The following is a 144,179-nucleotide window of genomic DNA, read 5'->3' as shown; positions in this document are numbered from 1 at the left end:
AAAATATAAATCCCAGTTTATATATGTGATTTTAACAAAGAATGAAGATGATAGTTTAATAAATGGAGAAAATTATTGACTGTTGAATAAATGATGCTGGTATCTATCTGGAAGAAACTGAATTTATACCCTTATCTTAAAATGAGGATATAAAAATAAAGTTGGTTAAAACCTAAATGTAAAAAAAAAAGAAATTTTCATAAGAAATCTTAGAACGCTACTTGTACTATTAGAAAAAGAGAAAAGTTATTAACTAAAACTAAAAGCTCAGAAGTTTTAAATCACAAATAAATACATTTAAGTATACACATACATTTTAATAAAATAGATGGTAATTGATATCACAAGTTCAATTAAAATGATATGGCAATGTCTATTAAAATACAAAAAGTATTCAGCAATTCCATTTCTAATAATCTGTTTCACAGAAAGTATAGCACATAAGTATATGGATATTTATTACAGTATTATTTATGTTGGCCCCAAATACTCAAAACGCAGTTAATACCTATTAATAAGTAAATGGTTGGATGCATTTTACTATATTCATATTTAGAAATATCAGAAAGTCTTTAAGAAGAATTAATTAGAGCATATTAGGTGATTTAAAGGGATCCTCATGTTGTATATATGAGTAGGAAGACCAGGACACTAAACGTGTATAATTTGATATTGTTTGTATAAAAGCAAAAGCAAAATGTATATATTTATTTGCACACAAGCATATATCATATATCATGTAGTATATAGTTACATGAATATACAGGAAACTATGGAAAACATTGCTTTGGTAATATGAGATACGTGGGTGCTTAATAATTTATTAGAGAAAGAAGCATTGAAAAAAATAAGCAAAAGGGAAATGGGAAGGAAAATAGCTTGTAAAAATACAGCTCTGTATGATATAATAACATTCATGCTTTTCTGTTTACATATACATTCCACAATATATAAATTATATATTTGGAACATAATTGGAACATATATATGTCACACATACGATTATATATGTGGAATATATATGAATATGTTAGTATATAGGAGGATATGTGTGTAGTGTGTGTGCACATATATATCATCTATATATATATATTTCTTCATATATATATATATATATAAAGGGAGAGAGAGAGAGAATTTTCATAAAATTAAATGCACTCGGGAGAGTATAAGGTGATACCAAACTTGAGAGGCCTTCTACCCATGATATATGTCTGCCATATTTATCAACATTCAACCTTTAAAATGCACAGTCCAGTTCTAGAAATGTACCCCTTGGGAATTCTTGCTAACACTCTTTTAAGTAATTCTTGTAAACACTTTATATACATAAATATATAAAATAATGAAATAAAATAATAAAATTAAAGTAATTAAAAATAGAAATGTATGGCAGCATTGTAATAGCAAAAAAACAAAAAGCACAAGCAAAAGAAAAATATAATAAAGTGAAGGTAAGTAGGTTAAGACTCTGTGCTTCCACTGCAGGGGGCATGGGTTTGATCCCTGGTGGGGGAACTAAGATCACCCACACTGTGTGGTGTGGCCAAAACCAAAACAAAACAAAAAACAAAATGAGGGTAAGTATATAAAAATAATTTCAAAGTATATTTAAAAAATACATTTGAGCAATTGGAAAGAATATAGCCATTAAAATGTATTACTTATAAAAATTAAATGAAAATATAAAAAAGAGATTAGACAAATAAGAAATAAACCAACAAGAGTTGTATTATTACATTAACTACAGAAGGATGAGGTAAAATTTAAGCAGTTAATAATAAAAATAGAAGTATTTTTAAAAACCCAATTTGTATGTATTTTGAGAAGAAAACAATATTCAACTGTGAAGTTTAGGTAAATAGGCATTATCCCTGTTACTGAGTCTTTCTCACAATGCTGGTAACTATCTGATTCCTTGAAAACCGAACTGCACAGTATTTTCTGTTCTTCACTGCTGTTTTATATTCGTGTGTGTATGTATGTGATGGAAAACCTTTGGTTGGAAAACAAGTCCTATTTAGCAATGCCACTTATTTTTTGAGCATAAAATACAAATGTACATGTTCAATAAGAAATAAATTTTCTTATAAATGAAGTTATTTCTTAACATTGTTGTAAAACACTTTCCCAGAAATGTGTCAATTATTTTATCTACTAAAGCTGAACAGCTTCAACTTAATGGTAGAATAAACACCTCAAATACCTGCAGCTGTTCAGGGGGTTCTAAGACACAATCTGGGAGAACAATCATGTTTGTTCAAGACATGCCTTTTTTCAATTTGTTGACTCCACCTTCAAAAATTTCAAGATTCCTCTTATATGAACATGATTTTTTTTTTTTTTTTTTTTTTTGCGGTACGCGGGCCTCTCACTGTTGTGTCCTCTCCCCGTTGCGGAGCACAGGCTCCGGACGCGCAGGCTCAGCAGCCATGGCTCACGGGCCCAGCAGCTCCGCGGCATGTGGGATCTTCCCGGACAGGGGCACAAACCCGTGTCCCCTGCATGAGCAGGCGGACTCTCAACCACTGCACCAAATTGTTCTTCATCATTTTTAACAATTTTCAATACTTTAGTTATGTATAAATCAAATGTTATACTGCTTTTAATTAGGTTTTTTTAAAAAACTTCTGAATAAAAGAAAGAATTGTAAAATATTACAATCATTAGCAAAATGTTTTTGAACTTTAATTGCCAGCTTCATCTGGACTCTGACTTCATTTTCCTTGCATTCAATTACTCAAATACCCCAGATTATCAAATTTGTGATGAAATGCAATTTCTCCTAGAAGGCTGTCCTGATAAGTTGCACTGAACTTTTATCTCCTTTGTCTTCCTACAATATTATGGCTACTAAATAACTAAGAACTTACCATTATCATATAAATACTATCTTGAACTTAGGGTTTACATTTTGGGGGTGTGCGTTTTTAGAGACCAAAGTCACTGTTTGAAAATTGTGTATTTCAGCTCCCTAACAGAATTTTGGGCATTACCTTTACAAATACTTATTTAATGAGTATGTGATTAAAAATCAAAAGGTTAGAATTATATTTAATAGGAAAATACTAGATGAATCCTTAACTGAATTCAGAAATTAAATAAAGAGGCACACTTTCTGCTATGGACTGAATTGTGTCTTCCTAAAATTCATATACTAAAGTCTTAACCTCCAATGTGAGGATAGTTGGAGATAAGGCCTTCAGGAGTTAATTAGATTTAGATGAGATTATGAAGGTGGGGCCTTCATGATGGGATACATGCCACAAATTTTACTCAGCATTGTCTTAAATCACACTAAGCTAGTATGGTAAAGCTAGTCCCTAAATAAACAGCATAAATAGATTAATTTATTCCATATTGGTATAGTTATTTAGAATATGGAATTGTCCATGTTTACCAGACAATAAACTATGAAGTGACAATTACATCAATTGAATGATCATATCTGAATAAAAATATAAATACATTACATATCTATATGTCACTTCCTATATACCAACCAAAATATCCTGGACCAAATAATTATTAAAATTAAAACTTTAAAAGAGCTAGAAAAAAAAGTAAATTGTTTTAAGAATATTGTGGTTGAAAGTCTTTTTAAGCATGACATAACATCCAGCAGTCATATAGGAAAAGGTTATTGCTTGACAACATAAAAATTATAACAAATAAGATGAGAAAAAGTACTAGATTTGAAGCAACTCTGACTGACCACCAGAATACTGTCTAAATTATGGTACATATTGATACACATTGCTGAATTAATATTCTTTCATGAGAAAGATTCTTATTAATCAATAATACAAAGGTGTACAACTTTATAGAAAAATAGTCAAAGGACATCACAGGAAAGCAACAGAAATATCCACCAAGTACATAAACAAATCAACCTTTCCCCTAATTACAGAAATGCATATTTGATGATCAATAATATACATAATTTTCTGTGTTAGAATAGAAAATATTTTTAAAACTGATATTATTCAGTGTTGCTGAGGATGTGGAGAATAAGGTATTCTAACACCATGGATATACATTTGGGAAAAAGTTTGGAAACCAGTTTTTCAACACGTTTCAAAATGTAAAATATATATTCTTTAATGACATGGCAAAATCACTTCTATTAATTTATCCTAGTGATATATTAGCACATCTAAGCAAAACATATGATTAATAATGTTCATAGTATCATTAGTTTATAGCCAAAAATTTGAATAGAATGTAAGTATCTACCAATGAGAGAATTTAAAATATAATTATAGTATGTCCACATGTAATGAAGAAGTTGATGTATTGATTTTTTTAAAGATAACATCGAATGAAAAAGCAAAATGGCAAACTTTTTTCTTTTTCTCTTTTTCAATAGCATAGAGATTCTGGAAGATGCATAAGAATCACTGGGGAAAAAATGTATATCCTTTTTGTATGGTTGCAACATTTGCTGTGCCAAGTAATATTTTAAAAGAAAAAAATAAAATCAATAAAACCAAAAGTTGGTACTTTCAAAAGATCAACAAGATTGACAGCTCATTACCTAGATTAATAAACAAATAAAAACGGATTCAAGTTATTAAAAACAAGAATGAAAAAGAGACATTACTACCTGGCTTAGAGAAATAAAAATGATTGTAAAGGAACACTATGAACAACTATATGCCAACAAATTAGATAACATTGATGAAATGGACAAAGCTCAGAAAGATACAAATTACAGAACTGACTCAAGAATAAACAGAAAACCTATTAAAAATAAAGAGACTGAATTAGTATTTAAAAAGCAATAAACAACAACAAAAAAAAACCCTAAGGGAATCTTAGGCCAAGATGTCTTCACTGGTGATTTCTACTAAACATTTAAAGAATTAACATCTATACTTCATAAAGCCTCCCAAAAGTAGAAGAGGAGGAACATGTCCAAAGTCATTCTATGAAGGCCAGTATTAATCTCATACCAAAACCAGACAAAGACATCAAGAGCAAAGAAAGTTATAGCCCAATATCTCCTATGAATTATAGACACAAAATCCTCAGCAAAATACTAGCAAACTGAATTAAACAAAATACAAAAACAATTATACTAAATGAAATTTATCCCAAGAATGTAACTTTTTACATGGGCTGAAAATTACCACTTTTCAAAAGGACTAAGAGAAGACAAATCTCACCATTTAGAACAAGTTGGGTCTATGTCTGACATTGCAAGAGAGAATTGGTCTTTACAAAATGCAACAGAATATGTGCAGTTTCAAGTAGCTGTCACCAAAACATCTTTCTTAACCCATTAGAAGAATGAAAAACAGCTTCAGGAATCTGAAAAAAACGTTTTGGATAAGTTTTTTTTAGCATTAAAGAAGCCTAAAAGTGCTTTTAAAAGAAACTAAAGAATGGAAAGGGAAGTAAGTAAACTTATACAGGAAAAAAAATATTAGAAAGCTCTAAAGAAAGTTTTATGAAGCCTCTGGGTAGACATTTGTAGAAGATTAGGCTGCACTTGTTGGAGAAATATTAATAGATGCTGGGATCTTGGGTTTGGGTGTAACAAAATGTATCAGTAAATGGAGACCATTTAGGAGATGAATAAATGTATTGAAGAAATTGATAGAGTTGAGTTAAATATTTACGTGAAAACTCTTGAGGAAGAAAAAAACAAATGCACACTAAAATAACTGAAGAAGATGAAATAATAGATGCACTTAAAGGTTGTTTGACAAGTCACCAAGCTGAGAAAGCTTCAATCTAGTTGGGCGAGGGAAACCCAAAAACCCCACACACGTGAGAGAAGGAGAAGCAACAGCTCTGGTAGAAACTTCAAGTCCTTCCTAAGATAAATCAAGAAAAATAAATGAAATTTTTGCCAAACATCCAACTTAGAGAGAATTTATTCTGCAGTGAGAGAGGAAAATCTTTCCAAAGCACATGACACAATCAACCATTCAGGTGAAGAGCTGATCTTCTATAAAATACAACCAAAAATTCTCTTAGAAATACTAAAAAAAATTATTTGAGTTTTTCATAGTAAAACAGTGTGGCATATTTGTTATTGCTACTTAACAATATCATTTATTGATCCAGAAACAACAACTTGTTTCTCACCTCTAAAATAAATTTGAATTTTTTGTATCCAGCTTGATTGCTGTAGTTGTGATTACACAATTGCCAAAATGGAAGCTCAACAGAATTGTAGTTCTTAGTGTAGTGTTTATAAATATTGTTTATTTAAAACTGAATTTCATGGGTAAATTGCCCACTTTTCCTCTATTTGTAGAAAATGTAAGGATAATAATTTTGTCATTGCTATTTAACAATGTCCCATAACAACAACTGTGATGAGAGTTTTACATTAGTAGTCTCACAATTGGAGACATTTAAAACTCAAATTTTACTTCTGGTAACAAATTTACTCTAGTTTTAAGTATGTTAACTTAAATAAATTGTAGGTTAAACAAAGATAATGTATCGACAAATGAATATGCCAAACTAGGTTACTAAAGAGTGGTTCAAAATAAATATGCTGGTTGACTAAATAAATATTCAAGCTAATCTAGATAGCTAGCTATAATTCTCATAGGGACATAATGTGTACTACTTGTAAACAAATTTCTACATCTTAGTCTCTGATAATCGTTGGAAAGAAAAAACAAGTTAATATATGGAAAAACATTAATTTCTGGTTAATAAATGTCAAATGCTATTACAATAGGATAAACTTTCTTAAAGGAGCTTAAGTTTTTCTTTCTTGAGAAGTAGGTCTTCTATATGAGAAAAGAAAAAATGCTGAGGAGTGTTTATATAAAGAACTCTAGCCACAATAAAACCATTTCTTCTTTTCAAACTCTTGAACTAGTGCCCCAGTGGAACCTGGAAGACAGATTTCTATGGTGTTCTGGTTTTAGAGAAAGCTAATAGTAGAATATTTTGAAGTAATATTAGGGAGACAATAAAAAGAAATAGTTTATCCATACACGGCATGTGGGGATAAGAGCAATTAAATAGGAGATTCAAACAGAGAATACACCATTTCCCTTCTATACTAAAGTTGCAATATGCTGATGTAGCTAGCTTCTTAAATAGGTAGCACAAAGACCATTTCCACACTAGATCACTGTTACGTATTCAAATATGCACTGGACATAAGAGTGAAATAATGCCATACTTTCTGTGAAATCAGGTAATGTTTGAAACAGCAACCCACTGTTCAGCAGACTGAGCCCAGAAAGCAAGTCTGAAATGCTTTCTTTCCCTTCATTTGTTTTGTGCCTCACTTCTTATAGAAATCAGAGAGGGGGAAGAATTCTGATTCAATTTACTTAATGGATGAAGAAACAGGATATTATACATGAAAAGATATATTTAAGGTTTCGTAGCTAGAAACTGGTAACAAAAGAAGTGAAATCCAAGTTACCTCACAGCTTGTTCTTTGGTACATTAATGCTGCCCACACAACATCCATAGTCTATGCTTCCTCAACAAATTAGATACTCAATAAACATTATTACTGATTTCATCAAGCCAAAGGCCAAACTCTTCATGAAAATAAAAGATAAAAGCATTTTGAAGAAAGGGAAAATAAAGTTATAATATCAAGAAGTAAATAAGATAATTGCTAACATTGGAAAACTTTATGACTAATTCCATGTCCTCATACAAGATAAAGGTACAATAATTATACCTCATTTACAAAGTACAAGATGACCTAGCACTTAAGAACGTGAATAAAAATACTTTCCAACTTTTCTTTAAAACCATCTAATATGGTCAGACACAGAGAATTAATGGATTGGCATTTCTTTAAGTAAATAAAATGCTGAGAATTCAGAGTACTTATAAACACAATCTTTCTGTGTATGAAACAACCTAAAATTTGTACACATTTCAGGCTTTATGGTAATGAATACAATTACACTAATTTTTTTTAAAAACTAGCATTGCTAAGATAGGTTCTATAAAAATACATTTAAGAACTGAAAAACATATGAAGACACTTTTGTTATTCTATAAGAGTTTTTGTTATTTTATGTTCCTCTATTTGCTATTAGTTCCTGACAATACCAATGTCAATAAGAAAATAATTATTGTAGACAGAAAACATCAAAATGTATTTTAAATACATTTCTGTACTTTGTATTTTGTTTACAAAGAGCTACAAACCCACTGTAGAAAAATTAACAATATAAAAATACTATAGAAAAGGCAAATTTTTTTCTAATTATCTCATCAAGTGAAATAATTATCATCAAACATTGGACAACTGTTTCCGTAACATTCTTCTTGTGTTTATACAAATAGGAATACATATGTACGTACATACTTGAATGCATTTAATTTAATAATGCTAAATTAATAATAATAAAGTATTTTGATGGATATTATCAAATTGCTCTGTGAAAAGATAGTATATTTCAACAAGTAGTTTCATCAGCTTGCCAATTCAATAGTCAAGAAAAAGCCCTCTATGTCATTTTAATGCATTTATCAGTAAGGTGAATGTTATATCTCACATTTTCTTGTCCTTATTTGGGGAGAAAAGAGGGCCAAAACACTTGAGTTTAATGTATTTAACATTTTTAAGTCAAAGTTTAGGAAAAGCCAAACATGTTTCTATCCCCTAGTTATAAATTAATTCTTGTCCATTACTTTTCCCTCACATTTTATTATTCTGTTGATAACAAGTTGTATTGATCTAATTTTTAAGCCATTAATTATTGGCTGTTTTTAAGAGTTGAGGCTCTAGAGCATAGGTCCCTTTGGTGTTACTCTGATTTTACCAGTTACTGGTACATTCGTTTTACAGTTTAAACAATTCGCCTCACTTTTCTATGACAGATTTCTCATTTTGTAAATCAGGCTGTTAATAATTACAACCTCCTAGCTTTGGTGCTATGATTATATAACACAAGTAAAGCATCTAGCAATATGCTTAAACATAATAGGGTTTAACAAAATGTAGTTCAAGCATTAAATATAATAATATATTGATACAATGATAATGGTAATATAGAATATCTAGTTGTGTTCATACTACCTACGTGATTTCTGTTCTTTATTTCTAATAAGACACCCTAACATGAATAGTTCCAAAGAAACAGCTAAAGGAAGGGTTTGAGTTCTACATTCACCTTCCTTAACACTCCTGATTTTATATCTAACCACATTATATGGGTATGGTTTTGACATCAAAGGTGGGCCACAAATCAAATTTGAGAAAATATTTTCTTGAGCTTAAACTTTATAGTTCTCTCATTTAGCTGAGTAATCATGGTGATCTGGGTTAAATCCAAGCTTGTCAATTTGCTAGCTATGTGAGGTTACTAACTAAACTTCAATTTCTTCATCTGAAAAAATAGAGATTAAATTGTATAAGACAAAACAAAAATTAATTTGGAAATGATGTCAACAGCACAGCAGCAAAAGCCATCACTTATTTTTGTCCCTCCCTTCAATAACAAAAATGAGGTATCCATCCATGAACAGAAGTGCCTTTGTGGAAGTTGTGGGATCCAGCACCATATTCCAAGGGACCAATTAGAAGTCACCCACCTGTGCATTGGGTAATAAGCAGACAGACTTCAGTACTAGTTGTAGAAACTACAGGAGACTATGAACCACCTCTAGCTCCTCTTGGCTGCGGTATGGGAGTGCCTGCAAAACACTAACTTGGGGAATCACCTAAGAACAAGAGAGCCTTTGTGAAAGTTCAGGTTTCCACTAGAGAAAAAAAGCATTCCACTGGAGTAAAAAAGGTTTGAATGCATTGGAGTGGGTAAGAGGAACAACTTGACTTTGCCAGCATCATACCACCCCTGAGATGGCACAGCCCATGGCTTCTCCTGCAGGGGAAAGAGAAAGCCAGTGAGTGAACATCTGGCTTCCCCAACTGTGTGGGATGCTGCTGAAGAGACTCCTTTCCTTGTCACAGCATTCAGAACCTTGTTGTGAGGGCTCCATAACTGAGGGGAGGGAGCACATCAGGAGAGGAGTATATGCCCACAGAGTGCCATATGCCGAACAACACCTCCCTTTACTCTGCGGCTGGCTTCCTGTGAGCACTCCCTAAGGCAGGGGCCAGAGCTCTGGTAGACAGGGAGCAAGCACAGAAGACATGCCAGCCAGGGTCCGTTGGCAAGGGGGAAACCGCAAACTTGAGCTGTAGTGCCACCTTCAGGAAAACAAAAGAGAGGCCACCAGCCAGCCTGGGGTGTTGTAGATTCTAGAGAAGACATATAAGCTTAAGAATTCTGCCACAAAAGGGAACAAGAGTCATGGAGCAGGTATATCCTTATAAGGTCTGAGAAAGCCTCACAATGTACAGCAGGAAAGAACAGAGCTGGAAGCATCAATCTTCCTGCTTTCAAACTATACTACAAAGCTATAGTAATCAAAGCAGTGTGGTACTGGCATAAAAATAGACACAAAGACCAATGAAACAGAATTGAGAACCCAGAAATAAACCACTGCATATACAGTCAACTAATATTTGACAAGGGAGCCAAGGATACTCAATATGGAAAGGATAGTCTCTTAAATAAATGTTGGGAAAACTGGATAACCATGTGCAAAAAAGTGAATTGGACTCCTATCTTACATCACTAACAAAAAATGAGCTGAAATAGATTAAAGACTTAAATATAAGACCTGAAACTGTAAAATCCTAGAAGAAAACAGGGAAAAACTCCTTGACATTGGTCTTGGCAATTTTTTTTTTTTTTGGTGATACCAAAAGCACAAACAAAAAAGGCAAAAATAAACAAGAGGCGCTACATCGAACTATAAACTTTCTGCACAGCAAAAGAAACAATCAACAAAATGAAAAGGAAATCTATAGAATGGGAGACAATATTTGCAAATATTGCCTCTGATAAAGCGTTGTCAAAAATCCAGACACAGCAAAACTAAAACCACTAAATCAATAAATAGCATTTAGTAAGAGTTTGTGCATGTAAGAACAGTTTGCAAACTGGGAGTTTCCAAATTCAAAGACTGATATGAAGCTCAAGGGTATGAACTTACAGGATGGCTTATGAAGTGAAAACAAGGAAGTTCTTAAACTTTACAATGATTAGTTATTACAGTGGGAATTTCCAGACAGCAGGGCATTGGCTAAAAGTGTTTATCTCATACCATTTTAGAAAGATGACTTAAGTTTTATTTTTTCGTTTGTTTGTTTTTTTATGATTGTCAGAGGCATTTACAAGAAATAACCCAAGTTTTGCTTATGTTCATAAAATATGCTAGATTTAGTTTTGCTTACATGGCTTAAATGGTGTTGTCTGCTCAGGGAATTCTCAAGTCCAGTCTCCATTTTGTATTTAATTTTAATGGGTTAATATCCAAAGTATATTTTTAAAAACTCATATAAAATAACAACAACAAACAAAACAAAAAACAAGCACTCTGATTAAAAATAGGTAGAAGTAAATAGACATTGTTAGACATTTTTCCAAAAAAGACATACAAACTGCCAGTAGATACATAAAAGGATGTTTAACTGATCATCAAGGAAATGTAAAGCAAAACTTCAATGAGATATCACCTCACACCTGTTAGAATGGCTATCTTCAAAAAATCACTAGATAACAAGTGTTGGCAAAGATGTGGAGCAAAGGGAACCCTTGTGCACTGTTGGTGGGAATGTAAGTTCGTGCAGCCACTATGGAAAACAGTACGGAGGATTCTCAAAAAGTTAAAAGGAGAACTACCATATGATCCAGTAATCCCACTTCTGGGTATGTATCCAAAGGAATTGAAATCAGTATCTCAGAGCGATATCTGCACTCTATGTTTACTGCATTATTCACAATAGCCCAGATGTGGAAAGAGCCTAAGAGTCCATCAACTGATAAATGGATAAAGAAGTTGTGGTCTATATATACAATGGGAGATTTTACAGCCAGGAGAAAGAACAAAATTCTTCCATTTGCAACAACACAGATGGTCCTGAGGACATTACACTAAATAAAATAAGTCAGACAGAGAAAGCAAATACTGTATGACATGACTTGTATGTGGAATTGAAAAAAGCTGAACTCGTAGAAACAGAGAGTAGAATAGTGGGTAACAGAGTCGGGGGGTGGGGAAAATGGAGAGATCTTGGTCAAAGAGCACAAACTTCCAGTGAGAAAATGAATAAGTTTTGGAGATACAATGCACAGCATTGTGACTACAGATAACAATTCTGTATTATATACTTAAAAGTTGCTAATAGAATACATATTAAATGTTCTCATCATGAAAAAAGAAATGGTCATTATGTTATGTAACAGAGTTGCTAACTAACACTAAGGTGGTAATCATATTGCAATAATTAAGTGTATCAAACCAACACGATGCACACATTAAAGTTACACAATGTTCTATGTCAATTATATCTCAATAAATTGGGGGGTAATAATTTAAAAATCAATTTCAGTTTTTAAGGATAGTATTTAATGATACTATCATTTGATGATAGTATTAAAATGTGGTAGTTATTTTCTCTGCTTTTAAAATTAGACTCAGTTCACAATACAAAAATAGCATTTAACCACTTATAAAGTGAACATTTTGTAACTTTTAAGATGTTTTGTCTAAATATACTGCCTATAACTTATCCCAGGGAAACATTTAAGTATCTATAGGAAAAATATACAAATGAAGGCAAAATGTCATATTTTTCTTAAGCCTTTTAATAACTTGAGAAGGATCATAAACATATTATTTCTTTCCTTCTCTCTTATGCTGGCATTTGAAAACCTGTATTCATTCAAAATTTTATTAACTCATTCTGCTGAAAAAGAACCATAATTGCCTTGTTATTGGCAGAAGAAAAAACAGAGTCTATTTCAATGTTCAATTAGGATTACATACAGAGATGCAATTTTATCAGTGTTGACATTTGCACAAGTTCTGCATATTTAAAAAGTGATCATACTCTGCTGAAATGAGTACTGCTCCTGTAGACACAATATATTTTAATTATCACATTAATATTGACATATCATCATCCCAGGTCAAGATAAAACAGTAAAATAGCCATTTAAATTAAATTACTCACAGTATTGATTTTATTGCTATTTCTACAGATATGAGAGGATGCTTTAGTTTTAGGTCCATATTTGACAGGACACTTTAGTTCTATCTGATTTAAAGAGTCTGAGGGTGCTCTGTGTGGGTGTTTAAAGTCTAAAAATATTTAAAAATTGAATTTCTTCCTGAATTTCATCAACCTGATTTTTTAAACCAGAAAAGAATGTTCCCAAAATAAGTTTCTAAAATCTCTTTTGCTTTCTTTTCCCACTGACTTCTCTGCTCATTCTGACTTACAAAAACATGTTATATATATTGTATCCACTTAGAAGTGAATATATAAATGGATAAGAACTTCATAATTTTTTTTCATTTGACTTTTGTTTAAAAAAATTATCTACTACCAGAGATGGCTGATGCTGTATATAACCTTAAATATTTCAGAAATTTTTAAAGGTCACTTATTAAAGGAGTCTAAACATGCCAACTTAAAATACATATCATAATTCCTTATAAGTTATTTTAAAATTAAAAATAATTATTCAGAACTCATCTCCTGACCAACCAGCTATGAATCAAACTAAGAATTCAAGTTTAAACAAAATAGGATTTGTTCCCTTGAGAAGCACTATTTTTCATACTCTCTTCTTGGCAGCGTTAAATTATTATAAGAACTTTTGGATTTAGTAGAGTTTTATTGTCTTACTGTCCATGAAATCTCTCTTGAAAACATTAATAACTATTTTTATAACTAAAAATATAATTTTCTTATTTTTTATTAATTGTACTGACGTTAAGGTTTGGGAAATGTCAAGAAAAAAAAACAAAATAAAACTTGTTCCTAGCCTTAAAATTATAATCTATTTAGAGACATAGTTACATATACATTTAATTATGAAAAAAGCTAATGTAAATTAATATTTATTTTAGAGAAATTTTTTGTCTCACTCTTTCTCAGTTTCATAGGTATATTGAAAAGTCTTCAAAGATTAAGGAAAAGTGAGAGGCGACATGTGGTATTTCAATTGCCAAAAAAATAATTTTGATTCTAACTAATATCAGTCAATGTAGAAGTAAAATTATGTAATATCAAAGTGAATGCCAACTCTATTAAGGGCATGTTTATTTCTTTTTAGGAGGACTTCTTGTTTGGTTTTGGTTTAGTTTTTAAGTACAAATTCAGTGTAAATAGTCTTCTCAGATTCTAGTTTGGACATCTGTGCATAAAAAAGAGATCTCTCGCTTCTTTCAACCTAGAATGGACTATCCTCAGAGTAGTTTCTATGAGGTACGGGAATTCCATGTAATTGGAAGCAGGACAAGCTGAAAGGGTACAGAACTTATACATTTCCAATTCAAGTTTTTACTGAGATGATCTGAAATCACAATATGTTTCCTAGGCACCCAGTACTGACCAGATGCAAAATGGTGGCAGCCAAGTCAAAATTGGCTATGGCTATGATCCCAGGAGGAGGAAGGAGAGAATAAGAGGACCGAACGCTAGGGAACCAGACATCTATGTAATAATCTTGTCATTAATTCAGGAAAGTGTCAATCTTTTCAAGTCTGGAGCTCAGGGAAAGTTAAGTTAAATGGATTTTCCAAATATGTATAATAAGGCAGTTAAGCTGTGATTAGTTTTCTGAGGTTTACCTTCCAGGAAAGGGCCAGTAGATACTAGTTACTACTCATTTTTCTACTCTGTCTGTGAAGACAATCCAAAATCGTATAAAAGTTTCATAAGAAATTTATTAGGAAATTAGAGGGCTATGTCCCTCTTCTCATGTGGCCCTACATTGATTCACTGGTTCGTTCATTTCTAACAGTTACTACTTTGAAAAATCTAAGACAATATTTTTGCTTTTATAGAGTTTCTATTTTTGTAGGGGGTAACAAACAGACAAGATAATTTCATATGGGAGCAAATGCCATGGAAAGAATAAAGCAAGGATTTTTTTTTTTTTTTTTTTTTTTTTTTTTAGGGATTTGACGGTGGAAAGAATGCCTTCTGCCCGTGCAGTGAAGTGTGCAGTAAAAATTGGCAGAGCAAGTGCAAATTTTTGATTATACTTTATAAAAATACATGACTCCCAGAAAAGTATCTCTAAGATTCAGCATTTTTTAATAGTGGTACTTACATGTATTTTAATGACCTGTTAAAGTAATAAATGCATGCTTTTTATGGCTTTAATTATACAGTAACTTTTCTAATGTTATAAAATCTGAATAGCTGGTGGGTAGAAATTCTCAAAATACCATGATGGTCTTCAGACAATACACAAAATGGCAATTAATGAGTTCTGTGCGAAATGCATTGTGTGATTACTTGGTTGCTTGAGGCAACTTGACATGGAAATGAAATTATTGACTGAACTGAGCTTTAATACTGGCCTTGACCCCAGCTAGATGAAGGTGAAGTAACTACTCTGGACCTTAAGTTAATTATCTATAAAAAGAGGATTGCATAAGAGGGAACCCTCACTACTTGATCTTGCATTAGAAGCTGCTTAAATGGGAAAAGAAGAGATACAGTGGTACTTTCCAGCTTCTGTTCAGGGTGAGGATGCAAAGGAGTATCAGAGTGTGATGTAATAGGAATACTGGCATTTCCCAATCTTTCACCCTAATTTGCTGATAAGACTATGGAAATAAAGAGTAGTCTCATTCAGGAAGAGCCTGAGGATTTCTAAGCAATAGAGCCACTAATGTGCTTCCCAGTGCCACATATTCTAAAATTTTATTCCATTCTATTTATAGACTTTACTTAAAAGTCTTCTCTGGTTTTAGGGAAAAGAAGATTAATTAGCAATTATTTTCTGAGCTGATTCTTAAGTCCTGCTTAATTTTGGTTTAAGTATCTTTACAATCCAATATCTATCTAAATATTATAGCATACAATTGAAATCTTACAGATAATATTGTCGAGCCAGTAAAAACATGCATGACTCTGTAGGAATGTGGTTTTACAGAATGGCTTCTTTCATGCATTGCTTAATGTAAACAAAGAGTGACTGGGAAGACATGGTTGGTCTGCTCAGACATGAATAAACTTTGTGCTACAAAGAAGGTAGGATGCATGGGGACTGATGTAGGTCACCACATTCAACTCTTTCATTGTCCCTTCTCTTACTCATCTTATTTTTAATGCATCTTTATGAATTCCCTATCTTCCAAGTACAGAATTTCTTTTCTCTTCATTTCCCTTGATATCTAAAGAAATATCTTACTGCTAATAATTTTGATTCTTATCATTTTTGTTACTTAATTAAAACCCACTTGTACGTATTACAAACGTAGAATTGTGTAGTTTTATGTCTTAGAAACTGTTCTTTTAAGTTTAACATATGTATGATATCATTAAAACATATCAAGGCATTAATTAAATAGTATGTTTCATAAAACATGGCTTATATAATATGTTATATGAAATTATAGTTTTAAATGCACAAGGTACTTATATACCAGATATTGATTTTCTCTTCACTTTTAATAAGTGATACTCAGCTGGAGTTATTTGATGCACATATCAGAATGTCCTGGGTAAGAGGTACTGTAATTTGAATATTAAATATACAGTTTACAATTTCATTTTCTGATTAAGGCTTAGATATCCTACTTGATGTTTTTTGAAATTTCAAATTAAATGAGGTCACAAAATGGCAAGATTTATCAAAAATAAGCAGGTATTAAAATGATTATAACAAGACTAATTGATCACTCATTTTTTTATATGTCATAATGAACGATTCCAGCTTAATGATATTGGTCCATGATCTGCAACTGAGAAATCATTATTATTTTTTCCTTACTGCCCTAAAATTCAAAACCTTTACAATTCTTAAGAGAAGCCCTATTCCTCACCTAGGTCTAGGAAGATTGTTTTCCACAGGACCACTTTGTATCCTAGATTTTAGTAAAACCAGTAAGCTAAGGCAGATGCTGGAAGGAAGTGAGGCTATTGCAGCCACAACTTCTGCAACATCAAGAATTCATTCAAGACACAGCACTCCAATGCATGAGCATACCCCTACTCAAAATATACACTATGTCACCCAGAAAAGCAACACATTTCCTAATCTTGAGTAGTTATAATTTTCTTATACAGATGATACCACATTTACAAAGACATATTTGAAGATTATTTAATGTAATAGATATTCCAGATAAGGTTTTTCAGAAATAGAGTCAGAAACAAGAGTTTCGACTGGTTTGTGATGATTCCTGTTTTGTTTTTTAAACCCTAAATAGACCTCAACTTAAGCAAAACAAATAATTCTACTTTTCAGTGTAACAAAAATTGTAGGAAGACTATTTTAGTGCCCCTCAAATAACTATTTTCCTTTCGAAACATAAACATGTATTTTAAAATAAAGCTAACTGTAATTGTCAGGATTCACAATGGGGTATCTATTGCATGCCTGTTTTGTACTCAGTTGCATTTAAGTACATTATATAACATAGTAACGATTATACTAAATTCAGTGAACACTTTCCCAAGGCACTTTTTGCATTATATGTTTACACTATTTCTCTTTCTATTAGAGTTGCAACCACAACTAGCATTCAGCAATAACTAGTCTGCCTCTTAAGGAAACTGGGACCTCTCAATTATTTTTACATCTTAAAAGCCAGAAATTGCCTCTTTTCTTAGAAGCGAATTTTATTTTGCAGTGTATAAACTGTGTAGAAGCTATTTTTACTTCCTGCTTTAGATTTGATAAATGGCTGTCATTTTCTCGAATTATTTTGAACTTGCAGTCACAAAACTCCCTAATTAGCAACCTGCCTAAGTAGAGTACATGATAAGGCAGAAAAAGCAGCCGTCTCTAGATGAGAAATTTGCTCCAGTTAGCTGCTTGCTGCTCAGCTGACTGAAAGTTTAGAATGGAAAAAGTTGCTTTATTGATGACAATAGGTTTGGACAGTGACTTTTGAAATCAATGAAACCTACCCTTTACCTGGGGTGGGGGATTTAGATCCAACATGGATTCCTCCCTAGCTCCTCCTTTACACTCACGGAAAAAATTACTCTCAGCTCTTTAATTTTAGTGATAAGCGTAATAAAAATCAGAGTAATCTTGAGTTGAGTTGAGAGGTGGCTGAGTTGAGAGGTGTATTTTCATCTTGATCATATCTTGCAACAATGGGATCATACATATTTTCTACCTCTGCTTCTTATAATTAAAGAGTCTTTCAGGCCATGATCAGGGAGATTTCTGGCTTTTTGCAAACATATAATCAAAGAAAGAAAAACACTCTCTTGAACTGGACAATAACAGAAAATATCCCCCTGGGCAAAAAGATATAAGAGGATACATGGAAATATACAGGTAAATGGCAACTATACCAGAGAAGTGTTTCATATTTGTGGCTTATATGTGAACATACATTTCCAGATAATTAAGTATAGAAATAATAAATGACTCCAATTAATTATGAAGGGAAATTATAAGTTTATCTTTAACTGATCTTTAAATACTTGGCAAACTTCCCCTAAATAAGAATCAAAAAATAATCAGTCAGGGGTGGCTTAGTCATATTGTCTAAATGCAAAACACTGAAATACACAAAAAAATGAGAAAAAAAATCAATTCAAAATGTTTTATGGAAGAAAGATGGTTAGAATATGAAGACCCAAAAAAGTCCCTATCTTCCTACCTCCACGCTCTCCCTCTTCTCTTTCTATCTCAAATCACAAACTCAGACTTCCTGTTTTTCTTTCTTTTTATAACCGAAAAAGGAGGATAAGCTATTATCTGTCAGGTGTCCATTATGTTTTGGATGGGCACTTGTCACCTTATTGCATTCTCAAAACAAACTTGCAAGGTATTAATTCTAACAAGCAATTGTAAACATACCATAGCAAACACTTTACAAGCATTATCTAATGGAATCTGCACAAAGATACTTATGAAAAATAAACATTAGCATCTCCATTTTGCATTTTTGATATTGATTATAGATTACAGATTAAGTATGTTTCCCAAGGACATCCAACTAAAAGCATCTGTTACAAAACCCACTGATCATTCTGCAATCTACATACTGATTCGATAAAGGAATTTGTGTTTTTAAGACTACTTTTCATTTTATATTGTCTTCGCTTTAGGTTTCAAACTCAGAGAACTAACCAGCATATTTAACAAGATACAGATGATACATACTCCCAAATGTTGCCAATTTGACATGGTTTGGCAGAAATCAGTGTTATAAAATCAAGGAAAATAGAGGAGGCTTACTATTGGGAAGACAGGCAATCATGTCCACAAGTTACAGAGACAACCATTTTCACATGCGTGAACTGGAAAGCATACTCCATTCAGTTTCGGTCAGAGGAAAGAGCTCCAAATTGACTCAAAGTCTCTTCTAACCCTATAATTATACAAATAAGATTTATTTATTCAAGAAGTCCCTTATTATGTTGTGCATCTCATAAGTAATTAAACAAAGCTAGTGCATCCATAAATTGGGCCCTGGAAATCTCTGTAGATTTGAAATTTAGACATATCAGATAAGGAATTCCACATCAATTGCATAGTCTCTGTCTCAAATTCATTACCATTTTATTCCCTATGTATTAATTCATCTGATTACAAACATATACCCAATTACTGAATAGTGACCTTTGCTTTATTTTTAGTTTTTGTTTTCTCTCTAGTAACTTGTACTCATGTTTACCTTAATGCCTAGTATATTAATTTGCTAGGGCAACCATAACAAGATACCATGAACTGGGTAGCTTAAGCAACAAAAATTTATTTCCTCACAGTTTTGGAGGCTAGAATTCCAATATCAAGGTGTCAGCAGGGTTGGTTTCTTCTATGGGTCTCTCTCGTTGGCTTGTAGACAGCTATCTTCTCCCTGTGCCTTCATATGCTCTTCCTTTCTTTCTGTGTCTTAATCTCCTCTTACTATAAGGACACCAGTCATATTGGATTAGACCTCATCCATATCACCTGATTTTACCTTAATTAGCTCTGTAAGACCCTATCTCCAAATATAGACACATTCTGAGGTACCAGGGGTTAAGAAATTCAACATGAGAATTTGGGGAGGAAAACAATTCAGCCCATAACACCTAACATATTTATTTATTTTCTTACTGGTGCTGAAGAATATTTTACATCAAATTTCAAATGGCACTCCGTAACAAAGCTATCTACATTGCTTTCCTCAGTGTACTGACAGAGCACATAGAGTTTCTGTTAAGGTTCTAAATGAAATTAGAGAGGTAATGTAATTTGCACCATGCTCCTTGAAATACTTGGTTCTAGTATAGAAGGGTCAGATGTACTGTTTTCTTATTTACAAACATGCATTTTATCTGTAAAACTTAACGCGATTAATTGTAGAGAAGAGATAAGGTTTCTTAGTGTTTTTTGGAATAAAATTTTATTTTAAAAATTACTCCGATAAGTCCTTGTAATTTTAAGCACTAAGAGAAAAGTTATCATAAATAGGAGTTTACATGAGCAGGAATGTTTTCTAATGCAGGTGCTAAAACAGGACCCTTAAATAAGTTTGTGAAGTGGAAATATGCATTTAGTAATGTCTGAGTTGTGAAGAAAACACAACCCTGAGTGCAGAATGGGTAATTATATTCGTAAGCAGCCTCCAGGACAGGCAAGCACCAATTTTCATGTGCAATCATCTATCCGAATGTGCAATACTTAATCATGTGTAAGTGTTTGGTAGGGGCAATTTCTGTTCTTTCTCACTCATGTTACTATAGCTCTCTGTCTAATCCATAGGAAATATTATACATTTTCTGTCAGTCTTCCGTATAACTAAAGGGGAAAATAGCAACAGCAAAGTTAAAGCAGCAAATGAACAAAGGAACTACAGCTAATAGTAGAGATTCTACCTAAGAAAAATTTGCTAATGCATCCTTTTGAATAGTCCTTACTCACTAGGGGAAGTTTAGTTTCAGTCAACAGATGTGAACATAAAAAATTACTTTTGGGGATGAAGGGCACTTCAGCGGAGACTGTGAACAGCACCAAGCTGAATTATCAAGATGCACATCTGGACCATTGTAGTTAATAACAGGTTGCTTCTTTAATGTGATTCTGTGGGGTGGCAGCATCTCCAGGGAGGAGGGTAGAAATGAAGACACTGAAGTGACCTTTGAGTTCTGTCCTGTATATCTGTGTCTTAATATAATTTTTATATTAAAAATGTTTTTATAAATGACTTATCTAATAACAAACACAAATAATGAAAGCAATGTTACTAGCTATACACCGTGTTGCTATGGGTATTGGGGTCAATATATGTTAAAATGCAAAGCAGAGTACTTGGCACCCAAGAGACAAATAGTTGCTAAAATTACTACTACTGGCTGCTATTTCCAATTTTATGTGATAATTCCTTTATTGCAATTAAAGTTCAATGAATAAGTTATAGCCTATTATTTTTTTAAATGTGTGCTGACTTGTGTAAACGAGGCAAACTGAACGTATGAATTTATCTCTGTCCTGTCAAAATCACATTAAATATCAGAGAATAAACTCACAAGGTCAAGGGCTATCTTTATAATCTTTACCACCGTTTTTATTAAATGTTAGGAGGAAGTGGTGATCAATGCCAGTGTCTGGTCTCTAATGTTTAACCAGAAATACAGAAGGATTTAAGGTGATTTTCAAAGGTACATCAAACCCCACCAACTAGCATATATTAAAGGTAGAGAAAGGAAAAGGGAAACATAAATATACATACCATGATCTTCTAAACATTTGCCTTGTGACTACAAATTTAGCAATAAATTTTCCAAGGGCCAAAGTGTAAAAATTTTCCAAGGGCCAAAGTGTAAAATGACCAAAAAGTTGGTCATTCAGGAAATATACAAAGCCTAACAAGATAAAGGCTAATTGTCAAGGAGAAATATAAATATTATTGATACCTATTCTCCCATGAAAGCTCATGAAGAAGTTATTAAATAGCATAAATAAATAATATCCTGAAAAGTACCCTTAAAATAAATGTTAATTCATTTCACAGAAAGAAATTTCAATGTAGAACTTGAGGTATCTTAGAGTTCAATAGAAATAGTTCTGCAGATGGTAGTAGGATATGATCTTTTTTTTTTGTTTTTTGTGGCACGTGGGCCTCTCACTGTTGTGGCCTCTCCCGTTGCAGAGCACAGGCTCCGGATGCGCAGGCTCAGTGGCCATGGCTCATGGGCCCAGCCGCTCCACGGCATGTGGGATCTTCCCGGACCTGGGCACGAACCCGTGTCCCCTGCATGGGCAGGCGGACTCTCAACCACTGTGCCACCAGGGAAGCCCAGGATATGATCTTTTAAAGCCAAAGCCAAAGTGGCTTTAAAATGTTATAAAACTTGTCTTTTGAGCAATTTTCCTAGGTTTCAGTTCTTTTAATTCACAGGTAACTTCTCATACATTTTCCCCACAACACAAGACCATATCAGGTATCTTAATCCACAGCAACTTTCAGATTCAGTGTGACATATTCCTGGAGCTAACCATCTTCCCACAAACCCCTGAGATCCTGTTGTTGTGTCTGGATTACTAGACCAGGGTCCATCTTCTCATAGCAGCCCTTGGTGACTTCTTGGCAATGGACCTCAATCAGAACTTTTCTAATCAACCTGAGGATTTCTTATTATAGTGAACCACCAAAGGGAAGGTACCAGGGTTTTAACTATTTACTCTCTTGGAATTCGTCACCGTATGCAAATTTATTCATTTTCTTCCTAATGACCAGACCTATATGACTAGGAATTTGGGTAGAAGCATTCTTTGTCAAGAGTGAATCCTCAAAAAATTTTTTGAATTGGTATAATTTCCCCAATAGCCAGAGTATCTGGCAGTCATGAGTCTTGTTTTGGCCTGGAAATTTGCTCTCTTTACCTTAAAGGAGCTTCTAAGCCTTTACTCTCCAGTGGGGAAGACCCTTTCCTGGAAGTATAAAATTGAGACATTCTACATCCACAAACACGCCACAGGGACTTCAGCGGGTAAATAAATAAATAATATCACAGACACACCAGTTTAAGTGGAAAGAAAATCCTGTTGCCCTCAAAATATTCTTCATTCATCTGTGAGTAGACATCTAAACAATAGTGAGTCTTTCCAGAAATATATCACTACATAATTGTATTTCATCTCGATATCTCGTTTCCAGTCAAATTTTCTAATGTCTAATGCAAGAACTTCATATTACATTTTAAGGTTTATTTTTATGTATTTTATGTTTTTGTGGCTATCACTAGTATAATTTTTATTACATTTTGTTTGTTATTTAATAAAATAATATTATTCTCTTTTTTTCTACAAAGAGATATTTATTTACCTTTTCTGAATTTTCTCTTTTCTTCTGAAAATTTCAGTTATTTTTCTTACATAGTCAGGGCACATGATCATATAATCACAGTCATTTATTTCTAGATATTTACTGCTCAAGAAGCCATCTGTAGGTGAAAGTTTTCTATAACCATAAACAAATGAATAACCAGAAATGCATTTTACTTAGAAGTGGATCTTTCAAAATTAGAAGGCCCAACAGACAGCTGATAGGGAGGTTAAGAATATATTCCCACATGTTTCTTGGCTTTAGATCCTAGATATTATGACGAGTTTGTCTTCTTATCACTTATGTTTCTACATCTAAGAGTTACTGTCATAACATATTATTTGAAGTTAGTCCTTTAAATACAAGGATGAGTCATAGTGTGATTTCAAAAAAAAAGTCTTTGGGAAGCTTGGAAACATTTTCAGGACTCAGAGAAACCAGCATTTATAATATGCTCTTGAGCTACTCCTTCCAAAGTATAATAATGATATTTTATCTTCTATTTCAGCAGCCTCCAATCTTGTAACATTTGTAAACACTTTATATGAGATTTTAAAGGTAGTAAACCTATCACACAAAACCATTTTGATTTCTCTTTTATACACTGTTAAATTACATGTGACGGTTTCTTTCCTGATGCCCTTAATGCAATACATAATAAATAGCTGAAAAACCACCGCATACTAAATGACAAACGTAAAGCTATTTATTTTCTAAAGTGGTTTCTCTTTATAAGTTATGCTTCTATTAAAATTCATAATGTGACTACAGTAGTCCACCCTTCTCTGAGGGGGATACTTTCCAAGACGCCCAGTGGATGCCTGAAACCATGGATAGTACAAAACCCTATATATACTGTTTTTTCCTATATATACATACCTCTGATAAAGTTTAATTTATAAATTAGGCACAGTGAGAGATTAACAACAATAATCATAAAATAGAACAGTTATAATAATATATTATAATAAAAGTTACGTGAGTGTGGTGTCTCCCTCTCTCTCTCTCTGGCCTTCTCTCTCAATGTATCTTGTACAAATATCCTGCCTTTTCTATCTTAAGTACTTATGCACTGTAGCCGTAACTTTTGCAGTTTGAAAGTTAAGACCGCAAAACTAGCACACATTTCTTTTTCCTTCCTCATAATTTCACGGATAGAAGATTTGTTCTTACCGTAGATTTTAGCAACTGCAGCATAAGGTTTTTGTTCCTTTCCTTGTTAAGTCACGAACTTACACCTTCTCACTTAAAGGAAGCACTCAACGGCCTCTTTTGAATATATCTGAATTGCCAGCATCTCTACCCGTGTGCTTTGGGCCTTTATGAAGTAGTTACTCGAACACATGCACAGCGTTACCGCGAATCTCAGGACCCAGACAACCCCTAATGACTAAACAGAAGGCCGGAAGTGCCGGACGAAAGGACGGTTCACTTCCGTAGCGGGACGGAGTCCTGCGAGACTCCGCGAGATTTCCTCACGCCGCTCAGAGCTGGTGCAGTTTAAAACGTATGAACTGCTTATTTCTGGAGTTTTCCGTTTAATATTTGCAGACCACGGTTGACCGCAGGTAACTGAAACCAAGGGTTGGGTAAACTACGGATAAGAGGGAACTACTGTATGATCCTTTCCCTATATTTTTTTATTTCCCCTGCCTTACCTCAGGTTTAATTATAGTACATTCGAACAACGCGTTGGTGTCTGCAGTGTATTATGCCTCCTCTAACTTCAGAGCCCTCTCATTGCTATGCTTAATTTGAATCTCTTTTGTGTCTTTAGAAAACCATCTGTCACTAAATTATAGTTTGGTGGCCCTAGCTGACTCATGAAACTAGGAGTTACATGCAAAAAAAAAAAAAAGTGGTTTATTAGAAACTGTAGTTAGTTAACAAGGATTTAAAAAGGAAACGAAGATTTTTTGGCTTCCCTGGTGGCACAGTAGTTGGGAGTCCGCCTGCCGATGCAGGGGACACGGGTTCTGCCCTGGTCCGGGAAGATCCCACATGCCGCGGAGCGGCTGGGCCCGTGAGCCATGGCCGCTGAGCCGGCGCGCCCCGAGCCTGTGCTCCGCAACGGGAGAGGCCACAGCAGTGAGAGACCTGCGTACCGCAAAAAAAAAAAAAAAAAAAAAAAAAAAAAAAGCTGAAAGTAAGTATTCCTTAAAAATAACTAATGGAAGAGTTTTACTCTTCCATTAGGACAAATTTTTGCCCTTGGTGAATAAGAAATTGCTGTGATGACGTTTACTATTTTATTTACTCATTAAAGAGGGACGTTTGAGGAATAGTTAAAATGCTCTTTAAGAGTCTAATGATTTAATACTTTCCTCCACGTTTAGCTGAATTTCTATGCACACTTTATCCTAGATAAACAATTATGCATGTATAAATATATGTTAGGCTCTGAACCTCAATTTAAATTTGTGTCTACCTAGAATCTGTCAAAAATAGGAAAATACTTTTTCCACATTTGTAGCTATTGGATGTAAAATATTTACTAGTGTAAAAGTTTATTCAGGATACTCAATTTCAAATAAATCTTCCTGCTCAGGAGTAAGACTCAGAATTCTCACCAGCAAGCAGTGATTGCATGGTATCAGAATTCCTTGACAAGATGACAAGCAGGGTCCAGATCCCTTTACAAGAACCCAGATCCTTTCTAAGCAGCAGCCATTATAGGAGGTGAGTTCAGTGAAGTTTTAGCCGTGATGGGTGGGGAAGAATTAAGCGTATGATTATGTGGTGTACTGGAACAGATACGGGGCTAAGAGTCTGAAATCCTGAGTTCTGGGCCCACTTCTGTCACTAGCTATGAATCTTAAGTCAAAATGTAACCGACATCTCTCTTTCTCTTTTAACATGTAAAATGAGAATATAATTTTTAAAAAATTAAAATATTTTGTAAACTGTAATGTACTATATAAATGTAAGGCATCATAAATAATTACAGACTCTCTTAACCTGGGCCAGTAATTGTGAACTAGGGTCAGAATTCAAAGCCAGTATAATGATCTGGTTTAACAGCTTGCTCCATCTATGCGATCTAGACTCTCACATAATTTTTGAATGGCTATTTTACCTCATAACCAATTCCCTTATAACTGAAGTATCATTGGATTGATTTTGCTCCATTTTATCATTTTGTATCTAGTTCACTGAGGAGCCAAGCTTCCCACTCCTTCTTCTCATTATTATTATTTGTATCATCATTATTATGATTTTAATTATTTATACATGTGTAGTATTTTGTGCAAGATAGAATTGGTTTGTATTACTGTGGTTGTCTTTTTCTTTCCTTACTTTTTTTAATCTTCATTGAAGACTACAGACCTTTTAGCCCGTTTGTCATATATTATAGAGGTGACAGTTTCACACTGAAGGCCATACTGTTGCCCTGGCCTTTGATCTAACGATGTAAGTTGCATACAGTTGTGAAACTCTTAGTGACAGTCACAGTGAAAAGGAAAAATGCAGAATGAGGTGTGAATGGAGAAATCAGAGAGTAGTGGCATCTTCTGATGCAGAAAAAATAGCGAAACCTTGAGGAAAATATGGAGGCGATCTGTGGCTGGGACACCAAATGATAATGTTTGCTATTGATTACCTTTTTGCCTCTGTGACATCTGCTAATAGCATTAGTTTGATCATCTTGTATCTATAAATTCACTATTATCTAATCAGTTACAGGTTTTGAAAACTAAATGCTTCAGGTTTAAGTAGAGATCTGACTGATTCATCTCACCTTTCATTTCACCAAAATACCAATTCTTCACTGAAAAGAAAGCTGCAGTATGTACAAATTTGATTAACAGTCAGATAAAGGGGTTCTAACCACTAGGGAAAAAAGTAACAGTGGTAAAAGAGTTGTTTAAATTTATAAGGAGTGTTATAACTTGGATTAACTTAATTGCTTGTAACACATAATTTAGTAGAAGTACTTTGAAAGAAGTATTATTTTAAGAAATGACCTCAAAAATGAATTTAAAATGCTTGAAATGACTTCTGGTTCCCGATCTTGCATATAAAAAGCTTGGAAGTTGCCACTCTGTCTGTGCTAACAACAAGTAAAAAAGCTGAACAGACTGAAAAATCAACAACTTTTACTTGGATACATAAGAGGGGAGGACACAGGTGAAACTCCTGGCCCTAAGATTGGAAAGACAAGCAGGCAAATGCAGGGAGTCCTGGCTTACCAGAGCAGAGCTTCAGAACTGAATCCCCTATGGGAACAAGTGTGGGGCTAGGAAAATCTAACTGTAATTGACTAATTGCTGGAGGCTTAGTGCTAACACTCTGAGTGTTAAAAGCTCCAGGGGGATGCAATCATTAGGAGATCCTTACAATATTGTGAGATTTACCTCTAGGAGCTGAACCAGATTCTCACAGTAAATATCCAAGAAAAATCCCTTCCTGCTTCTCTCAGGAAGAAGAGGGAAAATTAATTTCCGAAATACCTCAGAGCGCTCTGTTCTTCTTAACAAGGCGGGATAATAATAACAATCACTAACATTTATCATTGTTTATTACATGCCAGGCACTGCTAAGTGCTTTTCATGCATTATATTATTTTAGAGATGAGAAAGATGAGGCTTGAAAAAGGAGTTTGAACATGTCAATGAAATTGAAAAAAGAAAATTAATACAGAAAATCAATGAAACCAAAGCCTCATTCTTTGAAAAGATCAGTGAAATTGATAAGCCTCTAGCTAACCTAAGAAAAAAAGGGAAAGAACACAAATTAATAATATCAGAAATAAAAGTAGGGACATTATTATAGCTCTATGGAAATTAAACGGATAAATAAAGGGATGCTGTAACAAACTCTATGCCCACAAATTTGAATAACCTAGGTGAAATGGCCCGATTTCTTGAAATACACAAACTACCAAAACTCACATAGGGAGAAGTAGAAAGTCTGAATAAGCCTATATCTATTAAAGAAATTGAATAAATAAATAATAACCTTCCAAACAGAAAGCACCAAGCCCAGGTGGGTTCACTGACATATTCTACCAAATATTTAGGAAATAAATAATACCAATTCTCTACAATATTTTTTAGAGGATAGAAACAAAGGAAATACTTCGTGACTCATCTGTGAGGCTAGCGTTACACTAACACAAAATCAGACAACAACCTTGCAAGAAAAGAAAACTATAGATCAGTATCTCATAAACATAGCTGCAGACTCCAGAGATGCTGTGTCAATACCTGTTACGGATTTTAGAAAGCTGTGTTTTATATAGATATCTCAGATGATTATGTATCAAATACCTCTATAATATTCTTAGAAACACCAATTTCTTAGACAAATTTATCTAGAGCCATTAAATTCTAAGCTGAATTGGTAGATATTAGTCTTATGGATTATAACTTATTACTGGGGATCACCCAGAAAGTCCACAAAGGGACTTAGAGAATTCGTAGCAATGCCATTTAGCAACAGGTCCTCATAAACTGAGATACTGATAAATACTATTGAATTTAACCAAGGTTGTGTCCTTTTCATGACTGCACTGAGAGAAATTGAAGAATCCTGACTAATTCCTTTGAAGTCTTTCTTGTTTATGAAAACTCTTTTCTGTTTTTGTATGTATGTCTCATACATATATATAGTCTGTCCCATTGTTTTCCATAAAAGTCAGAATGTCGTTGAAGGAGAATTTCTCTATAAATCCATTTTATAGGGCAATCCATTTATGGTAGGGGACCCACTTTCCTGGATGAAAGAGCTTCCTGGTGGAGCCTAAAGAGTGTTAAAGAATACATTTTGCGTCTCTTCCATCATCCGCACACAAGTACTGAGGAAACGAAGCCAGTTTGCAAGAACAGACTCTTCATTTGGCAGTTGATGATTATCATCTTCAGGCACAGGAACGAGAGCAGGACAAATAACCTATGTGCATTTTTTGGCCATTGTATTTGATACGAAGGAAACATGAAGAGCCTTTGGGTCTGTCTCTTGGTGCTCATAATGTTCCATTTCATTCTGACAGAAATAGTGAAATTTTACGAGGAGTCAGTCCCAGGTTTGTCAGACACTCAAACATAAGGACATCATATTTATCCATAAATAAATGAAAAGAAGAAATACATATAAATGTATATATATTCATGTATATGTTTAGAACACATTAAGCACAGCAGACATAATGCTACGTCCTGGGTAGGATACAATATATTGTGAAGAAAGAGAAAAGTGTCATAAAAATTCATAATATGCTACATATCAAAACGGAGAGTAATAAAAGTCAAATGAGAGACAAAATTTCCCTGATATTTCAGAGTGCAAGAAAGATCATATCTACTTGGTGAGAACTGGAGAAGGGTACATCTGAAGAAGATAAATGTGGGGTTTATTCACGGAGGTGATAAGCAACTACTTTTAACCCAGAGGAAGAATAAACAAAGACAGTAAAGCTGGAAAATATCTAAGGAATTTATGGAGGTGAGCAAATCACAGACTATGAAGAGTGATGGAGAAAATCTGGTTGGTGCTTAAGGTAAATATAATGCCAAACAATGGACACAACCACCAATTTCCTAGAAGTCCAGTAAATGTTTAGCTTGTTGTTAATCATGAGGAAGACATATTATAACCCTTACCAAGTTACCTGGAGCAGAGTCAGGATTTCCTATCAAAATGCTGGAAAGCACAAATGAAAAAACAAATGAATGGGGACTTACAGGAGACTAGCCTGAATATCAAGAATCTGTTTGTACTCTGTACCTCTCAATTCTGACATATATGATGTCATACAGATATATCATTTCTAAGGTTGATAAGCTATATTAGGCTCAGATGAGGTGGTCTGTGGATATATTTAGGATGATTAATGTCTGGAACGTAACAGAAACTGGCATGATTAGAGAAGTTTATATATTATATATATTCCTCACTTACCTAAACATTATCACCCACCACTATGACTTCTGATGAAACTCAGGATGCTTCACTCAGGATGGATAATCTGGCTTATCGCTCTGACTCTGAATCATCTGAACTGACCAGTTTCTATATATCAATATTTTAAATCATAAATCCTATTTCATATCCCCATGAAATTTGTGTCTGGTATTTCCTTAAATTTGTAATTTCAGTTAATATTTGTCAACAGTAGGTTGAGCAGTAGATCTATTTTCTGAATAAATTTATTTGAAATGGCAGGTCCTCTAAAAATGGCATATCATGCACATGTAAGTAGTTCCCTAGCAATCGATTACTGGATATCCTCACATAGTACAGACTGGCACTTGAAGATGGCTGAGGCAAGAGGAAACAGGAAGACTTTCTGTCTGCAGGAGTGTCAGTATAGCACTTAATCAGCAAAGCTTCCTGACCCTGATAAAAAGAACAGGACAGGGCTTCCCTGGTGGCGCAGTGGTTGAGAGTCCGCCTGCCGATGCAGGGGACACAGGTTTGTGCCCCGGGCCGGGAAGATCCCACATGCCGCGGAGCGGCTGGGCCCGTGAGCCATGGCCGCTGAGCCTGCACGTCCGGAGCCTGCGCTCCGCAATGGGAGAGGCCACAGCGGTGAGAGGCCCATGTACTGCAAAAAAATAAAAATTAAAAAATAAAAAATAAAAAGAACAGGACAATATGTAACTCAATGAGAGATTAACATTCAACTAAGGATTAAACTTTGAAAAACTAAAGTTTCTGATCACTCTAGCACCCTTGCTTACTGCCAATAGAAATTTCAAAATTTCCTTCATTCTAGTTCCCTAGAGATAATCAAACTCATGGAAGGAGTAATTACCGTGCCTTGGTTGTTTCTGAGAAGTAATACTGTCACAATCTGTGATGAGACCATATGCTAAAGATTAGTTTTTCCACCCACAGCTCAAAAATAATCATTTTATTTTTAGAAACTGAAAAGTAGGATAGGAAATGAAAAGTATTCTGAGAGAAAGGAGCCTCTTGATGAAGCCTGAATAAAGAGGAACATCATGGACAAAGTACCTTTTTCCACTCATAGTCTCTCTTCAAGTATGCTTTAGGTTAGCATAGCTACTAGAAAAATGTAATTGTTGTAATAAAAAAGATCTGACTCCTAGGAGATGGCATTGTGTTGTAGAAAGGACACTAATGGTTAGAATTCCCTAGGTCTAGATACAGAAAAATAGACAAAATTGTCAATTTTGACTCTGAGGGAGGAACAGAAAATGATGAATGTGAAATATCTGATATATGAGAGACAAGATGTTCTAGTTTGCGATGCTATATTGTGAAGAAAGAGAAAAGAGAATGGGAACATAAGATGAATAGGCATCTATTAGCCCATTGTACTCAATAGATACTCTATTGTGTTGGCAGAAGACATATTGTATAATCAACACGATCAGTCTTAGGTGGCGATGTCTGTATCCTAAAGTGACGTCTATACCATTAAAAGCCATTTGAATGGGCTGGTAAGCACTTACTAAATATGTATTGAATGAATCTATCAATGAATGGAGCCATTAGCCACATTTGGAGTATCTTTTGTTTGCAGAAAAAAATGATTTCTGCTGACACAAAAGGGGAAAACTTTGTGATGCTAAATTTACTCATGTTTCTATAGTTTATATTCTCCATGTATTCTCTACAATAACTGAGACTTGGGTCGATCATTTGCAAGGCCTTTGTGACATCACTGACCTTAGGAAAGTCTCCAAACACATTTAGGTTCAATTTCCTTCATCTGCTATTTAACAAAGGAGTACACATGAATATCTCTAAGCAATTTTCCCACTCCAACATTCTGTAATTCTTCTCAAATGGTAGCAAATGGTTCAGGTCATGCATGACTCTGCTTGACTTTGACTTCTTTTGGGAAATTGATAAGACCTAACCGACCTTTGCATGTCACCTGTGTGTCACAGGAATTGGTCTTTATCAATTGAAGTCACAGATGGGTACCCATTTGCTGCTACTGCATTCACTTTTGAATTTATACTTTTAAAAAAACAACTTTTGATATTGGGGAGAATGTAACAGCCTGCTCTTTAATATTGATTAGGGCTGTCAAATGTGGTTGTACAGTACTCACCCTCCACAAAAGTGGTTGGCTTAGTGGACTTAGGGAATAAAATGTCAACCACCATCTGTTTGCCAATCCATATACTATGTTGTGAAGTCATTTTCCCAAAAGAGCACCTTTTTCTAATTTATACAAAGTTGAGATTGGTTTTATTTATTCGTACACATGATTGACAGGACTTAAGAGACTAATAAACTATACTCTCTACATTAAGTGGAACTTTTGAGTCATATGTTTCCAACTCCACCTCAATTAAAACCACTCTTATTTGGTAGTTGGTCTGTCACTGAAAACACTCCTAAGGTGGTACCATCAGAAAAAAAAAATGTTTCTATTGATATAATACCCTTAACTATAGATATCTTCCATAAACTGATTTAATTTGTATGCCTTTTTTAGAGTTTTCTGTGTTTATGTTTGTATGCCTGTGTGTTTTCAGTATGTGTGTATACACATGTATTGCAAAATATAATGAGGGTTTCTCCAATCATAGTTGATAGAATGATGGAGAGGATAGTATTGAGGGGGTGTCAGATCTGTTTTCTTATTCCACCAGATCAACCACATAATTTCATCATTGGATAAGTGAGGATCATCAAGATTTCTGTGTACTTGCCCTGTATTTCATCCCCCTGGTTCTGAGAAAAGAAATATTTACTAAGTGCTTAACAGCTCATTTACTAAGTGCTTAACAATTCAAGATAAAGTGGATAAGGTATATGTATCATGACCTGCTCATAAGAAACTTTCAATACACAGTAAACTGAATCATAGAAGTAAAAGGAATAGCTATAAAAGCCATCAATTGTTCTGCAGTTCAATCTCACATTTTATAGAAAATGAAACTTGGCTGAGAGTGGTCAGTTAATGTGTCTGAGATCACACTGATGTTAGGGGCAGAACAAATGCATTTTAGCTGCACTGGACTTCACCTCAGGACTTGTCCTAAGTCAATCTGGTGTAGTAGATAAGATGATGAACGCTGGATTCCAAATGCAGTTCTCAATCTTGGCTTCATTCACCATGTACTTACCTGGGTTACACTGAGCAACTAAATTAACTTCTCTATGTCTGTGTTTTGTCCTCTGTAAATTGGGGAAAATAATAAAACTTCCTTCCTTTTGTATGAATTCAGTGACTTAAAATTTCTGAAGTGCTTAGATCAAGGCCTATAACATAATAATAATACACAAGCACATTTTATGATAATGATGATGATAGTTTCTTTTGATGACCTTAAAACAATGGGAAATTCCTTTATAGGGCAGTTGCACACTCCAGTATTCCCACACACACTGTAGTCAACTGCTTTAAAATAAATAACAGGAACCAAAAATGGTTATGAACTGTGTTAATCTGAGGAATCCCAAAGTTAATAAATGAATTAAAACAGTATCCATTGTGTATATGAATTATAAAACCATCAACAGAATATTTCTAATGGTATCTCTCTGAATCTGGCCAAACAGACAAGGTTTCTCTAAGTTTTTAGCCATTGGCACTACCACTGCTGCTTAACTCTGTGACTGGGCCCACCCTTGGGGGAAAATTTGCAAGACAAAAAAGAGAAAATGGAAAACTCACCCATGTATAAGTTGCTTTTTCATAATTTTCCCCTTCCAAAATTCATCTGTTTTTTGGGGTTTTTTTGTACTTTTCAGAGTCTTCAGGTAGTTGCTTTGTATATCTTGTCTAGAGAATTTTAGTTGTAATCAACAGGAGAATAGGGTTGAAGTGTGCTTACTCCATCTAGTCTAAAACCAAGATATCTCATGGGGGAAATTTCTGACATTTGAACAGCAGCTGTTTTTAATAGCTCAATGATATGGGTTGGGGAAAGGAGTATGAAATAATAATAACAATAATAATGATAACTAGCATGTTGAGGTCTTATTACATACCAGGTACCTTTTCTTTTTTGTGTGTATTTCATTTTCATTGCAGTCTATTTAAAAAATTATATTGTGCCTACCCCACAGCAAAAGAATCTGAGACTCAACACTTAAGCAATGTGTCCAATTACGAAGTATTAATAGAGATGTGATTGAAACACAGGCCTGTAACCTATAGGACCTATTTAGCCTCCATGCTGTCTAGTCACCTTGTTCTCTTCAAACTCTTCTAAGGCAACATAAGAAAGAGGCTGTGGATTGAGGAAACCCTGTATTTTAATTATGGCTGTGTGTCTTGGACAAATTGTTAAGTTTTCTAAGCTCTACTCCTGTATCTATAAAGTGGAGATAAACTCATATATATATATATATATATATATTTTTTTTTTTTTTTTTTGCGATACGCGGGCCTCTCACTGTTGTGGCCTCTCCCGTTGCGGAGCACAGGCTCTGTTCGCGCAGGCTCAGTGGCCACGGCTCACGGGCCCAGCCGCTCCGCGGCATGTGGGACCTTCCTGGACCGGGGCACAAACCCGTATCCCCTGCACCGGCAGGCGGACTCTCAACCACTGCGCCACCAGGGAAGCCCCTCCTATATATTTTTTAATGAAAAACAGAGAGTAAAAATGTAAAGTACCTGTCTCAATTCATGGAAAATGACCAACACACAATAAGCCCTAGGTATTGTTATTTTTATTTAAAATGTGAATATAAGTTCTAGTATATAGAGATTACGTGTATGTAACTATTGTTGCTGATACTGATGGTGTGTAAGTTAATTTTAAAAATTTTGTTGTTTAGTCAATATTTAGTTTGAGGAAAGATGACAATTGGCATTAGAAATCATAGTTACTATATTAAAAACATATCATCTTAATGTTAATATATAATTATTGAAAAGCTATAATATCATCTCATTATTTTGGGTATAAAAATTGATTTAGGAATGGTGTTTTGGAAACTGAAGAGGAAATAAAATACAATATAAGGACTGTGATTTTGAATATGCTAATAAGTAATGTAATACATAAGCATCTGCAACTTGTTGATATTACTAACTATTTCTCCCACCAGGAATTTCCTGTTTGCTGTGAATGTAAATACCTATTCAGAAATTTACTGAATTTTTAAATTTTAGCAAAGTGAGTGACCAAGACACAAACAGGTTCCTCTTGTTAGAATAATGAAAGGGAAAGGAAGAAAGCATTCTAGCTAAATTCAAAATCAGAGATAAAACTTTTGGTAGAGCTAAGCTAAGCGTGAATTGCAAGGGTATTGCCTCCTGACCTTTACAAGGATCTGGAAAAGTCAAGTGATCTGGAAGCCAGATCAGTCTCCTGTGGCAGAAATTTCTTGAGGCTTGTCAACACTTGCCCTTAGCCGTTTTAAGCAATGGTGCTTATATGTTGACATATTTCGATCAGCAAAACTACCACACTCAAATGAGTACAGTTATCATTTTAAAGATTTCTTTGCTCGCCTAAACAACCTATTTTTTCCCTCAAAATAATTTTATTTTATTTTGAGAAATATCTTGTACTGAAACATAATCAAAGGGAAGTCAGCAAATGGCCCAAGTTAACTAATTCAAAAAGAAGGAATAATGCCTGGGGAGTTGCTGATATGAGAGAAAACAGTACAGTACGTGTTAACTTGAATCACAATGGCGATTTATTTGCTTATTCAATTGTCTTTCAACTTATGTATTGAGTGCCCACAATATGCCAGAAGGCATGGCTAGGCCCTGCAAATAGAAAGATGAGCAAGGGAGACCTGGACCCAGCTCTCATAGAGAACAGAGTTAAATGAGGTAGACAGTAACATAATTATGGAAAGGCATATAATATTTTTATAAGAAAAGTTACAGTGTTTCATGGGAGCATTAGTAGCGAAAATATTTAGTCTGAGAGGTGAGACAAAACTTTCCAGAGAAAGTAATGATTGGGCTAAAATTAAACTCAAAAGAAGATTTAATTATGTGAAGGGGTCCAGGGTAGGCAAAGAGAGGAACATTTCAGATAATTCAATATGGGTTCTATTTAGATGCAGATTGCACATTCAAAAGAATTTAACTGAAAATAATTTAAGGCAAGGGTTAAAAGAATCAACAGGGTAATGATGAAGCGCAAAGGGAGTAGAATCAGCATGAAGTCCTTGCAGTTTTTTGTCCTGACACGGAGTGGTGAAGGTATCGTCCAAAACCAGTGTATCTGGAGCCATGGGAAAAGCCCCAGAGATAAGTTATAATTGATTGAACAGGATCAGAAAAACCGTGGCGTGGCAGAGAGGAAGGGGTGAGGATCTCCTTACATCCCTACAATATCCTGCTAGTGAATAGGGGTGGGAGCAAAGGAAGGATAACCAGAACATCAGTCACATGGAATGACATATACCGAGAGAACCAAGAATGAAAGAATAAAAGAATAAATTCCGTTTGATCTTGGGGTGCATAAAACATGCTAAATGCCTACTCTTTCTTGCTGTCCAGGGTTCTAAAACGTTTAGGAGGAGAAATATGAAGTGTATGGCTTAAAGATGTGTAAGGCTCAAAAAAAAATTTTTTTCACAAGCTATTTATATATTTGTACAGTCAATATAGATATTGAATAAGCTTTAGAAAGGAAATGAGAGAAAAGACTATGTAAAAATTTGGGGAAGCTGAGATTTTAGATTCAGTGATTTTATAATGATTTTTCAATGTTTATTGGTTCTGTTAAGGCAAAAGTATTATTTTAACTGTTAAAGTTATTTATGATATGCTAAAGATGGTAAGGCAAACTTTATTCAGGGAGATTATTAGAATAAGTTTAGGGAAGTACTGCAAAGGAGTTTTGCAGTGAGGGAGAGAGATGGAGTTCAACTTCAAATACAACAAGAAAAAGTGGGAATTTATATTCAAGGACCAGGATGGAGATTAGTAGTTAGAAAACTTCTTAGAAGAAGCATCAGTGATAAGGATGGGTGTGGGGTTTCTGGCTGATAAGATTTTTGCTGAAGGCAGGCCAGGATGTTCATCCTAGGGGATGCTGAAAGATGATACCCAATCAGATAACAAGGGTGATTCGTTATTAATGATGGGGGATTCTGGCTAACTTGACTTAGCCAGAATTGGACAATGTAGAGACAAACACAGAAGCTGAAAAGTAGGGCCTAATTGAGAAGATAACTCAGAGGAGTCTGAGTAGAATTTGGTCAAGAAGAGAATCTTTGTCAGTCATAAACACTGGCCATTTCTTATATTATATCAGTATAAGACTTAAAAGAGGATGAAAATAGATCATGGGCTATGCTTGCTTCTGAGAGTGGTCAAAGGGGTGAAGTTGACTAGGAAACCCATTAGGAATCAAGGGAGTATAAAAATCCAGACAAAGCTTTACTTAGTAGAGTAACTAGTCCAAATCTTAGGGGGTTAAACAAAATCATGAAGAGGATATGTAAGGAACAAGCTCAAACTATAGTAGAATCAGATTTCTACCAAAAGGCTATGATGCCTTGATTCTCTCTTCCTGAAACAGTAGTTCATTCTCCAGTCAGAAGATTCACTGCACACAAGTATGTCTCATGTCCATGCTTTATGACTAGTAGCAATTTTACTGACTTCAGTGTACAGGAATGCAGACCAGAAAAAACGTTGTCTGCAGGTATTGCAGTGTCATATTTATGATATAAATGGCAAAAGCTTGTTCAAGATTCATTATTTGTGACTGCATCACTACTTTTCTCACTGACATTGAACAGAAAGAAAACAGTGATTGATGAGCAAGAAAGAACATTGAAGGAGAAAGATAAAACGTCAAAAGTTCAGAAGTAACTGAGGAGCTAGCAAAGAAATTTTAAACAATCTTTATCATGATAAGGGATTGTATTTATTACAAGTGATTTCTCATAAAATTGTGGATATGGGATACACTAAAAGTAATTGTATATATATGAACAAAATGCTATTTTTTATAAGCACACGTATCTTAGTATCTCTTATGAGGCTGGGTTCCCACTGAAAAGATTTTCATTTTATAAATAGAGTAATAATATACTCATCCACTGGTCTTACTTAAAAAGCTACATTGAATGGAGACATAGAAAAGCATTGACCTCTGGGTATGATGGAACAGGAAACATATATAAGGAATGAAATAGATGTATGAAATGTAGATAAAAGTTATCCTTTATAGAGAAATTCAAGTACCATTGCTTTTTAACTTGGATGGACTATATATGGCAAACACACAATCTAACCTATGAAATATGAACATTTCAAAAAGTACTTTAGTTTAAAATTATAAAAGAACATACTAGAATTTACAGAGAGAAAAACAAAGGAATATCTGAGAAATCACAACTGATTTGCTCTCAGGATTCTTAGAAGATTATGTTTGTTACGTGTATAAAACTGCTAAGGTTTAATATAAGTAGGATAAAACTTGTGTTCTAGAATAATAGCAATCATATAATTAATTTCAGAGTTTTTTTTTTCATTTAGGTTAACCACAAAGTTTAAGTTCACTTTTTAAAAAAATAAGAAACTGACCCAGATAATCTGCATAGTAGAAATGAAATTCTCTGTAAGTAAGTGAATAATCCAGGAGCCACGCTGATGATATCCTCTGATTAGAGAATGCTGAAACAAAGTTATTATTGTGTTTTACAAAGAGACAAATAAAGCTAGTTTCAAGTTTCAAATTGAAACTGGTCCAAATTTAATTTGAGCATCAGAGTAGAGAGGAAGGATTTTTATTGGCCTTGGTTATTTATAGAGTGTGATCATGCTGTATGTACCTTGAGATTTTTGTTTGTTTATTTTAGTAAATACATGGAGATCAGTCTGGGAAGTTTGGTGGCTTCATCCTATTAACTGCTGTTACTAGCTTGAGGAATTAGCCCATATCCACCACCTCAGATGCTTCATGTACTTTGCAGAATGCTTCTAAACATGAAGAAGAGGGTTATTGGTTTTGGCATCCTTGTGAAATACAAAGGCTCTCGGCCAACTGCAGAGAATCTTCCTCCGGAAATTGCATCATGCTCTTTACCATTCCAGCTGTAATGTTGCGGAAATCATATATCCTGTAAACCCCAGTTAGCCACGTGTCCTCCCAACTACTGCTAATAAAGGAATCTTGCCAACATAGTAATGAAATCTCATGGTGCTGCAGCACTGCTTGCCTTTATCCAGCAGCTCCAGGCCTGCAGAGAAATGGGCTTTATCAGGCTTAATTAGGCCAACATTTGGCAAGAAGTTTCTCAATATGTAGAAACCTCTTCTCCAGAAATGGGCAATCGAATTCTTGCTCCTTATACTTTCTGGAACAGTCCATCAGAATAAAGTTCCAGTGAGGCTTCTTATCCTGTAAGCTTCCATTTTTATCCACAGTTTTCAAAAATCACATTGAGAATTTGAAGAGACTAAACAAATTTCTTGTATTTCAGAACGAAAAATGTATTCTTGGGCTTTGGTGAGTGAAGCAGTGATATTGTAAATAGATTCATCATAGAGTTGGCAAGAATTGTAACCCAACATGTCGTTATGGTCCAAGCCTGGCACTTCCTCCAGCATTTCTTCTTTGTCTTATTTGATGAATAAACCAAAAAATAAAAGCATATGCTTTTGTGTTACTCAGGGTTCTCTAGGTAAATAGAACGAATAGGATGTGTATATATAGAAAGATATATACTGTAAGGGATTGGCTCACATAATCATGGAGGCGGACTACTTCAAAATCTGTAGTACACACTGATAAGCTGGAGACCCAGAAGAGCGTGAAGTGTGGCTCCAAGCCAAGGCCCAGAAACCTGAAGACCCAGGTTGCTGACAGTGCAGATGAAGTCTGAAGACGGTCAGCTGGAGAATTCTCTCCTGCTCAGGAAAGCTAGGCTTTTTTTTCTATTCAAATCTTTGACTGATTAGGTGAGCTCACCCACTTATGGAGAATGATACACTTTACCCAAAGTGTATTGACTCAGTACACACTAAGCCAATAAACTCATCAAAAAACACCCTCCAAGTTGGTACATAAAATTAGCTATCGTGAGTCCACTGCTTATAAATGGCACCCACACACATCTCCTTAAATCGTACTTAATTACCAGATGAAGACAATAACAAGGTCATACTTCCCCCAACATAATACAGCTATTATGTGTACAACTGAAAACGCACTAACCCTTTCCCCAGAAAAGAATGCAAAGGCCTGGGTTTTTGTAAATTCTTCCTGATATCCTGTAACTTAAATACTGTGATGTAAAGATAAAATACTGAAATACTGTGTTATAAAGTCAGTACATCTACCGTATATGATAAAGGGGTAAGAGAGGGGAGAAAACAATTGTATATATTCTCCACACACAGCATACTCATAACAAAATAACAAGGAAACATTCATGACAATTACAGTCCTCATTTGTGTAACTAGTCAAATAGTCATAGCTGGTATTCATAACTACTTCCTTCCACTAACCATTCTATATTCCCTTTGCCTTCAGGAACTACCTAAGCTGGTTGTGGTTCTTTACCTGGTGGAGTGACCCAAACCTTTATTCCTGAAGAGTCTGAGTCATAGTAGTCCTGCCTGAATTCAATTGTTATAATTTTCTGTTAACTTTAATCACAGGGCATGGTAACACTAAGACATGACCTAAGAGATCTCCTGTATTCCTATATTTCTTACCTCTAATGTAGAGCACCAGTGCAATTTTCCTTTGGTAGTCAGGATCTGTCACTCCAGCCAGCACAATAACTCCCTTCCTGTATGTTGATTCAGAGGCACGAGGAGTCCAAAGTGACCAGGTGACAGTCTTAACTTCCAGTTCAATAAATTATTAATATGAAGTATTCCTCACTTTGGAACTAAGATCTCTAGGGCAACAGAGCATAGTTCGTGGGAATAGGAAGCAAATTTTTTTCTAGTGGGTCACTAGGGATATTAACGAGTGGTGCTACTCTCATTTCTACCCCTTTATTCCTAGACCCATAAATTCTGGCTATGGGAGAAACAACACCATATATCGGATGCTGATTCAAAGCATACACATCCTTCTGGGAATGTTGCTCCAGGCTTGCAAGATATTGCCACCTCGCTGGCTGAGTCTTCAAAAGGCCATTCTACTCTTCTACCAAGCTAGTTGCTACAGGATGGTGGTGAACATGGTAAGACCAGTGAAACCTATTAGCATAAACCCAATTGCTGCACTTCCTTTGGTGTGAAGAGAGTCCCTTGCTCAGAAGCAATACTGTGTGGAACATCTTGATGGTATTAAAACATTATGTCTGTGGACAGTAGTTTTGTCAGAGGCAATGAACACATGGGAGGCAAATCCTTATCCAGCGTGAATGTTTATTCCAATAAGAACAAACCTCTGCCTCTTCCATGATTAAGGGGTCCAAAGTAACCAAGCTGTCACCAGCTAGCTGGCTGGTCACCCTGGAGAATGGTCTCATATGGGGGACTCGGTGCTGGTCTCTGCTGCAGGCAGATTGGGCATGAGAAGTGGCTGGAGTTGGCATGGAGTTGGACTCCCACGTAGCTGAGCTGAGGCGCAACCTCCATCCCTGCCACCTTAGTCACTGTGTTCATGGAGCCCATTGGGTGATGACAAGGGTGGCTGGGGAAAGAATCTAACTGTTACTGCAGAATGAGCCATCCTATCTCCTTGATTATTAAAATCCTACTCTGCTGAGGTCATCCTTTGGTGAGCATTCACGTGGGAAACAAATATCTTCATGTTTTTTGTCCACTCAAAGAGGTCTACCCACAAACCTCTTCCCCAGATTTCTTTCTCACCAATTTTCCAAGAATGGTCCTTCCAAGTCTCTGACCTTCTAGCCAAACCATTGCAGATAGTCCATGAATCAGTATATAATTACATGCCTGGCCATTTATCCTTTCAGGCAAAATGAATAACCAGGTGCACTGCTTGATATTCTGCCCATTGAGAGAAATTCCCTTCACCACTGTCCTTCAGGGGTATCCCAGAGAGGGGCTGTAGTGCTGTGGCTGTCCACTTTCAGGTGCCTTCATATAATGCAGAGTCATCTGTAAACCAGGCCTGACTTTTCTCTTCCTTTATCAATTAATTCTAGAGAACTCCCCATGAGGCCATAGGTGCAGGCTGGGAAAGACAGATAGTATGGCAGGAGGGAAGATCATGGACATTTGGGCCAAGTCTTCATGTAGCTTACTTGTGCCTTCAGTGCCTATTTGGGACTGATCTTATAATTATTATTTACATTTGATAATGGAATTCTGCTTTGCATGCCCACCTTTATAGCTTGATGAGTCAGAAAACATGAGGGACTGCTCAGGTGACATGATAATTTGGTGGCCCATGGTTAAGCATTCAGTCTCTACTAAGGCCCATTAGCACCCCAAACACTCTTTTTCAGAAGACTAATTATTATCCACGGAGGATGGCAAGGCTTTGGTCCACAGTCCTGAGGGCATACACTGTGATTCATTTATAGGAGCCAACCAAAGACTCCAAACAGTATCCCTGTCTGCCACTGCCACTTCAAACACCATTGGATCTGCTGGGTCATATGACCCAAGTGACAGAGCATCTTGCGTGGCGGTCAGACCTCTTCCAGAGCCTTTTCTTGTTCTGCGCTCCTTTCAAAACGAGCAGCTTTTTAGGTTACTTAGTAACTGGTTAGGAGTAATGAGAATTGTGTTGCCTCCAAAATCCAAAGAATTCCACTAGGTACTACTGTGCCTCTTTTTCTGAAGGGGCCAGATGCAACAACTTATTCTTTGCCTTACAAGGGATATATCAACATGCTCTACACACAGTTGGACCCTTAGAAATTTTACTAAGGTAAAGACTCCTGAATTTGTTGACTTTATTTCTTACCCTCTGACACCTAAATCTTACCAGTAATTCTAGAATATTTGCTACTTCTTCCTCACTGGTTCTAATCAGCATGATGTCATCAATGTAATGGACCAGTGTGATACCTTGTAGCGGGAAAGGTGAATAAGATCCCTGTGAAATAAATTATGACATAGATCTGGAACGTTGATACATCCCTAAGGTAGGGCAATGCAGGTATACTGATAGCCTTGCTATCTGAAAGCAAACTGCTTGTTGTGGTCTTTACTAACAAGTATTAAGAAAAAAACCATTTTTCAAATCAAAAACTGCATGCTAGGTACCAGGAGATGTATTAATTGCTCAAGCAATGAAACCACCTCTGATATAGCTGCTGCATTTGGAGTCGCCTCCTGGTTAAGCTTACTATAATCCATCATCCTTCTCCAAGATTCACCTATCTTCTGCAAAGGCCAAATAGGAGAGTTGAATAGGGATGTGGTGGGAATCACCATCCCTGCATCCTTCAAGTTCTTGATGGGGACACTAATTTCTGCAATGCCTCCAGGAATATGGTATCAATATATTGCAGTTCTAGTAGCTTCCACTTGGCCTTTCTCACCATAATAACCCTCACTCCACAGGTCAGGGAATCAGTGTGAGGATTATGCCAGTTGCTAAGTATATCTAGTCCAATTATGCATTCTGGAACTGGAGAAATAACCATAGGATGGATTCAGGGACCCACTGAGACTGGGACCCACTGGGGCTGGGACCCACTGTCAGATGGACCTGAGCTAAAACTCCATTGTTCACCTGACCTCCATAAGCCTCTATGCTGAGTGGTGGACCATAATGATGCTTTGGGTCTTCTGAAATTAGTGTCAGTACAGAGCCAGTGCCCAGTAGTCCCTGAGAAGTCTGATTATTTCCTCTTCCATCATACACAGTCGCCTGGTGTGATGGTTAATGTTATGGGTCAGTTTGACTGAGCTAAGGGATGCTAACGTAGCTGGTAAAATATTTTTTTCTGACTGTGTTTGTGAGGTTGTTTCTGGAAGAGATTAGCATTTGAATTGTTGAACTGAATAAAGCAAATTGTTCTCCTCAATGTGGGTGGGCATCATCCAATTTGTTGAAAGCCTGAATAGAACAAAAAGGTGGAGAAAGGGCAAATTTGATCTCTCTGAGCTGGGACAGCCATCTACTCCTGCCTTTGGACGTTGGCCCACCTTCATCAGTGTCTTCCCACACATCACCATTCCTTCCCAATGAATGCCCTCACTTATTAGTAGACACGCTGTGAGGCTGGGAATTCAGTTTGCATTGTTAGCTACTAACAGGATGAGATTCTGAGTTCGGTTTTTAGCAATTTCAGCCCTGCGGCTATAGGAGAAAAGGGTCACTTTCAGGGCAGACATAGAAGCTTTTAGATTATTTTTGTGTTATTTGAGCTGAGAATCTCAATCCCTGAGCTCATCTTTTGTTTTTCCCCATTTTGTCCATTAACATTAGGCGTAACCCACCAATCTCATTACACCCATTTGTTTGACAAAAATGTTCTAAAGTATCATAAACACTATCACTCAACCCTTTCTTCTTACAAGTGTTTGATTAGGAGTATCCATTAGTAATATTTTGTGTAACTCTATTGCCAGATCATGCCATGGGCTATCAATGCTTTTTTTTTTTTGCCTTTTTTTTTTTTTGTGGTATGTGGGCCCCTCTCACGGTTGTGACCTCTCCCATTGCGGAGCACACGCTCTGTTCGTGCAGGCTCAGTGGCCATGGCTCACAGGCCCAGCCGCTCCGCAGCATGTGGGATCCTCTCGGACCGGGGCACAAACCCGTATCCCCTGCATCGGCAGGCGGACTCTCAACTACTGCGCCACCAGGGAAGCCCCTATCAATGCTTTTTTAATACTGAAAATAGAGTCATTAGTATCTTTAAATCTAATCAAATTAGAGACAATTGCAGAAACCAATTCAAAAGCAATTCAGAAAATTTATTGAGATTGCATTCTCTAGAACCATTCTTGATACCAACACCTGTATGAGTTTTCCAGAGAAACAGAACAAATACTATATATATATATATATATAAAAGACTTTATATATATATATATATAAATACTAAATATATATATAAATACTATGTATACTATAAAGACTTGGCTCACACCATTATGGAAGCTGGCATTCCAAAATCTACAATGTGGCCCAGCAGGCTGGAGACCCTGCAGAGCCAATCACCCAGCTCTAGTCTGAAGACTGGCAGGCTAAAGACTCAGGAGAGCTGATGTTACAGATGAATTCTGAAGGCAGTATGCTGGACAATGCCTTCTTGCTCTGGGACACCATTCTTTGTGTTCTGTCCAAGTCTTCAACTAACTGTATGAAGCCCACCAGCATTATGGGGGGATGGTCAGCTTTAGTCATTGTTCACCAGCTTAAGTGTTAATCTCATCCCCAAACAATCCCCAACTTGACACATGCAATTATTCATCACAATTTCTGGATTTTGAAACTTATAGAAAGCATCTCATAGCTAAAAATCATGCCAATTTCAATTGGATTTTTAAATCTGGTTCTTTCAACTTCTAACACTTGTCTCTTTGGCTAGTGAAATGGTCTTTTTACACTCTTGAATAAAAAATTTTTCTTAGGAACATATTTAGTAGCAAAAAGTACCTGAGATTACTACTGGTAATGATGTAATAGTTTTGTGAGTGTGTGTGTGTGTGTGTGTGTGTGCATGCCTATGTGCATGATTAAGAGCAATTTAGTAAATGTATGGGCATGCAAATGCAGATACATTAAGCTGACACATTTGTGGAGAAAGGTTTCTAACTATAGGGGACAATATTTTATTTTTCCTCCTTCAAGGGCACCTCCTTCTGAATTCACTACTTGAAAGTTGATATTGCTCAGCATCTTGTTCACACTGTACATGCCCAGAGTGTAATTGACCCTTCATTCATTCAGAAATGTCTAAATATCTACTATATGTTGGGTACTGAGTACAAGCTGGGCATAAAATGCTCCCCCCCAAAATGACTTCATAGACCTTTTGCAATAGAAAATGATACAGGAATAAATCAAATGTTCGTACAAGTAAATTACAGTTGGTTCTATAAAAGAAAGGAAGGGCTTCCCTGGTGGCGCAGTGGTTGAGAGTCCGCCTGCCAATGCAAGGGACACGGGTTCGTGCCCTGGTCCGGGAGGATCCCACATGCCGCGGAGCGGCTAGGCCCGTGAGCCATGGCCGCTGAGCCTGCGCGTTCGGAGCCTGTGCTCCGCAACGGGAGAGGCCACAACAGTGAGAGGCCCGCGTACCGCAAAAAAGAAAAAAGAAAGGAATATGATGCCTTAAGAGAATATAAAAGAATTGTACCTAGGCTGGAGAAATTAGGGATGATATACTGAACAGATATTTTGTATAAGCTAAAATACAAATGTATTCAATAGTATAGAATTAACTTAGATAAAGGTTAGAGGAGTACAGAAGAATATCTCAGCAGTAGAGTAGCATGTGTAATGCCACTGTATCATTCGGGTGCATTATAATTATATTTTTAATTTTACTATTATTATTATATTGCTACTACTGCCCTTTCTACCTCAACTGTTGCTAATACTAGCTAAATGCTTATGATTTCTGATTTTAACTCTAACCCATATCAAAATCTTGAGCTTTTCCAACATCCTATGTAGTAGATACTTCCACCTGGAAGAAATAACCCAGGCAGGGACAGGACTAATTTAGCCTTCCACAGGGAAGTTTTACAGAATTACATGAGAGGTGATCTGAGGAATTCTTGAGATGATGTATAGATGCAGTTGTGACTTTTTATATGATATGTGCCTAGACAGTTTCATGGCATGGGTACTAACATTCTGAGAATGTTTCATATTCAGTGTGCCCCAAGTCACACTTTTATTACTGTAAAGCTATGTGGGGCAATAAGCAGAGAATGGATTTCGGAATCAGAGTTCCTTGATACGTTTAACCTTGGGTGAGTTATTTAACCTCTCTGAGCCTCAGTTTCTTCTTTGTATAAAATGGGCATTGGAATATCTGCTTCAAGGGAATCATTTAAGAAACAAAGTAGGTAATTGACAAACACCACCTAGCATAGCACCTGGCACAAAGTAGGCACATAATAAAAGTTAGTTCCTTTGCGTATCCTTCGATTTGACTGCTGGAATAAATTAACTAATCTTTCAAAGAAGAGTTCATGTCTTTTCTTATCTCTGTGGTCACTTCAAATGTATTCTCTCCAGTACTGTGTAAATCTTTTTTTTAATATCATTTATATTGTGTTATTGGTACCTACTTTCCATCTGCTTCCCAATTATTCAGGAAGTGTCTCAAATGCAGAAATTAATCTTGTTACCTCAGTAACTAGTCCCATATTTGTCACCTAATAAATCCTCATTAATTGTTAAATTGGACTAAACTGCTTTCACTCACATCCTATGTTTGACTAAAATCTAGATGTTAACACAGTGAAGCTCTGATATCCATGTTTTAACTTATCTTTCAATCTTTTAATTAATTTCAATAATTTCTAGGCTCCTTTCTTGCTTTCCAAAACTTCTGTTTAAAATTGTGTCTGTTACTACATTCTCTTTGCCACTTTCCAAGATGGTTTCCAATGATCCTCGCTCCAGGCATTTAAGCCCTTGTGCATTTTCCTGGCACACTGAATCTGGGCTTTCCCTGTGACTCATCTGACACAGAATGATCTGGAAGCAGTGGTGTGTAACTCTGGTGTCTCAGTTTTAAGAGATCTGAGCTTTCACTTTGTCCTGTTGGAACACACTTTCTTGAAACTTGGTCATCATAGTGTGTAGGGAAGCCCGAGTGGTCATGTGGAAAGGCACCCATGAAGGTGAACTGAGCTGCAGCTGACCTCCCAGCTGTTGACCACCACCAACTGGCCGATATGTGTTAACACCAGCCTTCCTAGCAGCAGTCAACTCACAGAATTGTGAGAAGAAATTATCGTAGTAGACCACTAAGTTTGGGGATAGTTTGTTATACAGCAATAAATAATCAAAATACTGAACCATGCAGTGATCATGATAGTCTTTCATAACAGCCTTTCAAAATGAGAATGGCAGGGACCATAGCAGCCATACAATTTCATTACCCATCTGAGATCTTATTTACTATCAGGTGGCAGTTTAGCCTCTACTTAAGCTGCAAATACGTCAATAAACTCACCACTTGTTAAACCAGTTGATTCATCTTTTAGATAATGCTATTTGAGTACACTTAATTTCATTTGTAAAAATCTCTTTCCTGTCCTTACTCATTAGTTCCATCTCTCTCTACAGTCCACTATCATAAACCTTTCTAACACCTGTCACTAAACACATGAAATCTTCATTATCTTGTGGCTTGGTTAGTAGATCCTCTCTACGTCAAGTCTTTAACCTCAGAATATGCTCTAGTCTATGTACCTCTTAAAACAGACAGCAGTTCTCTTGGAGTAGCCTATTGTGTGCTGGATCTCTTACTTAGAGGTATTAAGTGCATTTGTATGGCACTTTCTACTCTTCAAAATGTCCCCACATCATATAAACTCACATGATTCTCATGCCAGTTCCCGGAAGTAGGGTTGAGCACTTCTTCATATCCTTTTAATGAAAGGTAAACTTAGACCGAGAAAAATTAGGAAACACTACCAGACTATTAGAAATTTCTGAGTCCCAGGCTACTGTTTTGTTTTGTTTTGTTTTGTTTTGAGTTGTTTTGACTATTTTTCCATCTCTTTTCCCTCAAGTGTAAAGAGAGGGTGGTGAAGAGATACTCTTCCTCAGTTGTACCCTCAAGCAGAAATGATTATATTTCATATAAGCGACAGGTGAAAGATTAACTAAAGTCATTACACTACAAGATTTGTCCAGCCTTGCTGAAGGTGAGACTAATACTATGTATATCCCAGAACCTTTGGTCATCTGTCTTCTCAGGCAGCAGAGCATCTGCCTAAAAGCATGGACCAACAAATGTTCAAAATAAATTCTTTCTCAGAATGAAAAAAATCACTCTACTTGTCTTCATGGAATTATCCTCTGTGGGTCCCCATTCAATAAACAGAATAAGATGTTCAAGGTATATTTCTTTTCTAGCTTCATTAGATAATTTGCTGTGATAGCATTTTAGGGGAACCAAATTATTGCATATTAATCATGATTTTTGAAGAGGTAAAGAAGTTATCTTCCACTTTCATACCTAAATATTTCCTGGGCATATGTATAAATATTGAAATTATAAAACTTGATAAAGGAAAACCTATCTTATCAGTGTGGATGTAAGTATAAATGCATGTGCAAGTGTGTATATCTGCGTGAGTGGGTGTGTAAGTAGGTTCAATCCAAGATAGTAATGTATATATGATTAAATAAGATATTTGAATGCTTATTTAGGTTTCTAAATTAACCTATATTTTCAAATTTTAGTTCTTCTTAAAGTAATATTTCATAATGGATGTTGATATTTGTAGATGCATATTCTTATCATGTAAGGACTGAAAATAATATTTTAGGAGAATTTTGAGGAGAAAATTGATAGAATCTTACTTATATTTTGGAAAACTTGTCAAGATAAATATGAAAACTAATTTTTTCTTACATAGAGAAATCTGTGTAAAGCTCTCTTGAACCATCACTCTGTATACCTAATTACCTTTCTTTACATTTGGAGACAATTTTATTTTATTGTGATCATCATTTTTCACATCCTTATACAGATTTCTTTGATTTTTCTATCACTTCATATTACTTTGAGATAATCTCTTTCTGGAATTTCATGTATTTTCTTTAATTGGAACATATGGCCAGCTTTACATCTGTCAGTCTTTGATTACGGCTAGGAAATCACTACTTTCAGCATGCCTCATTATCCCAAGCCAGCTCCCAATTGTACTGTCATTAGTTTCAGCTCTCCTCAATCTTTAATCAATTTCCTTTTAAAAAAAAAGACAAGATTTAACACAGTATTCAAATGATAACACAAATGATCTGTGGTAAAGAGTTTTGTGTCCCTGCCAAACTGAATTTATATTATATGGGAAAATGTGTGTTTATTAACTGATATATAATGCCCTCCTTCATTTAAGAAAAATTTAGCGGTGTTAGTGTTCGTATGTGGAATAGAGCTTGTTTAAATTCAGGGGCCTTTTACAGCAATTTTGGGACTCTTTCTACGTTGCTTTCAAACAGTACCGGACATTATTTTTGATTTATCAGATAAGTATACTGATATCTGAGTTGTTAGATATGATGCTTAAGAGCATACAACCAGTAACAAAGTTTAGAGTCATGGCAAAATCTGATGCCAAAAATCCGTTTGTTTTTCTACATCTTCCATTCTATTGATAAATAGATGTCAGGAGTTCTAAGTTCTACCGCCTTTTATTCTGTTAACTAACTGTCAACTCTTAACTGATTACATGATCACAAGTTAAGACACTTAGCTTCAGTTTCCTTATGTGCAAATGCAGTGTTGTAGATGAGAAAATCGGGATTTTACAGAAGTCTCTTGGGTGATACAGCCTTTAGTCATGGTTCTCAACCATCCACTTCTGTTCCAACCACATTTATCAATTCTATTTCTTAGGGTCCAGCGATCTATTATGTTTGAAGAAATAATTCCACTGCCATTAAAAAATCCGTTGGTGACCCATTTTTGCATTCACTAATCATGCCCACTCTCCAAGGCTCAGCTACTTGTTAACTCAGTGAAACTTTTCTGATTGTTCCTCTTAGAGGCAGACACTCCCTGTTCTGAGTTATTACTCTCAAATTGCCATGATCCTGCTAGCAATTTAGAACATTTTGATTAAGATGTAGATACTCTTTAAAGATACATTTTACCTAATTTTTATCAGCCATAGGATTGACAACCCATAAATATTACTTGAATGAACAAATGAGTGAAAAGTCACAAACGTCTGTCACAGCTCTGAAACCTCAAATATATTTGTCTAAAGCTCAAGCTAGCAATTGTTGTTCATCAGAACAAAATACATTAGGCTTGCAAGTAAATGTTTTTTAAAACATGTAATTACATATTTCTTAGTATTCAGATTTAAACTATATGATTCAGAAAATCATAACCTTAGAAAAGTTGAAAAAAATTATGTCAGACTTTAATTTTCATCTTTAACCCATGCTTCTATTGGATGAAAAGTAAAATTAAATAACAGGAAATGAATCAATCTATTTTAATAGTCTCATCATAAACCACATTGAGTTTCATATATGACATGTATCACAAAATTTTCTTCAGATTAATCAAATTTTATCACAGCTCGTTCACTCTGTCTCTCAATGAATATGTATTTGTATTGATTTCTGCATCTCTGTGTAAGTATATATGTGTGTGTGTGTGTGAAAATATATACATGCATGTACATATGTTCATGTGTGTGAACATGTGTGTGAGTGCACAAAATATTTATGTGGCAGGGCCACAGAACTATTTTTTTATAAGGCATGAAAGAAGTCAGGTGGCCAAATTTATCGTTTATTTGAATATATATATATATATATGATATATTCTAGGTTTTTCTATGTGAATAGATATTCCTTTCTGATCCTTCATTCTCAATAACTGTACTACTAATAGCCATCAATGCTGGCTATGGAGAGGTCATTATCTCTTCTATACAGTATTTCACCTGACCAAAAATGTCCCCAATGAAGTTCTCAGAGGTTCTATACAAAAGTGTTAAGGAAGTTGTTTTAACATCTTACAAAGTCCAGCTGTGTGTGGGGAGTGGGAGTGGGCATCAGCTGATGGTGTTTGATTCATGGTTTCAGGGTCACACCCTCATGTCTCATCCTCTTTCCTTTCACCTTCACCTATTGCTTACCATTTCCCTCAACTTCATCCACTATTCTATTTCTTTGTTCTCTCTTTCCTGGGTCCTACCCACTTTCCTTATAAAAGTAATCCATTTATAGATCCTTTTTACAACTCACACATTAGACAAGCATAGACTTCTTATGTGTTACTCTTTTTTCTTTTCTACCAAATTTTATCTGACTTGTTAGAGGGGAGAGTTCTGAGCTGTAGGTGTCTAGAGTATATGAGAGCTGGTCCCATGTTGGTAGGTGCATTGTGAATGGCTTCCACTCTGATCTCAAATAGCATTATTAAGATATCTGAAATTCAGAACACCTCACAACAAGAGCTTTATTTTGTTTCTGGGGACTGTGTCTCTATATAAGAAATCTATATGAATTCAACTAATTCTTATTGAACTCTTACTATGTACCAGATACTGTGTTAAGTCCTGAAGACAGTATTGTGAACAAAAATGCATTTGGATGCCCTTAGGAGGTTATAAATGAGAAATCCATAGATTAATAAAATAATCTCAAAATGTTTGTTAAATTGCTACTAGTATAATTATTATGAAGAGAAATATATAGTAAGAGAGCAGATAAGGTGGAGTTTAATTGCATGAAAGATGGCAGAGAAAGTTTCTCTAAGGAAGAACAGAGTAAGCTGGAGCCTATTCATGCAATAGATTTTATTCCTCTTGGTATACAGTGTCTAAGCATTGTCTAGGCTAGGGGGAAGAAATAAATTTCCAGACAGATAAAACACTGCTTTGGCAAGAATGAGCATGAACATAGTACAGGGTCGCTAGAAAGCCAATGCAGTTAGAGAAGAAGGCAAAGTGCATGGTACGACGTAATGATGCAGAGGAAATGGGGTGCCAGCCATGAGGAGGCTGTAGATTATATCAAGGACTTTTGTCTGGTGATAGAGCAGCCTTCAAACATTTAAACTAGAGTGGGCCTGGAGGAGATTTGGATTTCACAAGATAACTCCAGTTCCATGCGGAAATTAGAAAAGTGCAAGGTTATTGGGAAGAAGAAATTGGAAGTCAAGGAGACTAACTGAAGATGTTTAAATGGGAAAATGACATGTTTAAAGGTCTTGTTCAAGTTTATATCAGTGTGGAATTTTCTCCCTTTTATTTATGATTTCTAAAAATCAAATCTGATGGGAACTTTGGCTAATTAAAATTCTGGGCAAGTCAGGTATCAGTTAATTGAGTTTTTACTGTACTTGCACCATCAATTTTCAATGCTTTTAATGAAATAGAATGTGTTCTCTTTGGAATTTAAATGTGTCTATTGTATTTCAGACTGTAATCATCTTCAATTTCTCCTACAGATTGCCATCTGTAAAACTTCTGTAAATGTTATTCTAAAAATAACCAATAATCTGTGATCATTTGTTGTTTTTTCCCAGTGGAGGCCTTGGCCCATTTTTCTTTTTATAAATAAGGAAATGGAACCAAGGGGGAAAAAAACAAACAAACAGAGAACCAAATCCCTCCTCTCAGCGAATGATAGGGCACTATGAGCAATAGTATATTCTGTGATTCTCTACAAGGCAATAGTTAGCTGTGGAATTCAAATTAAAAATGAGATGATGAAATAGATATTTATAGTTTTTTTTATTTAGCTGCACAATTTAAAATTTCTGACTCTCTGTCTCTCTGTCCCTCCCTCTCCACACACACACAGAGAGAGAGAGAGAGAGAGAGAGAGAGAAACACACAGAAACACATATCTTGTCGGTTTCTGTTGGTTCTGGGTTTTTTTGGTAAACCTCAACTAACACAAAGACCATAAAAGGTCAACTAACACAAAGACCATGAAAGTTCTTAGTTGACACACTTCTTATTCCAGTGTTTTGTCTGATTAGCTTCTTCTTTTGCTTTGAAATATATTTTAGTTTAGTTGATAAATTATGTGAAGAAGCATGGCATATAAGAAATGTATCAATGAGGTGGAATATTTCAGACTGGACACTGGATTGGGAGAATGGGGATGGTAGCTGTAAGGGAGATAAATGGATTTTGCTTAAGCCTTTGAGTGTATGCTTGTGTTTCCCACCAAAATGAGAAATAGAATAGCAGGAGAAAGATTAGAATTAATCTGAGGAATTTTAATATGAGTGTGCATCTTCTAGTGTAGGTGTCTAACAGGTAATAGGTAAATGGGAGAAATCACATGTGAAACAGATTTGGCTATCATTAGGATATAATTGATAATTAAATCCAAATGGAATTCAGTGAATCCATCCATGGAGAACATATGGAATGAGAATAAGGGGTAAAGGACAAGACTTATGGGAAATGCCAACATTTAAATATACATGGAGTCAGAGAAATCTTAAAGTGCTTGTCAAGTTTCCAGAAAGACAGGAGAAAACCAGAAGTGAATTTTGTCTTATAAACCTGGAAAGACGAGCACTTCATTAAATGGGAAGACTTTCAAACTTTCAATAGTTTCAGTCAAGCAGTAGAAATGTAAGCCATATTTAACTGTGTTGTCCCATAAAGAAAGAATTATGTTTACAGAAGGGATGTAGGGTGACATTACTTGAAAATCTAGGATGCTTAACTGTAAGGTTTGCCTGTGACTGAGGGATTTCTCAGGGTGCAGGACTTCCAGTGTTAAAATCAGAACAGTTCCAGGCAGACAGTGATGGTTCATCACCCTACAATGGAATTGTCTTTGCATGAATGTGAAAGGGACTACTTTTGAGGCAGTAGGAATAATCAGAAAAAAGCTGAAATTTCCATTCTCCTTCCCTTCCCCCGTCATCTCTGATCTTTCTGTATATACTTAATGAATGAATGAATCTTCTTTACTCACTCCAAAGGTTTGTAAGGACCCTGGTACACTTAGAGGAGAGAAAGATTTTATTTAAGGCAAGGGGTAGAGAACATTCAGTGAATATGCTGATGTCATGTAATTGTGTGTTGTTTTGCTTTGTTTTCAACAGTGCACTGGTGTTCCAGATGGCATAGTGTAATGGGTTGGCAAGGAAGCCTAGAGTGAGAAATTAAATCAGAAGGGAAGAAATACATAGCAGCAAAGGGGTGAGAGAGGAGTAGAGACAGATGACAGGAGTGACTTGCATTTAGGGGACAATATAGGATGACAGATCTGAGGGATATTATACTATTTGCTTTGGTTAAACTATGTATCTGAATTGTCATGTAATGGTAATTACGTCAACCAAGGAAGAGAAACGAGTGGTACTAATGAAAAATGAATTATATTTTCTCTTTCAAATATTGTGGCTTTGCTTAGAGTTTCAAATAGAGCATTTGTTAAAAGATAGCAAAACAAATATTACTCTCCAACAAACGAGCAGTGAGAGCAAACAACAAAAAGAGGCAACTCTATTTCCTCTCTGAGCAAAGCTCAATTTTGGCCTGGGATTTGACCTCAGTACAATTCATCATCCAGAAAAATGTTAGACCCAGACCAGAATATAAGGATTCGTGCTTGTACACCTCATCACTTAGAATTTTTCAGGCTGTAGAAACATAATCAACCTAATATAATTAGGGAGACATGATAAGGATGCATGAGGAAATAAAGAAAACAGGAAACTCTATCAATGACTGTGCAGTCATGTCACATAGAAATTGAAATGGCATTCTGTGATAAAATCTAAATCTAATGAATCACCATTATGGTGACTTGGTCACTTTCTGTTCCACTTACGGCTCTTTTCTATACCATTGTAACCATTATAACACTTCTATTTAATATGGGTTCTGCTTGCTACCATCTCATTTTATGTCATTATTCTATATCATTCCACTGTCTACTGAGTTTCTCTGTATTTCTCAAACGCTCACCAAAAAGGCTGATATGTAACCAGTGTAAGGAGTTCCTTTATGGCAGAGGTTTTTAATCACACTGCTTCATAACTACAGAAAAATCTAGATGCCTACCTCAGGTCCAAGGAGGTATATCGAGCGAGGCAGAATGTGGCAGGGTGATAAGGTTCAAACTGTGAAGAACTGTAGTTTAAAAAAGAGTTCAAAACTATAGTTCAAAAAAAAAGTCTATCGTAAGAGTGCTTTAGGTCTGACTCTTCCCTCAGGAGACGGCATCTGTAGTACATGTTTCCCTTAGATACACGCACTTTAGTGAAGAGCCTGATGTGAGAGGAAAGGATGGAATTCATCTGAGATTTAAGCCTCAGACAAGTTTAGTCCAAATTCAGTAGGTCTACGTTAACAAGTTATCAAGTTGCTATGGTGTTTTCATCATCTTGGGTGATTCAGCCTTTATCTTTAGCGTGTTGTATATTTCAATTGTGTTAACCATTTAGGTTCATATTTAATCTGTTTGGGACATAGATTATACATTTCACTTGTCCCTTAGGCATCTACCTTTCATAGATAAGTTACTATATCTCCTCCCTAGTTTCCCTTATTTTTTTATTCACATTTCACAGCTTTTTCTTGTATTTAGCCAAGAGAATCCAAGTAAGAATTCTTCATTTTTCACCTCAATGAGGTCAGTGCTACAAATTCATTATAATTTCTTCTTCCTTAGTTTGGGTCTAATTTCTCACTCCTGTTAATCCATAATCGTACTCTCTTGGTAATAAAGATAGCAGAGTTGCATACAAGATACGTAATTATTATAGTAGAGGTATCACATAGAAACTTCTCTTAGAAACGCCAAGTTTTTATAATCTGCACAAGTAAGGTAATTCCAACAGTGTTTTTTTAACCTATGTTAATGTGATTAACTTGAAAGGCTAATTAATTCAGAGATGGAGATGTGGAAGAAATTTAAAAAACATATACAGTAGGCCATTTTCTATTAACATATATGTATTATTTGAATTGATCTAGAGATTGATGGCAAAATTATTTCCTTCATTTGCAAGACATTTCTCTTTACTAACTCACACATGAAGATGAATTTATGAGACGCAGTACCAAGGGAAACATATCAGAAGAGTTAAAATAATTATTCTCATTCAATTTTTAGAAAACCTGATTCAAAACAAAAATTTGCTAAAATTGGCCATTAATGCATAGGGGATGAAGGCAGATGGCAGATCAAAACTAAAATTCATTTTTAGAGTAGCTTCTTTTTCTCAATTTCCAGATAGTTTCCATAACTTGATCAGGGCAAACATGACAGAGAATAAGAATGAAGATGTTTGGGACTACAACTCGTATATATGTTCTATTATCTGATCCTTAGATCCTTACTGTATTAGTTAGCGTTCTCCAGAGAAAGATATATATATATATATATATATATATATATATATACATCTTTTTTTTTTTTTTGCGGTACGTGCGCCTCTCACTGCTGTGGCCTCTCCCGTTGTGGAGCACAGGCTCCGAACGCGCAGGCTCAGCGGCCATGGCTCACGGGCCCAGCCGTTCCGCGGCATGTGGGATCCTCCCGGACCGGGGCACGAACCCACGTCCCCTGCATCGGCAGGCGGACTCCCAACCACTGCACCACCAGGGAAGCCCTATATATATACATCTTATTGTATTGGTTCTCTCTCTCTTGCTCTCTCTCTCCATATATATATACATATATGTGTGTGTGTGTGTGTGTGTGTGTGTGTGTGTGTGTGTGTGTATATGGAAGAGAGTAAGTAATGAGGAATGGCTCACGCAGTTATGGAGGCTGAGAAGCCTCACGACCTGCTATCTGCAAATTGGAGATCCAGGAAAGCCAGTGGTATATAATTCCAACCTAGTCCAAAAGACTGAGAACCAGGGGAGCTGATGGTGTAAATCCTTGTTCAAGGGCATGAGAAGACTGATGATTTAGCTTAGTCAGGGAGGCAAGAAGAAAAAGGGGTGAATTTCTTCTTCCTCTGCCTTTTGTTCTAATCAGTTCCCTAATAGGTTGGATGATGCCACCTACACTGGGGACGATAGTCTACTGAGTTCACTGATGAAAATGTTAATCTCATCCGGAAGCACACTCACAGATACACCCCAGAAATAATGTTTCATGGGCTATCTGGGAAATCCTTAGCTCATTCAAGTTAATGTATAAAGTTAACCATTACATTTACTTTTATCTGTGAGAAAATTCAAGGCCAGAAAGGAAAAATGATATTGCAAAATATATCAAATAGGCATGTTTTTAGCTGCTGGTAACAGAACATCATTTACAACACAAGCTTAAGCAATAGATTATTTTTGTTCACATAACAAGAAGTATAGATCAAGTCAGCTGTTGGATTGGTTCAAGGGCTCTGAGTTGTCAGAACTGATGACTTATTGCTTCTGTCAATACAACAGTCTCCGGCAGGAAGCAGGAACGTGAAGGTAGAATAGCACCTATGTCAAGAAAGCAAAGGTTTTCTAGGAACCCAGAAACAGATTTCTACTTCGTTTGGCCAATAGTATGCACAAGTAGCCAAAATGTAGCTAGGAGAAACAAATTTAGGAACAGATATTGGAGCAGCTAAGCAGTACTGTCTGTTATAAACTCAAGCATGTGGCTTTTTTTTTCTGGAAGAATAAAAAAGCTCAATTGTTTCTATCCAGTGATTAAGTGATCATGATAAAAAGGATAGCAGGCTTTCTGAGGGCTGCCAACAGGCACCATAAATGAGCTAAGAAGCAAATCCTCCCTGTCAAGCCTTAAGATGACTCCAGCTCAACCAACAGCTTGAATGCAACCACATCAGAGACTCAGATGCTGACACACAGAAACTGTGATATAACAGATATTTGTTGCTTTAAAAAATTTTAAATGGGATAAACTTAAAATGACATGAGATAATAGAAAATAAAAAAGGATAGTACCACTAGGTCAATGTTTTTCTTTAAAAATCAATGCTAAAAAAATTAATGTGGGCAAACATAGCATCAGCAGGTTGGGACAAAACATAAGGGATGAAGAAGAAAAATTCACATGCTAGATTTTCTTAAGGAAGCTCAGTAAAAATATGCATTAAATTATCTCTTCCTTTAAGGAAATAAGACAACTTACTATGTACTGTTTTGAGCAGAATTAAAACAACATAAATTGCTTGCATAGAAACTCCAGTACATGGATATATGTAACATTTCCTTTACTTTATGTTAAAGATCAACTTGTATAAAATTACAAAGATTTTCCTGAGGAGTACTACCATCCTTAAGTTTATGGTATCATAATCACTAGTCCTGTTATCTGACAGAAAAAGGGCAGCTACAGCTTCAATTTATTGATCATCTCCTCTACTGTAGGAATACTTGTCATCTTCATTAATAATAATATGTTGACATTAAAATTAATATTTAAAAATTGGAAGAATAAAATCCAAAGAGTCTAATTAACCCCATTAGATTAGTGAAGCAAGAATACTTATAGTAGTATAACCCAAGTAGATCTGGTTCTAAAGGCTATGGTGTTTTTTCACTCTACCTTCACTTAGAGAAAAGGAGATATGGTACCAGTAAGTGTGCTTCAGAAACTTTAATGTATTTTATTACAACTTTATAACAAATCACACATATGCTTTTGTTATTTAACACATTTGTAACATTTGGAATGTAGAGGTAAAAAAGTCTAGAAATACTGAATTAACACTATTAATAATTTCCAAATAAAGAATACTGTAAAGTATCACGATGGTAAATAAAAGAATCAGTACTAAAAGGCAGACCAAAATATTGAACTCTGTAATCAGAAACTCACAACCCTCAAAATTTACCTTTCAAATGGTCTCTATCCATTACCATGAGTTCTTTGCAATCCATCTCCTGTTGCACCATTTGTCATCTACCAAACTACTTATTTTATAGAGCAAAATATGTCCATCCTTATCTCTTAGCACACATTAAATATTGGTTTTCACATTCTTCAAATTGTCTTTGTAGCTCATTTCTTCCTGCATAGTCACTGGTCACTGATTTTGCTCTATCTTACACTCGTTTCCCACCTACCAGAACTTTCATTTGCTTGACCAATACTTAGTATAGGTTCTCAGATTTTTAGGTCTTTGGAAACTTCCTTCAGTTTTAAGGAGTGCAAAGTGCTATGAATGTCTACTCCTCTACAATAAATAATATCACTTAAAAAAATAAATGGCAGTCATTGTTTGAAAGAAAGCCTTTAAGTTGTCATTTCACATCTCTTAGCTGACATATTGTACAATTAGGAGTTCCTAAGTGCAAAGTACTTTCTTTTCTTCAAAGAAAAGCTGGAAACAGAGTTCATATATTTGTCAGTGAGTAATACATAGTATATCCAACTCTCCTGTGGTTAAAAATTAGTCTGTTCTTCCCCTGAAAAGTGCAATAGGCACTAGATGACAAGTCATTTGTTGAAACAAATATGATCTCTACATGATTCATCCCTTCAAGGAGGCTTGGCCTGTCTGCTGTGGGATATTTAAAAAAGACTGTTTTACCAAGGAGTAATACTTGATGTTATCCATGTTGTTACCTGAATTCTCTAATGGAATTGAGTGAAAAACAAAACAAACAAACACAGAAAATTCAAGCAGTTTTTCAGTCAGATGAGAAAATGGTGATCATGAAACCTAAGCCACATATATTACTTTCCAAAAGACTCAGCTATTTAATTATGATCCACAATTAAGACTCAATCTCGAGGAAGAAATTTAATGAGCATTTTTTCTTGTAAGTAATTTCTCTTCCAATTCAACCTTGGGTAGATAGTTTCTCTTCCAATATCTCAGATGCGTACTCTTAGACATTGTTAGCTGTCACCATCTCCATACATTCGTGGGATATGAGAGGTATTATAAATGAGTAAATAAATAATAAAATAATTCAAAGCAGCTTTGGGCTCACCCACATGATGTTATGCCAGAGTACCCCTAAAATAACAGCTCTAAGGAGCCTAGATGAACCCTATACATAAATGTCAGAACCCACCCACCCAATCAAAGCAAAACCAAAGCCACTTGCTTCAAGACTTCACTCCTTCAAGACTTCTTTGCAAAATAAATGCTCCTATCTGCCATCTACTCCTTTTATTTTGTTTTATTTGGTTTTTTCTTCCTAATCCTCTCAAAATTTCTCCTTGTTCTTTAGAAAGAACTCTTTAAAAGCTCAAAGGTATACGTTATTCATTTGCATCATAACTTCAACAACAGAGACCATATAATAGGATTAATGTGCAAATATATATATATATATACACATACATATGTATACATAAACACATATATCCTTATTGTGCTGATGTTGTTAAAAATAGTCAATATGCTTGAATAGTTATATTATTGCTCTATGAAGTAAGAGAGAAAAAACTTGGGAAATTTAAAAGAAAAATTATTCTTATTCATGTATATAATATACAGTATACATGATAGACTATATAAATAACAATATATGTTTATATTATATACTTTCTAATATAAATAACAACTACATGTGTATATACATATATAGCATAGCATTATTTACTTAGAGAAATTGTAGTAATACACATAGTTAAGAATGTTTTAAGTTTGGAATCATACTACATATCATCACTTTTGTCAAAACTGAAACACATATAATTTTTTATTAATTGGGTTTTATCTTTCTATGGGAAATTGGAATTTAACATGCATTGTACTTTTTTCCACTTTGGAATTACGAAAGAAAACTCTACCGTGCAAGTTAAACAGACAAGGAAGAATTTATTCAAAACTCTTGTAATAGGGATTAAGAAAATTGCAAAAAGGCCAAGAGCTTAAACTCAATCCCACAGAAATAAAAGACAGGAAAGTTTTTAAATGCTGGGATTAGTTAGCAGAAAACTACTAGAGGACAATAATGGGGAGGTTAGTCAATATGATTAGACTAACTGTGTTTGCTAATTAGAACTTTTGGAAGTTAGGCCACTACCCTCCCACAGAGATTGGGAGATGTGGACCCCGTCTTTCTTGATGATTGTATCTCAGAAGGATGGCTCCTAGGTCACTGAGAAAGATGTTTCTGGGCTGTAAAACTGGCAAGAGGCTGCGAGAAGATTTGCATCTCAAAGAAGCAGAGAAAGAATTTACAGTTGTAAGTTTTCGAAAGTAAATCCTCTAAGAGAAGGGAGATTAGGGGCCAATAGTCAGGAAGAAATCTATCTAAAATTAGTAAAGCCGAGAGGAAAGTTAAGGCCAGCTATCACAGTCAGAGTATATAAGTGTGGAAGGGAATAGTATATTTTATAAATTTATTCTTTTCTAAAATTAACCTGGACTTAAATTCATTTGTGGCATTACCAAAATATAGACCAGAATGAGAGTCAAAGAGCAGCTGAAGTCAGGTTAGACTCCTCTTTTATACAGTTGATATTCAGTAACCACTGTTTTTCTTTTGCCCGTATCCTGTCCCTCTGCATTAGATAGTATATGTATTCAGAGCAGTCTGTAGCTCATTTTGGCTCCAAAATACCACCTTAGAACCTACACAAATTTTAGAGAAGTGAAGGAAAAACATGACCTGACTTTACGTATAAAATGCCTTCTATTAGAATAATGTCATTACCAAAGAAGTTAATATCCTTGAAATGGTTTTACTATTGTCATGTGTAATAAGACTTTGGGGAATTTAGAGGGAAATGATCCTAATTTGATCCTAATTATCTCTGTTTTAATTAGAGCTTCCAATGTTCACTTAGTGAAATTTACTGAGGTATCACAAGAGAAGCACTGAATCTCTCAATTTTATAACTGGAAAAGATCTTAGACAATATCAGGTACAACCAAATCATTTTAAAGAAGTAACTAAGATAAAACAGCTTGTCCATATCTCTTACACCTCCCACACACATATGCACACACACATAATAGTAATCAAAGTGATAGAATATTTTCTTTCTAAATTTCTGTATTCCTAAATTTCATTATAATGTTATATCCCATCAAGGTGATTTTACATGACATTACAATTTTTATGATTTATGATTACACAGTACTAAAAACTAACATACTGTATTTTGCATGGGACAGAAATTAGGATAGATACTTGAAAATGTTCTTTACATTCTTTTCATTAAAGGTTAATTAAAAGTTTTAAATTATTCCTCAGTTACCATAACTTACTTTATATGTAAAGAATAGACTCCCTAGTTGATTTCATTCTCATTCAGGTAAAATGAGCTTTGAGACCTGGCCAATGAGAAAACAGAACTCTCAAACTGCTCATTATCAAATAGTCTTATAATGAATCCACCTGTTTTTGTACTAATGCTTTTTAAAATCAGCCCTGATTTAAAATTTTAGGAAACAAGGAAACCTTTATATGTAAATTTTAAGAGAGAATCCATCTTTTTAAGAACTATTAGATATTTGCTAAGTCTTTTAGGTTTTGTATATTCAACCGAGCCATATTTTCATGATTAGAGCAAGTGTTATGCCTAAATGTTTGTGCACCCTCAAAATTTGAATGTTGAAATCATAACCACCACCACCCCTGCAATGTGATGGTATTAAGAGGTAAGGCCTTTGGGAGGTAATTCAGTCATGCAGATGCAGCCCTCATGAAAGCAATTATAAGAAAAGACAGATTCTTGTCTAGATGTTCTACCCATTATTGAAAGTGGGGTATTGGAGTCTCCTACTCTGTCTACTTGTTGATTTCTCCCTTCAGTTCTGTCAATATTTGCTTTATATATTGAGACCAAATGAACCTAACAGATATATACAGAACTTTCTACCCAAGAGGAGAGTACACATCCTTCTCAAGTACAAATGGAACATTCTCTAAGATAGATCACATATTAGGTCACAAAACAAGTCTTAACCAGTTTAAGAAGATCAGAATAATTCCAAGTATCTTTTCTGACCACAGTAGAATGGAACTAGAAGTCATGTGATTATAATTAACAGTACTGTACCATGTACTTGAAATTTGCTGAGTGTAGACCTTGTGCTCTCACAACAAAAGAAAAAGGAAAGAAAATGAAAACTATGTGAAGTGATGAATATGATAATTAGCTTGATTATAGTAATTATTGATATTTCACAATGTGTATATATATATATATGCTATACCTTCAATATACCTTAAATGTATACAATTTATATTTGTCAATTAGACCTCAATAAAGCCATAATAATAATTGAAATCATTGCCATTCTTTAAAAAATAAGACAGAAGGACTGAAGAGCTTGCTTAGTCATTCTGATATCTGCATGGGAGAAGATGGTCCTTTGCAAACCAGGAAGTGGGTTTTCACCAGATCCTGGATTTCAAACCACCTTGATCATGGACTTCCCAGCCTCCAGAACTATCAGAAATAAATGTTTGTTGTTTAAGCTATCCAGTCTATGGTAATTTGTTATAGCAGCCCAAACTAATTAAGAATACAGGTAAAACTCAGTTATGAAGTATCTATATAATAACCCATTTAAAAATTATCAGATAACTTACATGAAAGTAAAATGATGATTACCTTACATATTAGGTTGCTTTCTTCCACAATTGAATATCTGTTCAAACAAATAACATATGATATTATATATTTAAACAGTTTAATTTTTTTTTTTTCATTTTTTTTTAACATCTTTATTGGGGTATAATTGCTTTACAATGGTGTGTTAGTTTCTGTTTTATAACAAAGTGAATCAGTTATACATATACATATGTTCCCTTATCTCTTCCCTCTTGCGTCTCCCTCCCTCCCACCCTCCCTATCCCACCCCTCCAGGCTGTCACAAAGCACCAAGCCAATATCCCTGTGCCATGCGGCTGCTTCCAACTAGCTATCTACCTTACTACGTTTGTTAGTGTGTATATGTCCATGACTCTCTCTCGCCCTGTCACAGCTCACCCTTCCCCCTCCCCATAACCTCAAGTCCGTTCTCTAGGAGGTCTGCGTCTTTATTCCTGCCTTACCCCTAGGTTCTTCATGACATTTTTTTTTTCTTAAATTCCATATATATGTGTTAGCATATGGTATTTGTCTTTTTCTTTCTGACTTACTTCACTCTGTATGACAGACTCTAGGTCTATCCACCTCATTACAAATAGCTCAATTTCGTTTCTTTTTATGGCTGAGTAATATTCCATTGTATATATGTGCCACATCTTCTTTATCCATTCATCCGATGATGAGCACTTAGGTTGTTTCCATCTCCGGGCTATTGTAAATAGAGCTGCAATGAACATTTTGGTACATGACTCTTTTTGAATTTCGGTTTTCTCAGGGTATATGCCCAGTAGTGGGATTGCTGGGTCATATGGTAATTCTATTTGTAGCTTTTTAAGGAACCTCCATACTGTTCTCCATAGTGGCTGAACCAATTCACATTCCCACCAGTAGTGCAAGATAAACAGTTTAATTTTTTTAAAAAAATTATTTTGTTTATTTATTTTTTTGGCTGTGTTGGGTCTTCATTGCTGTATGCTGGCTTTCTCTAGTTGCGGTGAGCGGGGGCTACTCTTTGTTGCAGTGCGCAGGCTTCTCACTGCAGTGGCTTCTCTTGTTGCAGAGCACAGGCTCTAGGTGCACGGGCTTCAGTAGTTGTGGCACGCAGGCTCAGCAGTTGTGGCACACAGGTTTAGTTGCTCATGGCATGTGGCATCTTCCTGGACCAGGGCTCAAACCCGTGTCCCCTGCCTTGGCAGGTGGATTCTTAACCACTGTGCCACCAGAGAAGCCCTAAACTGTTTAATATTTAAGAGGCATGGATAACAATCAGTTTCCTTCTACACTATACCAAAATACGCTTAGCATAAGTCCTCTCATTAATATTCATTTTCAAACAATTGAATCATTCTGTACATTTCCTTTTTTTTTTAAGACTTAGGTAGGTTAGTTTTTAAAAAAATACCTCTTTCTGAGCATAATACAAATGTAAACATTATCCTGAAATATAGCAAAATAAAGTATTGTTTTCCAAAGTTACTTAGCTAAGCTACTTTGGCATCTCTGTTAGAAAGGGTGTGCCATGCATTTATAATAGATTCATTCGTTACAGTCTGCCATCCGTCATGTGATCACCTGGCATTTTGGTTGTTTTTTTCTTTTAATTTGCACACTGTACACAGTAAAATTCACTCTTCGTGTTGCTCAGTTTTATGGATTTTTGACAAATGCATAAAACGTCCACCAACACAATACCATACAGACGAGTTTGGTAACTTGTGACTCCTTTATACACGCATTTCCTGTCTTTCCAAGTCCTTGGCAACTACTGATCTGTTTTCTGTTCCTATTATTTTGCCTTTTCCAAAATGGAAAATTAATGACCAGTAGTCTTTGAGTGTGACTTCTTTCACTAAGCAAAGTGCAGTTGAGTAAATTAATATTTCAAGTTTTTTTGTTGCTGCTGTTGTTGTTGTCATTGCAGTTTACGTTTTGTTTGACATTTTAAAAATTGCTGAATGGTTGTCTACTCACGTATTGATATATTGATGAACTTTCTATGTGTTGACGAACCACAGTTTGTTTATTTATTCACCTGTTGCAGGACATCTTGTTTCCAGATTTGGGTGACTATAAATAGAGATGTCATAAAAACCCATATAAAGATTTTTATGTAAACCTGCTTCCCATTTACTTCACAAAATACCTGAGTGAAATTGCTATGATGTATTAGCAAGTATATGTTTAAATGTATAAGAAATTACCACACTCTTTTTCAAATTGACTATATCATTTGCCACTCCCACTGAGAGTTTCTTCTGCTCCTCAATTTTGCCAGAATTTGATATCTTCCATCTTTTAAAAAATGTAGGCATTCTAGTGGTTGTACAGTGTTTATTTTTGTCTAAAGACGAATAATATTGAACATCTTATATGTCATCCACATATCTCCTTTGGTATAGTGTCTGTACAGGTATTTTGTCTATTTTTTTATTGAGTTATTTGTTTTCTTATAGTTGAGTTTTATTTGTAAATATTTTTTCCCAGTTTGTGGCCTGTGGTTCCATTCAACAGTATGTTTTGCAGATAAAAAGTGTTTAATTCTTAAAGTCCAGTTTATTATTTTTTCTTTATAAATTCTGCTTTTGATGTTTTATCTAAAAAACGTTTGTCTGAGTCAGTGTCACACAGATCTCCCAGTATATATCACCAAAGACATTTGATAGTTTTATCTTCTATATTTAGGCCTGTGATCCATTTCATGCTAAAACTTGTGTATATGAAGTATGTGTCAAAGTTCTCATTTTGCAAAGGGTCATCCAATTGTTTCTGCACTATTTGTTAAAAAAACTATCCTTTTTCTAATAAATTAAAAGGAAAATGGCCCCTATGTATCTTCATCACAAATCAGTTCATATATTTGTGGGAATCTATTTCTTAGATTGTTATGCTGTTCCATTGATGTATATGGGCTGCTCTTAACCTTTCACTTAGTGTGGTGCCTGAGTATATGAAAGGTTTTTCTCTGTGTTTTTACTCTACTCTTAGCTTTTAGGAGTCCCTGCAAGCTTGTGCTAGTCACAGAAGGGTGTCTCTCTACACTCTTTGCCCCTCTCAGAGCTGTAGCCTCCTGCTTGGTACTTGATTGTGATACTTGGTACTTGACCAGGTGGGCTCTCAGTTTTCCTGGTAGAGTCTTGGTCTTACATAGGCTTTGTGAGCCCAGACCTTGGATTTGGCACAGTCTCTGAATCCCTGCCATTCTTCTTGTTTGTCGACCAAACAATTGATATCTGTGATGGGTTTTGAGTGGGAAAGGGTTTCTTGTACCTCCCTAAATAATAGCAGACCTCTAGTCTGTATTGAAACAAATCCTGATCCTAAGAAGGGGTTGTTTTCCCCTTTTCTGGGAGACAGAGAGTTTAACTTACCCTCCCATCAAAGCATTGGGGGATGGGGTGGGAGGGGCAGAAGCCTGTGTGCTGGAAGCAGAGGAGATTCCTAGCCTTCTCCTGAGCCAAAAGGGTTTTTGCCTACCCCCTTTCCTGAAGTAAGGCCCCCAAATTCTTGCTGAGGTACTTAGCAATAGTCCCTGTGAGATTTCTTGAAATCGAGCATTTCAGTGTTTCTCATGTCTTTTAGGTATGAGTTTTATTTCCAGGAAAAGAAAGTGTTTTCCCTCCCTCTCACTGCAGAGAACCCCTCACCTCATGGAAGACTTTAATAGGTGGTTAATAAAATAAGTAGAATTGCAGCGTGCTAGTTAAAACTGTGTCTTATTCATATCACATTTCCTTTTTCTTTGATATTTTATATAATGATTTAGTGATAGGTTAACTGATACTTTTATTTTCCCTGCCGTTTAGATACTTGGGAGAAATGATAAATTAAAATTCTATTATACAGAATGGAAGACAAGCTGAGCAGAAGATTGATTTATTTTGCAGATTATAAACTTTGAAATGCATAGCATAAATAACTATTTTTATCTTATTTTACATCTCATTTCATCCTGATTGCAAATGAGGTCAGCAAATGAGTTTTCCTATAGACATAGTAAATTTAATTCCAATAAATTGCTTTAAAATCTTCAGTAATTTATAAAATTATTGACAATTAAACATAAAAATAGTTGTAAAAACACATTTCTCACTCCATGTTTAAAATAAATTTCTTAATGTTTTTCAACCAGCACTGACAGTTTCAGAGCACCTAACAATTTCATCAGCAGTGTTCTAAGCACAGGGGAGAAGAAAAGAAGTAAGACTGGAATATTAGCCTATGTGATTATTATACAAACCCTGATAATTATTCAGGTGTAGATGTTGTGATATAGAAAATGAGTTTCCCAGATCATAGGGAAGAAATTTAAAGATTCAGATCTCCAGAATATCACTATAGTTCTTTTCTACCTTTAAACCCTGCTGCAAAGTGTTACTTATCTTCTCTCATTTAAAATGACAGTAATCCAGTTTAACAATCCCACCCCAAAAGTATACTCCATCTTTTTCCAACATTCTATTTGTCCTGTTCTAATTCAAACACACACACACACACACACACACACACACACACACGCACACACATTCATACAATTTCAATTTCTTATATTCCAGTGGAAAGTAAGTATCAGTAAATATTAGATAGTCCTAATACACACTGTCCTCAACCAGGTCCTAATAGACCAAACAGAGAAGAGGGGACCAGAGTAGGAAGGTGTAAATAAAACTCCTTTCCCGGGGCTTCCCTGGTGGCACAGTGGTTGAGAATCTGCCTGCTAATGCAGGGGACACGGGTTCGAGCCCTGGTCTGGGAAGATCCCACATGCTGCAGAGCAACTGGGCCCGTGAGCCACAACTACTGAGCCTGCACGTCCGGAGCCTGTGCTCCACAACAAGAGAGGCCACGACAGTGAGAGGCCCGCACACCGCGATGAAGAGTGGCCCCGCTTGCCGCAACTAGAGAAAGCCCTCGCACAGAAACGGAGACGCAACACAGCCAAAAAACAAAAAACAAAAAAAAAAACTCCTTTCCCAAAGTAGCGTGGACAAAGATCAAGTACTGAAGTATGCAGTATCCTAGTAGGAAATAAGTCTATTTTATCATTTAAAGTACACATTGTGAATTCTGCTTTCATTTAAGATATAGAAAGCCACAAGACAAATGGTTACCCTACAAGTAAAACTTGGAAAATATACAAAAATCATAAGGAAATTTTCTTGTATCCATTAGAGAGCCAAGGTTTCAAGTCAACTGGGTTAACAGACTTCGAAACCACAACAAGCTTCTCTAAAAGGAGATGAAGACTGGCAAACTTTGTTACACTTGGCAGCATGGAAGGGGTGGCTGCCAGGAAGCAGGCAAGAGTGGATTCAGCGAAAATGTCAGTAAACCGTTAAAGGCCAAGATTGGACTAACATGTCAGTTTAGAAGAGAAACTGTGACCTTCAGACACAAAGGAAGTTCAGAGTCTCTTGCAAGCTCCTCTTTTACAGACTTTCCCTGGGTGCTCATGAGAGAGACTGGGGGGAAAATAGAAGACTAGAGAGAGTCCCTTGGTGTCACAAGTATCTGGGAGGTTATTGATTGTTCCTAGAGACCAGAAAAAAATACTACCCGCATCTGGGGGCTGTTCTTTCATATCAAAGAAAACTGCTGGAGGAAAAAAAGAAACGTTATGGTCCTCAGGCTTCTAGAAAAGAGCTACTGCTTCTGCAGCAGGTGTTGGGGTGCGGGGGGGAGGTAGAAGTGAACACATTGGCCTCCAGGCAATGGGTAGAAAAACGTCTTAGACTTAGGAGGTGTGCTACCATTTGGGGAAAAGTGGAAAAATTTCTCCTACTCAAGACCACCACAAACACAATGTAAAGTTTAGTTTCTAAAAGGATTGACAAAAATGCTGAGTCGAACATCTCAACACCAAGGCTAAGTGCAAAGAATTTGCCTTATTTTATTTTACTTTATTTTTATCTCACCTGGAGCTCTTTCATCTTAGGTTTGTATTGATTGATTGATTGAGTGAGTGATTGTCTTTCTGGAACTCAAATTACACAAACGTTATACTACTTGATATAGTTCCCTAACTCTTGGATGCTCTGTTCTGTTTTATTGTCTTTTTTTTTTTTTAATATATTTATTTATTTATTTATTTATGGCTGCATTGGGTCTTTGTTGTTGCATGCGGGCTTTCTCTAGTTGCGGTGAGTGGGGGCTACTCTTTGTTGTGGTGCACGGGCTTCTCATTGCAGTGGCTTCTCTTGTTGTGGAGCATGGGCTCTAGGCATGCAGGCTTCAGTAATTGTGGCATGTGGGCTCAGTAGTTATGGCTCGTGGGCTCCAGAGCACAGGCTCAGTAGTTGTGGCACACGGGGTTAGTTGCTCCGCAGCATATGGGATCTTCCTGGACCAGGGCTCGAACCTGTGTCCCCTGCATTGGCAGGCACATTCTTAAATACTACACCACCAGGAAAGTCCCTGTCTTTTCTTTTTCACTGTTTTCTTCTCTTTGGTGTCTCAGTGTAGATAATTTCTACTTACCTATCTTCAAGTTAACTTTTCCTTTCTTCTGCTGAGTGTGCTAATGATTTATCATTATTTATCTCTAGATGTGTTTTTTTTTCTAGAATTTTTATGTGACCCTCATTAATAATTTCCATCTTTCTGTTCAAATACTTCATCTGTTCATGCACATTGTCTGACTTTTTTTTTAATAAACCTTTAACATATTGGTAATAATTATTTAATAGTTACTGTCTGATAGCTCCCCTGTCTCTACATTGTCTCTGAGTCTGATTCTGTTTTCTTTAATAATAATAATTATTATTATTTCTTGTTTTGGGTTTTTTTCATGGTTTTTTATTGAATGCCAGTTATCGTGTATAAGAGTAGAAACTGAAGCAGGTGAAGCTTACATCTAGAAATGGACATATATCTTCTGTCAGACCATTTAAGTGGATGAGTTGGTTCAGTCTAGTCAATTTAGGTTTCGTTGTTGCTAGAGTCACTTCTAACACATGGAAGCCTTCATGTTTCTCCAGCAGTGGACTGATGTCACACATCACTACTTGAGACACAGGTTACTTAAAACTAGAGTCTGAGGGACTTCCCTGGCGGTCCAGTGGTTAAGACTGAATGCTTCCAGTGCAGGGGGCGTGGGTTCGATCCCTGGTCAGGGAACTAAGATTCCGTGTGCCGCATGGCGCGGCCAAAAAAAAAACCCAGCTAGAGTCTGAGACAGGGATTCTTGAACCAATCACTTATTGAGCGGTGCTGCCAGGAGAAGGGAGTGAGTAAAGCAGGCTAATGTTGGAGAAAAGGTAAATAAGATATGGTTGCAAGAGAAATCTAGCTCATGTATAATCCCATGGGGGAATCTGGAGTATGAGCTGCAAGACAAAGTTTGTCTTACCTTGAGACAAGGAAGCCAAGTGGTTATGCCCCTACCAGAGTCAATGACTGGCTAAAGGTCACCCACTGGGGATAAGCCACAGCTTCTCAGGCATCTCCCATGGGGACCACTTCCATCTGATATGCTCCAGCCTCTGGGAAGATAGAGTTGGAACAGCTGGGGAGTGGTATACCAACCAAATAATAGGAATCTAGTCAGGTCATGCAGAGCATTTGATACACTCTGTCACCAAATTCTATACTCTGTCACACCAATCAAATCACAGATGCCAGTTCACAGCTAAGGCATTAATATATTAAATCAAGGAACTAGAAATACGGTTAAGAGATCATTTTCACTAAGTGGCAAACAGAAACATACATTAAGTATGATCACTACAGTTCTAAGTGGCAATTTTTCCCACACTAGCTTGAGAACAGATGTTCAAATTTTACTGGTTTTATTTTTGCCATAAATCCCATGTGTATTCATGCCTATTGTATGCTTACAATTGGCAAACTAAAATTGAGTGACACACTGGATAATCACAAGCACATCAGGTAGTATGAGTCAAGATACCTGAGACCTGGTCCAGAAACGATTACTAGCAAACTCTGTGACTTGGAGCAAGTCACTTCTAACTGTGATTTATCTCTAAAAGGCAGATAGGGAAGGCAGCACATAATTTTAAGACACAATTTGGCTCAGGGAACTTTTCTTCAAGTTCAGAATATATAGTATGCGCCTTTCCTTCATTGCTAACAGCAAAATGATAATCTGAAATGCAGACTGTTCCCCATGCAAATTAACAGTGAATTGAAATACCGTAATGAGAAATTTTAAAAAGTGCTTAAGTAGTGGATTAATTTATACCTGCATTTTTAAAACCCTTACTGCAGAAGGTAAATATATATAAAGTATAAAATCACAGAAGGTAAATATATATATAATGACCCTGAGAAAAAGAAAGAAAACAAGCTACAATTGCAAGTCAGTAGATGTTTTGGTAAGGGAAAAGAGTGATTAAAGAGATCAGGTTAGATCCAGGTGTAGTCATCTTTAAATGTCTTGCCTTTATTTGAGTATAGTGTTTTATTGTTTTATTTTTAACTGACAAATAAAGAAGCAAAAATTTAGAGATTTATAAAAATATTGGATACATTTCAGAAGGATTCTTAGTTTCTCATTTAATCCTCTGATATTACAAATGAAGACAGTAAGGTGAAAAATATTAGGGATGGAATGAGTAGGGGCATAGAATAAAACTTCAAAAACCAAAATCAATGTCATCAAAGCCCAGGGGCATTGATCAGAATTAGAAGTGCTCTTCTGGATTGTTGAAGTTAAAGATGCCTATTATCTGTTTTTCCAGAAAAATTGTTATGATTTTATTGGTAATCACCCTGGATTGCCTAACCTATACTATCATTTTGTTTAATTTAAAATTTTACCTTTCCCAAATTCATGAGTAGGATCTATATACAGTCAGCCCTCAGAATCCACAGATGCTATACCATTTTATACAAGGAACTTGAGCATCCACAGATTTGAGTATCTGCAGGGGTTCCTGGAACAATATACCAAGGATGACCCTAAATGTTGTATTCTGGTTATCTATGCGGATGTATATGTTTACTTTCACCAAGTAAAGCTTTTCGTGAAAAACAGAGAGAAAACACCTAATTCCACAGTAAACCTTATGGGGTCAGAGGCAAATATTGTGGGTTTTAAGAAGTCGAAAAATCCAAGAAGATAATATTAGTCTATAAGACAAAACTGGAGACAGGGTTCCTATTAGCAGACATATTCTTTCCATCTTTGCTTAAAAAGACCTTGTTATATGGTATAGGATGTGAATTCTTATGCTTATGGAATGAGACAATGAGGAAGATATAATGAAATAGTACAATGGATGAATAGTTTCTGACCCATTCTTCCTTTTTACTGAATGCCTTGTGAGGTCATGTAAGGCGTCAATAAAATAGCCAAAGATACCTTAAGTTAGATGTGGTTATATGTGTGTTTCCCGCTATTCCAGGACTCTAAAGGCTCACAGTGTTAGAAGAGGGAGGTAGACATCAGTAAACACGGAGATCATAGGTTTATTAAAGTGCAGGTCTACTTAGAATAATATAATAAGTGCACATTGTGATTTAAATGGAAGCTCACTAGAGTTTAACCGTATCCATAATTATGGACATAATATTTTCATGTCAGTAATTCTTTAGACAAACAGTATATTGTTATGTACATATTGTATTAGTAACGTCATTGCTCCAAAATGTGTATTAATATTCAAAAGAACAATAGAATTTTTAATTACATGCAATCTTAATATGGCAAATATATGACAAGAAAATAATATATTTCTTACCACCCTTCATTTAGTACTTATTCTTAGCTATGAGGCCTGTCTTTCAAATTGTTTCACTAAAATTGTTCTATTCCTTGTTAACTTGTGCCTTGAATTATTTTAAAATAATACACAACATGGGAAAGTCATTATTAATTTGTGATTTAATCATAAAGTACAAAAACTACCTATAAACTTCACAGAATCACACTTTTTAGTCTTAAAGGCTACTGGAGATTATCTGGTTAAGCTTCTTATTTCACAGGGAAACCTGCAGACTTGCCAGGCTTAAGATTTTTGCCTAAGGCTAAAGTATTTTGAAAGTAATAGATAAGGCAGGTAATTGATGACCTGTGCTCTTTGTCCTGTTAAAAGTTGCTATTCAAAGTGTAGTCCTCTGACCACAAGATTTGACACCAGCTGGACATTGGATAGAGATGCAGAATCGGTCACCACTCCAGATTTATTGAATCAGAATGTATAATTTAGTAAAATGCTGGTGATTCATTAAATTTAGTAAATCCCTGGTGATTAAAGTATAAAATCACTTCTCATTAAGAAAAGTTTCAGGTAGAAGGAGATTTCTCACAATGACCACAGCTCACTTCTATTTTCAACTTTGCTTCCTGAGTTCTAAAACAATGTTCACCAAAGTAAGATGCTTAGAGTAAGAAGTCTTCCTTGGCATGGGAAGAAAATAGTGGAACTTGTATTTATATATAATTTTGGATTCTATTTAATTGGTCATTCTCTCTTTGTACCATGAGATCCATTCTTCACCCTTTTATGTCCTGCTGTGTGCCTTAGGTAGACTGTGGTCTAAGGGCATAGTCATCTAGGTTCATTGCCCTTTGGATTCTAGTTGGGTTTAGCCAATGGGAGAGATCAAAAAGAGATCAGAAGATGAGAGTGAAATTAAGGTATTTCTCTCCCAGCTCCTGTTTGCTCTCTGCTTGGACACCAGGATCATGGAAGTGGCTGCTTTCCTCTATAGTTACAGATGCTATTAGACAACTTGTTTTCCAAGGTTTCTGCTCCCTCCTTGGCTCTAGGATCCCTATTTCCTTCCCTGATCCCTTTAGAGAATGGACTGATACCTTTTCTGGTGTTGCTAGTCCATGCTTCCATCAACAATCTTTGTTGGTTCCCTTAGCCTTATTCATAACTCTGTAAATAATATATTCATTGTTTTCAGAGTTCCAAAATTGTCTCTTTTCTGCAAAGACCCTGACTAACACATCCATCTTTCCTCATTTAATTGTATGTTTTATAATTAACATATTGCATGTATATGTATCTCATATCATATGTATATGATACACACGCGCAGTAATGGAGGAGGGAGCATGGTCAAATATAGTTGAAGATCACTACTAACATCATCATCATGTATAGTTAACTTATTTAAAAACTTTGCCCTTATAAAGAAACTATTGTCCTGTAAGGCTTACTGACGTCACATACAGATTGGTCTAGTAAGTTAAAAACCTAGTTATATTTTTCCTAGTTGAAATCTGCACCATTTCTCTTATCCTTGCGATTGGCACCATTGGTTTGTTGGTCCTTTTAACAAAATATCAAGTAAAAAGAAAAAAAGGCATAAATAACACAAATTATTTATTTTAATTTGTTTCACTTATTAATTTTTAGGTATTCATATAGCTACTAACTGGCAAAAGCTCAGCTTCCTTTTTCCTTTTGTTAAGAAAGTTGGCAGCCAGACTTATCTATTCCCCTTGCTGCCAGGCAGGAGATTGCTGTATCTTCTCTGGAAAAACTGAGTAGTCAAAAAGAAAGACCTATTAAAAACTGACAGGTGGGCCCTCCCCCCACAATTGTGAAGGTGGTATAAAGAATTTAATATAAACACAATACTGGGAATGAAAGAAAACTTTAAAAACTAAAATCAGTGTCATCAGATAGCTTCAGTGAGATACTACAACCATGAAATTAAAACATTCTTCAATCTCAAAGAATAGATTTATGTCTTTAAAATTAAAATGCAATTGCAGGAATAAAAACCTTAATAAAATGTAAAATGGAGGAAATCTATCAGAAAGAGAATGTAAGGGCAAATAGATAGATTGGAAGAGAACAGAAAAATAAAATTAAAAGGGCTATCTAGAAAACGCAATAACCAAATAATAAAATTACCAAGAATAGAGAACAGAGGAAAAGAAGACAAAGAATTTTTAATGAAACAATTCAGGCACACAATACAAAGTTAAAGCATGTGGGTATTTCACACCGAATGGGTCCACCAGTAAAATGTATGAAAAAGAGCTATACCAAGTCTCATTGCTGCGAAACTGCAGAACATCTGTGCCTAAGGGGAGATCCTAAATACTTCCTGAGATGGGAGATAAAAACAACATATTATGAAACAATCAGGCTTTAAAATATCAGTTTTCTCAAACAGACAAGATGGAAGCTTGAAGACCATGACACAATACCTGAAAATTCAATGGAAATGACTTCCAATGCAGAATTCCATACCTGGCCAATGAAAACTGAGGGTTGTCAAAGACATTCTCATACATGAAGGCTTTCAAAAATGTCACCATGTGTACACCCATTCCTTAGAAACTACTGAAAGGTTGTGCCCTACCAAAACAAGAGAATGAATCCAAAAAAAGGAAGTCAAGGGAATTAGGAAACAGGGGGTCCAACACAGAAATAAGACTTAAAGGATTTTACAGGATAATAGTGAAGACAGATTATAGAAGAGCAACTGTGTAGCAGACCTAGAGAAAAATCATTCAAGAAAGAAGGTCCAGAAGAGATGTTGTCAAGGGGAAAAAAAAAAAAAACAAAGTAATTTATAAATCATTTCATGCATTTGAATGTATTGAGAGGAAATTTATACTTTTGACAAAAAAATTATCAAACCAAAAGATGAGCAATTAACACCGAGATAGTGTGTATATAGCACTATAGAACCTGTCTGTAATATTTTAATAAATTGTAATCATTGAAAATAGATTTAAAATATTATAATAAAAATAAAGGTTATGAAAGAGCACAATTCTGACCTTCCAGGGTGAAATTGTCTTTATCTAATATTTACTACTAACAGAAAAAGCCATTTAAACATCAGCAAGTTACTGAGAAATATACAGATGAGTACCATAAAGTAAAACAACAACATTGAAAATTGTTACTTCCGGGAGGCAGTGATGGTTAATATCTCACAAATTTTCCTGTTAATACCACCCAAATACATTCAGTTTACTGTGACTGATACTGACTACAAAATAAGACATATGTAAATTCCACCTGTACAATCCCAGTTTTCAAGAGCTCTACACAATTACTCAGAATCTGTATAATATTGGGGCTATTTATTCATTCTTGTACTCTATAGCAACAATTTTTAAACTACTAGCTGACAGTGAGCAGGCAGTATACTAGGCACTGGACTTATAAATGCTATAATCCTTCCCCAGTGAAGCTTAAATATAAACATGGGAACAGACTCTTTTCATCTTCTCTGGACCTCACTTCAGTTTCTACTCTTGCCATGCCTCTGTTGTGATTCAGGCTTCTTCCCAGTAAGACTGTTCATCTCTGTTAATAATTATACTAAGTTTTAAGAGTATGATTTTTAAAAGAGAAATGATTAAAATGCTCTATGAAACAGTATCATAATCATGAAATCTCTATATTTCACTCATTTCAGTCAGTCAACAAGTCATTCTATAAATTCTTTATTCTTCATTGGGCAATCAGTCCATAGTGTGCTCCAGGTATCTGGAACATTGTTATTATCTTCTCTATAGTTAAAAAATTCCCTATGTGTTATTTCTGCCATGAATGCTTCCTAAAGTAATCTGGGAAGACTTGATATGTTCTCCTATTTGGATATGAGGATATCATTGCTATTTTCCCTTTTCTCATCTCATTGACATATTTCTCCTTACTCCTGAAAGACATAACATAATTATTGTATAAATGACATGGATATGTATTAGAATATATTTATTTTCTTTTCCTATTTCTCTAATGACTGCCGTCTTGGACTATAACTTCTCGAATAGTAGCCATGTCTGTATTCAGAGCCTGGTCTAAACGACCTACAGAAAAATCATTAATAAATGTCTATTGTTGACAGTTAAATCTTCTGTCTCATTTATTCTTCTGCAAATTATTCTTTTGTCTCAGCACTAACCTACATCATTTGCTATTTTTAACTGAGATAAATATTTAACCTTGATTATTGCTTAAAGTGGGCAAACTAACAGTTTTGGGTAACAGCTGGCAAAACCAGGTAAAATACTGCTATGTCTGATGGATATAGTTTTAAGTATTTTAGGCAAAATTATTTAAATGATTTCATCAGGTATTATAGTTTTTAAAAAATACTATGTCTCTCTAACTGATATTAGACCGAGTATATGTATATGACAAGATTCATCACAGTGACTACTAGAAAAATTTGTAACAAAAATATGAGTGACAAAATAATTATAATTTAAATCCTATACACTCAGTTTATACATCTTTTGTTATTCTGTCATCTTTTTCATTTTATCATTAGACTAGTGATTCACATTTGTTGAAATGTGAGGAACACACAAAATACAAAAAGGCAATCAAATGGAATCTAGATGATTAATAGAATGTGAGCCCTTGATCAGATGAACTTGGCTCGATTATAAAACTTCATGGGTAAACAATTGAATTGCATATGAAAAAAAGATGATATCAGGTTAGAAAAATATTGAAGATAATTCTGAATATTTTGACCTTTGCACAGCCATATAAAATAAAGGCAGTCCTGAACATTTTCTTTGTTCTAAAATGGAATATATGTCGTCCAAAGAGTCAGTCATCTCATGCCTTTATATTTCTACAAAAGAGCTTCTGGATAGAATCAGATGTAAAACCAAAGAGAGGTTATCCTTTTTCATTAAAAAAAAATCCATAATTCTCATGGAATGAAAAATATTATTATAAAATATAAAATGGAGAACTATTGAGAATATGTCTTAAGCTTCTTTATAAATGAACATTTTGGTTAAAGATGATAATTATGCATAGACATGCTCTCATTTTAAATGAAAAAAGTGAAATAATTCTTCTTGGCATTTAATATATATCTATCATTTTTCAGAGGAGGGAACTAAGGTGAGAAATGATGAATGATTTTCTGGAAATCACACAGTAAATTAGTAGGGCAAGATACAACTAATCCAAATTCCTTGTTTCTCAAGTCAGGTTTATTCTATTGTGCTTGAGTCTCAAATATTTTGAGCATTTAAGTGGATTCATTTTTAGGATTAAAAGATTATAGCGATCACTCTTCATAATAATAGTTGTGCTTTTAGTATTTGTTGATTAAAACTGTCACTGCATGCAATACCATTTATAGAATTAGTTCATTCTTATGGATTAAAAGAGATAAGACATGGACTTAAAGAATATATTTTATGAGATAAAGACAGATGAACATAAAATATGTTATAATATTATAACCTTATAACATTACAAAACTTTTTTTTTTTTTTTTTTACTTTAAGGGCTAAGAATAGAGAGTAGAGGGATATAGGAGAAGGGATATTTAGGGAGCCTCAGGGACAGCTTCATATAAGAGAATAGAGAGCATTTCAGTGAAAACACAGAAGCACAAGAGAGCAAAATTGAACTGGGATTTACATAGTATAGAATGTGAAGCCATAGGAGATTGAGGTGGTGAGACAGCGGATCAGCTTTTAAAGGGCTTTCAGTACCATACCTAATAATTTAAATTTCTGTCTGAAGGCAAAGGGAGCAACTGAAAAACTGAGGAGAGAACAAGAGCAGAGTTGGATGTAAGAAGCACTATAGTCACAGCAGAGTAGGACTAGATTGAAGGAGATGAGACTAGAGAAGTAAAGAGTATGATGAAAAGACTGTTAAAAATTTCAAACAAGATATAGTGAATATCTAAACTGCTGAAGTAGATATTAGATATTTAGGACTTAATAGGTTGAACAGATATTTAAAGTTTCGATCATGTATTGATTTTTAGGGTAAATGAAATGAAAATATATCAATCACTTAGTGTTTGCAAGTGAGATTAAATTTATTTGGCTATTAAAATATAGATTGTAGTTACTCCCTGGATATAGATCAATTCCCGGGTAGAATGTAGTGTGGTAAAAGGATTTAAAATATTGAAACCTTCGGAATGTTAACTCTTATGAGATGCATAGCAAAAGAGGAATTCACAAAGCAGATTGAGAGTAGGAGGCCAGTGGTGTGTAATGTACATGGAGAGGGGAAATTATCTCAGAAACCAAGGGTGAAAAAATGTTTGAAAAAGGAGAAAATGGTCAGCACTCACAAATTTTGCCGTGAAATCAAGAAAACTGGAATCTGAAGGACAATCACTGTATTTCTATAGTAGATATTTAGTGAGAATTGTGAGTTGATGAGGACAAAATTCAGATTAAAGTAAATCACTGGGTGAGTTGGAGGTAGTAATTTGGGGACTTAATTAAAGCATAGGCTTTTCATTCTCAGAAGTTTGGTGGAAATATGTGATGGGATGTAGAAGGAACTTAATGTAAAAATGGCATATTTTGTGGAAGAAAAATTTTGAGCATACTAATATGCATAGAGGAAGAAACAAATGTAGAGGAAGGTAGAGGCTATTTCATGAAGTAAGGATGTTGAGTATTTTGGAAGAGAAGTTGAAAGTCACAGATAAAACTAAAATTCTTTGATGTAAATCTGAATATTACTTTCTCTGACTTGGATAGATGCTACAGTGGTTGAACATACAGATAAAGTTAAAGGCAAACATGTCTAACATAAGAGTGTTAATAACTGACAGGTGAAATGAGCAAAGTCACAAGAAAGAGATGGAGACAAGGTGGGATTTTCAAGAAGAATAAAAAGAGTAAGGAATAAATGCCCTAGGTAATGTGATAAAGGAGTAAAGCATGTAATAGCACAGTGGAGAATGACAGAGTGAGATAATACGAGTAAGACTGTTTTTATGTGGTTTCCACCCAAGTCTGTTGTGATTCTGGGGATGCCCACATGTGAGTGGCCAGATAAATGTTTCCAGTAATATACTTAATTTAATGTTCTTAGGCTCAAACCAATTAGTAGGCATTCCTATTATTTTTAAAATGGAAACATTAGTCATTCACAAAGGTTCATATCAAATTAATAAGTCAAAAATTGTGTCAAGCTCCTGGCATGAAGCTTAATTAAATATTCTTCCGAGGATCTCACTTCTACTCAGATAATTTATACCTCATTCAGTGAGTCAACTACCAAGGTTTTTTGAAAGTATCAAATACATGCATAACACTGGTCTTTAGGGCAGTATAGAAAGATTTTAAGAAATTGTCCTTATCTTTGAGATTCTAAGACATAATATAAGAACAAGTGACAAGGTAGTATGCATTTGCCAAAATTCTTAACTGGACTACTTATTATAAGTTGGGGTAGAAGTAAAATCAAGTCTGAATGTTTAAGCATTTATTAAACTATGGATGATGAGCTGAAGTCTTTTACTTGAAGTATCTTACAGTATAGTTTACAAGAAAAAGTAAAAATTCTCCAATTATTTTTTAACAATAAAAGGCAACACTTATCAAATGACAAATGACAGGATTAAAATATTTATGGTATAATCTGGATAATGTTGGAATAGGTAATGGTTGCTAAAATATTTAAATGGATTTAATATTTCATGGGAAGAAGATACATAAGTAATTAGATAAAAGAAGCAGAGATTTGAAAAAAACAAAAAACACCATAAAACAAAAGAAAGGAAAGAGAAGTAGCAGGCACATGAGTACTTCTCTCTTTTAGAAGAAACCAACAGACAAACCCCTACAGACAAGCCCCTGCAAAGACTACAGACTACATTGGGTTAGCTGGATTGATTCCCAGGTATAACTAAACCAGCACTGTATTTGCAGTGACCCTGGCTCACAGTCAGACACTGCATTTTATATTACCATTCTTCCTACTGAAAAAAAGAAAAAAAAAGTATAAGGTAGAATGTGAAGTCAGTCTTAGAAAGCATTAAGTAATAATGACACAACTGTCAGCGAGTGGATGGAGGACTTCGAGCGCTATTTGGAGTGTGCCTCTTAGTTGAAGTAATTTGAGGGGAAGGCAACAGGAATGAAGGAATCAACATCCAGAACTAAAATAAAAGTGGTAAGCTACTTATGCAACAGTAATGACACTGGCACTGTCCAAGCATATGGTACGTTTTGGAGGAATTCAAAATAAAATTGATTAGGTAAGAGTGCAATACATATGGATGGCTTTGAAAGTCAGTGAGAGGAGATTCTATTTAAAGCAGTTAAGGTTAGGAAGCCGCTAAAGTGTTTTGGAGCAAGGGAGTGGTAAAAGCAGTATTGTCAGAGAATCTACCAAATTTTAGAGCAGAGGAAAATTTTAAGGTAATTAACTCAAACATACAAGAAGATTAAAGTATTTGAATAAATTGGATAGAGATGAAATTGCAAAGAGAAAACAGCAGCTGTGAAGAAGATATTGTGAAAGAGACAGCCCCCCGCCTTCCCCTGCTTTTATGTTTTGTTAACAGAATTAGGCCAAACCAATGCAAAATCTAGAATATTTTATAGTTTATTAATACATATTTCTAGTTGGCTTTTAAGGCTTTATAATAAAATCAGAGAAAAGAAAACCCATAAAAGCTCTGGTGCGTTTAGTCTTGATATACTAAAAATACCAGATTAATCTCAGAAAATCTATATTAAGCATTTATTTTTAAATGTTTTACTAGGATAATCTATAAAATCAAGGGGGTAATCCATGATGAGACCAAATTATAACATAGTAAAATGTTTAGAAATGTTATGTCTAAATTCATTATTCATCTTTTCTCAGAGTGTCCAGAAACCCCTATAAAACCTGAATTAATCAGTTATTTTTCCTATAAAAATGCAATTATCATTTAAAAGTCCATCAAAGACAAACTTCATCTTGATTTTTCTTAAGCTAAATGTATTTCAAAATGAGAGAGGTAAATGGTAGAGGTTCTGACACATGCACACAAATTTAAGAAACAATAAATGCTGGAGAGGGTGTGGAGAAAAGGGAACCCTCTTACACTGTTGGTGGGAATGTAAATTGATACAGCCACTGTGGAGAACAGTATGGAGGTTCCTTAAAAAACTACAAATAGAATTACCATACGACCCAGCATTCCCACTACTGGGCATATACCCTGAGAAAACCATAATTCAAAAAGAGTCATGTACCAAAATGTTCATTGCAGCTCTATTTACAATAGCCCAGAGATGGAAACAACCTAAGTGTCCATCATCGGATGAATGGATAAAGAAGATGTGGCACATATATACAATGGAATATTACTCAGCCATAAAAAGAAACGAAATTGAGCTATTTGTAATGAGGTGGATAGACCTAGAGTCTGTCATACAGAGTGAAGTAAGTCAGAAAGAGAGAGACAAATACCGTATGCTAACACATATATATGGAATTTAAGAAAAAAAATGTCATGAAAAACCTAGGGGTGAAACAGGAATAAAGACACAGACTTACTAGAGAATGGACTTGAGGCTATGGGGAGGGGGAAGGGTAAACTGTGACAAAGTGAGAGAGAGGCATGGACATATATACACTACCAAACGTAGGGTAGATAGCTAGTGGGAAGCAGCCGCATAGCACAGGGAGATCAGCTCGGTGCTTTGTGACCGCCTGGAGGGGTGGGATAGGGAGGGTGGGAGGGAGGGAGACGCAAGCGGGAAGAGATATGGGAACATACGTATATATATAACTGATTCATTTTGTTCTGAAGCTGAAACTAACATACCATTGTAAAGCAATTATACTCCAATAAAGATGTTAAAACGAAAAAAAAAATTAAAAAAAATAAAGAGTCTCTTCTGGAGATAATACATCTAAGTACAATATTTAAAGTTTTCAAAAGGCCAGGGTGGCTCTCATGATGGAGGAAAAAACTGGACAGGTATCAAAAGATTTGGTTTTCACACCTGCATTTGCTACTTTATGACTTAGTTAAACTCACTGGATCCTGCTTTCCTTGTCAGTGAAATGGTGATAAGAATGAAATAATAATACTAAGTAATAACACTAATAATAACTGACAGAAATTTTGGTCTGTCTAACATTTTGAGGACTTAATATGAACTAGGCTCTGAGTTAAGTTTTTTACATGCATTATTTTCATTAATCATTATTAAGCTTGAAAAGGAAATATTATTTCCATTTTTACACGGGGGAGATCTAAATTTCACGTGAGGAAACAGAGCTCAGTAAATTATGCAACGTTTATAATATAATTTAGATTATAAGTCCTGTGGAACACTGTGCTTTGTTGTCCCCATCTATCTCATAGTGACAATATAAAAATAATGCTGAAAAAATTAAGAAATGTGCTGTATACTATAAAATATCTTACAGATTTAAGACACACTATCTTTAAATTATATTTTACTGTATTGTAAATACCTTATGGGAAACTTTGAAGCTGATGCATTTTTATATTATCACAGTACTTTTTTGTTATAGATACTGACTAAATGTTTGTTATTTAGTGGAATGGAAGGAAGGAAAGAAGAAAGAGGAAAGTACTAAAATGAAATAAATTGTTGGAGAAAATAAGAAATACCTTTGAGGGTGAATCATATGAAATTTCTATCTTTGTGGAATAGAATGGTTGACTGTGTGCAAGTTCATGTGGTTCAAGCTAATGCAAATAACACATTTTACTCAAATTTTAAAAAATCTTAAGTTAAACAAATGACTTTAGTTAAGGACAAATGTATTTTTTCTTCTTTTGTTATAGACAAAGTTAGATGCTGTGGCAATTATCCTTTTCTGTGTAACACCCCAAAGCACACTGGCTTAAACAACAATTTCTGACTTCTCATAATTCTGCCTTAGAATTTCCACATTTCTGTAAAAGTTCTAACTGCAAACTGAACAGTTCTTTTGTTAGTTCATCATTCTTTTCTCATACCTTGTAATATGCACCTTTAAAGGGAAAACAAAACCAAAGTCTACCTGAAATTCCCTTTAACCAAATACACAAGTTCCAGACATCCATTTTATAATTTTAATTACCACTGGTGACATTTTTGTACCTTTTTTTGGCCTGTATATGGCATGGGTCTCCTTTTCTTTGGCCTCTTTGGTCTCTATATCAGCTTTCTCACTGCCCTTCCAGCTTCTAATAATGATCTACCTGCCATGTTCCCATCTCCATTTCTTCCCAGTCCCAAAGCCAATGCCAAATATTTTAGGTTTTTGTAAATGGTAGTACTTTAATACTGATTTAGAGTGTTCCAGCCATGACTAACAGCAATAGTTATTACTATATTGATGTAATAAACTACGCCAAATCTACTTAGAACCATAACTGATTGTTTCATAATTCTGTGGATGCCTTGGTGGTTTCTCTGCATTTTCTCCTGGACTCCTTCATGTGGTTACATTCATTTGGAGGGTTGTCTGGGCTGGAAGGTTCAGGAAGACCTTACTCACATTTCTTCTTTTTAGTGCTTACAGTCTGCTGGGGTGCCTTGATTTTTCTCCACATGGTCCTTCATTGTCCAGGAATTTAGCAGAGCTTCTTTATAGTATGGTGGGCTCATGATTGCATGAGAGAAAAATGAAAGCTGCAAGACCTCTTTAATTTCTAAGTGCCACAGTCCAACTTCCCCTGCATTTTCTACTTTCTAAAGCAAGTTGCATGGCCAGCACAGATTCAGGATTAGGGAAACAGACTCTACTTCTAGATGCAAGAAGTAGAGTCACATGGCACACCTTGCAGAAGTGCTTGCAGGAGGGGAGGAATTTTTGTAGCCGTATTTGCAATCACCCTGTAATGCCAACTCAAATTTTATCGCCAATAGGTTCTTTAATTTGTTCATTATACAACTACAGTGAATCCAGCGGTTAGACATTTAAAAGAATCAATGATGATATTTGTAAATACAGTTTATATAAACACCATTTACTTCACTTTTATACAAAGTTCACGAGAGCAACTTAAAAATAATTTAAAATGTAAATATCTGGTTTTAACACCTATTGTCATTTAAATTTCTCATATTTCATATTTTGGTAAGTGCACTCTACTAACGTGGATTTGTAGAATATAATTTTCTTGAGATCAGAGACTCTTTACTGCTGCATATGTATGAGGTGAATATATGTGAAACTGACAGTGCAGACAAACTAACCTTTTTCCATCTGAAAAATGTGACTTTGTAGTAAAAATATGCACGTTACATGTGTTGGAGCACATGGCTCTCTTGTCTTATATATGTGTGTGTGTGTGTGTGTGTGTGTGTGTATATATATATATATATGTATATATATAAATTTTGGTGACATATATACAAATGCATATATATACATTTAACATGAGCTTATGAAATTAATAAATTTTAAAAAATATATCATTAGTGAGATGAGAAGCAATTATAGAACGTCCAGTGCATTAATAACTGCCTGCATTTTTATGTCTGCTTAGCATTTCTACTTTCTAAATGGTAAATGTATTTAGAAACATGTCATCCTTGCTTTATTGAGAACGAATTTTGTGATTTACACCTGATACCAAAATGTTATAGTTAGGAGCTTTATGTTCTGAGTAATATTTTTTTTCTCCATCTCCAAAAATTTTAATGTAGTTCAGGCCATTATCATTTCCCTTGCTGCCTTCTCACTAACATTCAAAACAGTCTTCTTAGGGGAAACCTTCAAGATGGTGGGGAGTAAGACATGGAGATCACCTTCTTCCCCACAAATACATCAGAAATACATCTACATGTGGAACAACTCCTACAGAACACCTACTGAACGCTGACAGAAGACCTCAGACTTCCCAAGAGGCAACAAACTCCCCACATACCAGCGTAGGGCAAAAGAAAAAAGGAAAAACAGAGACAAAAGAATAGGGATGGGACCTGCACAACTGGGAGGGAGCTGTGAAGGAGGAAACGTTTCCACACACTAGGAAGCCCCTTCACTGGTAGAGACGGGGGGTGGGTGGGGAGTAGCTTCAGAGCCATGGAGGAGAGTGCAGCAACAGGGGTGCAGAGGGCAGAGCAGAGAGATTCCCACAGAGGATTGGTGCCGACCAGCACTCACCAGCCTGAGAGGCTTTTCTGCTCACCTGCCAGGGCAGGCAGGGGCTTCAGAGGTCAGATCCCAGAGAGAGGACTGCGGTTGGCTGCATGAACACAACCTGAAGGGGGCTAGTGTACCACAGCTAGCCGGGAGGGAGTCCAGGAAAAAGTCTGGACCTGCCTAAGAGGCAAGAGACCATTTGTTCGGGGTGTGTGAGGAGAGGGAATTCAGAGCACTGCCTAAACAAGCTCCAGAGATGGGCATGAGCCTTGGCTATCAGCATGGATATGCGAGACGGGCATGAAAGGCTAAGGCTGCTGCTGCAGGCACCAAGAAACTTGGTATTTATAGGACATTCCATCCAAATACAGTAAAATACACTTTCTTCTCAAGTGCTCATGGAACATTCTCCAGGGTAGATCATATTGTGGGCTACCAATCAAGCCTTGGTAAATTTAAGAAAATTGAAATTGTATCAAGTATGTTTTCTAACCACAATGCTATGAGACTAGATATCAATTACAGGAATAATCTGTAAAAAATTCAAACACAAGGAGGCTAAACAATACACTACTTAATAATCAAGAGATCACTGAAGAAATCAAAGAGGAAATCAGAAAATACCTAGAAACAAATGACAATGAAAACACGATGACCCAAAACCTATGGGGTACAGCAAAAACAGTTCTAAGAGGGAAGTTTATAGCAATACAATCCTACCTCAAGAAATAAGAAACATCTCAAATAAACAACCTAACCTTACACCTAAAGCAATAAGAGAAAGAAGAACAAAAAACCACCAAAGTTAGCAGAAGGAAAGAAATCATAAATATCAGATCAGAAATAAATGAAAAAGAAATGAAGGAAACAGTAGCAAAGATCAATAAAACTAAAAGCTGGTTCTTTGAGGAGATAAACAAAATTGATAAACCATTAGCCAGACTCATTGAGAAAAAAAGGGATAAGGCTCAAATCAATAGAATTAGAAATGAAAAAGGAGAAGTAACGACTGACACTGCAGAAATACAAAGGATCATGAGAGATTACTACAAGCAACTCTATGCCAATAAAATGGACAACCTGGAAGAAATGGACAAATTCTGAGAAAAGCACAACCTTCCAAGACTGAACCAGGAAGAAATAGAAAATATAAACAGACCAATCACAAGCACTGAAATTGAAACTGTGATTAAAAATCTTCCAACAAACAAAAGCCCAGGACCAGAGGGCTTCACAGGCGAATTCTATCAAACATTTCAAGAAGAGCTAACACCGATCCTTCTCAAACTCTTCCAAAATATAGCAGAGGGAGTAACACTCCCAAACTCATTCTACAAGGCTACCATCACCCTGATACCAAAACCAGACAAAGATGTCACAAACAAATAAAACAACAGGCCAATATCACTGATAAACATAGATGCAGAAATCCTCAACCAAATACCAGCACACAGAATCCAACAGCACGTTAAAAGGATCATACACCATGATCAAGTGGGGTTTATCCCAGGAATGCAAGGATTCTTCAATATATGCAAATCAATTAATGTTACAAACCATATTAACAAACTGAAAAATAAAAACCATACGATCATCTCAATAGATGCAGAAAAAGCTTTTGAGAAAATTCAACACCCATTTATGATAAAAACTCTCAAGAAAGTAAACATAGAGAGCACTTACCTCAACATAATAAAGGCCATATATGACAAACCCACAGCCAACATTATTCTCAGTGGTGAAAAACTGAAACCATTTCCCTTAAGATCAGGTACAAGACAAGGTTGTCCCCTCTCAGCAATATTATTCAACATAGTTTTGGAATTTTTAGCCAGAGCAATCAGAGAAGAAAAAGAAATAAACGGAATCCAAATCAGAAAAGAAGAAGTAAAGCTGTCACTGTTTGCAGATGACATGATACTATACATAGAGAATCCTAAAGATGCTACCAGAAAACTGCTAGAGCTAATCATTGATTTTGGTAAAGTAGCAGGATACAAAATTAATGCACAGAAGTCTCTTACATTGCTATACCTTAATGATGAAAAATCTGAAAGATAAATTAAGGAAACACTCCCCTTTACCACTGCAACAAAAAGAATAAAATACCTAGGAATAAACCTACCTAAGGAAACAAAAGTCCTGTATGCAGAAAACTATAAAACGCTGATGAAAGAAATTATAGATGATACAAACAGATGGAGAGATATACCATGTTCTTGGATTGGAAGAATCAACATTGTGAGAATGACTCTACTACTCAAAGCAATCTACAGATTCAGTGCAATCCCTATCAAACTACCAATGGCATTTTTCACAGTACTAGAACAAAAAATTTCACAATTTATATGGAAACACAAAAGACCCCGAATAGCCAAAGTAAAGTTGAGAAAGAAAAAAGGAGCTGAAGGAATCAGGCTTCCTCACTTCAGACTATACTGCAAAGCTACAGTAATCAAGACAGTATTGTACTGTCACAAAAACAGAAATGTAGATCAATGGAACAGGATAGAAGGCCCAGAGATATACCCATGCACATATGGTTGCCTTATCTTTGATAAAGGAGGCAAGAATATTCAATAGAGAAAAGACAGCCTCTTCAGTAAGTGGTGCTGGGAAAATTGGACAGCTACGTGTAAAACAGTGAAATTAGAACACTCCCTAACACCATATACAGAAATAAACTCCGAATGAATTAATGATCTAAATGTAAGGCCAGACACTATAAAACTCTTAGAGGAAAACATATACAGAACACTCTATGACATAAATAACAGCAAGATCCTTTTTGACCCACCTCCTAGAGAAATGGAAATAAAAACAAAAATAAACAAATGGGCCCTAGTGAAACGTAAAAGCTTTTGCACATCACAGGAAACCATAAACACAATGAAAAGACAGCCCTCAGAATGGGAGAAAATATTTGCACATGAAGCAACTGACAAAGGATTAATCTCCAAAATTTACAAGCAGTTCATGCAGCTCAATATCCAAAAACAAAAACCCAATCCACAAATGGATGGAAGACCTAAATAGACATTTCTCCAAAGAAGATATACAGATTGCCAACAAACACATGAAAGGATTCTCAACATCACTAATCATTAGAGAAGTGCAAATCAAAACTACAATGAGGTATCACCTCACAGCAGTCAGAATGGCCATCATCAAAAAATAAATGCTGGGGAGGGTGTGGAGAAAAGGGAACCCTCTTGCACTGTTTGTGGGAATGTAAATTGATACAGCCACTATGGAGAATCGTATGGATGTTCCTTAAAATACTAAAAATAGAAGTACCATATGACCCAGCAATCCCACTACTGGGCGTATACCCTTAGAAAACCGTAATTCAAAAAGAATCATGTCTTTCTGTTTGAATAAAAAAAAGAAAAAATTCCACAAGGACTCAGAGGCAAAAAATATACAAATCAATTTTCACTGCAAAGTAAAGGAGCTGTTACAGTGGAGGATTCCTGGACTGAATGTCAATATTACGATATAGTGTGAGTGTGTTTCGTGTTTGGTAAATGCAATCATTGTTGCTTTTGTTGTGGTCATCCATTTACAATGCTTGGTGTCAGTTTATTTCTCTCTTGTAAAAATAAAATACAGTGTATGTGTGTGAGTTATGAAAAAAAAAAAAAAAAGAAGGGAGAGGGTGACTGTTGGGGAGAGCACCTTTCTCTTTTTCTACTCCCCAGAAGAATATCCACCCACCTAACCCAAGGAAAAGTTTCAGTGATGAAGCTGAACTTAAATGATAAGAAATACAATAAACTTTCATTATGATATTAGTACCTAGAAAAAATAATAATAATAGTAAAAGGGGAACAGAGACTAACTTGATGGAGAGAACATTAGGAGAAAGATGGGAGGTCAGGGAAGGCATCTTTAAGTGCTGATATTTAAGTAAAAATTTGAGTAGGAAAGAGGAAGAATATTCTAGACATAGAGAAATAAATGCAATGGTCTAGAGGCTGGAAAGAACATGGTCAGTTTGAAGAACTCCAAGAAAGCCAATATTTCTAGACAAGTGGATACTCAAGTTTATTGTGTAGTGGAATCACCTGGTGGGCTTGTTGAAATAGAGATACCTGGGTTCCAGCCACAGTGGTCTGATTCAGCAGGTGTGGTGTGGGGCCTGAACATTTGCATTTAGAAGTTTCCAGATGATGCTGATGGTGCCAGTCCATGGACCAGTGAGGGAGCTGGAAAGGGATGGAAGAGGCTAAATAATGTAATGAAGGGCCTTAGAACTTTGACAGAGAGTTCCAATTTTATCTCAGCAGGAATAGAAAATGACCAAGAAGTTTCAAGCAAAGAAATCATAAGTTTTGGTTCCACCTAAAAAGTCAGTCTGGTTGCCACATAAAGGGAGAGAAACTGAGTATTGAAAAGCCATTTAGGACACTCTTGCAAGAGCAAAATGGCTATATGAACTGTTTTTGAAGGATGGGGAAATTAAATCATGTAACTGAGGCATAGTTTTCAGATATTTTAATTGCTTTGATATGGGAAAGAGGAAACAAGGATCTAAGATGACAAAATTTGGGAGATTGTGTGACCTGGAAACGTTTAGGTTTCTCACCTGAAAGTCTGAACAGCTATATGCTACTGAATTTTGACAATGGAAACAAGAATAAAGTAGTATGTCTGCAAAATGAAGATAAAGCACCTTCTGCAAGTTGGTGTCACCTGTCTCTCCATTCTAATGGACAACAGTTGGAGTGTTCCTCTGTTCTTCAGAAACCTCCTCTTCCCAGAATGGCAAGAATGTACTCAGTGTTAAACGCTGAGGTCATCCCCATAATCGATGCCTTCAAAGTCTAATGAATGGAAGAACTTTGGGACCCTTATCAAATTTGTAACAAAAATCAGGAATGGGGAAGCAGGGAGTGCTTAGGGTTTGACAATTGGCTTAGAAATTTGAGGAGCAGAAATTTCAGGAGGATGACAGCGGACAAATAAATTATTATTCATAAGTCATATTTTATTTCTACTCTGGGGTCAAGTATTTTAAATATATTTATAAAGTATAATACACATGCAGATATGTGTGTTACCTTATTATTTCAAACTCTGCAGTTTCCTTCTATAAAACATCTCTGAGTTTGGATTTCCAGATTCATTAAGATTCTCTATGGGGACCTCCTTGCTGCCCCGAAGTGTCTATTCTTCATCTCCTCTCCTTAAATCTTCCCATCACTGAGCCCAGCAACAGGTTTGTAATTCATAGAACATTGCTTACTATTCAAAGAACTACCTTGGAACTCTCTTTCTGGCCTTCTCAAATTAATTTTCTTAGTAACAAGGTGTCCAGAGTTCCCTGGGAAGCTGACTGAGACAGTGATTAGCATGCAGGAAGTTTACCAGGCAGTGCCTTGGAGTCAAAACTTACAGAAGGGCATATGTATAGTAAGGAATTTGGCCTTACCTAAAGAGAGATATGACCTTTGTCCCAGTTCCTGGGAAGTAACTTTTAAACCCTTGAAATTTCCTTAGTGATAGGAGTGATTGGTTATGCATGGTGGGCCCCATGGACCATATCTGATACTTTATGCTAATGAGATGATTCCAGATTGGGTCTAGTCATGCCCAAAAGACAAACCATTGAAGGGTTAGAGCTTTGGGTAAAGTGATACCAACCCAACCTCTGTGGAGGGAAGCTGGAAATTGAGTTCAACCATATGGGCAACAATTTAACTAATCATGTTTATGTAATAAAGCCTCCATAAAAATTCTAGACACTGAAACTCAGATGAGCTACCCAGTTGGCAATTTTTGGGGGGGAGGGGCAGAGTTATTGTAGCCAGGAGGAGGTAATGGATCTGGACTCCACAGAGAGAAGACAACAAGAAACTTCACATATGGGACGTCCAGATCTTTCTCTATGTGTATCATCCTTTGTCTGGCTCTAATTTGTATCTTTTTGCTCTAATAAAACTATAGTCATAAGTAGAATGTTAAAAAAAATAAAAGAGTCATGTAGCACAATGTTCATTTCAGCTCTATTTACAATAGTCAGGACATGGAAACAACCTAGGTGTCCATCGACAGATGAATGGGTAAAGAAGATGTGGCACATATATACAATGGAATATTACTCAGCCATAAAAAGAAACGAAATTGAGTTATTTGTAGTGAGGTGGATGGACCTAGAGACTGTCATACAGAGTGATGTAAATCAGAAAGAGAAAAACAAATACTATATGCTAACACATGTATATGGAATCTTAAAAAAAAATGGTTCTGAAGAACCTAGGGGCAGAACAGGAATAAAGACACAGACGTAGAGAATGGACTTGAGGACCCTGGGAGTGGGAAGAGTAAGCTGGGACGAAGTGAGAGAGTGGCATGGATATATATATACACTATCAAATGTAAAATGGATAGCTAGTGGGAAGAAGCCGCATAGCACAGGGAGATCAGCTCGGTGCTTTGTGACCACCTAGAGGGGTGGGATAGGGAGGGTGGGAGGGAGGGAGATGCAAGAGGGAGGAGGTATGGGGACATATGTATATGTATAACTGATTCACTTTGTTATAAAGCAGAAACTAACCATTGTAAAGCAATTATCCTCCAATAAAGATGTTTAAAAAACAAACACACAAACAAAAATGCAGCCTTATGTTTCTCAAATTCATTTTACTGCAAAGTACTAATGATTTATAACAGTATATCTCAGAGTGGGAGTTAGTACCCCCCAGAGGCATTCATGTCTTCTGATAGAAATATGCCTGAGAATTTACATGTAGCAATGCATATTATTTTAATATAGATTACTTTCCTTATACTCATTTTTGAGTTTCAGTTATACATTGTGTTGACACTTTATTATCAGTTTTCTGGAGGTATAAATAAATAAAATAAAATTCAGCAACATTGAGTATACAATTTGATGTGTTTTACAAATGTACAGGCATGTAACCACTGACAAAAGCATGAATAAACATAGCTGTCACCTCAAAAAGTTTCCTCATGCACCTTTGTTACCGATCTTTTCCCCATCCTTGGTTTCTGGCAACCACTGATATGCTGTCTGCCACTTCAGTTTTACCAAAATGTTTGGCATTTTGTGAACCACAATTTCTTTTGGATGGGTAAAGTACAATGTGTATACACGCAAGTGGTGAGAAAAAAGATCATATCAGGAAGAATCTTAAGTGACATGCTTAAAGTTTTTACTTACCTTAAAGGCAATGAGGAGTTATCAGTGGATCTTTAACGAGCAAGATTCTTGATACAATTCGAGTTTACAAATCTTCCAGGGCAGGGGGAGAATTGATTGGAGAAATGTGAGGCTGGAGGTAGAACAGTCAGAAAGCTGCTTCTACAGTTCAGGTGAGGAATGGTGAAACCTGAACTAAGTCAATAATAGAAGCAATGGAGTAGTGGGTACAGGGCTGAGAGCGATTTAGCAGGCTGTTCTACATTTTTCTAGAAACTGGAGAATGATTGGATGTCAAGGATGGAAATGCAGGTAAACAAAAGATTATATCCAGGGTTTTGGCTTCAAAAACTGGATAGACATTAAAGTTATTAACCCAGAAAGTAAACAGAGAAGTAGAATTGAGGTATAGAGAGAGAGTGGGGAGTTAAGCTTTGATCATATTTAGTTCGAAGTATCTGTGAAATATTCAGGTGAAAATGTCTAATTGTTTCTATGACCAAGAAAAATGTCTAGATTGAAGTTATGGACTTGGAAGTCATAAGTATATATTGACAGCGATGTGATTTTAAGTACTATTCTGCTAACAGAATTTGAACAAAGTGTATTTCTTCTCCTATATTTTTTCTTGAAGTTAGAAATATCCTCCTTTTGGAATATCTGTGCCATCTGTATCCTCTTATTCTCTTCAACTTGCACTTGTCTTGTCAAGGCTTAGATTATTTTCAACGTATACAACCACAATAGCTTCCTCACACCTACCTGTAGTTCCCCACCCAACACAACTTATATACTCCTGTCACAAGTCTTTACCCTTTCTTTTCTGTTTGCCTAAAAGGCTCTTCTAACCATTTTTTGTAGAATTTGTATCCACCTTACAAAATCTAATTCTAAAGATTATCTTCATTTAATCTCTTTCTGTTTCTATCCCCACACACAACCACATGCAATTGCTTTCTTTGAAACTGTATAGAATTTTTCAAAAATATTGCCTATTTTGCACCACTTAATACACTTATAGTTATGCATATCTCATTAATCCTCTTTATTATATTGTAAAGTCTTTAAGCATATGGTGTGCACTTTAACCACTGTATTTACCAACGGAGCACACAAGTGCTGCTTTATATTTAGAAGGCTGTCAGGAATATTCATCCATAAACACTGACAAAGGTGTTTTATCCATTTTACATAAAGACCAAATATAACTGGTTCTAATAGGGCTCCCTAATTGAAGACATCAACTACCTTCTAAAATCATTATTGACACCCAAAATGCTTTGAAATGAGAACTAATTGAATACTTATGAAGGGGGAAGAGGGGATTCTAAATTCTGAATATTTGTTAAAAAATATCTACAGGAAATTGAATACCTAGGCCCATAAAAATTTGACTTCTTAGTTCCTTATGGATTTTTATATGCTCAAATTACATAGTAGAAACCAGGATACTTAGTTTTGCCTTTTGGTGATTATTGAACTAATTCCCATGCCCTAATTCAGTTATCTTAGTAACTTGAACTATGGATATCTTTGGGTATAGTAACTTGGAGTGTGAATATCTTGAACTATGCAAACAGATTTCTCATGACTAAAAACTCAAAGTTAAAAATTTTTGACTCAAAATTGTAATTAACAACAATGGAAATAATGGAAAATAGCTATTTTCAAATACTACTGAGACAGTCCAGAATGGTTCTTAAATTTTTAATTATGTTATGCTAGAATTTGTTTCGGTCATGAAAGATGACTATTCTTGGCAGTTCATAATATGTGTTAAATAATCAAAAATGTGAAAATGAAGATTATTTGAGAAATAAAACAACCATCTGTCCTAAACCATTTAGGTACTATTTTGCCTAGAGATTTGAAGATAAGTCAAAAGATCTTGTTTTGTATTCTAGGATGCCCATTAATTGTTGGATCTCTAAGCCAGCTATGCAAACAACAATAGCTTTTAAAAATATTTATGGTAAGATATAGTTTATGGAGCTAAGAGTGTTAGGATAAAGGTAAAGCTGGACCAGTTTAATAGGATGTCAGAGACAGAATTAAAGAATATGTGGAGGAAACTGATAGAAAAACCTAAATGTCAGGTATCCCAGACAAATACTGACAAAGCTCTAACATAAAAAAAAAATAGTGTTTTTCTTTTTTCATTAAAAGTTGTTCAATATTTTTATTTTTAGTAATATGCAAAGACAATTACTATACCTACTTTTGTTTAATTAATGTGAAAATTTACATCATTTCTTTACATTTCCAGATCACATATCTAGATAGTATCTTTATCCAGTGGCTTCATTTTCCCATCTGAAAAATGGTCTGAGATTATTGCTGAATGCAGATTGAAAAAACAGCTGTGAATCTTATAGCAAAAGATAATGATGTGTACCAAAAAAACATTACCCACTTAATAGGTTTATATAACCTAACTTCTTGTTGCTCATCCTAAGTTTAGAAACAAAGAAAAAATACTTTTATACATAAAGATAATAGGCTTTTCGTGTCCTTTCCTTTCATAAAAAATGTTGGGTAGAAACACTGTTTAACTTCTGTCAGTATGATAAATAGCCCTAAAATTTCTATATCTGAAATTGTTTCAGCTCTTTTCTGAAAATTTTTAAGTAATTAAAAACAATGTGACTGATACCTTCAAATTTCCATAGTATCAAGTAATGTTTATAAGAGTTTGAATTAATTAATACACAATATTAATTATGGTTTGGGTCCTTTTATAGTGACTCTGCAGTCTGTAATGTATATTGTTCAATTTGTGTATCTTTCACTGATTAATAGGACACTATATCATTTTACTAAGTCTCTGTGCTTCAAAAATATGTTACTAGTGACTTAATCAGAGTAGCCAGGTCTTGTCTATCGGCTACAACTGAAAGCCAAATATTCTACTCATGCCCTCAGTTACTACCAGATCATGTTCTCTGGATAAGCCAATTCCAATATCTGCCAAATGAGTATCTAAACTTCATTTATTTATAAGGTTATGGCATTATTATTTAGGCAATGCAAATAAAGTGCTTTTTCATCACATAAAAAATAAGTTATCATCATTCAAAATGTGTGATATAAAAGGGAAAAGGGGCACTGAAATAGAATTTTTCAAAGATTTTCTGCAGATATCCTTTCACTGTTATTCAGTAGTGTTTGTGAAAAGCTTAAATTTGGTATGAAAATGTTAGGAGATTTAGGTTGTAACCAAAGAGTGTGTTTTGTTACACCCGGGACCATTTACGCCAATAAGAACAGCGCTTCTGAGGTTGCTTTATAAACTCAGAGTCAAGCTAAAAATAGGCATATATTTTTAATATGTTTTTTCATGTTATATATTTTAATAAATTCAACTTGGTTTGACAGAATATAGGAGCAGAAGCCAATGGATATGGGTTCAATTTCTGGTTCTATATTTTTTGTTTTCTCTTTGGAAAATTTTCAGACTAAGAGAAAAGTGGCAAAGATAATGAAGAGAATTTCCATATACCCTTCACTCAATCTCCTCGTATATTAACATCTTACATAACTACAGCATACACAACAAAATTAAGAAATTAGCATTTGTACATCATTAACTACTGACTTTGTGCAGATGTCTACAATTTTTCCACCAATTTATCCTCTAATGCCTTTTTTTTTTTCTGTTCCAATGTCCAATGTAGGATGCCGCATTGCATTTAGTATCCCAGTCTCTTTGGTTCTATTGCAGTTTCTCAGTCTTTTCCTGTTTTTTATGACTTTGCAAGTTTGAGTACTGAATAGATATTTTGTAGAATGTTCTTCAACTTACGTCTGCATTCTTAATATACTGGGGTTACAGATTTTGGAGAAAAATTACCACAGAAATGATGAGCCCTTCTCATCACATGTATTAGAAGAACATGATATCAATATAACTTATTACCGGTGATGTTAACCTTGATCACTTAGTTAAGACAGTGTTTGCCAGGTTTCTCTTCTAAAGTCACGATTTTTCCCTTTTTACACTCTGTTCTTTCAAAGTGAGTAATTAAGTCTAGCCTATATTCAAGGGGAAAAATTATATTAAACCTCAGGAGGAGGGGGTTTCTCTATATGTTACTTTGAGTTCTTCTTGAAGAAAGATTTATCTATTCTTCCCCATTGATTAATTGGTTGAATTATTTATGTCATTGTAGGCACACAAATATTTATTTTATACTTTGGACTATAAATCAACAACGTGCTGTTTATTTTGTTGCTCAGATTGTTCTAGTTTTGGCCATTGGGAGTTCTTTCAGAGTGGTTCCTGTGACCCTTGACATGACCCATCTTTTTTTTTTTAGTCCTACTTACCTCTTCTTACTATCTGGAAATACTAAATACTATTGGCTCATTTTGTATTTTCCCTACCCCAATCCTTGTATCAGCCATTTATCGTAGGTCTGATTCTCTTTTTAAATATCCAGGTAATTTATAATATATCCCATTTTAAAGATAAACACAAAATATTTGTATGTTAACGATAGAGAAATGCTGAATATGTCTAAGCAAATCCATATACATAGAACGACACAGAGTTATAAAACTCTAACCCACTTGGTTCATTATCAGATGGTTCTAATTAATATAGATTTCAGAATAAATAATCAAATAAGAACAAAATTATATAAATGTGATAGGAGAGACAAAATGTAACAAGCTTAAAATAAGTATTAAATTCTAGGATATAAAAGCATAGAGTTGTATTGCCCATACAGAAACATTTCTAGTGGAAAGAGTCATGAACTGATTTAAGATCAGTTTCTGCTTTAAAAACATAATAATATTTTCATTATTGACACAAGTGCTAACATTTTTTTTTTAATCTTAGGACAATCTTCATCAGGCTCGTATTATATTCATATAATGAAAAGCATTTCTAAATGAACACTAAAACATTTTGCGAGCTCTGAATCTATTGGGAGAATAGTGGACTTTTGCCAGTCCATACTTATTCTTAGCAAAAGATAAGAAACTTCGCCAAATGTTTTATTTTAATCCTCCTCCATAGCAGTAAACACAGTTTTGTCTACATAAGGTAAGGGTTTTCAAATATATTGTACTATTTTTCTCCAAGCTGTTTTCATCCAATTTCTTTTTTACTTATCTTTTTACTTATTTTTTTAATAAATAAACTGGACATAAGTTTCTCCTATTTCTAAAGGCACTGATTATTTTATTAGATATGACTAACCACATACCAGCTTTGATAACTGTCATAAAGAGAGGAGAATTGGTCCCAGGTGATTGGAACCCCTTGAGAGCAAAAGCCATGCTTTTTCCCCCAGTGTTTGTTAGTTATGCTCACTTTCTGCATACATTTACAGCAACATCACCATAATTAAAATCAACAGTGACATAAAGCTTCTAAGTTGCTGCACTGTTGTACTTAAATTCTCATCTTATTTGGCCTCTTTTGAACACATTCTTGTTCTTAAAACTCTATTCACTTCCCCTCCCTCCTAATTTCCTGTAGAAGGAGAAGACCATTTCAAGCTCTTCTCCTTCTACAGGAAACTTAGAGATCTCCCTACTCTAAGATCTTTTAGAGGTTCTGAATCTGTTTCTTAGAGGAAACATTATTTGTGAATATCTTAAATTTACAAATGTATTCATCAAATTATCAATATATTTTGCACCTCCATTTTTATTATTGAATTTCCAAATTTTATCCAAGGATATAAAAGTGTAAGCAATGGTAAAACTGTAATGAAAATACATAAATTAGTAGTATGGTCATAATGATAATATGCTTAAACGCTACGTGATATTTTCAGTGTGTGTCATTCTGAATTCATGTCTATGGTAGCTCGTATACTGCACATCTTTACTTAGGGATATTTGATCTGCTGGTTTGTGTTTATACCTGGGCTGTAAAATATTTGTCAATCATTCTGTGATATCAATAACGATAAATAACAGTTTTCTTCCAGTATGAACTAAATAGTGCTACCACTAATAGAATTACAGATGCGAACACCAGATGTTTGAACTAACCTATACAGTCATTTGCATAGGAAATTAACATATCTCATCAAGCTCTTAAAATCTTGAAAATCTCATAAGAACCCTGTAAAAGATTAATTGTAAAAGATGTGGATCACGTTCTGCTGATGCCTGGTTAAGACTGTTGGCTGGCTTCTAAAGAAAAACCCACAGGGCAGCAGTTCCTAGGTGGATTTACCATAGTTCAACCTCAGGGCATGCAGTTTGAAGGCTAAAAAACCTGATTTGTCATCACTCCAGTGAGGATCTTTCTTTGCTGAAGGGAAGATTTACTAACTTGTCTCACAGAGACTAAAATGCAAAGACTAGAATATCAATATATTAATTTTGCATGAGAATTATAAATTCCAAAGGAGGGGTGGATGCTAGACTTCTCTAGCCAGTGAATTCTCTCCCTGTAGATAGCATAGATGGCAGATGAAAATTTAATTGGCAGGTTCCTCAGTGAGCCAACATAAAGAATAGAAGGATTAGTTTTCATTTTAATGTTTAACGCCACCAGCTAAGTATAATCTGTTACATTTATCACTACAATAGAGATACGCCTGCCTGACACAAGTGAAATATTTGAACAAAGATGTATCTTCCCTGGATAATAATTAGGAGCTTCTTAGTGCCCCAGTCTCCTTTCTCTGTAATTCCAGTTGTTCACCATCTACCACCTCTTTTCTTCTTTAGGAAGACCTGGGAGACATAAAAACTGTTGAGGGTAATTTTTTGCATTGTCCTGATTAGATTATTTATATATTGGCTTAATTAGTCCTAAGGTAATGATTCAACTTTATTTTAAGATTCTTGAGATCATGTTTTTTTTCAAGCTATTTTTGAATAAATGCAAACCAATGATACCATCTTACTTCAAAGCTTTTATGACTCCCAAATGAATATAACTTCAGGACATCATTTTTTCTGAGTTTCTTGTCATTTATTTTCCAATTCACTCATCATGTCTGCATGGCTTTTAGACAAATTATTTAAATTTAAAATACCGAGAATCAAACTGCTCTTTTTTTCCCCAAAACATGGTATTTCTTTTTTCTTATTCCCTTAAATATTAGCATGCATCTCTTTTCAAATTTAATGAAAAGGTATATTAAGATTTTTCATTAACTACCATGTTTGTAACAATGTGTTGTTTCTTCTATAGACTTTCTCTTTAATGTCATCTACTCCTAGGAACTTGCCTGAGGAAATACAGTCTTTTAAATTGTACAGTAACATGTTATGCCCATGTTTTCTGACTCCAAAGGCCTTAATTATACTTTTATGTTACAAGTCTTCCTGACATCATTATTACCTAACCAATTACCCAAACTGGCTTCATTAAACTGATTCTCAACTGCCCATTTTCTCTCATCACCCTTATCTTTAAGTCTCAAGTTCTATTTCTGTTCCTTCTTAACCATTGGCTTGCCTGTTCCCTTCACCATTGCCTTATTATGCTTTGCATCATCTTCTACTTAGATCCTTATGTTATTATACTATCCTACGTCATGTTCTGTAATCTGAGGATAAGATGGCTTCCGTTATGTTGTTACATTTAGCCATCTCAAATTTAAATCTGATCTTGTCATATTCTTGCTTAAGCTCTCAGAGGGTTTCATGTTGCCCTGTGGATTGCGTATTTAGGGTGAAATATATTTCCCTAAATCCTCTCCTATCTGTGTTAATGTTACTGTACTCCTTTCACCCAAGCATTATAGTTTCTACTTCCACCTTCTCTTTAACAACTACAAACTTTGTACATCCACTTCTCTCCCACCACAACGTTTTTTTTGTATGATTATTATTCTCAGTTTACAGATTAAGAAATTATGACTCAGAGTGAATAACTTGCCTGAAGTCTCATAGCCAGTAATTTATACAACATAGAGTTTAACCCAGGCATAAGAATTTATATTTTCAATCACTACAGAAAATAAAATGTACTCATCACTTTAAGATAGCTTGTAAAAATTCAATACTGGATTTTTACATTGTAATTAAAAATTCAGACAAAATGGAAGCATGTTCAAAATAAAAAGGAGTAAACACATGAATTATTTATAAAAAATAATAGAATGAATAATAAAAATAAACAATTCAACATAGGATTTATGAAATAAACTTAATTTATGAGGTATGGTTCCACTGAAGAAAAATCTATATTATAAAGAAGAGAATACTTAGTATGATTAGTAATGGCTTTATTATGGCAAATAAGTTATTGGGATCATAAAAGATATCACTACTTCTTGTAACTTTAAAGTTCAGCTCAAGTTTCACTTATAGACCTTATTTTAAAAAAATAAAAGATGAAAATGCATTGTTAAGATAAATGACCTTTTAGAAATCATGAGGACATAGAAACTAAATCAAAAAATCATTTTGTGAATCCCATACCGGTATTTATGACTAAATAAAGCCTTAGATGTTTTTTTCTAAAACATAATGGTATATATTTTAATACATTACAGAACATTTGCAAATTAGTGCTATCCCACTGGCCCTAGGCCTTGGAGCAATTTAGGGCTGAGATTCGGAATCCATTTGCCATTCACCAAGTCACGTAGATTACTTGCTGCGTCCCTTTATGGTCTGAGTGTGCATTAGAAACCAAATCCTGTTCATCACAATTTATTTTTAAATACCCATTGTGAACCTTGGTTTTCCTCTTATCAGAGTAGATGGAAAATAACAATGAAAGATCTGAAAAATTAGATACTTCTGACACTTGTCAGCTACGTTCACTCACTGTTTCAGGGGGTATTCTCAGGTATCCATGGAAGTCAGCTCGGGTCTCCCAGGAGGCATAAGCAATGGTGCTTCCTTGTTGCTGGGACCTCTGACCTGCTATGGCTGTATCCCTTCTACTTGTTCCTCTATATGTGATTGCATTGCCATACGTATTTCTCTCTGTCTTTGAGTCCTATTTGTTTTTGTTTTTCTCTCAGGTTTCTGACCAGCTCCTTGCCTTGCTCCTTGGTTTTTGTATAAGATTTCAGATTGAACACCTGATCCAGTCTATTGTCTGACCTGCCTCCATCACCTGCTTGATCTGTTTCCCTTTTCCCTATTCATACTATCCACACAATTACATAATTAACTCCTTCCCTACCTGCACACATATAGAGTTGATTTGAAAATGTGAATTTGAAATTCCACTACCCCTTCCTTGACAAAACAATATGAAATTTGAACATAAAAAGCATATCAGAGTAACCTATACAATCAACCTGTAGATGAAATCAGAAATACAGAGTTGACTAAAAGAGACAGAGTGGCTCCCATTCATTTGGTTGGTAATAGGATATAGGGGGAAAAAAGGTTAATTAGAAACATTTTATCAGTGCTCTTCCACCCAGTTTTCAATGCCTGTGTGTTTTTGTCTACAAAGCTAAGTAGTTATAATGACAGTCTTAGCCTTCAATTTTGTCGTGATGCCTTGAAAAAATTCTAACATAGGTAATATTTGGTTACATTTATACTCTGGGACCAGGGCAGTCACAACTGTAACCCACCTATCTGCTTCTGCAAGGTAGATTGTCATTGGTGATGAATTTTCAATACTAGTCAATAGTACGGTGCTAGTGAAGTCTCCATGTCTGTTGGGGAGGAGTTTGAACCTACTTCAGATACTGGTTCACTTAACATTCCCTACTAAAGAACCTTGAAGGAGGTAAAGCTGTTGCATTTATTGTTTGTTTATTTCAGAACTTTGTATTCCCAATGCTGTAAAAAGTTGGAAGTGAGGATTGGTGGAGAAATTGGCCCTTTGTCCTGGTTTATCTACTTTCCTTGGAACAATGCCTCATGACTTAGGCCTGCAAAGTGCTTGTTCATGTGCATTGTCTGCTTTCCCAAGTCAGACTCTACTCACTTCCCATCACTTTTTCTACTATAACTTTCCCTCTTTGTTCCATGTACTCCCTTTCCTAAGTTCTGCTAAGTCCTCCCATGTAAATACTCACATCTCAGTTTCCTTTAGGCCCTTCCTACTTCTTACAAATGTTTCATCCTCTTGATTCTGCTACTACCTTCAGCTTTGATGCCATGAAGTTTGGTGTCTCCATTCAGTGTATTGGATCTCCTGGAGGCAGGAAGATGAGGTTTGTCCAGTAGAGAAGTGAGGGACAAGACCTGGCATGGTGGGAAGGCCAAGGTGTCTTCCTTGGGGTGTGGTTGAGTATATTTCACAGTAACTACAATTTTAAAACAGACCTCATTCTCTGAGGATTAATTTTCTCTTCCACCACCTTTCTTATTGATCTAGGTGCCTCCTGTTAACATAATGCTGATCCCATTGCTGACAAAAGAGGAACCCTGACTTCATTTCATAAAAAGAGCATTTCTCCCTTTCCTTGTCTGAATTACACTACAAAACCTCCCCCATCATAACAAATGGTGCCGTGCCTGAAGCGATTTCCTCTAATAACTAAATTTCTCTTTAACCAGAGTAGAAAACAGAAGAAGAAAAGGTAGGAGTTGAACTGTGACTCTCAAACAGAGCTCTGGCATGAGGCTCCTTCACATGGTTTGGGCTTCCCAAAGCATAGCAAATGGGTCTTGAGAGAAAGCCTTCCAAGAGAAAATGTTCACAAAACAAATGCCCCATGAAAGCCAGATGGGAGTGGTATGGCCTTTATTGACCTAGCTTCAAAAGTTACACAGTATCACTTCCACCTTTGAGTTGATAAGGCCAGCTCAGATGCATGTGATGAGAATTAGGCTCCAAATCTGGATGAGGACATAGCAAGGTCACCTTGCAGAAGAGAATGTGTGATGGAAGATACAATCCAGTTATTTTTGGAACTGCAATCTGGGACACAAGTCATACCTGCTGGGATCTGGCCAAATTCCTGACCCACAGAATCCATGAACATAATAAAAATTACTGTTTTTCAGCACTAAGCTTTGGGATAGTTTGCCATGCAGCAATAGATAACCAGAATAGTGGCCTATGAGACAGTCACTGCTGTAGCATTTATTACTGCTTCAGGCAACACTCAACAGCTGACCAATATAGCCCAACTGAAGTGCTCACAGCTTAGAGTCAATAAAATGAGATCCATGATGCTCTAAGTTTGGAAAATGAAATGCAGACTTTATTTGAATGCCACGGAGGGCACATCATGGGGGAAAACAAATGGTTCCAAATAATTCAGAGCTTCCTTTATTCAGAGTTTCAATATATACCCATTGATCGCTTTGTTATGCTATTCTCTGTGACTGCTACTTACCTGAGTACCTTCTGAAGGAAGATATAGCAAGTAAGACTTCTGGACCCTGTGATTCTGACCTTTGCCCTTGATTACACTATTGATTTATTTTTTCATGGGTAAATAATGGAAGATAGTTTTTTTTAATTCTCATGATATTTGTAGAAGGTCTTATGATGTTACTTCCTGTTTGCTTTTTTTCCCGTTTTATCAGTATGAGAAGAGCAAATTTTTTAAAAGCATGTATTCAGAAGTACTTGTCAACTGTAGTTTCTTTACAGTCTAGCCCAGCAGCTCTTGCTACACAAATAACTGAACTTCTTACTCTAAAGCTCACTCAGAAGCCAACTTATTATAACTTGATGTCACATGTAGCCATACTATAGCAAAAGAAAATAATTGTATGGGGATTTATGTATACACACACACACACACACACACACACACACACACACACACACACAGGCACACACATATACTTGTAAATGGGAAAGTGATTATATATGCTATACACATAAATATAGATAGTACATATATGCATTAATATATGTGCATACACATATTAGCATATACACATATATATGATTTCTCCTTGAGCTTTTCTTCCTTATTCTAAATTTAGATTTCTGGTTTATTCATATGAACTTATAAGCTCTGCTATTTAGTGTCTATCTTTGAGAAACTGATCCATTCTCTGTGCACTTATTAAATCAAGATTCTGGTCATAAAGTACTTTGGACTGTGAGGGATTAACTAAGACAAGTTTCAACTCAAAAAGGTTCTAGATAGTCAACTTTAAAGTCTTACTATTATTTTCCAATATCTCAGTGTATCTCTTTCTACTGTGAATGCATATTATCCAAATAGTTGCAAAGACTATGGAAGAAACATGGAAAGTGTTCCTTTTCCGCTTGGCAATGTGCATTGTTTTACCTTCTGGCAAATCAAGACTACAGATCCATATAGAAAACATAGAACCCTTACTAATTTTTACCGTCACTCAAAGTATCTATCACATTATGTCACATACTTCTGTCTATAAATGTGTATATGTAGATGGTGTGTGTGTATACAAAATTGTGTATAATAGATAATATAACAAACTTATTGATTTCAGATCAAATACATGCTTATTTGAGATTAAATTTTTAATAATAAATTTTAAAATACATATAAAATTACATGTACTCTATATAAAATTACCTACATAAATTTTTCTGAGAACTGATTTTTGTTTCAGAATGGGAAAAGTTGTGACTATTTTCTGATGCTAATAGTTATAGAAAAATGACTCACTATTTTTAATGGTTATGAGTATAGTGGTTAACAACACAAGCCTGGATTTATTATCTACTTTTACTTTCTTTTATGGGTATGACATTAGGCAAGTTAATTATCCTCTGTAACTTTGTTTCCTCATCTGTAAAATAAAAATAATAATAATTCTGAGGATCAAATGAGGGAATTAATGTAAAGCTATGAGAATTTAAAAAGTCAATTTGTATAGTTCTTAGAACAGTTCCTGGTACATGGTAAACACTCAGTAATATTAATTGTGGTTCTTAGCTGTATCATCCATATAGAAGGGTACCATAATTTCTTTAACCAATTCATTAGCATGTGCATCTGGATTGGTTCCAGTTTTTTGCTACTGTGAACACGACTCTGATGGGCATGTGTTTATGCACATCTTTTTCCATTTATTTTCTTAGTATTTATTTCTCAAAGTAGGATTTTAGAGTGAAATTGATGCATATTTTAAAGTCTTTTGATAAATACAGTCAAATTGCCATCCAATTTTAACTCTAATCATTTGTGTACAAAACAGGAAATTGAAATATACCTTAATTTAAGATATTTTAAAGTCATTTCCAAATAATTTCAGTTTTATTGTTTTAAAATCTTATATACACAAAAGGGGATTTTTAAATGATTTAAGTAAAATGCCATATATTTTTGTTAGATATTTAAATAGCTCAACTCATTTATTTGCAGGTAAATTATTCATTTTGTTGTTGACAATTAGAAAATTGTTTCATTCCAATTGGTTGTGTTGTATGCTTCTCAGCATATACTTGGACCAGTCCCTCCCTGGCAGTTAATGATTATGGGCTGAGAACAAAGGTTTTATTTTAAACTTTACCTAAATCAATAATAACTTAAGTAAATCTACTGCCAGAAATGTCATGGAATCTGGCATTTCATACCTAAAAAATACACTAAAGACTTGGAGTTACACACTGTTAGAATTTATTCATGCCCCTAGTCCTTTTGTTCCCATGGATGTCTGAGAATTATAGATACTGATTTCATTAAATATTTAACCTTCAGGATGTATTTGTTACAATTACAGTAGCTGTTTCCCCCACGTGCCCAGCCAGTGTTTGAAAGCAATATCCCCACACCCAACCAAAAGATATATTGTTTGAATAAGCTTTCAGATTCAGTTTGGAACAACAAAATAATTCAATATGAGCTGATGTAAAAAATAAAATAGTTTCAATTTTGTTCTTATTGCTGGCCTTTTCCTGTGCTTCTTGATTTAGTGGTCGTCATAAAAGTTTAAAGTGAGTTAACTGTTTTATGTCATACAGTGCAGGCTATATCTTCACTTTAAAGAGACCTCTGTAAAAGAAGAAAGAACTCTGAGACAGCCTCTAAAATGAGTCAAGTTGGAAAGCTTATGCTTTTCCTGGAGTCTTTGTGTTCTGCTGGTTGCCGGGTGTCAGAACATCTGCTCTGGAAGTTGTTGATGTCACACAGCAGCAGGGGAAGAACACTTGATTTTCTGTAATTGATTTTATTCTTTAGGATGAGGATGTCTGCTTTTGCTTTTGCAGGAGGACTTAATGGAGTTTTATAGATATTTTAAAAATGTAGACAGTCATGCTTACAGTTTTAGGCACTCTGTTTGCCGGAGGAGGAATTGTCAGTGTAGATAGGAGGCTATAGGGAGAGACCTTGTATCCTCAATGCCTGAAGGGAACCAGTCAGAGACCAAACAATTAGTGGCAGCTTGTGCATGTCAGAAGCTCTAGCAAACACACAGTCAATTATTAAATGGGTTTTGCCACCAGGTGAATGTACTTCCGTGTAGGCAGTATGCAATTGCAATCAAGCTGATCAAATGCCAGTTTTTTGCTAAGGAGTAAAATAGGGACTTGGTGGAGAAGAGTATGTGCAAGCTAAACTAAAATGATCGTCAGCTTGACATGAATAAATTACTTTTTTCCTTAAGAAAAAAATCATCAACTCAATATGGATTAATTTCTTAAGGTTTGTCAGGGGTTTCAAAATAAATCCAGTAAAATGTCCTATTTTACCTTTAAATTGTTTTCTAATATTAAAAAACAAAAGCAACTGAACCGGGTCCTGCTACTTGGCAGAAAGCCACTCACATTCATTCTCTTCTCTTTTGTCTCCTACACACTCCCCTGTTCTAATAAGCATCATTTTAATGAATTGCTGACTACTTTATCGACTGGCCTCAGAACTTGGTCAGTTCTTACTGAATTGGAATCAGTAACTTAGGAAGTGTACATTGCAGTTCAGTCCAAATCAGTTAGTAAACATTAATAAGGACAGTAATAACATTCCTGCCCTCATTAGAATCCATCAAGTCTCAATTGCTTAATAAGGCTTTATTAGTGAAAACTAGAAGCATACAATACTTAAATACTGGGGAAGTGAAGAACTATGCAAAGATATTTTAGTAATAACCAAAGTTTTGCCTAATGAGGCACAAAGAAGAAAAAGAACCCACCTCCCAACCTTATATAATGTCATGTTATGGGGCCATAGAAATTTTCTGATTCCAAAATAGGAACGCAAATTTGTATTTGACATGCTTAAGTAGTTTACATGTTAATAAAGTTAGAAAAGTTTAATGGGAGATACAATAATCCCACTCTATTATATACTTCTGAGGGGCAATTTTGCTGTTTGAGTTATAAGAAAATTTTTGTAAGGAAGAATCTCTTAGCTGATGACAAAATAAACTGATTTTGGGCAAAATTAACTTGGAGAAAATGAACAGATGCCCAAGCAGTGGATTTTTAACTTAACCCTTTTAATTGATGGCAAATGTCACAGAAAGCCATCCACTATTTTCTTGTCAGAACTGCAGAGGAGAAAAACAAGATTTTATGGCTGAATATTTCAACTTCCACCTCTGAAATCTGTGTCATGTCAGGGGTGATACATCAAGCAAGAAGACCAGCAAATCCAAGAAGAATTTATTTCACAAAGAATAAAATATAGCATACTTTAGAAATATGATCTACTAGTTTAACAAAAGAATATTCCAGATTTCTGAATCATGCAACAGAAGATGCCTTTTCATCATCTTGGAAACAATTTTTAATCAATAACCAAAATAAAGCAAAACAAAACAAAAAAGCAACTAAACACTATCATGTCCTTATCAATACTCAGCAATTTATAATAAAATAAAATTCAGTTTCTAATACCATAGGCTTAATAATGAAGACCTCTTCAATAAAATGCAGCTATATTGTTATCAATATATATCATACCTGTTATGATGAGTACTAACATATTTATCAAAGGAGTAATTATAATAAATGTAGAAGATTAGGCATTATAATAAAGGTAGAAGATTCAGATTATTCCTGAAGCACTTTATTCTAGTAGGAAGAATAAAATATTCTGATACTATTTTACATATATGAATTTTAATTTTAATTATGAATTATATACATCACATGACAGAAATGTCAGAAAATATTGCAAAGGATAAAATTGAAACCCACAATCTTTTCTTTAACATGGATATAATCAGAAGTGGTATTCAAGCTATTAATAACTAGTGAGTTGATATTCTTCAAATATTTGAAATTATACATTATTTGTAAAATGAAGAGTTTGGCATTTTCCAAAGAATGTGCTAACCTTTGCCCTCACCTTCTTTGAGTTAATCTCTTGGCCCCTGGAATGTTGTGTGTGATAGGCGTGTCTTGGTTTATTTGAGGACTTCGGGTCATTCTTGAAAAAGTGACCTCAGGCAGGGCTTTGGTTCATGTGATATGAATCACCTGGAGACTGAAGTCAGCCATGTGGGCAATCAATCAATCAATCAATCATGCCTACATAATGCAACCTTAATAAAAACTGGGCACTGGAGCTTGGGTGAACTTCTCTGGTTGTCAGTAATCTGAGCGTATTGTCACACATCAACGCTGGAAGAGCAATGTGTCCTCACTTCAGGGAGAGAGGACAATAGAAGGTTTATGCTAGAACCCTCCTAAATCTGACCTGTGAATCTCTTACTTTGGCTTATCTTAATCTGTATCCTTTCCTTGTAACGAATTTTAGCAGTGAGTGTAACAGCTTTCAGTGACTTCTGTGCATCTTTCTAGTGAATCATCAAACCTGAGGGTGGTTTTGGGAACAACCTGAATTTACAGGTGGTGTCAGAAGTGAGCACAATTCTCAGGACTCTGGCCTCTAATTCTGTTGTTGCCTAAACTCCTTGTAATCTCTATGTTGTACTACATGCCTTACTAGTGTTTAGTACATTTAAGTACATTTAGTACTTACATACATTTAATGTAATCCACCCATGAAATCAATCTGATAGTTTTCAAATTATTAATATTCATCAATTATTCATGTGATAACACTACTCCAATAATACACTGTTTGAATCAAGATTTAGTATATGGAACTACATTAAACTTTTAAAAAGACTTCTCCATTAAATTGATAGTCATTGTATGACTTTCATTTATAAAATATAAATGATTACCTTAATATCAACAAAAGTATTTATTATACTCTGTCCTTTCTCATCCTTTTTCCTTTTTGATCCTCTGACTGGATAATTTCAAATGACGTGTCTTTGAATTCACTGATTCTTTCCTCTGCTTGATTGAGTCTGCTTAAGCTCTCTATTAAAAGTTTCAGTTTAATCATTGTATACTTCAGGTCCAGAATTTCTGTTTGATTATTTTTATGACATATCTCTTTGTTGAACTTCTCATTTTGTTCATGTATTGTTTTCCTGATTTTGTTTTAGTTGACTGTGTGTGTTCTCTTGTATCTTATGTGTTTAAAGATGATTATTTTGAATTATTTGTCAAGCAATTCGTAGATCTCTATTTCTTTTTCTTTTCTTTCAGTAACAATTGTATATTTTTAAGTTGTACAACATGATGATTTGATATACGTATACATAGTGAAGTGATTACTACAGTCAAGCTAAATAACTCCCATCTCCTCACAGAGTTACCATTTTTGTGTGTGATAAAAGCACCTGAAATCTATTCTCTTAGCAGATTTCCAGTATTCAATACAGTATTCTAACTATAGTCATCATGCTGTACATTAGATACCTAGACTTATCCATTTACATTACTGAAACTTTCTGTCCTTTTACTGACATCTCCCCATTTCCCTCATCCCCCATACCCCACAATTCTACTCTCTGTTTTGATGATTTCAACTCTTTCAGATTACACATGTAAGTGAGATCATGCAGTATATGTCTTGCTGTACCTGGCTTATTATTTCATTTATCATAATGTCCTCTAGGTTCATTTATGCTATCATGAAGGACAAGATTTCCTTTTATTTTAAAGCTGAATAATATTCCATCAGATATACATAAAGATATAGATATAGTTATGTCGATTCCATATCTTGGCTATTGTAGGTCTCCATTTCTTTTTTTCTTTTGTAAAATATATTGATGGAATTCATTTCTTATTTTTTTAACATCTTTATTGGAGTATAATTGCTTTACAATGGTGTGTTAGTTGCTGCTTTATAACAAAGTGAATCAGTTATACATATACATATGTTCCCATATCTCTTCCCTCTTGCGTCTCCCTCCCTCACACCCTCCCTATCCCACCACTCTAGGTGGTCACAAAGCACCGAGCTGATCTCCCTGTGCCATGCGGCTGCTTCCCACTAGCTATCTATTTTACGTTTGGTAGTGTATATATGTCCATGCCACTCTCTCACTTTGTCCCAGCTTACCCTTCTCCCTCCCCATATCCTCAAGTCCATTCTCTAGTAGGTCTGCATCTTTATTCCCATCTTACCCCTAGGTTCTTCATGACCTTTTTTTTTTTCTTAGATTCCATATATATGTGTTAGCATACAGTATTTGTTTTTCTCTTTCTGACTTACTTCACTCTGTATGACAGACTCTAGGCCCATCCACCTCACTACAAATAACTCAATTTTGTTTCTTTTTATGACTGAGTAATATTCCATTGTATATATGTGCCACATCTTCTTTATCCATTCATCTGTTGATGGACACTTACGTTGCTTCCATGTTCTGGCTATTGTAAATAGAGCTGCAATGAACGTTTTGGTACATGACTCTTTTTGAATTCTGGTTTTCTCAGGGTATATGCCCAGTAGTGGGATTGCTGGGTTGTATGGTAGTTCTATTTTTAGTTTTGTAAGGAACCTCCATACTATTCTCCATAGTGGCTGTATCAATTTACATTCCCACCATGCAAGAGTGTTCCCTTTTCTCCACACCCTCTCCAGCATTTATTGTTTCTAGATTTTTTGATGATGGCCATTCTGACGGGTGTGAGATGATAGCTTATTGTAGTTTTGATTTGCATTTCCCTAATGATTAATGATGTTGAGCATTCTTTCATGTGTTTGTTGGCAGTCTGTATATCTTCTTTGGAGAAATGTCTGTCTAGGTCTTCTGCCCATTTTTGGATTGGGTTGTTTGTTTTTTTGTTATTGAGCTGCATGAGCTGCTTGTAAATTTTGGAGATTAATCCTTTGTCAGTTGCTTCATTTGCAAATATTTTCTCCCATTCTGAGGGTTGTCTTTTGGTCTTGTTTATGGTTTCCTTTTCTGTGCAAAAGCTTTGAAGTTTCATTAGGTCCCATTTGTTTATTTTTGTTTTTATTTCCATTTCTCTAGGAGGTGGATCAAAAAGGATCTTGCTGTGATTTATGTCATAGAGTGTTCTGCCTATGTTTTCCTCTAAAAGTTTGATAGTTTCTGACCTTACATTTAGGTCTTTAATCCATTTTGAGTTTATTTTTGTGTATGGTGTTAAGGAGTGTTCTAATTTCATACTTTTACATGTACCCGTCCAGTTTTCCCAGCACCACTTACTGAAGAGGCAGTCTTTTCTCCACTGTATATTCTTGCCTCCTTTATCAAAGATAAGGTGACCATATGTGTGTGGGTTTATCTCTGGGCTTTCTATCCTGTTCCATTGATCTATATTTCTGTTTTTGTGCCAGTACCATACTGTCTTGATTACTGTAGCTTTGTAGTATAGTCTGCAGTCAGGGAGCCTGATTCCTCCAGCTCCATTTTTCGTTCTCAAGATTGCTTTGGCTATTCGGGTTCTTTTGTGTTTCCATACAAATGGTGAAATTTTTTTGTTCTAGTTCTGTGAAAAATGCCAGTGGTAGTTCAATAGGGATTGCATTGAATCTGTAGATTGCTTTGGGTAGTAGAGTCATTTTCACAATGTTGATTCTTCCAATCCAAGAACATGGTATATCTCTCCATCTATTTGTATCGTCTTTAATTTCTTTCATCAGTGTCTTATAATTTTCTGCATACAGGTCTTTTGTCTCCTTAGGTAGGTTTATTCCTAGATATTTTATTCTTTTTGTTGCAATGGTAAATGGGAGTGTTTTCTTAATTTCACTTTCAGATTTTTCATCATTAGTGTATAAGAATGCCAGAGGGCTTCCCTGGTGATGCAGTGGTTGAGAGTCTACCTGCCGATGCAGGGGACACGGGTTCGTGCCCCGGTCCAGGAGGATCCCACATGCCACGGAGCAGCTGGGCCCGTGAGCCATGGCTGCTGGGCCTGCGCGTCTGGAGCCTGTGCTCCGCAACGGGAGAGGCCACAGCAGTAAGAGGCACGCGTACCACAAAAAAAAAAAAAAAAAGAATGCCAGAGATTTCTGTGCATTGATTTTGTATCCTGCTACTTTACCAAATTCATTGATTAGCTCTAGTAGTTTTCTGGTAGCATCTTTAGTATTCTCTATGTATAGTATCATGTCATCTTCAAACAGTGACAGCTTTACTTGTTCTTTTCCGATTTGGATTCCTTTTATTTATTTTTCTTCTCTGATTGTTGTGGCTAAAACTTCCAAAACTGTGGTGGGAGTGGGCAACCTTGTTAGGTCTCCATTTCTTTAAGAACAGTTAGTTGAGATTTATTTTGTTCCTTTGGTAGTGTTATGTTTCCCTAATTATTCACAATCCTTGTAGCTTATGTGGTGTCTGTGCATTTGAAGAAGCAGTCACCTCTTCCAGTCTTTACATACTGGCTTTGGCAAGGAAAGCTCTTCACCAGTGAGCCCAGCCAAGATTCTGGGTGGATTGGTTGCTGGGGTCTGTGGGTGAGTCTGCAAGAAAGCCCTCTACCAGGGTCCATGGGCTGGCTGTTGAGATCCACACACTGCTTGTTGCAAGTTCCTACCCCCTTTTTTTGTTCTTAGTTACCTCTAAGTGATTCAGCTTTGCCTATTCCCTCAGTGTTTGGGGGAAGGCACAGCAAAAGCAGACCTCTCAGGTAGTACCTTGAAAGGCTGAGGAAGTTGAAAGCCCACTTCACTTCTCTTTCCCCCGGAGGAGAACTCGTGAACAAGAAGCTTCACTAGCTTGAGGTAGGGGTGATGTAGTTAAAGTGTAACCTTTCTTCTGAACTCTTTTCATTGAATTTTTTCTCCTTTCTGTGCTCCACTGGGGTCCTGTGACCCATCACCTGGATTCTGAGCTCTCACGAAGGTGTTTTCATCTGTGGCATCTATGGATGGTTGTTAAATTAGTGTTTCTGTGGGGAGGGGAGGGATGGAACCTCCCATTATGCCATCTTGCTGACATCACTCTATCTTTTCTCAACTTCAAAACTAACAGTAATTGCATTAAAACATTTTTAACCCTTACAGTATTGTCTGTGATTTTATAAGTTCAGCATCTCTATCTTCAACATCAACGTATTAGATCATGGAAATTTACTGGGCTGCCTAAAATGAAGGCCCAGTGTTATCTGCTCCTCAACATCTGTGAAACCCAGAGGGCCTTGAATGACCTAACCACACTTTTCCCACTCTGCTTTCATGGTAAGCCTCTCTAGAAAAACAGCACACCCCCATTTATCTCTGAGTAGCTTTTCCAGTTCCCTGTCAGCCTGAAGAATTATTCATACTAGTCCATCACATCCTTGGGTGTGAACTGAGGGGCACCTCACTCTCTTGATAGTGCAAAACTTGCCTCCCAAAACTCTGGTTGTTCACTCTGTTCCTGGTTATAACCCTTGTCAGGCCCTGGATGATGTATGGTGTCCTCATCCCCTAGGCTATGCATTACTAATTAATGGCCATCAATCTCATCTGTCTGATATAAAGTATGGGATGTTTGATCATCCCCATAATCCTAGAGTGGGAATCTCTTCCTCTACAACAGGGTGGATATGAGGTGATTAAAACAATACCACCCACTTAAATTTAAGTAATCTCTCTGGGTATCAGTTTCTTCATCAGTACGATGTGGATGATAGTGATAACTGTAATATTAATAGGGTTAAATATATGTTTAGAACTGTGTGCAGCATAGACTGAACACTACATAAGCATTATATTTCATTTTGAATAATTAAATTATGTTGTAATGTCTTATATATGTGGGAATTCAGTTGATTTTAATAAACTATCCCATTAAATGGCAATAAAATTCAACTCTTATGATCAAAAGTGGTATCCACACCTGGGTGCTACCTAGACCCCAACAGCCCAAAATCTTTGTCTTCTACTCATACTCCTTTTCTGTTGCTTACAACCCCTCTCAGAGCCCCTTTTCCCAGCCAGCATTTGATTTGATTCTCATTACTGTCTATGGCTTCATTCCCAGTCTCTCTCACTCTATTGAGGCAAGTCCCATATACACTGCAGTTTGTGTTAATGCTAATTAGAGGGTAACTGTGAAGGAAAGCTGTCTAATGGCACAGAGCCATAGTCTGTGGGGAATGCAAAATGGGACTGAGAATTTGTTCTCTGAGGTACTGTCGTCACCATCATATAAGGCACAACCTTTATTTGTATCCAGGCCTACTCTTGACCATGGAGAAAAATAAAAGGAGGTGTTCAAAAGCCATTGTAACCTGGCTGATTTACAGGCATGGGACAGGGCAAGGAAGACTGATAGCTCTCCTTGAAAGGTGGAACTCTTGGGGCTACCTAGCAGAAACTGTACCAACCAAAACCGACAATAGACATAGTTGGAGTAGAATCCTATCGGCCCCCAATGTGTAGGTTCAGAGACTCTAAGGAAGTTTCCCAGGTAGCTGGGACAGTGGATAGAGTGGGACACTCAGAACATTTAAGAATTTGATGAAAAACATGAAGAACTTTTATGTCTTCACAATCTATACAAACCACAAAGGTATGTATCAACTAACTATCAATCTTGGCTACGATCACACTTTTATTCATTTTTAAACTATTATTAAAGATGATTTCACTCTTGTGATTTAATGAATAAAAGTTAAAAAGTAGAGTGATGCAAAACAGTAGAGTTTTACTGGTGTATGGAATTATCTTATTGGACCTTAATAGCAATACATTTCATTTGCTAATAAGAAAGATATCTCCAAAACTGTGTTTCAGAAAAGGGACCTCCAGGGTCAAGCTAGGTCAGTATTTGAGCAGGATTGATGCCAGCAAGCACAGCTGCTTCTGGAATATTTTTCAGTAAAAGGAAGATCACCCTCTGAGTCATCTCAAATTAAATCTTTGTCACGGGCCTGTGTGTGTTTTAAAGGGATGCCTATAATCAAAGGTCCAATCATTAGCAACTTTGGACATAATATCAGGATAGCAATGCAACTATTCAAACACTCAAGGCTGAATAAATACCACCTCTCTGTCGTTATGAAAATAGTAAATTCCAGACGATCCACCATCAATAGTTCAGCTACCCCATCGAGGGTTACTAGCACCTGTCAGTTTTCCCTGCTATCCAGTGATAACGCACAGCATCTGTTCTCTTTTTCCCACTGCCATAGCATTTCTGGGTATTGTGTTATTGAAATATCACCAATGAGTTAAATGAGTGTAGACATTTTGGAAGGAATGGATGCAGTTTTAATACTTCAAATGAGACTAGTAAACATAGGAATAGTGAGTCTATACCTTAAAAAGAGAAAACTGAATGAGGTAGGACTGTTTTCATTGTAGAAATGGATGCAAAGAAATGTAAGTTTTGGGGAAATCTGGTAGGATCCCAATTAAGAAAATAATGGGAAGATTTTCCCCTACTCCTTGGGTTGGTAAAATAGATCTGGGAAGGCCTATTGTGAACAGGTATCCTCACCTTGTAGTCTTAAAATAAACGTGTAGGGAATTGTAAGAAACACATAAATTTTACAAGATAGCCCAAACACGACTCTAACGGTTTACTGAGAAGAGTGGAAAAGTACAGATAGGTTGCCATTTTATATCAAAGAAATTCTGACCTAAGCCTGAAGGAATGTGCTTGCTATCAAAATGAAATACTTTGTTGTAACTTAAGAGATAAGGTTCACATCTTTTGAACTTGGCTTAAGCCATACCTGGGGCATTGGCACCTAGGACAGTAAGACCTTTAGTTTTAACTTTCTGTTAACTAAGCAAGTTCCCAGAATTTCACCATATTTTTGTTTGTTTGTTTGTTTTTTATAAACTTATTTATTTTTGGCTGCGTTGGGTCTTTGTTGCTGTGCATGGGTTTCCTCTAGTTGTGGTAAGCGAGGGCTACTCTTTGTTGCAGTGCGTGGGCTGCTCATTGTGGTGGCTTCTCTTATTGTGGAGCATGGGCTCTAGGCAAGCAGGCTTCAGTAGTTGTGGCACTCGGGCTCAGTAGTTGTGGTTTGCGGGCTCTAGAGCTCAGGCTCAGTAGCTGTGGAGCATGGGCTTAGTTGCTCCACAGCTTGTAGGATCTTCCTGGACTAGGCTCAAACCCATGTCTCCTGCCCTGGCAGGTGGGTTCTTAACCACTGCACCACCAGGGAAGTCCCATGTTTGTTTGTTTTTAATTGCAAGGTTTAACAGTGCAGATATGTGGTGTAAAATAATAACAACAGTAACAATAATAATAAATTACAATGCACTTTGCCCTAATCTATCATTACTGTATTCATCACTACCAACTACCTCAAATTTAAGATGGATGGGGAAAAAAATAGAGTGGACTGAAAATACTGAATTATCATAAAATCCCCATATTTCTGGAATTGTTATCACTGTTCTATGAATGAGGGACCAAGACTCATTTAAGTATTTTATCAAGGCTCACACAGCTAATAAATGCAGAAGCTGGAAATTCAAACATATCATGTGTGATTTTATACCTTGTGTGCTTTTCTCTAAACCTTGCTGCCTACCAAACAATTCTATTTTGTTATCCTAATCAAAAGGAAACAGCATATTCTCCTTAGTGAGCAATAGATAAAGAGAACAAGGTCAGCCCTGAGTAAAATGATAAAGGAAGACTCAGTTGTGGTTTGGTTTGGTTTGGTTTGGTTTTTATGTTTACCTGTCTATTATAAAAGATATAACTTAGGAAGAGCGAAATGGAAAAGATGCATAGGATGAGGATTGGGGGTGGGGTGGTTGCAGGAAGAGGGACCCCTTCCAGGGCCCAAGAGTGGGCTCTTGTCTAAGACTTGGAAATGAATTGTCTGAGGAGACACCTGTGCTGACAATGCAAGAGATTTTATTGAAAAGGGGCACCTGGCCTGAGAGCAGCAAGGTAAGGGAACCCAGGAGAACGGCTCTGCCACATGGCTCGTGAGCTCAAGTTTTATGGTAATGAGGTTAGTTTCCAGGTTGTCTCTGGCCAATCATTCTGACTCAACATTCTTCCTAGTGGCGTGCGTATCACTCAGCCAAGATGATGAGCGAGAAGGATTCTGGGAGGTTGGTAGGACATAGGGACTGGCATCTCCTCTCTCCTTTTGACCTGGTTGGTGGTAGCTTGTTAGTTCCGAGTTCCTTACGAGGACCTCCTATTGTAAGATAACTTATGCAAGTGGTTACTATCGTGCCTGGCCAGGGTGGGTGGTTTTGGTCAGTGGTTCCCCTAACAAGTCCCTGCTGAGAGACTTCCTACTCAAGATACTCCACGGGAATTGGAGTGGAAGTGTCCTTCTTCTGTAACTACTTCCTTCTGAGAGTGGGCATAGTCCTGCCTAGTACAGTAGAAGTCTCTCTCCACCTGATCATCACTGTTTCTCCTCTACTTGTACTAATAAAGTTAATAAGGTTACCATGTCATATGCCCCTTAACCTCTAGGTAAATTGTAAAGCTACCAAGAAGAAACTGAAGATAACCCTTCTTTCTGTTATTACAAATATCCAAGTTGAAGAAACAATGCTTGGTGTTCCAGAAGAGAAGCAGTGTAAGGTGAGGGACTTTGAAAAGATATAGACAGGAACAGAGAAAGGGAAAGAGTTTTCTCCAAGTCTCAAGAGGGATTTGAGGTACACAGATTCTTCAAGATGTAGGACCTACGTCTTATTCTTTTCAAATGTTCAAGAATATAGCTAAATGCATAGAGAGACTTGAAAATGTTCTCATTCTCTGGGGATATTGAAAGCCACAGAATCATTTTAACTTCAAAACAATCATGTGGACTTGGTCCATGAGCATCTCAATAGTAACCCATATGGAACAATATGGAACAGTGGGATGATTTCATAAGTAAAATGAAATGCTTTGATGAGGAGGCTCAAAAATGTGAACACAGAGGGAACTCCAGTAATGACAGATGTAGTTTTCTGCCAGCCCAATGGGATGCGGACTCAGTATTCAATTTGACTTTACTGAAAAAACTTTTATGAATGATAATTCATTCATATCCCCTTTTGTGGAATGAGGAGCTTATTGGTTTACCTAGGTTGAAAATAAACTATCTATATCCCGGATTGTATAATTAAAAACAAACAAACAAACAAATTTGAAAAAATATTCCACTAAACTTGAAATAAAGGGAGAAAATATTTTGTCTTGGCTCTTTTAACTGGTTGAGAGACATTGAAACTCTTATATAATCATCTTCCACTGTAGGTTCTAATCTATAAAGTAAGAGATTTTAATTAGGATATCAATATAGTTGCTTTCTAATATAATATTCAATGAACAGGATAACTATATAACATCAGCTAAACTGAGAAATTGTTTAGCAAAAAAGTGTCAAAATAATAAAAGTACATACTTTAAAATGTTTATTTATTAGTTGACAAATTGCTTTCATTTTATTAGGAGACCTGTAAATACTGTGTTTCAAAATTATTTTAGCTCTGCACATTAGAGCAAAAATCTTTATATTGATTACTAAATATCTGAATATCAAAAATAACATTCACATTTAGTTATGTTTTTCTCTGCGTATCCCTCTAAAATTCAGTGCCACTCATTTTATTTTATTTTTTGAAGAATATGTGGTTTTCAATACAGATATATTTTAATTATACTTGCCTATAACCTTCTTCAAACTTTTATTTTAGGGTTAATAAGCCTAAATTGTTTACATTTTCAATTGATTTTTCTCTGTGAACCGTAATATTTTCAATTGAAAAAATATCATTGTTATCAAAATCTATAGGCCCTTTAGGTCATAGTTAAAATATTTTCATAGGTATTTTTTCCCCTCACTTCCCAGTTCCTACTTTGGAATATACTTTTACAAGAATTAAAATGTCTGTGATATGCTACAAAGTTGTATACCTTTGAAATTTATTTTCATTCTGGAACAGAATATAAATTAATCCAATTAAAAATTGAAGCTCCATCAATAATTTCTTCCATAGGTTGAAATAATCCAAAAATAAGTATAGAATTTTAAAGTTGTGACATAAGCATCATTTGTGCTCTGTTTAATTCGTAACATCCCTCTCACTTTTATAAAGATAAATGTCAATGTCTTCTTGGTTGCAAACATTTTTTTAAAAATTGTAATTTGATCAGTTTCAAAGACTGAGTTTTTTGGTCCTTCATTTATTGAAATATTTGATTAAATGTTTCCAAAGATTGAGAACAAAATGCAAACAAAAATTTAAAGACTCAGTTGCAAGATGTTCAATGGGATTGTAAATTATTTAGTTTGATTTACAAGAGTATTTCAAAAGCTCACGTATTTCTAAAATACAGTTAATAACAGGCAACAGTGAAAGTGCTGTCATGCTGAAGCACTTTTTTTTTTTCTATTCAACATCAGTTTTGTCACAAATATTTTGTAGGCCAGTTACTGTAACTATGTATTTATAAGAACATTTATACATTTTGACAACTTAAATTTCTATTTGAATTGGTAGAATATTGTGACTTAATTGTAATCAATTTTAAATTATATGTGTTCTTCAACCAAATCCAAGCACATTTCTGTGTCCTAGATATCTTAATTTCCTAAGAACATTATTTTTAACTTGATAGAATTCTCCATTAAAATTTTTATTTATATTGTCAACACATAGGTGAATAATTTTATTTTTAATGTTGAACTCTTAATCTGTATTTACAGTAGTATTGGTAATATGTTTCAAGTTTGACAAAATAAATTTTTTTGATATTATAAATTGAATTTTAAAAAGCCAACCTTTCTTAAAAGTCTAATTTTTTTCAAGTTTTCAATGACAATGATACACATCTGTTGAAGAGGTTAACACTTTAAGAGCTATCACGTCACTTTTTGTATGTCTACAAAAGAAAACACCTTGGAATCAAAAATGAAAGAAAATTATTTCAGTGATTTTTTTAGCCAAAAATAATGTCGTGCTTCTTGAAGGAAACATACACTCATTTACTGCAGCTACAAGTGTGAAAATGTAGTCTTCAGTTTCAATCTTCCTAAATCTTCCTACTTACATGTGAAGTACTTAGATGCAGAGCTTTCTTCTGTAGATATGTGTCTTCTTGTTTTCATGCATTAGTGAAATCAATATTGTTCCCATGGTGGATGATAAATGTCAACAAACATTTTGTTCAAGTTGTATGTTTCTCATCAACTCTTCAAGGAACACCAATTAAGTCTCTAATTTTTCATTAAAGATGTACTTTACATATTTAGTTCATTGATAACATTCCATTTTATTGCCAAGGAAAAAACCATTTCAATACAATAAGCTCTCCATTGAATACCTCTCTCTGTCGCTCAAAGCTGAACAGCTCAGTATCTATTCCCACGCCTATTTCTGACCCTAGCATAAATTTCCCAGTTTCCAACTGACCTCCCCAGTTAGCAGCCTGGAGGCTTAGAATATTCTAGGTCACTAAGCATTGATCATGGGAGCTCAGTGGCTGGTACCCTAAGTAGTCAGCAGGGGCAGCAGCATCATAAATTTATCGCCACTGAGAGCAGAAAGAGTAAGCTGTCCCTAGCTGTAGATGTGTTAGAGTTCCAGCACATATCATTTAATCAGCAAAGCCCTTGTTTCTGTCCTTGAAAGAAAATGTTAATAGTGCTGCTTTTGGAAAGCATCATGTTATTACTGGTCATCTTTCAGATTTCACTACAATGAAATCTCTTCACTGCACGTGCATTTCAGAAGCTATTAAACAAGAACATAGCAGAAGTTAAAACCATAAATGGAGGTCAAATTCATCCTGGCTTATTTTAATGGAACTATTATTAAAAATAGTTTATTGAAAAAATAAATCCAAGACAAAGCTTGAACCAGACTGAATGTCTAGACAATAGGTATAAATTGGGACTGTTCTGGCCACTTGGATGTATGGTCATCTTAATCATGGATTATTGATTTATAGAGGGAATTCACTTTTCTTTTTGAAATTGCTAGGGCTGTGTAGAGTTAAGTGGTTAATTTTTAACTATTTGTTGAAGCTGCTAAATTATTGGAAAGAGTGCTGAAAAAATTTCCTCCTGAAAAAGAGAGTTACAAGCTAACAATTCCGAGGGCTTTTGATCAAAGAATATGGCTGCCTCAGCAAAATAATGACTCCTTATTCATGATAAGAATATGAGATGGCATGTAGTTATTTTAATGATAGTATGAGTTTTTATTACTTAGATAATGGCAATGATGTGAAGATGGCTATAATAGCTGTGAGTTGATTTCAAAGTCTATAATGAAAATAAGTTGGAGAATGATTTTTTGCCAATAAATCAAACTTAAAATCAGAAATAAAAAATAAAAATGGCCAAATGCTCATGAGACTATAAGATAGATGTATGAATGTAAAAGTTACCAGTTTTTAGCATTAACCATAAAATAAAGAAAAAGAAAAATACTAATACTTTGGTCAAAATTATTCCAGACAACTTGATAATATCCCACCTATGTTTAATTTATGTAATTATATAGTTAATCTACATATCACATTCCAGTGAGAGTAAACCAGCTTTCCAAAAGAAAATAATAAATTGGGGCAGGATGAAGATAAAAATAGAAAAAATAAGATAAAGCCAAAAGTGGCATCAGAACTCAGAATTCATGAGTTTTTAAACATTGCCAGGTAGGTTTCATAAATTAACTTCTTGAGTATCACCACAGTTGATACAAAGAGAAAAATCAAGAATATTGTGTCTTTACTTTATTCACAAGCTAACGATAAGCTAGATTCTCAGGAAAAATGGGCCTCTTTTTGATAGTGTTACCAATGAAAAAGAATCTTGGAAAGCTACAGACCACCTTCCAAGTTTAAATGTTTCCTCTTTTCTATCTTCCAATAAGTGCCCAGGCCTACTCTGAGTGCAAAGGAGTTTGAAACCAGTTATGCCAGGAGTTTACATAGAGATGAATCGATGGCATTTAGCCTGTCCATAATTTATTCCTGAAGTTGTTATGAGACAATGAGCTAAATAGGAGGTGTTCACTCAGAGTAAAATGTGAACATAATTTATTCAGGTTTATCCTCCATGGTAAAATGCAGCACTACCAGGTCTGTTCCTTAAGTAAATATATCAGGAGTTTTGGATACAGATAACACATAACTCTGTAAAGACTGATGCCCTGGGGACAACTACCTCACATTCAAACTGTTCCAAGTAGGACCTGGGAAAGAAGTCATGGCCAAATCATTTCTAAGAACAAATTAATTATACTGCAGATTATTTAGAATACACAAAAATTCATTGAGATTTTATGTATATAAATTTAAGACCACACGTATGCACACGTACATATGCATTTATTTAAATTCATATAGTGTACATTTAAACATAAATGTGAATTTTAGAGGTTTGTTATGGCCCATGAATATCTTATTGCTGATGAACTGTTAGTTCATGAACTTATCAACTCTTAGTTGATGAACTCTTCATTGAAACTCCAAGCTTTCCAAATATTACAGTTAAAGCTGACCTTTTAAGTAGTGTACTTTACTTCTCCTGGACAAAATATTTGCATATATATGGTTGATATAAAGAGAAAAATCAAGAATATTGCATCTTCACTTTATTCACAAGCTAATCATAAGCTAGATTCTCAGGAAAAATGGGCCTCTTTTTGATAGTATATTATTTTAAGGCTATATCTACACTCTTAGATTTGGTTAATTCATTTATTCTCTTGAAAAAGGGAAAGAACTTTTAGCTAGCATTTCTTATCCTGTTACTTGAATCAATCAAAGTTCATTAGCTCTTCCCTGCAAGGAGCTCCAAACATACTTTAAACTTTTGAAAATTCATGTTGGAGGTGCCTTTTTTTTTAACACTTAAGTACCCACTGATGTGATATGCCATTTCTAGAGGAACTATTTATATTTCATACGTGGATTTAATTATATATTGTCCTTCAAATGAATTTCTATATCTTTTATATTTTGGTTTTAAGTTTCTGTTTGAAATTTAGCTTATAATTTTAGCTGCAATTTGTGATCCAGGTGCAGAGTAAAACCCAAGTTCCTAAACTGTCACAAAATGGATTTTACTTTTGTGTATATTTAAAATTTATTCTAAATTTTAATGTGTTATTTACACAACTATTATGAGAAATATGTATACATATTTTAAAAGTTTAATTAATTTTGTATCCTGCTACTTTACCAAATTCATTGATTAGCTCTAGTAGTTTTCTGGTAGCATCTTTAGGATTCTCTATGTATAGTATCATGTCATCTGCAAACAGTGACAGCTTTACTTCTTCTTTTCCGATTTGGATTCCTTTTATTTCTTTTTCTTCTCTGATTGCTGTGGCTAAAACTTCCAAAACTATGTTGAATAATAGTGGTGAGAGTGGGCAACCTTGTCTTGTTCCTGATCTTAGTGGAAATTCTTTCAGTTTTTCACCATTGAGGACAATGTTGGCTGTGGGTTTGTCATATATGGCCTTTATTATGTGGAGGAAAGTTCCCTCTATGCCTACTTTCTGTAGGGTTTTTATCATAAATGGGTGTTGAATTTTGTCAAAAGCTTTCTCTGCATCTATTGAGATGATCATATGGTTTTTCTCCTTCAATTTGTTAATATGGTGTATCACATTGATTGATTTGCGTATATTGAAGAATCCTTGCATTCCTGGAATAAACCCCACTTGATCATGGTGTATGATCCTTTTAATGTGCTGTTGGATTCTGTTTGCTAGTATTCTGTTGAGGATTTTTGCATCTATGTTCATCAGTGATATCGGCCTGTAGCTTTCTTTCTTTGTGACATCCTTGTCTGGTTTTGGTATCAGGGTGATGGTGGCCTCGTAGAATGAGTTTGGGAGTGTTCCTCCCTCTGCTATATTTTGGAAGAGTTTGAGAAGGATAGGTGTTAGGTCTTCTCTAAATGTTTGATAGAATTCGCCTGTGAAGCCATGTGGTCCTGGGCTTTTGTTTGTTGGAAGATTTTTTTTTTGTCAAAATTCATTTGTATTAATAGAAAATAAACACGTATTCCAGTTGTTATACTTGAAGTTGCTAATAAAAAAAAGAATTTAAAATCACTACTTAATAATCCTGTTTTAACTAAGACAATGAAACTGTGGCTTAAAAAAAAAAGTATTCAGCACCTTTTGCTCATAGGACTTTCAGACTTTGTTCTTAAAGTTTCTGGAACTTTCCCATTTGTAAAATACAGGAATTGCTGAGCTACATGAGGAACCCTCTCTGGGACAACCAACGAGAAGTTAAGCATTCAGTATATATTCAGCCTGGTAACTTGGACTCTACAACAATCCCCTCCTCTCCACTCTGGCTCAGGAGGGACATGCTTCTAAGCACTGAGGTATGACGAGTCCGACTGTTATTAGCTGGAAAGACCAGTTCTAACAGCAAATAACAGTAAATCTCTGGCACAGAGAGTACTGTCCTTAATGTTCTATGATTTTAGGAAATTCTGTAAATAGCTTGGCTTTAGTTCAATTTACTCAGAAATGAAACATGTTTAATAAGATTAAACTACTCTGCTAGAGTTAAGTGTCTGATGGTTTAGTGTCCTTGTAAAATACATACATAATACGTGTAGGTAAATCATAGTCTTAAAGTATACTTAGAATACTGCATTATTGAAACCAAAGTCTAACAAAATGACTACAGTTAGAAGCAGCCAATGAAACTAAATCCAAAGTTATGACAAGGGAGACTAATCCTCACTTGAAGCTGTGTCACTTAGAGAATTAAAGCCATTCAAGGCAAGGTGAAGGTGGCACCTTTAGATAATTCCAATCAGGGCCAGAAATTAGCATTTCTAAATATTTCAGAAAAGTCCATGGAAGTGTTTCAAAGACTTTTATGCAAAAGAATGTCTGTCTATCTTTCTGTATCAGTAAGTAGTAGTGCCCATCAGAATTTCCTAATAACACAAAGACAAAGGCAAGTCCATACACTTGATCAGATGTCAAAGGAATGGGAGGTGGACTATTAGGTCAGCCTTAGAGCTTCTGCTGGCTTTTTACTATATGCTGTTCACCAGTGTGAGTCAGGTGGACTTTGTGAGAGAATAGTGTTTGGTGGCCAGGACCTCTTTTGGGCTTTTCTTGCTAAGTGGAATACACAACAGATAAGGGAATAGGGGAGGTAATACAGGGAAGCTACTCTTTCCAGCCCAGAAGGAGTTGGTGAAGCCCATATATGCATTTAAGAAGCCCATGGGATCCTCTAGCTGTCATAGTGGCTAATGTGGTCATCCAGAATCAACACTGTGGACCGCGGCAGCGTTTTCCTGTACAGCTTCAAAAACTCTGGATAGGGATTCACTGGATCCAGTGGCCCATAGGTAAAATGAATGGGAATAGGGCTTCCCTGGTGGTGCAGTGGTTGAGAGTCTGCCTGCCGATGCAGGGGACACGGGTTCGTGCCCCGGTCCGGGAGGATCCCACATGCCGCGGAGCGGCTGAGCCCGTGAGCCATGGCCGCTGAGCCTGCGCGTCCGGAGCCTGTGCTCCGCAATGTGAGAGGCCACAACAGTGAGAGGCCCGTGTACCACAAGAAAAAAGAAGAAAAAAAAAAAAAAAGAATGGGAATAGATACAGAGGCAAGAGCTCCCACCCAGCATCTTCTAAACTTCTTCCTTTGATTGATGTACTGCAAGAGACTGTCGATAACCAAGTTCCCGTCATTGTTGCGTATCCCTGCCCACATGTCCCACAGTTCACTCTCAGAGGGTCAGGTGTATGGCTCAAAGACTGGGGTGAGACCTCGAGAGAATACAAAGAAGTTCATCAGTCGTGTGAGGATGGGTGACAGCACGCCTCCAGCTTTGAGAAGCTTTTGGAGAAGGAGAGGACGGTGAGTCTCAGGAAATATACCTTCATTTGACAGAGAGAGACTCTTGATGGTAAGCCGACCAGATCGATTCTGCTTGAACCTATAGAGCAGCTCCTGAGCAACGATATCCCCATAGTTGTGAGACAACAGGTTGATCCTATGGTTCTGGAGCCCCAGATGCTGCAAAAGAGCCTCCACGATGCTGGAATAGTGATGTGGTCTCAGTTTGTCACTGAAGCCAAAGCCTAGGAAATCAAGGGCAATCACTTGATGAAACCTGAGAGTCACACCTTCCCAAAACTTGTACCAGTCATAGCTGGACGTTGGAAAGCTGTGTAAAAGCACAACTATCTCTGGACTTCCAACACCCACAGAGTCTTGGTAGAAGATACGCAGTCCCTTGTAGGTAAAAAATTTGCCTGATAACTTCCATGAGTGAAGAGCAGGGGAAAGCCGGGGGTGGGGGGTGGGATGTGCAGATAGGCCACAAGCAGGGGCACAGCCAACAGCCTCACCTGGACCCACCACTCCCTCATTCTGATTCAGGTAAGACCTGGGCTACAAGACTCCATGTTTGGGGACCCGGTTGCGCATGCCTGTTGGAAGATTTTTAATCACAGTTTCCATTTCAGTGCTTGTGATTGGTCGGTTCATATTTTCTATTTCTTCCTGGTTCAGTCTCGGCAGGTTGTGCATTTCTAAGAATTTGTCCATTTCTTCCAGGTTGTCCATTTTATTGGCATAGAGTTCCTTGTAGTAATCTCTCATGATCCTTTGTATTTCTGCAGTGTCAGTTTTTACTTCTCCTTTTTCATTTCTAATTCTATTGATTTGAGTCTTCTCCCTTTTTTTCTTGATGAGTCTGGCTAATGGTTTATCAATTTTGTTTATCTTCTGAAAGAACCAGCTTTTAATTTTATTGATCTTTGCTATCGTTTACTTCATTTCTTTTTCATTTATTTCTGATCTGATCTTTATGATTTCTTTCCTTCTGCTAACTTTGGGTTTTTTTTATTCTTCTTTCTCTAATTGCTTTAGGCACAAGGTTAGGTTGTTTATTTGAGATGTTTCCTGTTTCTTAAGGTAGGATTGTATTGCTATAAACTTCCCTCTTAGAACTGCTTTTGCTGAGAGAATTACATTTTTGCACATATCTGATCCATTTTATTCATGCCCTATTATTAATCTTTCCTGTCTGTCTTCCTGCCTTCCACACATCTGTTGGAGTGCTTATCAATAGGAAAGTACAGGTGAACTAGGTCAAGACTTAGATCCTACCCTCGAGGAGTGCACAGCACAGTGGAGGAGAGTGACATATTGACAGGTTACTACAATACAGTATAGAACAGTGGGCACCATTAGAGTGTTGTGGATGAAGTGCTTCCCTGAGCTATTTATAGACCTCTTAGTATAATCTTGGCACAATCTTGGTAGAATTTTTGTAATTTCTTTATATTGACTGACTCCCTGTTCTATGTTTGTCCTCTCTATGGGTTCCTAAATATACAAATAAATATGCAGAAGACCACAAACAAAATTCTACTAAACATTTATTATTATATATATTTAAGAAAAATTTTGCTAGAACTGTTGGGTAAATTCATTTGTTTATTTAAATAGTCACTTCATTATTTCTTAGTTTTACACACCATTTGTTCTTAGGTAGGTTATTTTCTCCAGATACTTGTCCAGGAAAGTATCATTTTCCATCAATTTTTCCTGAAGCCCTAAGAGACAAGAAATAGATCTTTAATTCATTTTGAATTAATTAAAAAATTACATTTCTTTAATAAGAAATAGTCTTTTTGGTGATTTTTTTTTCAGTACTTCACCTAGAAGAGGGCATTTTTAATTGTTTTTATATTTATTTATACCCACAATTTTCAAAATTACATATTCCCCCTTGCTTCTGCTATCAATTTTGTATGCAAACTAACAGCTGCACAGAATAATTTGTGGCTGTTTTTCCCCAGAACTTACTCTGAGCTTCTTGAAAGAAGAAAAATAACTCATGGTTGTCTGGATTCCTGACTCAATCATGGATTTACAATTTTGTTAAATTAAATGATCAAATTGTCAAATACTACAAAATTTTAGGGAATTAATGTTTTTGGCCATCTCACTCTTTCCCATCATTTAATATATTCAGAATTTTCATTTTATTTGTAATGAATATCCTTCAGTTTTACAGAATGGTACCATACACATATAGTAGGCCCACAATATTTTAAATATTTCCTGTATCCAGAAGAATTACAGCACAGCCATGACTTTTATTAGTGTATGCTATGATCTTTGATGACTTCATTTGCTTTGAAGTTAAATAATTTTACTCTAGGTAACTATTATAAGTTTTTATTTATGAAAAAGATTCTAGCCTTTCTAAATCACTAGACTTTTTGAGCATACTTTTGGGTATGGAGTTCTTTTTTTTCATTGTATACTCTTTAATATTGAGATATTAGCCCTCTTCAAGGGAATGACACTATAATATCTAAACCAAAAAAAAAAAAAAAAAGTCCATGAAGATGAAAAAAATGTTGTGAAGAGAAAATCCACTAGTCGAAAATACAAAATTTTGTAATAGAAAAGTCATAATAACGAATGAAATTAAATTTACTTGACAATGGTTGTTTTAAAATGTTCATACTGGCAAGAATATGGTCAAACAAATATTCGGCCTGATAGAATGCAAATTGGTACAACCCTTTGTGGGAAACACTTTGATAATATAACTCAAGAGTCTTAAATATTCTTGTTCTTGCTGACCTTGTAAACCAATGATCTATGTATTATAAGGACTGTCTAAATTTTGGAAAATAGCTCATTGCATATGGGTTTAAACTGCATGGTTATATCATCAAAAAAAGTTAAATAGAGTAAGTCTTTAAAAAATTAGAGAAGATCAAAAAGTTCAGGAATTTCAAACTTGGCCTCTGTGAGCACAGTTCTTCTCAAAACTGCTTACCCAGTGTTTTTAATAAAAGCTGATTCCCTCTCTAGCATTCTCTATTAACTTCCTAGTAACTGAAAGCATGCAAGTCTATGATTACTGGTAGATTTATACCAAATCCCATGGATTAAGGAATTTTTAACCATTAATAATTATATTTATAAAAACCAATTATAAATAAGTGTTATTAATGTTGAATTATTTAAAATCATACATATATGTATATATATTCACCATTAATATGAAATACAAATGTCCCTAAAATAATACACCAGTAGGTTAATGGTGGTTATATTTTGGATGTGGAATTATGTGATTATTTTCTTTGCATTTTTATTTCTGAATGAATAAAAATAAAATAAAATGCTAGTGGGACAAGGAAACATGTCTTAGATATAAGCATAAAAAAGCCACGATTCATAGCTAGTGGTGATTTCATCTAACTCCGCAGTGGAGCTTCTGATCAGTGGACTCTGTTTTGCTGGTGTCATTTTTAAGAGGAGGGCTCTTCCTAATTTTTCTCTGGACAAAAAGTATTAATCAACTAATGTGAGCATACTCCTGGAATATCTTTTAGCAGCTTTGGAATTGCTGATATTCCTCTTTCATTATTGAGTGTTCAGCATTCATTCATGATTCTAATCAACCTGTTGCGACTTATACTACTTATATAACAATTATAATATTATTTATTCACTTGTTCACGGAAGAAGCAAGGGAAGCTTCTTGCTATACCCCTTGAGAAAGTTGCACACATTCTGCAGTGCCATTCAAATTATTTGAGAATCAACATCCTGAGATAAAACTGACAAAGCAGTTGGGTTTCCTCCTAATTCAATGATGATGCCTTTAGTAGTCACTTCTCCTTTTTTCTTTGTTACTCATTTAGTACTTCAACCTAAATCCAGAGCAGAATCACAATTCCCTTTTGTAAGAACTATTTTATTCAATATTTTATCCAATATTTATATTGTATTCATTTATTTTAATGTCTAGAGAGATCATGTTAATATTCATAGGGTGACTGATGACTGAGCAGGTGAAGTGCAGTTTAGGTTAAATGATCCTTTGTAGTGATTTGAAGGAAACCGCAGGGTATGACGTTTGTATTGAAGCTCAACTCCTCTCTGGCAAGCCTCCAGAATCCTGACACGTGTTTTCTGCCCAAAGTTATTCACTCCACAGAAAATATTAACAGAAATTTGCCTGAAAATCTTGGCATACCAATATCTGTAAGGGATGTATAAAATTAAGGCTCAATAAAATTTCAGAAGTAGAATATTTGTGAGGTACAATTGTCAGGGCTGTGAAGTTTTCGCTCTTGCTTGATTCTTCCTTCCTTAGAAAATCGTTGGTTATAAAAGACATTTCCCAGAATCACTGTGCAAATGTGAAAGAAAATGAGTAATAATAAGAAGTAAAAATAAAAGTCAAATAGTTTGCACCTTTATTCTTTAATCTACATTCATTTCTTCAATTCTTTCTGTCTCCCTTAATAATCTAAAGCCGAATTAAGAGCTTTCTCATAGAACTCCAGTGGTTCTCACTCCTTTATTTCCACAGTTTTTAGTGTTAATTTCTAACATGGACACAGGAACGTAGGATTTGACTGTTCTGGCCTTACCTGGTTACAAGAATAGGCTTGTATCAGAGTGGTCATTCCAGTTCTTCCTTGCAGCGTGGTGAATATAATGACGTGACTTTGGTGGAAGTTCCTGTTGCATCTTTAGTCCCAAACGTCGTTCATTTTGTGGTGGCTTTATACATGCCAAGAATCTGGAAAAGATCTGAAACAAATATGCAAACAAAACCAATAAAACAGAACAAAAAGAAAAACAAATATCAGGATATTAGTATTATAAACTCAAAACAGATAAAATTTTGGCATAAAATAAAGACTAGAAGAGCTCCAGAGGGAATCACTGCCACTATTTCTACAGGGTTAGTCTGTTATGTCATCAAAATACACAGTAAAAGGTGAGACTGGTTCTTCCTCTCGCAAGAAGCTGAGGAAAGGTCAAAAGGGGACTTAAATAAAAAGGTAGGCTTTTGTAAATGTGTGTACTTTCAAGAGGTATTCACTAAAGATTGCCTGAGTTGGGAGTGGAAGTAGTTGAAGAATTTAGTAGTGTTAATAATTAACACTTGTTAAATCAAGTAGAAAATCACCTGGATATAAATACAGCAGAAAGAAAAAAGATTATAGATCTCTTGTTTAAACACAGTTATCATTTTATCTGGCTTGCATAAGTAATTACTTTATTCATATTCCCAGACAAGTGCTTTATTAATTTGGATTAAAATGAATTAGAATTACTTGCAAGAAATTCTTTGATATTATTTGGAATGCTAACATTTGTGATGATCAGAGAATGATTTGATTCCTCTGTTTCATTGGCACATTTTTAGAGATTCCTTAGACTTCAGGTCCATGAGCTATCCGAGGAGAGATTTTCACTACTTTTTCTTTTAAAGCTGAAGAAACTGGGGCACTGGGAATTTCACATACTTTTGGGTAATAAACTGAGGAAGAGGAATAGTATCCAGTTTTCTTCCAAGGTCAAGGTTCTTCTCACTGCACTATGACTCTTGCAATTACACCACAGCCATTTTCGACCTCATGGAGGAGTTGTTTCTTAGCCTTTTGGGGGAGTAAATTTAGAAGATATAAAAGCTATAAATCTGTTTTAGGAGATAAATCTTCTAAACTTCTCTGCGTTATACAATATCCAGATCAATAGTGTATGTCTATCCATACCTTTCCCTTGGCTTTCAAATACAGCCTGGAATCATTAGCACAGCACGATCTGGCCTGTGGCCTCCAGGATCTGGCTTCACTGTTGTATCTTACTCTCCTTACCCATCAGAGGCTCTACTCAAACTGAACTCTGGAAACTTTTTTTTTTTTTTTTTTTGCAGTTCGCCGGCCTCGCACTGTTGTGGCCTCTCCCGTTGCAGAGCACAGGCTCCGGACACGCAGGCTCAGTGGCCATGGCTCACGGGCCCAGCCGCTCCGCGTCACATGGGATCTTCTCGGACCGGGGCATGAACCCGCGTCCCCTGCATCGGCAGGCGGATTCTCAACCACTGTGCCACCAGGGAAACCCTCTCTTTTTTTTTTTTTTTAACATCTTTTATGGAGTATAATTGCTTTACAATGGTGTTAGTTTCTGCTTTATAACAAAGTGAATCAGCTATACATATACATATATTCCCATATCTCTTCCCTCTTGCATCTCTCTCCCTCCTACCCTCCCTATCCCACCCCTCTAGATGGTCACAAAGCACCGAGCTGATCTCCCTGTGTTATGCGGCTGCTTCCCACTAGCTATCGGTTTTACATTTGGTAGTGTATATATGTCCATGCCACTCTACTTTATCACAGCTTACGTTTCCCCCTCCCCATGTCCTCAAGTCCATCCTCTAGTAGGTCTGCGTCTTTATTCCCATCCTGCCCCTAGGTTCTTCATGACCATTTTTGTGTGTATGTGTGATTCCATATATATTTGTTAGCATACGGTATTTGTTTTCCTCTTTCTGACTTACTTCACTCTGTATGACAGACTCTAGGTCCATCCACCTCACTACAAACAACTCAATTTCGTTTCTTTTTATGGTTGAGTAATATTCAATTGTATATATGTGCCACATCTTCTTTATCCGTTCATCTGTCGATGGACACTTAGGTTGCTTCCATGTCCTGGTTATTGTAAACAGAGCTGCAATGAACATTGTGGTACATGACTCTTTTCAAATTCTGGTTTTCTCAGGGTGTATGCCCAGTAGTGGGATTGCTGGGTCATATGGTAGTTCTATTTGTAGTTTTTTAAGGAACCTCCATAGTGTTCTCCATAGTGGCTGAACCAATTCACATTCCCACCAGCAGTGCAAGAGTGTTCCCTTTTCTCCACACCCTCTCCAGCATTTATTGTTTCTAGATTTTTTGATGATGGCCATTCTGACTGCTGTGAGATGATATGTCATTGTAGTTTTGATTTACATTTCTCTAATAATTAGTGATGTTGAGCCAAAGATATTCTTTTCTTTTAACCACTTTTATCTTTTCCATCATTTTATTTCCCTAGACTTCCTTGTAGAATACTTTACAAAATCTATTTTGCAGTGTATATACTCTTCATCTGTAATCCATCTTTTAATGGATGTAACCCATCTTTTAATATTTTTGTTGTTAAATGTTTTAATAATATTCCTAGAATTTCTGCACTGTTAATTTCCCAACCTGCTTGTTCTTTTAAGAATGCATTTTTTCTTTTCTTATAAATGATTTTAATTCCTTCTATGATTTATATAAATACTGTAGACATAATCATTTTATATTCTACTCACATAAGAGTTATTTTAATGGATTTCGAATCCTACCTTTATTTTATCTACTGAATCCCAGGGATGATATACTGATTCTATGTTTTAAAATGTTTTGTTAGAAGCTAATTTTTTTTTTTTTTTTTTTTGCGATATGCGGGCCTTTCACTGTTGTGGACTCTCCCGTTGCGGAACACAGGCTCCGGACGCGCAGGCTCAGAGGCCATGGCTCACGGACCCAGCCACTCCGCAGCATGTGGGATCCTCCTGGACTGGGGCACGAACCCGTGTCCCCTGCATCGGCAGGCGGACTCTCAACCACTGTGCCACCAGGGAAGCCCTATAAGCTAATTTTTGATTGGGATTATTTTCCTGTATTTTTTCCAATGAGAATGCATTGTGTTTTGGGTTGTAAGGGTATCTCTTCAGAATGCTTTTATATGTATTTTGATTCATTCAGAAGTATAGCGTAAATCAAATAATATAATAATTTTGTGGCTTAAGATTCAGAAGCAATGTAGAATATCTAAACTTGAAATGAAAAACTGTGCTTTTTATAACTAGCCTAAAAGTTATCAACAGTGCAGATTATGCAGCTGTGGGATATGGCCTACAACATCAATGATAGCAGAATGAAATAAGGATAACACTGAATACTCAATACTACATATTTAAATTAGACGTGGTGCCTCAGTAACAAGGTGTGTCTATGCACATGTGTAGGATTTCATTTTGTGTGTAAGTGCATGTGTATAATGGAATTTGGAAAATCTGAGAGGCTTGAGGGAGCTGGTTGTTCTATAGTAGTGTGTGTATGACAAATTAGGACCTTGAAATTATTACTTTAAAAAAATGGAAACACAGACACCTTTATAGAGGTTTTTTTTAAAATTTATTTATTTAATTTATTTATTTTTGGCTGCGTTGGGTCTTCGTTGCTGCACATGGGCTTCCTCTAGTTGCGGTGAGTGGGGGCTACTCTTTGTTGTGGTGCACGGGCTCCTCATTGCGGTGGCTTCTCTTGTTGCGGAGCACGGGCTCTAGGCACACGGGCTTCAGTAGTTGTGGTTCATGGACTTAGTTGCTCCGCGGCATGTGGGATCTTCCCAGACCAGCGCTCAAACCTGTGTCCCCTGCATTGGCAGATGGATTCTTAACCACTGTGCCACAAGGGAAGCCCAAAACACAGAGCCACCTTTAATGCATTAGAAGTATGTAGAAGAGTGACTTGCAAATATTAGTTATTTAATACATGGTTTCATATTTGCATAGAAAAAGCATGAATACAACTATTTTTTAAGTAAAAATAATTAGGGCAAAAATAATATTTACAAGCAAAAAAGTTAGGCTGTGACTATAATTTTCCAGGCGAAAGATTCACTAAGCTAGTGGTAGTGGAGATAAATATTCAGTTTTATACTCAGGAGATTTTACAGAGGTCGAACTAAGAGGATGACATGAAATTTGGTTGTAAAATTAAAGAAAAGAAAGAGCTTAAAATACTGATTTTTGTTCTTGTTTGCCAACTTGTGATAAAATCAGATATTAAAGACATTTTGGGGGAGAAAATTAGACACCAATTGGGGCTATATATTTAAAGTTTCTCCAGGAACTTTAAATACATGGAAGACTATAACTTGCTAGAAGTGTATATCATATAGGCAGATGTTAAATTTCTATGAATGGATCATATTTCCAGGATAGCATATGGGTGGGAAAGTAGGAAATGGATAGGGGGAGGCTTAGCAACTGTATGCATATTTGCACAAATTGAAAAAGAATAGTTCAACTAAGAAGAAACTGTCCAAAATAGAAGAGCTAGGAAAGAGTTATATACTAAAAAACGAGATAGGAGAGTTTTAAAATATAGGGATCTAGATGGAAATGATGAATCTTTTAGATAACTTGAGTAGAAAAGAGATTTAACAAGAGCTATTTGATTTGACATGTAAAAAGATCTTGCTGATATTTATAAAAAGGGTTTCTTCTTGGGTAGAGGGATTGGTGTTTACTGAAGCGGTTTGAAACATTGGAAGTCCCAGAACTTCTAGATATAAGAGGTTTTATTGCTGCAACTCATCTGGACCAATTGGCAGGCTTGGGACTACATCATGCAGCACTTTGCATGGGACTGGAAAAACATCAATGTCCTTATTAAATAACAGTGCTGGAAGTATGTACTGCAAGATATTCTTGAGAGGCTGATAAAGTAAACCTTCTCAATTCTTAATTGTGGAAATAGAGGCATTGCATCAGATTAAGAAATTATGGGGCTTCCCTGGTGGCGCAGTGGTTGAGAGTCCGCCTGCTGATGCAGGGGACACGGGTTCGTGCCCCGGTCCGGGAAGATCCCACATGCCGCAGAGCGGCTGGGCCCGTGGGCCATGGCCGCTGAGCCTGCGCGTCCGGAGCCTGCGCGTCCAGAGCCTGTGCTCCGCAACGGGAGAGGCCACTACAGTGAGAGGCCTGCGTACCACAAAAAACAAAAAACAAAACAAAACAAATTATGATTAAGGTAAAAGGAAGCTTTATGTACATTAATGTACATTAAGTACATTTGTTGCATTAGAAAGTAATAAAGTAAAACTATTTGCGGGCTAAAGGGAAGGAGGCAAAACATCAAGCCCAGGAGTCTAAGACCCACAATGCACAGGGTTACATTAACTCCACATCATGTGCAAATGAACTACAGGGAGCCATTTTAGAGAATTATTCAACTTGATAAAAGATTATCTAAGATGAAACCACCACATAATCTAAAATAAACCTTCCCCTTAATATACACTACTCACATGTGCATGTGCAGACACATGCATTTCTTTGGCACAGAGGTAGAAGGTAGTACTGAAACTTCTAGGTGAATGTCAGTGATGGTCCATTGGTCACCTGAAATGGCCACCTTGATCTCTTTAGCACCTGACTCGGCTGTTACTGTACATTGGATCTGAATTAAGTTCTTCTCAAAGTGAGAGGCAAACCCTCTGGACAGAGACCCAGCCTTGTAGTGTTAAGAGAATGAAGACACAGCAGGCACCTCACAGCAACAGCTGTTCCACTGATCTGTAAAAACAACCGGAGTTTTATAGTTAATGAACTCTTAATATTTTGGTGCTGGATAAGATTAATGTACATGAGCTATTCCCACCAATGACTGTAGGTTTTACTTATATGTAAATTAGATAAGATGGGTTGAACAGTTTAAGGTGGGGTATCCTTCATTGTATGAAGGCAGCTCTTGGCTGTGTACTGAGGTATAATTTACACATATGACCCCCCTCAACCACATAACCTACACACAAGCACCACAAAGACACACTTACCCATCAAAACAGAGAACAATTAATGTTGAATTAAAGAGAAGAGATAATTAAGGGAGCAAATTTACAGAAGAGTTGGGTAGGAAATGAGATCCAAAGTGTAGATGGAGAACTAAATGTTACAGAGGATAAGGGTAACCATTTTTTCTGGGAGTTGAAAAATGGAGTAAGTGTTATAAGAGTTAAGTCCAGGTGAGATTATGTGAACCTAAGAGATGCCATATATAATAGTTTGTACTTCTTTGAAGAGGCAGACATAATATCATCAACTAAGAGGGAGGGGTAAGATGGGTGGAGAAAAGTGGATAGTGAGAAGGGTGGAAAAGACTTTGTGGCACAAAGAATGCCAGAAGAACCTGAAGATCGGCAAGTAAAATAATGTTCTTACAAGGTAAGAGGCTATCCATTTATACTAGTGCCAATAAGCATGGTAATGAGATTTTCTCTAACAAAGCTTAGTGGTATAAGGTTAAGAATTAAATTGAGTGGTCACAAGAGGCTAAAGTTCAAGATCTTTATGTGCAGACAGAAGTATTTTAAGTGGATCAAACACCAATTTCATCTGATAAACTGTGCCCAGGATTAATGCAGTTTTCAGCTGTTTCATGAAACACTGATTATATTCCTCTAATGTGCAATGGTGTTTTTGTGGAGAGCCCTGAATTGTTACCTTCTAAACACACAGCAGAAAGAATAACCAGAAATTGACTTTATGTCTAATTATACTAATTTTAAAAATTCTAAACATATCCATTCATCCAGATGATTTTTTTTCTGAAAACTTCATTTAATTCTAAATCTGCATTATAAAATTTGTACATGATTCAAAAATACTTAAGATAAATTCTGCAGCTTCAGATGACTTAATATAATATGAAGTAGAATGATAAACTGCTTTGAGATCAGAAGACCATCTGATTGTAACGTTTTGTCACTATCACTCTTATACAAAGATTTCACTGAGGAAGAAAAATGGAAGTCTCATAGGTGACAGAAAATAGTAGTGTGGTTCCTATTTCCACAGTGTTCTTCAAGAATGTGCTAGAAAAATGCTTTAGAGCAAAAATGCCATGTAAGTTAACATGGAGAAGTAAAATATTAGTATATGCTTCAATTAGACTTAGGGTGCACAAGAGAAAATCAGAAAAAAATAATTCTCTAGGAAATTAAGTAAAGGAAAACGTGATTTTCTAAAAAGTTTAAAATACATTCCTGTTTATTTTCACCTAGCTTGTGACTCCCTAAAACTAGACACATTTTATGCTCTACCCAATCCGACAATTCCTCCATGGTCTTCTGCATCCATTCCTCTTTATCTCTGCATGTGATCTTCCCTCTGCTTGCACATCCTCTGTCTTTCCACCAATTTCTTTGCCAGGGTACACTTTAGGCATCATGGCAAGAGTCACCTCTTCCAAGAAGACTTCCTCATACTGCTTACACGTCTGTCTGAGCACATTTTACAAATCCATGCCCCACGTGAATAATCAATCCCCTGAGGATGGCAACTAAGTCGTTTTCCTGTCTAGATTCCCATGCTTTAGCATATGAAATTTCACATTTTAAATGATCAATAAATAATTTGTTGTGTGAATAATTTATAAAAGAAATTCTGCATTAAGTTTTGGAGGGGATATTAAGCATATCTTCTAGAGATATTTCTAGAAAAAAATATTTAAATATGTAGATTATCAGTACTTCCCTGGCAGTCCAGTGGTTGAGACTCTGCGCTTCCAATGCAGGGGATACGGGTTTGATCCTGGTCGGGGAACTAAGATCCCACATGCTGTGTGGCACAGCCAATAAATAAATAAATAGATTGTCTCACGCCTTTTATGCTGTTTACGCACACCCAGGTATGCTGCCATCTTTGCTGTTCCGTGAACACACGAAGTGTACGGCACCAGTTGAGATATCTATCTGGACTGTTTTCCTTAGTAGCCTCTTAGCTACTTCCTCCACTCCCCCCAAGTGTTGCTTAAATTTACCTTTCCAGTGAGACCTGCTATGATTCCTGTGTTCAAAGTGCCAGCCACTACCCTCCCCCCATCCCAACACCCCTGTTCTCCCTAAACTTACTCACCACTTTTGTTTTTGTTTTTCTTTTTCTGCAGCATTTATCAGCATCTAACATGCTATAATTTGTTTATTTTTGTTATTTTTGTTGCTGTTGAATTCTGTTTCCTCACTAGAAAGTAAGCTCCATAAGGGCTGGTAATTTTTTCACTTAAGTTAACAATTGATCTTGTTAATAAAGAACAGAAGAACATTGCTCATCATCCAGTTTTATAAGGGTTAAGTCATAACCCATTACAGTTGCCCACCTACAGTGCACTCTGAGAGGAATTCAGGATGAAAAATAGGATGAGGCACTGTGTGCTTTGGAAAAAACAAAAAACAAAAAACCTTAGATAGTCAGATGCGTATCTCAGGGAAGAATTTCAATGACCCCAAATTCTTTCATCTTCCCATACATAGAAAAGCCCTAAAATCATTAGCTTGAGATATGTATTCTTTATGATTAGCAATAATCTTTTACCAAACAGTATACTTGACTGCATGTATTTCCTAGTCAAAAAAATATAAACTGGCCTCTCCCCTACCCTACCTTTTTGGAGCAGTTCCTCAGACCCAACCGAGTGGCTATCTCCTAGGTTACAGTCTTCAGTAAAACCCTGAATGAAACTTAACACACAACTCCTACATTGTGCATTTTTCTTTAGGTTGACAATCTAAATTCTTAGAATCGTGTTTGACAGAAAATACAGACTCAATAAATATTTATCAGTTGAATATATAGAAGAACCATCCCCGCTTTAACCCCATTAGATTGTATTTTACTCAAATAATTCTTCATTTTATTTTTTTGTTTGACCTTTAGATAATCTGCACAGAGGGTTAGGGAAGGTGACGTTCAAGATAGAACCTCACTGAAGTGACTGACACAAAACTACTTTGATTTAGGTGTTTCTTTACTCTCTTTATTCATCTGTTTCTTTCAGACACATCTATACAGAAAATATTTACTTGAACATATTTGATTATTTCCCTTCTACACTACATCCTGTTTAAGAATCTGCAACCACAGCTGTGAAAGTAAATGTTCATTACACCATCCCCGAACAAGATTAATCAAGTATGATTACGAGAAGTCTTTGATAGCCAAGTGCAAAATATATATTTAAGAACTGGAGCTTTATTATAATAAATATTAGGAATTTTGTGAGATATTGAGTAAATATTGCTAACTGTGCTGAAAATAACTGTGTTAGATTTTGTAAGTGAAGCTGGAGGATGTAAAAGCCCATGGATATTTTAGGAAATGTTAACCACCTTGTTTACCATTCAAGTCTTTCAAAAGAGCTAGTTTGAAGTCAATTCAAAAAGGAGTAGGCATTCACTCAGAGAAAATATTCCGCTGATGGTTAGCATAGAAGTCATTTTTACTGCAAACTTGTGGAACTTATAATTCTCATTTTTGTGATTGTGGAAATCACATATAATGACTCTCATTCAAATTTAGCATAAAACACTGGTTTCAAACTTCTACTTTCTATTCATCTCTGTCACTTTACTTTTTATTTTGAAAGCCAGGTAGACATAAATTGAATTTGGAGGCTAGTGAGGAAATGTTTGTAAATCATAAGAAGAAGCCCAATCTAAATTTAAATCAGTATACCGGTATCTTGAGTAATAAAACTAGTACATGATATAAATTTCATTTCACAAAGGAGCCAAATTAAAGCAACTGTAGTTAAAATGTGAGTCTCTTTGCATATTCCTCCTTTTTCCGGTGATTGGAGAAGGAAATATTTGTTTCCTTTGAAAAATAAATTTTTTGGAACATTTCATAATTGTTTTATGATATATTTACATATGTCAATAATGAATCTTAGTTTGCATTAAAGTTGTAACAGACTTTTTTTCAAACTAAAAGTAAAATCAATGTTAGAAAACTGATAGTTCTGTTCAGTTCAGTCAACTTTGAGAAAGAGTGCCATGCAAAGAAAAACTTGGCGTTGATAGTGAGAGTTAAGACATGGGGGCATTACCTTGTTAAAAACAAATGTTCTGTTTATCCTAGATTATATAAACAATGGAATGAGCTAATAGGATTGCTTACTCTGACACAATGAAAACCAGAGTTTGATAAGGTAAACTTTACCACAGATATGCAGCCTCAAAGACAGGTTTCAAATAAGAATGATCATATGTAAGACCTTGGCTATTAAACCAATCTCTCAAAAGATCTGTTACGAATCCTACTCCAGAAAATGCAATGAAGCAGTTTATGGAAAAAAAAAAAAGTCAACTGTTGTTTTAATTCTCTTCTCCCTCAATTTGTCTACCAGTTGGAAACCAAAAGTGATGTGTCTGAAAACTGGTTGTCACCCTGGAGTCAGACTAATATGGGTTCATATTCCTGTTGTTGCAATTTATTATATCTTTACTCTTGAACAGCTCACTTTGGCTATAAGTTTATTCATATGATATATGGAAATGCAACAATACCTAACTTTTAAGGGTGCTCTGAATTTTAATGAGATAATGTTTACAAAGCACTTGATACAATCCAGCTTTCAGTAAGTAAATCAATATATGTACGTTAGCCATTACTTTGATTATGATGATGACTACAGCAGAACTCTCCTGTTCCTCCCTACCCATTATCCAAAAGAGAGCTCCAGGACCCAGAATGTCACTTTTTTTTTTCTTAAAGGACTATGTCAAACTCAAACCTTTTGAAAAATTTTATTAAAGAAAAAAATCAGCCAATGTGAGGCGGACTCAACTTTCACTCTAGGGAAAGTCACTAGGATAGCCTGCTTCAACTCGTTGGTTTTGTTCCTCATGCTATTTTGCCAAATTACTGCCATGGTACCTTTATAATATATTTCTTGATTTTGATACATGGTTATTGTTTTGAAGATGGTGCTATCAACCAGGTGTCCCTGGAGAGTTTGTATTAGTACATATTGTTTAGATTTTGTATGGTTATTGAGATTTTTTTCCACTTCAGATACCCACCATAAACTTTGAACTGTTTTTCTGGGAAAATTATCTGCTATGCAGAGCATGACTTAGTTTTCTTTCAAGTACCTTACGCCTTACAAAATACTATACCATATTTCGTCTTTTTGACATCCTAATATAGGATGTAATGGGTATAAGTGATTCTGCCCCAGCCTTTTCCAGTTCCTATGTCCAGGGACCAAATTAATCACCTTTGATTCCCCTGCAAACATTTGGAAGTTGTCCAATAGATATTGAAATCTGGGTGAAATTGTATTTGCATACTCATAATGATAGGTTTTGTGGCATGATTGGATTTGGGACACAGTGAGAGAAATATTAAGGATTTCATTCTTTGTACAGATAATCTAATTTTAAACTCAGTGTTATGTCCATGACCATTAAATGCATCCCTATTAAGGCACTTTGCCACACAATGCCACTGGTCACAAGGTGACTGAATGGGTAAGTATGAGTCTTTCAGCACTTGGGTGTTCTATTGTGTCATTGGTATGCTTGAAGGA

General features: G+C 35.5%; 1 pseudogene across 1 annotated transcript; it reads right to left on the bottom strand.

The window, feature by feature from the left end:
- Window positions 1-42,614: 42,614 nt before the first annotated feature.
- LOC309834711 (mesoderm-specific transcript homolog protein-like) lies at window positions 42,615-128,585 on the bottom strand (annotated as a pseudogene). Its single transcript has 4 exons — window positions 127,813-128,585; window positions 127,367-127,581; window positions 43,096-43,206; window positions 42,615-42,833 (listed from the first exon to the last, which is right to left on the bottom strand). The product of its transcript is annotated as a mesoderm-specific transcript homolog protein-like (transcript).
- Between the last annotated feature and the right edge of the window lie 15,594 nt (window positions 128,586-144,179).

This window comes from Grampus griseus, assembly GCF_964374135.1.
Source record: "Grampus griseus genome assembly, chromosome: 16".
In the NCBI taxonomy this organism is placed as follows: Eukaryota; Metazoa; Chordata; class Mammalia; order Artiodactyla; family Delphinidae; genus Grampus; species Grampus griseus.
This window is presented reverse-complemented; position numbering and strand designations above follow the sequence as displayed.